The sequence below is a fragment of the Aythya fuligula genome, chromosome 3 (genome assembly GCF_009819795.1).
Source record: "Aythya fuligula isolate bAytFul2 chromosome 3, bAytFul2.pri, whole genome shotgun sequence".
Lineage (NCBI taxonomy): Eukaryota > Metazoa > Chordata > Aves > Anseriformes > Anatidae > Aythya > Aythya fuligula.
Window position 1 is genome coordinate 60,090,631 of NC_045561.1, and position 136,838 is coordinate 60,227,468.

The 136,838-nt window shown below is 40.4% G+C and overlaps 3 protein-coding genes across 7 annotated transcripts in view; 1 reads left to right on the forward strand and 2 right to left on the reverse strand.

Moving 5' to 3' along the window:
* The first annotated feature begins 40,531 nt into the window (after positions 1–40,531).
* NT5E (5'-nucleotidase ecto) lies at positions 40,532–64,314 on the forward strand. The gene is made up of 9 exons (XM_032183895.1): positions 40,532–40,864; positions 44,720–44,942; positions 49,964–50,152; positions 53,712–53,909; positions 55,421–55,572; positions 58,214–58,322; positions 59,165–59,314; positions 60,843–61,043; positions 62,725–64,314. The coding sequence occupies exons 1-9, from the start codon at positions 40,532–40,534 to the stop codon at positions 62,880–62,882; spliced, it is 1,713 nt and encodes a 570-aa protein (XP_032039786.1). The 3' UTR covers positions 62,883–64,314.
* Positions 64,315–64,956: 642 nt separating this feature from the next.
* Positions 64,957–120,352, reverse strand: SNX14 (sorting nexin 14). Of its 2 annotated transcripts, XM_032183916.1 has the most exons (29): positions 120,120–120,352; positions 119,861–119,981; positions 119,019–119,095; positions 118,843–118,921; positions 111,970–112,013; positions 106,846–106,933; positions 102,753–102,837; positions 100,865–101,021; positions 100,479–100,554; positions 99,757–99,801; positions 99,584–99,664; positions 99,332–99,446; positions 97,127–97,282; positions 96,761–96,885; positions 95,119–95,177; positions 91,950–91,976; positions 88,181–88,313; positions 81,721–81,922; positions 80,664–80,747; positions 80,427–80,527; positions 79,947–80,058; positions 78,051–78,091; positions 77,749–77,868; positions 71,631–71,754; positions 70,976–71,140; positions 69,799–69,894; positions 68,938–69,029; positions 68,713–68,769; positions 64,957–65,162 (listed from the first exon to the last, which is right to left on the reverse strand). In XM_032183916.1, the coding sequence occupies exons 1-29, from the start codon at positions 120,257–120,259 to the stop codon at positions 65,124–65,126; spliced, it is 2,841 nt and encodes a 946-aa protein (XP_032039807.1). In that variant the 5' UTR covers positions 120,260–120,352; the 3' UTR covers positions 64,957–65,123. The 2 variants fall into 2 exon arrangements, with proteins under 2 accessions (XP_032039807.1, XP_032039808.1); XM_032183917.1 differs by lacking the exon at positions 91,950–91,976 and having other exon boundaries at positions 120,120–120,351.
* A 15,034-nt stretch (positions 120,353–135,386) lies between these two features.
* The window catches only part of SYNCRIP (synaptotagmin binding cytoplasmic RNA interacting protein), a 25,503-nt gene continuing 24,051 nt past the window's right edge, over positions 135,387–136,838 (reverse strand). For all 4 annotated transcript variants that reach the window (XM_032184132.1, XM_032184129.1, XM_032184128.1 and 1 more), the window contains exon 12: positions 135,387–136,838. This exon is cut by the window's right edge. The gene's annotated coding sequence lies outside the window, so the exon portion shown is untranslated.

A 136,838-nucleotide genomic window follows, 5' to 3' on the forward strand; every position in this document is an offset into this window, starting at 1 on the left:
ATAGGCAGCAAACTCCAGTGTGTTGTAGAGTTTCCAAATGGAAATAACTCTAGACAGACCTGAAGGGTGGAAAGCTGGGTTGTGAAACACTGAAAACAGTACAAGCCAGAAAGCATGAAATGATCTCTGGGATAAGACTGTAAATAACATTTTGAAATACACCCTGAGGAAAACTGGGCATCATTGCAGGGATTTGCAGGCTAGGTTAGGACCATTTATCCCAAAAGCTTTTGGTGACTCTACAATTCTGGGTAACGTGATGACAGGATCAACTACGCACAATCTCCTCCACTACACAGAGCCAGGAACCATCACGCGAAGCAAGGAAGAGCCACATTCAGCTCAAAGACAGAGGTGGTGGCAGCCCCTGAATTTGTGCAGCTCCTTGCCAAGCGGTGTTGTAGATGAGGTATGCATTCATTAACCCAAGGGAAGGTGTGCCACATACTCACTGGAGACATCCGCTGAAGATCACAAAATAGAGCAGCTCCTGAGCTGACGGGGGAGCTGGAGCTGGGAGAATATAGAGGGGTTGGAGCTTTATCAATGCGAGCTTGTCCTGCTCTTGCTCAGTCCTAGCATCTCCTTTCATCCACTATTGGTGCCGGGAGCTGGTAAAAGTCACCTTTAATCTGAACTGCTACCTCCATTCTAAGGTTTTTCTGAGGTGACCACAGGTGTTACAAATTCGTTTCAACCTACTGGACCCCTGAGCAGGGATCTTGCCAAGGGACTTGCAATGGGAATGAACACCCAACAAGTTTTAGATTCTGCAGTGTCACATGCCTAAATTTTCATTAGAAGACTGAAATTGTTATTATTCCCATGGAAGATTCTATCACATTTTTAAGATTCTACTTAAATACATGTAATATATATATATATATTCCCAAAACTTTCCTTTTAGAGAACATTTTTTTTTAATTACCAAAAGACCTCAAAGTGAAACATCCTTCTATAACTAAAGAACATATTTTAGAAATGAGAAGTATCATGTTTTAAACATCATCAACTCGGTGTGTTAAATAACAGATACATAAGAACAGGCTTTTTTTTCTGTTCCAGGTTGAACGAAAGAAATGTGGAAACGCTGGATTAAAATACTGCATATTAGTTATTATGCTGCTAGCAGCTGCACTATCCTCTACAAGTTTAGCTTTTCCATATGATTAGAGCTATATATTACCAAATTATGCTTTGTTTACTTTTCTATCTCATATCTTTAATTGGTGCTCTGAATAAAAGTGCTTTAGGTTCCAATTCAAACAACAGCATCTCTCAACGTTGTAGCCATAAGTGCTTTAATCATGTGCTATATGGAACAAGTTCTAAATATTAAGGAGAATTAGCTCTACCAAAAAAAAAAAAAAAAAAAAAAAAAAAAAAAAGGCTGGGATCCAGGCAATATTTCTTTGCAAACACAAACTAAATCTCACTCTCTGTGTGACCTCGAGCAAGCTACTTGATCTTTTTGTGCCTTGTCAAGACAATTATTAAAAATTGGACTTCTCTGACTAACAGATGTTACTGTACATCAGCACAGAGAATGCTAGAGTAAATGCATTACTGAAAATACTCATGATAACGAAATGATGTGGAACCAAATTTCTTTCATACCCTGTGATTTGCGTCTTCATAATTCTTACTGCACTCACTGACAAAGTCATTTAAACCATGAGATCACTTGTTTTCCAACAAATTAAGTCCCAATACTTGCCAATCATTCTGCTTCAGAGGTCAAGAAAGATAAAGTCCTTCTTTTCCTTGCATAGATCCTCAGGACCATTAGAATTACATCTATTTGCAAGAAATGCTCACAAAGCTAACAAGTTCCAAATGTTTCCTTTCCTTAAATGCATGTTTGTTTCAAATCACATGTTTTTAATCTGTGTAAACTGCCCACATTTTATTTATCTCAAGTGAATGGCCTCCAAGAGATACCATAACTAATACAAGCTAAGCAAATACTTTTAAATGGCCTATCGACACAGACTGTTGAGCAAGAGAAAAAAAAAAAAAAAGAAGAAAAAGAAAAAGAAAAAAAAAAAGCTGATTTCTCATGAGCAAGTAATGGAACCTGCAGCACCAGCAAGTAACATACTAATTATGGAGAGTATCATTATTAAAGCTTGTTACTTAACATAGGCCTGGCCATAGCTAACACTAAATACATCACGGCATTAGCTTTTGGACATCTTGGAGTTAAAATTACCTTAATATGAACACTGCAGATTCATTCAACCATCTCAAGGTGATCATTCAGAAGTGAAATACTTACTCAAAGCTCACCTTAAATTCTAGGTTTGGTGAAAAGAGGGAGGGAAGTACTTCTGATGGTGGGACATCTCACACTAGACCTGCTGCTTCAAACAAGCAAGATGAATCGTGGCAGTGCCTGTCCAAATGCTAGAGGCAGCCTAGACTAAACTCCTCATTGAATTTATATGTTGAACACTTACATTCAGGTGAGATAAATCCCAGCCAAGAGGAGGACAGTCTTTTTAATAGTGCCAGACAAACCATATAAAAATGAACCAAAGCCAACAAGTCTTTTTGACACCGAAGTACTTAGTCTCTGCTTCTTTTAGGTGCATTTCTTGGTCATTATTGCTTGGAAGAAAGGGCTTTGCAGCATTATGAAATTACAAGCTTTGTATTTAAGTAGTATCAAAAAGCATATGTTTTATATAATTGCAATACTATAAAAGAAGATGGAGACAGAATATGCTTCAACACTTGTCCAGACATTCTATTGTTAAAAGGGCAGTGTTGAAAGAGACGATGAGCAAAACAGGGTAGAGAAAACACTGAACTTCCAACTCAGGAGGAGCACTATTCCATAACTGGTGTGGCCTCTGGTCCATGCAGATTACTATTATTTACATTAATGTCGGAGAAACACTCATTAGAGATTGCAGACTTTAGATGGCCCCCTGAAACTTGCTGTCCCAGCAGACATCATTACAGACATTTTTCCTGAGTTGCTCCGTGCTTCACAGTGTCAGTTCCTGTAGCCAGCCCCAGTTGTTACCACACTGTATGTCACTCAGCTTATATGCTTCTAAAGAAAGTCTCTCTCGTGCTGTCTGCTCCACGTGATAGCTGAAGCTACCTGAGCACCTTAACAGCATGTTTACTGGGTGCAAAAGATCCAGAGCAAGAGACTGGATTTTACCTTTAGTCGCTCTTACTCATACAAGTAGCAGGGTTCAAACAGGTAAAAGGCAGAGGGAAAGCAATCTGTTCTCTATCTCTGGGAGTGTTAGGACATGAGGAGAATAACAGTAAGGCAAATACAGAAATGCAAACCCTTCCGATTGTAAAGACAGGCAATGAAGAGTTAGAAAAATGTTCCCAGAGAGATGGCAGAAGCCCTCAAGATGCAGGAGTCTGAAATACTGTGGCATGATTAGCTGATTTAGGGCACAGTGAGAGAGAGGGGATGCACTGCCCCATCCTTTTGCTCTGCTGTTACTGCTATCTTTCTTGCCCTTCTGAGAACTGCCTTCTTTCAAGACTTGAATTTTCAGGTAAAACAGGGATAAACCAGAGCCTCTCCAGTGTCTCATACTGTTTGCAGAAGGTCATCCAACAACAGCAATGATGTATTCACTCACATGTTAAATATATGCTATTTTGTCATATCACAGCAATAAATTATTTCATATCAATTGGAATCTGAAGAAAGTTTGGTGAGAAAACTACAAGAGATCCTCAGGACACGTAAGCTGCTGTGGCTGTAGCGGCATTCGCTCTTCCAGTAAATTCACAGGGACTAGAAGTAGCTGCAGAGCTGGGAAGAAAAGATAAAAGGGTAATTATAAAACATCTTTGAGCAACGCTGTTGGAACTATGCTTCCAGTATGAATCTGTTGTGAACTACGAAGTTTCCCAAAGAAAGAGGGAAATCATTTCTTTTCCACTTCTACTAAAGTAACCTCAGCAATTTTGCATTTGGCTCTTGCTGCAATGTCCTCAGTTTCTCTCTATTCTTATCTGATTCTTAGAGACATTAAAAGCTTTGCAACGCCAAGTGTTTGAAAGATGTCTTTACAAGACAGATTCTGGCACATAACATCATCAAGACTGTCTTTTCTCTCACCCATCTCTGCACAGTGAATGGAATACTGACATGTAAAAACATTAATCCGAGAAGCATTTTTCCACTTTTAGGTTAAAAGAACCCTGTGCACGAACCCTGCTGAATGTAAATATCACACAGGCAGCTGTCATTACAACCAGCCCTGCTCAGCCTCATTACTGCGATTGGATTTTGATACAAAACGTGAAGCTTCTTGACATACTTCTCAAGAAAAGATTAGGAAATGTATATATATATACAAAAAGAGACTTAGGTTTCCCAAAGATATAATTGCACAGTAATGCTACTCAGCAGGTTTCTAACGAACCATATGCATAGTTAATCAGTGAGGCAAAACAAGGCTTCAGATTGTAGCAGTCACATTGCTGACTGGAAGAAGAGCTATTTTTCTCTGAGCTTTTTATTTGAGAGAGTAGGAGTAGAAAACCATAGGGACTGCTGCTATGGAGAGCTGTCAGCTGGCTGGATGTGGAAGTACAATGTACAGTTCTTTCCTGCATAGAAAGGCCCCACTTATATCTTCCTTTTTCTCCTCTGGGGGCCCTACTAGGAGGTGGTTTCCACCAAGTCATGGGACCTCTCCTCAACAGTATCCTCCTGGCCCTGGCCAAGCTGGCCTCCCATGTCCCCAGGAGGTGGATACATGATAGCAAGGAGGGTCCCAGAAGCAGGAAGGGCAGACGGCAACATATACACTCCCTCCTCTGCTCCCATTTCTGAGCAGAGCCCAGCACACCAGGCAGCACCCACGAGTGTCCTGGGCACTCAGTGCCCCCCGCCTCACCCCTCAGTGACCTCCTTCCCAATGCTCACACCATGTCCTTCCATCTTTCATCAGATCTCCTCCTGACTTAATTCTTCTCCTTCTGTTCCCTGTTTTTTTTGTTTGTTTGTTTATTATTATTTTTTGGTTGGTTGGTTGGCTGACTTGTTGGGTTTTGTTATTGGTTGGTTGGTTTGTTGGGGTTTTTTTTGGTCTTGTTCCTGATTGGTGACGATTTGACCCTGGTTATGGCTAGGCATTAGCTCTGAAAGAAAAAGAACAAAATAACCACAGTTTTAGTACTTCAATAATATAGATGCTATAGATACAGCCTAAATGTAGCTGTATCAGTTTTGAGCCGTGCTTCCCTTCTAAAGTTAGACATCCACTCATGTTTACTGTCATTCTCATAATCCACAGAATGTATTTATAAAGGCTTTTCATGTCCCTTCTCAACCTTTATCAGTAAGGCTAAATACCATTTTTTCAAGTCTGCTCTCCTCAAGCCAGGTTCCTCTTCCACTGGTTGTCTAGTCCTCGTGCCCTGCACCTGTTCCAGTTTGAACCAACTGGTGTGTTTTTGAAAACAGGCAGATAAAATTGTGCAAAAAATTCAGCTAAGGTCATATCAGTACCATGCAGAAAAACTCTTTTTTTATTTAGTGCCTCTGCTAACAGTATCTTGCCTGAGATTTATATTTACTATTTTTCCCAGCTGTGCCACATCCTTGGCTCAGTCAGAGACTTTTGTCTTCCATTGCTTTCAACTGCAGCTTCTTGCTTCACATAAAATTTAAGAGAAGCTATAGCAATGAATTGAAAAATATTTAATAACTTCTTGCTTCACTTAATTTAGTCACAATGAAGATTAAATGTTATTTATAGTGTTATTTTACTTGTTTAGATTAGAAAAATTTCTTATTCTTGAAATTCCAGTGACTCCAAAATTATGCCAACGATTGTAAACCAATGCAGGGTGAAGAGCACTCATCTGTGCCAGGGTCTGGGACTGCATTTCCAGAAGCTTCAGTTTTGCTACTGTCTATTTTGAAGCCTGACTACAGTTTCAAAGATGTCATCATCTCACTAAAACACTGGGGCTATTTTAAGATGTTCCCCGGCTGTTTGTAGGATTTCAGATCTCAGCACAATCATTTCAAGAGGTGGGAGCACACGTCTGAGGACATCTTTGGACTTCTCAGATGTGGGCTGGGCTGTCCCTCAGTGCAGCTCCAGCATCCTATAAAGCCTGAGAGCCATTGTGGAAATTAGCAATTACTTGAGCATAGAAAGCCACAGTCATGCTAACCTAACTCTGCCACAACAGTTGAAACACGAGGTTCTTTGTTTTTTGTTTTTGTTTTTCCTGTTCCTTGAAAAGGTCATGGCTAAATGACTGATTTCCAGATAGCTAATCTCTCTCCAGCTGTTTTTGAAGCTCTCCCTCACCCCATGCTTGTTATGGCCAGATAAGCCAGCATCATGGCCATAAAGCATCAGTAGAGCAGCAAAGCCAGGGATCAAGGCTTGTCCTAGATTATGAGGCCAGATAGATTATCTGATTTCCTTTAAATACAGCCAATAAATGTCCTTAAATCTATACATCTTGCAGCTGAACTGGCTTTGTTAGTGTTATTTAGCTCTTCCAGCAAATGCATTATTTCCTCTTTTATTTTACTAGCTAACTTTCCTGGAATGTGCGCATTACAAACCTGGCCTTTCAGACGGTGCTGTCAATTGTGTTTTTCACTTTAATTCAATGATTTTCCATTGGATAAAACAACAGAGGCCTGGGACCATGGTCTGCAATCCAAATTCTGCCCTCGGTGTGGGCACAGTCTGCAGTACAGGACCACAGTCAGGACCCTCCTGCATCCTGCTCAGCACCTCCAACCTCCCAGGCTTTTCCCTCTTGTCCACCTTGCAAAAGGCAACTATCAGCATGTCAGATGATGGCAGTTGCTTTCCTGACCAGATTCAGTTTTCAAACCCATCTCAGAGGCTTCAGCCAGTACCAGTCTGTGTAGAAGCTGGGTATCTCATCAGTCAGAAATAGGCTGAGACTAGACATGAGTGGCTAGCTGGGCTGGTGTCTAAAGAATCTACATACCTATGGGATAGGCAAGCAAGAAGCAGGTAGGCTGGCTCACTACTTGGTGCTCATTGTATGTTCCACATCACTTCTGCTTTTTATCGCTCCACTGCAAGGGTTAATGTGATACGGGCTGTAACGAGCTGGCCAGCTTCTGACATGAACAGAAACTGATTGATTATATGCATAGTACACTAACTCTCTGCAGATGATAATAGCCATCCATGTATCATGCATTCAGCAATCACCAACATCTTTAATACAGATGTAAACCTTTGTATTGATGCCAGTTAAGCTACAATGAAGAGAGAAAGAATGTCAGAGAACATTCATTTTATTTCAAAGGGTCACTCTCAGCAGTGCAGCATAGAGCTACATGCCATTTTGTGCTGCCGCTATTTCTCAGGAACATAATTCCTGGGAACATACTGCGCGTTGTTTCAGAGGTAGGGACACAATTAAACTGAGGATTACTGCACACAGATAAAATCCATCACACCACAGCTCTCATCCTTCACACAATAAAACTCCCTTTGAGTTTGTGACAGGACACTGAGGTGGAGATAGTGACCACTGTGCCCCACAGGACCAGCTGTGATGAGCTGTTTATTAAATCAGCTTCAACACGGTTTTCTCACCTTGAGTCCATTTTCAAGTATCTATTTTAAAAAATCCTGGTGTTTTCAAAAGTTCTAAATAACCTCAGATCCTCTTAGAATCAATGGGAGACATAGGTTGATATCACAGAAAGAATCTGCAGAAGAGTGACTCAGGAAGAAATTTCTGCAGAGAATGGAGAAGAGTTTTAAGAGGTATGGATGGAATGGCAGGTAATGTGCAAAGGCAACAAGAAATGACTTAGAGCAATGGTAAGGCAAGAATGGTGAGATAAATGCATTTCCAAGTTCTCAATATGGTGGTATCTCATAAAAACATGCATGACAGGCTGGAAATGCAGGGGAAAGGACAAGTAAGATACAGGGGATGCATCATAATACAGATATTTGAAACTGCCAGTATAAGTAGGTTGAACAGAAATGGAGAGCAGAGACAAAATAGTTTCAAAAGACATTGTAATACAAGCTGAGATCAGTACGGCTAAATTCAAGCTCTGCATCACACTGATAAATCCTCATTTTGTGTTGAGCACAGCCTACTGCTAAGAAAGAGGTGGCCTACCTAGACCCTGTCCTTGCTCAGCATCAACCTCTTCTCTTCACTCTCAGCTCTCCTCTTCCTTGCACCAACACAGGCATTTAGGCAGCAATGCACCTAAGAGCTCATCTGGCTGAAAAATAAGTAAGCAAAACACAGCCATTTCTCACCTGTATTGTTTTCATGATCTGTCAGCATAACACAGGAGTCAGCAGACTGGCCTGAAGCATGAGTGTTCATGGCATGGGGCACAGACTCTCAAGAATCATGCAATAAATTATGCCCTTAACTTGAAGTTTGTGCTTTCTGCTTCATATCTGAAAGACAACTTGTATGCCCAAAGGCTTGCCTGTGCTATTTTATCAGTTAGACTAACAAGAAGTAACATGGGAAGCTCAGAATGAAGATTTGGAGCAAGATCAGTTTGATTTTGTAACTGAAAGAGTTGCTTCCTTAAATAATTAGTTTCACAGTTACCTCTGCTTCAGCTCTGTGGTTCTGTAGACTACAAGCCAAGTTGAACAGCAGTTAGAATTAAATCACAGATATGGGATAGGTCAGAAAGCAAATAACAAAGTAGCTTAAAGGTCAAAACCCCTAAGAGTCAAGCATTCTTTGAGGAACATTTCCATCCCCTGATGTAGATGGGTGTAACTCTCAGACTTGAAGACAGCAGTAGGAGTGGCTGATTGCATCAGGTGCATAAATATGGTACCCAAGAGGCCCAAGTATCCGATGACATCAAACTACATACAAAAGAGGCCTGCTTTCTCTTTCACTCTCCACCTGGTACTTCTTGCTTACTTCCTTTCCCTCTCCACCCTCCACCAAATGTGTGTCACATATTTTTATATGGGAATGTCCAGCAGGGCTGCTCATTCTTCCACAAAAATTTCACAGCATCCACTACACCACCTCAAATAATGTGAAAGACGTTTAGCAGAACTGCATTTGCCTACTCAGGACTTGTATTTGGCCAATGTCTTCAGGGGGTCCATATAACACTGGGACAATTGGAAGGTTCTTAGCTCTCTGTATTATATGAATGTTGAGAAGCATACTTGGCACTATAATTTTTATACATATGTCATTCTGACAGATCTGTGTATTATGATAATTAGCAGTCATGCATTCAGAAGACAAAGTGACCACCAATTCAGTTTGTTCAGCAGTTCTTGCTGTGTTAAAAGACTATGAAATAATAAAAAAAATAAAAATAAAAAATAATAATAATAAAAAAAAAGAACTGAAAAAAAAATCCATCTACTGGAAAAGAACAGGCTGGGACTCCAGAAAGACAAAGGAATTCCTGTTCACTTAAAGTATAAGCAATTCACCAGGACATATACAGGAACTAACCTTGCTTCTTCCCATAAAGTGAAAGAGATGTAAATAGCAAAGTATAATTGACACACCTATCAAGAAATGTAAAACCTTCCACAGGTGCAAGTCAGGAGCTCAATTTAATTGGCAAAATTAAGAAAGAAAACATATATTAGGACTTACTAGACTTAACTATATAGCTAATTACTGAATCTACAAGCTCTGAAAAACTATTGGGTCACAAACCTTCCCTCGCATAAATCAGTCAGAATTCAGTATCTTTTCAGTCCTGAAGGTGTTGTTTCAGAAGAGAAAGCTCTGGCATTTCAACTGTTCATCTAAAGCATTTAAAGTAAATGAATGTGTGTAACTTCTTCCAGAGCAGATTACTTAAAATATGACCTGTTGCTACTATTTTATTATCCACTACGAGTATTTCAGATGTTTCCTCTCCAGTTAAGTGTCCTCTTCAGACTATAATTCTGGCATGGCTTTGGTTGCCTGTAGCTCTCTCCAGACTCTCATCCCTTCTACTCAGGTGAGGACTGAAACAGCCTTCCTACAGCCACAAAGTGCCCAGAAATCAGCTGAACGCAGTCATCCAACACACAAATAGTCATGCTATACATGTAAGACAACACTGTTGATCATACAGAAACTGCTGCCCTTGCCGATGATGACAGTTCAGTGTGGTTACCCAAACCCTGATTCAGCTGATCAGATGTGGGCATTTATATGGGAATTTTCTGTCCAAGTTAGGTTTTCTAGACACTGGAGAAAAGCAAGTTTTTCTTGGGGAAAATCTGTCTTTTAGGATAAGCATTTAAAATAAGGAATGACTCATATGACCTTGACTTAGAGTGTGACTAGTTGGGATGCAGACAGCTGGAACCACCTGAAAATACAATGCAGACATCTTCAGAGCGTAGGACACCATCCAAAGGCATATTTTCTTGGAGCTCCCACTGTCATTTTTCAGTGGCAATCCTGCCCTCCCCAAAGCAGGGGGCAGCAGGGTCTGCCCTGAGGTCTCTAACATTACAACAAGGCGAAAGCTTACTCATCTGCTCTGCCATACTTCAGAGCATCAGTAGAGAGCTCCCTTGCCTACTGCAGAATTTGCTGAGCATCCCTTGTAGATAATTTTCAGCACTACATGTTGAAACTGCAAGTCCAAATATAGCTTCCACCTACCAGTAGGATGTCCTACAGTAAGAGTCATCCCCAGTACCACAGCTTTCTTCAGAAGAAAGAGATGCTCACAGCCAAAAGAGAGCTCAGGTAAAATTTAGACACTAACATCTAGAATTGCAATATGTAGTGCCTCTTGCCCATCCCCACGCAGGCTTACTTCCCCACTGAGGCCACAGTCCCCTGTGCCCTTCAGGCTTCATTTCTGGACAATCCCTGTGTAACAGCCCAGGATGAAGAGCCTGAGCAGTTCAACATCCACCTTAGGCCTGAATACCGTGCAGATCCACAAACCAAGCACCACTTGTCAGTCTCTCCAGAGACAACTCAATCCAGCAAGTGCTCTCAAAAACTCTAAAAATGCAGCAGCAGCTGCCATCCTCTTTCAAAACAGCTCTGTTTAACTAAGAGTATTTCCACTCCCCCTCTTGCTGCCAGCTACAGAGACCTACCCTTCCCTTTCCCCAGCTCTGGCATTCATTTGACCCCTTTAGAAAGTGAATTTAGCTCACTAAACTGGCAGGAACCTAACCCAACAAAACAAAACAAATCAAGAAAAAGTGAATAGTTTTCACCACTCAAGTGAAGTAATGGATCAGACACATCCCAGAGATGACAGAAGGGAGACAAATGGAGCATGTGCCCAGGAACGGGTCTGCCCCTTTCACCAGCAGCAAGCTCGTGGGCTGACTCAGACGCCTCGTGAAACCTCACCCACAGGAGAGGAGAAGGCCTGTCAGAGGCCAGATAAACTAGAAAAGCAGGGGAGATAGCACGGGCGCTTTCCAGTCCTGCTGCAGTGCTGGAGGGCCCAGGCCACCCGAAAAGCAGAACTGGTTGAGAATAAGCCTGCCCAGAGGAAGGCTGAGACACCAACTGGCTTCAAGGCCGATCACCCACCAGCTCAGAAGTGGAAGGAAGGGCAGGAAAAGCAAGGAGGTTGCCAAAAATCGGTTCCTAGAGAATGGGTATGGCTGGACGAGTCATGCCTTTTAAAGGATAATGATGCTGTAGCTGGCAGTGAGCACAAAACTGATTTGTCCTGTAATAAGAAAATTAAAGAGCACTCACATCAAAGTTTGCCACAGCCGTTGAGGGCATTAAGGACTGAGCTGAAAGGAAAGCCGATCTAATGCAGTAAAATTGGAAGAGTTGCAACATTTTCTGATCAGTATATACAACCGAAAAACATCAGAGAGCTAGAAGTCTGGGTTGACAAAGCAAGTAAATAATTTGTCAGAGAGAAGAACCTGCCCCGTGTTAAATCTATGTATGGATATAATTGACCACATTTCATCCTAGGAGAAAAAGAAAAGTTGTGGCTAACTTCAAAGGAAACTGAACAAAAGTATCTCTAATGATTAATGAATTAGCATCGTTGAGTAAACGAGCTATTCTGAATGCTTGCCCAGAGGCAGTCATGGGAAAGTTTCCAGAACTATTGTCATTTTTCCTGGAACTCATTGACTTTAAGGACTCCACAGCTGCAAGAATTGTGTGAGCATTTCAAGACTGTCAATTTCACCACTGATTTTCTGAAAAATTCTTCCTGAACTGATTTTTATTGGTTTCAGCTGGGGAATCCATTGCACCCAGCCAGGAAATGCCACATGCCTCCTAAGCTACTGCTCTATTCTTCTTGCACTGATGCTATCAGAGACTCAAATTCACTGCAGGGAGAACACTGGGGGCCAAATTTGCCCTCTGATGTATGCACGCAGCTCCCATAGAGCTAATGCAGAATTTTTTCTCCTTTGATGCTTCTTATAAAATGCAGTTTAAAGAAGCCTGGAAGTATTGCATTAGAACAGGGAGTTCACACTATTGGTGGTCCCCATTGTCATTAACACAGTTAGTGGCATTCCAGTGAAAAACACAGAACAACTCTTTTGTTTGTTTGTTTTATAAGCAGATCCTTCAGGGTGGGATCTGGCTTGCTCAAATGCTGCCAAAGATGGAACTTCAGCATCTAAACCCGACATACACCAGCAGCGATCCGCTTTGCCTGCTTTCCAGAGCAGCCTAACCTTTTAGGCGCCTCAATTCGTCAGGCACTTCCCTCCTCCGCCCAAAGATTCCCCAGGCAACTAATTTACAGTCATACGCTCACTCCCAAAAGGAGTTAGAGAGGGTGTCTCATTCCTCCTCCCTCCTCTCTTACTCCCAGCCACGCATTGTGATGTTCCTGGGACCCTTGTTTGTGTGGCACTGCTCACAACAAAGCAGAAAATCACAAGCATCTTTACTGGGCTTGTTTTCTCCACTTTAGCAAGTTGAGTCAGCTCCCACAGGGGTCTCAGTCCTACAGCCAGGCCAAAATAAGTGGCTGGAGCATGGAGACAGGGAGTGGGACCACTTTTCTGGGAACACCTACCCTTTTCTCTCATGAAGCTAGTTCCTCAGCTGCCAGTTTGTGTTTGAGAAGCTCCATTTCTGGGGAGAGATGGGCTTGTTCCAGCTGAGACATCTGCTGCAACCTGCAAGCAGGAAACAACCCAGGATCTACCTCCAGCTCCAGCAAAACCTGAAAAATGAACTAAAGCCAGGGCTACAGCTAACAGCAGTCACTGACTCTTGGAAACCTACCATCAGGCAATATAGTTCAGTTGGCTTGGCTTTTTCTTTGATATATTGAATAGTGTTTTTTTCTATAAAGTCTATTAGGGAAAGACAAATTAGAATAAACCATTAAAGTAAATACATATAAACATAACTTCCCACTGCAGAAATGCAAGCCAAGACATGCAGCTTGGAGCAGAACTGAAATCCACACCCACCTGCTGTTCTTTGCTCACCTTAGCGAGCACACACCAGCGGTGTGTTGCTCTGCAGAAGTGCCTTGGTCCTGTTGCAAGCCTCCAATTTTCAGTGGAGCCAGGAAGCTTTGATCACAGCTCCTTCCTGAATGCATTCTTGTGTGCTGGAATAGCCATGCGAGGGCCCTTGATGGGAATGAGTGCTGAGAGCAGAAACAGAAACTCATTTAGTTTGATGTGACAAAACTTCTCCTCAGACAAATGCTCCATGGTGGTCCCATGGTAGGAACATGTGCAGAAGGCCTTGCTGAAGTAATAATACTGAAGTAATTTCATGCCTCCACCCACTTTAAGGCCTCTCATTAACACAGGCCCTGGAAATTTGTCATCCTCAACTGGTATAAATGGATGCAGTTTCTCTGACATCAGTGAAGCCATGGTAATTTACCTTGCAGATTTGCAGAGGACCTGGTCCTCATGCTCCTAGAGTTAAATATTTTAAGGAGCTTTATTCTGAGTCTTAGTTTCAAATCAGGGCTTGTTCTTCAAGTCCAACCTCCACCAATTCACAAAAAATGACCACTCTTTGCTATCCTGTGACTAGAACAGACCTATGGACTATCTGTATGAAATAATATGTTTTCTTGCTTCACAAAATAATCAGCCGAGATCTGTATAAGACCACTCTGTAGAAGTATCCTCACACAGACAAAGACTAGACTTCAGGTTTGAATATCCACAATCTGACATCCACAAACTACAGAGACACAACAGTAACATCTGGAGCATGGAAACCAATGTGTGAACTTTTACTTTACTTTCTGAAGCGCTGTTACTTTGAACACATGAATTTGGGTTCTTAAAAGTTCATTTCTTAAGCAAATAGCTTCATCACTTTACAATTGCCATCAGTAACCTCTCCATCCTTGCCACATATACACACACCCCATTCTTTGCATTGTACCAAACCACTGGCAGAATTTCTCAGCAGGTAGAAATTTCTCTTAGGCATAGAGAAGGTCTAGAACACCCTGGCCACCACCAGTAGATGGTAGAGAAGTTATGGCAAGTCATAATACTGTCAACAGAGACCAGCAGCACATCCACCAGGAGTCTTGAGTGGAAGGGACTCACAATCCGAGTTTAGACCTGGTTTGGGTAGTACAATGGAGCATCTCTAAAAGAACTCAGAAAGCAACATAAACAGGAACAAAGATGTGACATTTAGGCTATGACTCCAAAATGGCTCTTGTTTCTTTGCAAGAGGAGGCTGAGTGCCCTATAGTCAAATATCTTACTTGCAATTCTGGTATCCTGGAAAATCTGAAATTGATGCAGCACGCTAAACCTGCTAAGCTGTTTAAGTTTGATGGGATGCATTAGGTGGGGCCAGTTCTCTAGTAACGGGATATTAGCTGAAATATATTGAAACACTGTTTAACAGCTATTTTATTAAACAAAGTACAATCACAACCAGGTTTGCCATTTTTCTGTGGCCAGTGGAAAAATTGAGCACATTAGGGAACTTCATTGCCTGTCTAGAATGGGACATTTCACACTGGAACAGGATGGAAATCACGTAGATCACTGCCAAGCATGCGGGCTTGTTCTTAAAAGATCTCTCATACTCAAACTAATTTTAGAATGAAGAAAAAGCCTGCTTCAAACTATTCTGAAGTACAGAATTTCCAGTGAAAAACTTCTACTTTCCTCTTTTATACTTCTTTTATACTTCATATACACTTTCAAACTCCCCACTGCTACACTAAGTCAAGTTCTCAAAGCACTGATGCACTGTGAAAGAAAATGGGAACAAGCCACACACATAAAAAAATAAAAATAAAAAAAATAATAATAAAGTTTTGCTAAAATGAAGTTGATCCTTTTTCTATTATTATTCCTGTGAGCTGACTAACATTTTAAAAACTAAAAAATACTTTACTTTAGTGAGTTTTGCCAGAACTGCAAACTAGAAAACAGATTTTTAATTCTATCCTTCAAATTTATGGTAATAAATTTCAAATCAAATTAGTTTAGTGTTGTGTTTTGACTGTTTCCACACACTTTCTCTCCAGCAGTCCACCATTCCAGTATCTTTCCTCACATCCTAAGCTTTCTATTAACAAAGATGAATATCTTTGCACACTGGCTTGCTAATGTAATGAGAGTTTTAAATCAGAATTGGCAGAGACCAGAAGTTGAAGTCCTCAAGGCAGCATTAAGCAAGAAGAATCAGCAGGAGAGGCTTAAAATCATCAAAGATAAAACTGAAATAAGGTTTTAGAAGGCTAAAGTAGAATGGTGGTCAATGAATTTTGTCTTTTCCAGGAAGGATGTAATGGGAAAAAGAACACTATGTTGGAAGTCTTATCATAAGATCAGACTTATTACTTCGTTGGCATAAGAGAATTGACATATTTATAGAAGGCTGTAGTTTGTTCAAGCAGAATGGACAGAGAAGCACATATATACTTTCTCCAAAATCCAAACAGAGAGAAATCTGCTGCTTTAAGGTCTTCAGACAATGTTAAAAAAGATAGAAGGCTAGTGGGGCTGTCCTTGACTAGAACACAGCATATCACATAGGGAAATCCACATGGCAAGCCTTGAGGTGATCATAATCAAAATGACCTCACCATAGGAGAAAAATGAGGAAATATTGAAGGACCTCAAGTTATTGACATCTAAAAAAGAACAGACTGATCTGCAAAATCATGACAGTTCTTTAAAGATAAGGTAGCGCAAAGTAAAGGAATTAACCAGTTATCACGAACATGGCTCGTTTTGAATTGGCCAAGAAAGCTCTGTATTTACAGGAGGTTTAGCTTTTCAGATGTTACAGACCTCTTTCTCTGGCAAGGTTGGTGAGGCAGCACAGTGGAAACTCAACAGTCCCAATCTATTAACAGAGAATTTTAAGAAAAGAATCAACAATGCAATGAATGTTTGTATATAATTGCCTGGAGTAGATGAGCTCTTTCAGTCATTTCCTATAGCAGTCTTAATTCACAATTAAAGAAGGGTAATTTTAGCCTAGAGATGTTAATTCCTCTTGACTCTCTCTATTGTCAGTAGAGAACAGCTCCTTTAGAGGCAGATTCAGAACAAGAGTAGCCTCGCTAGCTTAACTCATGTGGATAGTCCCAATAGTTCCCCAAAGCTGAGCATACCCATCCTGATCCCTTCCCTCCACTACTCCTATAAATAGCTTCATGCTCCGTCCAATACGCTTATGATCCCCCCTTCCTGATCTCTTCAAATGCCAGACCTCAGCCTGTGAATCCCATACAAATTCACATTCCTTCTCACTGTTATCCTTGCTCTGTATTTCCTAGTTCTGAACCAGAGCAATTTATCAAGAATTTTTACAAAACCTCTCAGACTGGCAGGGTTATGTATGAGGAACACCACAGCCTTAATTACAGCCAGATCCATTATTCAGAAAGTGCAATTACAGTATCACAAGTGTCCTTAGTCTCCAATTTTTTTTTTTTAATCAGCATTAACTGATTGGCAGATACTGGTGCTCTCTGCAACATTCCCCCAGGTTTGAAAAGTAGCCACAAGCCAGAAGTCATTCTCAAATACTTGCACAGAAAACATGTGGTCTCTTCGCCTTCCAAAAAAGCCTCAGAGTCTCTTCTAAATTAGGTATAGATTAATAGGGCACATCGCCCAATAGTAAAAACAAAACAAAACAAAACATGATCCCTGACAGACAGAGGTCAACAATAACAACAGGCCCACAGCCACTCTCAGGTTTCTGCCAGGGACAGGGTTCAGCTTCCGCTGTACGAGTTGCTTGTGGGTTCAGTGACCACAGAACATGCCCCTGAGCCACCCACTTTCCTAAGAGTGGGCTGGCTGCAAAGCCCTTCTCCTGCTCGTGCCCTGTGCACATGCTTCAGTCCCTATGGCATGTGCAGGACTGACTGACACGTGACAGAGGTCATTCAGGGCGAGAGCACAGGCACTGCCTGAATCTCAGATGTCCACACGCAACCCCCTCACTTCCCCTAAAATCAAATTAAAAAATAAAAATAAAAAAAAAACACTGTGGCCACCTGTTCATTTCATAAATTGCTTTCATTTGCTAAGACGCTCTAGGGAAACCCCTGCCCAAACAAGCCCCGGCTCAGAAATCAAGATTCTATCTAAAGCTTCATGGTATGTAGTATATAGCACAAGGCACTCCAAAGAAACATGCAGGTTTCAAAATGAGTTAACGTGAAGAGTTAACATTTAAATCAAAAGTACTGCTCAGACTTTCATATCACGGTGTTATTCCACTTCAGGTTCTCTCCATCATTCTGCCTTGCAAACCACCACACTGGGAGTCCCTGGGTGAAGCGATAAGACAAAGCCACAAACAGAATACAGCTGATTTGCCATAACATCGCCCCTAGTCTGCTAGAGGGCAAGAAGGGCTCTGAGAATACCAGTGGGGAGTGTATCAAGAAGCAAGCACCAAAATTGTCTGAACAATCAAAAAATACACAGGCCATGAGATCTACCTTGAGAGATACACAGCAGTATCAAGCCAAAGCAGACCACTGGACTGCAGTGAGGTAGCCAGGAGAGCTTTGAGGCCTGGCAGAGGGATGCAGCAATTCAAGAACCATGACAGAACCGAGCAAATGGGCAGCTACAAACTCACCCACACAGGAACATTAATTCTCAATAAGACATTATTCTCAAGAGCATGCCTGCTCACAATCAGACAACCCTTCCATGCCACAAGAAAAGGAGAAAAGAGACTGAAAATGGCAGAGAGAATGCAGGCATTGTTCTGTATAAACTGCAGTGTGAAGAGGAGTGATGGCTTGCTGAAAGTAGTGGCCAGAGAACAGGAACTTGCTAAGAGAGAAGAGTGGAGCAGCACTTGGTGAAGAGAAGGTACAGGCAATGGTCCTCTTTATTAGTGCCAGAACTAAAGGTGACATAACGAAGAGAGGTCAAGAAGCAAGAGATGAATGAAATGGTCATTTTATCCCCAAGGAAAGTCCGCTGGAAATGGATGGCTGTTCAGGGAAAAAGTAAAAGCAGTAAGTAGGTTTAAAACATGCTGAGAAAAGTAAACAAACCAGACACACCTAGTTTATTTTTCTACACATTGAATTGAACTCATTTACACAAGTTAAAATCATGATAAATACTAGGACACATTCTGCCTAAGAAAACCAACAATGTATTAACATAAACCATGCCAAAAGAATACTGAATGCTCCATAGGAATGCTATTGAATAAGAATGAATAAGAAATATTGAATGCTCAGAGATTGTTATCTTGCTGATGCCTCTATTATTCATGTCATGACCAGAGCTGAACATTCATATGGAATATCCCCGCATACCTCCCAGCAAATTTCTGTTTCTTTCCTATTCCAAATTATGAAGCTTTGTCTCACTATTTTTAAAATGTTTATCCATAAAAGACAGATGATGTATCTTTCTGAGTTATACGAGCAGTCTTTCACTCATCTGTAAAATATTCATCATATTTACGCTTTTATAACAAAATTGTTTTGGAACATTTTCAGATGCTGGTCTACAGCTTTCTGCACATAAATTCTGGATACAAATAGCAGCAGGATCAAACACTCTACTGGCATTTCCATTAGTCCATGATCATGTAACTGCCAACTCTACCGGAGCAGCAATGGCAGGGTTTTGTGTCCTATAATTTAAGACATGGATGTAAGTAGTCAAGGGTGTAAAAGTAGACTGTCAGATTGTTTCTGAATATAAACGCTACAGAGCACGCTGTTGCAGTTCCTTTGCCGAGGTGATTTGGACTTAAAATGAACCAATTTTTCATGAGTTCTCAGAAAGTATGTAGGCAACTGAATGGTAGCCAAAGCTCCAGCACGAAGGTAGGCTGAAGTACAGGAAGAGAAGTGTAATAGTAGCAATATATAATTTATTCCAGTACCCCAGTTACACTTGTATCTGCTTTCATCTCTACCCAGATATTTTCCTGCACTTTATAAAGAAATGTCAAACACATTCCTAATCTGGTGTTGAGTGTAATCCGACATTTGGAAAAGTTTGGTAACTAGAAGGTGAGGTCACATACACCCTTGAGAGCATCTGGATACTTCAAAGGACGAAGTTACCAAGCAAGCAGAAATTATTTTTGCAACTTGTGCCACAATACCAAGACCACGTCTTTCTCCATTATTCCTGGATGGAAAACAGTCTTCATTCAAATAGTGATCTTCAAAGACAGGCAGCCAGAGGTCCCTAGCAGATAACAGGGTGTTTTCACTTAGCACACAAAAACATCGGGAAAAAAAGAAAACTACTGGGTAAATTTCTAAAAGAGTGGGAAGGATTCTCCATACAATGCCCCAAATTATGAGAGACATTGGAATGGGCGAGTGCCTTTATATGATGGCAGAGTAGCCCAGCTACTTCCAGTTGGATGACAAAAAATAGAGTAGGATCCAAAGCCTTCTCCTGGGTTCCCTTCCCCACCACTCGCCTGACCAGCAGCAGTGCTGTGGGCCTCTGTCTTTAACGCAACACCAGGTTCCTGCTGTCCTTTCCCTGAATACAGGTCTCTTTCTTCTCCTGTTACCTACTTTTGAGTAGCATCTCACCACAGACAGAGGGAAAAGAGGAACCAGGGAACGCCTTATTGCCTCTGGCCCTCACCACTTCTGCCTCCCTCCCCCAAACCCCTCGCACCAGGACTCCTCACACCTCAGCTTTCAGCCTGGTCAGCATTGTGCATGTGGCCCGTGCTCTTCCCACATAGCACCTCGCAGCACCGTGGGCCTTCCTTAGCCCCTTTCCCACCAGAGGCCAACTCCACACAGGCTCCCTCAGGCCTTCTTACCTTTCGCTTTCCTCTGCCCCTTTCTGAGAGATCCCTGTCCCACTTCATGTGTGTAAATAATCCAGTCAGCACTGTCTCTAGCCTATCCATCACTAGAGATGAAGACACCTCCCCCTGCTCTTCCACAGCTTCATTTCCATTCCCTTCTTCCCTGCTCACAATTCCTTCTGTAGAGCAGGCGGCTCGAAACCTCATTTTTACCCCCTGGCAGACAAGGCAGCTTGCTTTGAAGAGTGTCCCTCCACCATATTTCATCCAGACCCTTTAGCCTGCTGGGGATGAGTTGGTTTTGTGGGTAGTTTGAGCACTAAGAGCACACATATAAATGTCAACTGTGTCAAGCTGCTCCTGAGGTTGAATTGCCGTCCTAAATCACAGCTCCCTTTGTTTTGGAGCTAACTGCCTCCCCTCCTTACAACCAGGATGGAGTCGGTATCTTACACCTGCCAAACAGGGAGGACATTGCAAGAATGAGAGGGTTCAAAATTTGTTGATGAGAGGCGTTGCAAAGAAGACTGGTACCTCCTGAACAAATGAGATCAGTCCAATTAATACTGGCCTTTCTAATTCTTCTTTGAGATCTATCCCTTTAGTAGATGAGAAATATTTGTCAGGAAAGATACTCCCAGGTTTTGGTTTTGAGCTGGACCCCGTAGTTAATATTTTTCTTTAAATTCCACGGCCTGTTTTCATTCCTGAATACTTTTTTTTTTTTTTTTTTTCAAAAAAGCCCATGAAAGCTATTATTAAATGTTCATCTGAACACACATATTACATCTTGCACGCTGCCTTCTAGCAGAATGCTTTTAATTGAAAGGAAAACCCTGCCTCCTGCTAGGTTTGGGTGGGCTGCAATTAGTTCCATACTAGTTAGTTCTGCCAGAAAGTCATATAACTCTTCTACAGAGGCATTCACATCCTGGTCCAGCTGCAAACAATATGCTGAGTCAGCAAAAAAAAAAAAAAAAAAGGAAGCAAAAAGGAATTTCTCATTGAATTAAGAATCTGGTCTGTCCTCAAATCTTAAAATATGCACTGTATTCCAGTGGCCCCGGGGGATCATTGAGCTGGTTGTGACAGCTACCAGCACTCGCGTGGGACCCGTGAGCCTACAGTAATGCTGTAACCTCCACCCTGCGAGGAGGAACAGGGATCCATCGCCCACCAGTGACACCTTGCAAGCTCAAGATGCAGTCCTGCATTGACAGTAAAATAAAAAAAGTCCCCCTCAGGCCCAAACCATATTGCCTTGGTGAAAAAAAATGTTGGTTCTGTTCCTTACCTGCAGAGAAAGCAAAATCCACCACCCTACCAGTAAGATGCGGTGGTTGAAGCAAAGTGCAAAGCATGCGGAACATCTCAATTTTGGCCAATTCAGACAAATCAAAGTTGGAGGGAACCTTTTCCTGGGTACTTCTGGTTTATTTGATGCCAACAAAGCATGAAATAGTCTTAACAGTCTGTTATGCTTTGGTGTAACATGAGGATCTTGAATCTCTTGACGAGTACGAGCTTGAGTTTCAGTTCACTGATTGGTGGTTTCTTGGATTAGTCCAAGAAATGTATTTAAACAGCATGTGCAGCAGAAACCCTTTTCAGTCATGAATGTTCAATGGCAAACGTCTGGAAGTGGGCATCGGATAATAAAACCAATATTTAAGCAGCTCTTTATAATTTCCGAAGAGGTGGACATTGTATCTAGAAGATGCTTATCCTTTCACACATGCCTAGGTATCTACTGAGATTATTTTATGTTCTAAGAAATCCAGCAGCTGTATGCACTTTCAAGAACTATCGTTTGTGTTACTAAACCAAAAAAAAAAAAAAAACATTTACCTTGAGACCCTTGAATTTGGGGAGAGTTTCCACATCCATTACTTGGATCAGCGCAGTCAGTTTTCTAACACAACGAACACTGCAATGAAGGTTCAGAGCAGTGAGCCCACACTGAGGTAATTCTTTCACATGCTTCTCATGGTAGCAATAAAAGATGCCAGGTAAATTCTACATTATTAACTACAGATAAATGGAAACCCTCTTTTTCATGTGGGAAGTGTTCTATGGAAGAAAACCTTTATTTGCATTTTCCTTTGAAATTGTCGGTTTTCAATGTGGGAAATTTTTAACAATTTTAAAGGAGTGTTTTATTCTTTTTACACCAAAAAAAAAATAAAATAAAATAATCCAAAAAAAAATACTAAATTAAAGTAATTCACTAAATTAAAATAATTCAAAACTATTTCATTCAAAAACATTGATTTGATATGAAAAATGCCATTAGATGAAATTTGTTGCAGGGAAATTGAAATTTTCCAGTGGAAATAAAACAACGCTATAAAAATTCAGCTTCAACAAAACAGCTTTTTTGGTGAGAAAATATTCTGCGCTAAATACTGTGGCCAGCAGCAATTACAACTTTTCCAAAAGTCTGTGAGAGCTACAGTGAATTTTGGAACCTTTTAAATATCCCAGCGAATACGGTAATAATGTTGTACAGCCAAAAAGTGTGAAAGGATTACGGTGAAAGGGCTGCATCCCAACAGCACCTGAATAAAAACAACGCCTTTGTTTAACTGACAACAGCTTCCCCATACACGATTTTAAATTTGCAGAAAACTATAAATAGACAGCACTTTCACTGAAAGCATTGAATTAGCCAACGGGGTACTCAACTTTGTAATGTGGAGCAATGTGGAGTGATAATGAACACCATGTGTGCGTGATAATGGGGGCTGCAGAAAATAGATCTGGCCAGCTGAGTGAAAAGGAAATGCTAAAGAAGAAAAAATCTGAAGTCCAAGCCAAAACAAGTGACCTAGAGAAGCAAGTAAAGGTTTGTATTTGGGGCAGGCTAGAGGCCTGAGAGAGATCAGCAATTCAGCAGGGTATTTTTAAGCATATGCTCAAGGCCCTCCTTATTCAGCAGGAAACTTAAGCATATGCTCAGAGGTTAAGCATCAGCTAAAGTCTCATTGATGTCAATGGGTCTTAAACACATGCCTAGAGATACATGTGTGCTGAAGTGCTTTTACAAATAAGAATGGACTGGGGATCAGGGCTTCAGTCCCCTGGTATTTCATTGCAGGCTAACCCTGCAACCTCCTGGCTTTCCAAATTCTTCGGAGTAGATCTCATTTATTATACTCGCAGGACCAGACTTAAGCGTGTAAGAACTTGCATTACTGTACATAACTGCCATTGGCCCTTTGGTACTGAAATAAATAGTAAAGTACAGATAAACTTATAAAACGCCAGTAACTTTTATTGTAATTTGCCCAAATAATTCTCTTAGCGATAAAAATGAAAGCATAAAATAAGCAGAAATGCAGCTTTGGGAAAGGTCATTTAGTATTTCCATTACCGATGTCAGAAAACTTCCTCAGGAATGAATTTAAAGATAAAACTGAATCAAATGATTCATTGTTACTTTTTTTTTTTTTTTTAAACCAATGGATGTGTGTTTCCTTGTGACCTTCACTGCCTGAATAGCCCACTTAACAATTGCTTAGCTGGCTGGGCATCACTGCACAGTTAAACATCCACACTGCTGCTTCGCCAAGCCAGGTTTATGCAGGCAGATTGCAAAGCATTAATCTGCGCTGATGCAAATTTATTAATATGCAACCATTGTTCCCTGAATCTGAGATGGCAGAATGACGTAATGAAGAAATCTCCATACATTTTAGATATTAGATGCCAACGTGGCTTCTCCTTCTTTAAAACTGCATGAAAGTATACCTTAAAGTGGCAAAGGGGTTTATATGGTTAGATTACTAATGATATTAAGTATTTTTTTTTCCATGCAGCTAAATAGAGGATTTGAAGTGATCAGTAAAAATCCTTCCTGTGCATTTCAGTGAACCTGAACAACCACTTGGTCTCTACATTTCACAATTCTCCGAGGATAAATAAGCAGTGTAGGAAATGGTCATAAAGACGTGCTATAGGGCCAGCTGAAAACTCCTGTAGTTGGGATCTGTAAGCGATGGCCGTTTTTAAAGCACCCTTCATGAGACAGGAGCAAACTGGGGTGCATCGGAGCAGCCGGACTGGGTCAGAGCACTGCTGAGTGCAACCCAGTGATGCTGCAGTAGCACTTACCTCCCCGCCTCCATCATAACAAAAAGCTGACTTCAACAACCCCAAAAGGCTAACTTCCTCATTAAAATTTATTAAAGCAGGCAGAAGAGATGTTGTAAAAAGTCCGGTAATCAGCTTTGCACGTGCGTCTTCCCTGTGTCATGTTTTAAACCGGAGAGCATTGCCGTTTGGCATTTCCTGCAAAAACACTGAGGAAAAGCCACAGCAATATAGTATTTCTCCTGTGGATGTTAACATTTGAAAGGCTCACAAAAGCGGCTCACATTCAATTTCTGGTTTAAAATTTGCTCACGTTTTTGCCTTGTTTTTTCAGATGAAGACAACCTGGTGAAAGCGTTCCCACATTCCTCTTTGCACTTTTGCCATGACAAAACTTAGCTGGCGTAGGCGAATTTGCGTCCTAAGCCCCTGCACGTTAGCGCGACTTCGTTTCGAGTTTCTGCCTCTTTACGAAGTATGGAAGAGCACCTCTCCTTTCTTGCCCAAGCAAGCTGCTGGTTATCATTCCCATCCCTCTTGCCGGTTGAATACCACATGATGCTGGCCTAGCATAAATACGAAACAGGTTCCTATGGAATCTCAAATACTGTTTGTACATCCTACCACTGACCACAGCGGAACAATGGTGTGCCAATGATATGGAAAAAAATAACTCTATTTGCTTGCTCTTTCTCTGCCTCTGTCTGAAATACACCTAGCTCCAAAACTATTATTTATAGTTATGAGGTGACAACTGAGAGCTAGCAGTCTGCTGAGTGAAAAAATGTTTGCATTTATGCCTCTTAGAGATATCATATATATATACACACACACGCATATACGTGCAACAGCTATTCATACTGGATAAGGAGATGTACCTAATCAACTACAGTGCTTACTTGGTGGTAAGAAAAGAAAAGGAGTTCTTTATTTTTTAGGAGTTGGACTTAATGATCCTTATGGGTCCCTTCCAACTCGGGATATTCTATGATTTTGTGCAAGTTAAGTGATGCAAGCTTCATTTTTAAGAGAGTGTTCAAATAGAAAATAACTTCTAAGCAAAGCCTATATCTGTACTAGCATTGCTTAAAACACTGAGAGTGGTGTTAAAAGCTTTCTGTGAATACTCTTGACTATCATTTTGAGAAAAGAAAAAAAAAAAAAAAAAAAAAAAAAAAAAAAAGCAATCATCTCTTCTAAGTTGCTTGAAAACTGTACGTTACTTGAAGTCAAAATCTTTATATTTTTTCACATAATCACAGAAATGTTGTTGGGAATGCTTCTGGAGGTCATCTAATCCAACTGCCTGCCCAGAGCAGGACTACCACCAGCACCAGACCAAGTCAGCCATGGTTTTGTTTAACCAAGTCCTGAAAATCTCCAGGGAGGTATTGCACCTCCTCCCTGGGCAGCCTGCTCCAGCGCTGCATGGCCCTCCGAAGAGAAAAGCTTTCCCTAACTTCCACTGTAACCTCCTCATCCACCATTTGTTGCCACTTGAAGCTGTCGAGAACAAACCTCTCCTCCCCTTGGGCTCTCTGGATCAGCTCAATCAGGCAGAGCCGGGCCAGCCTCAGACAGCAGCACCCCACCATGTGCCTTGCCTTGTCCCAGAGGTGACTGCAGGGATGGCAGAAACCAGTGCCTCAACACCCCTCTTCTCTCGTCTCCTCCACCCTGTGGGCAGTCGCTTCCAGCCGCAGCAGGTGGCAGGCAGTTGGGGATATAAAACCATAAAACCTGCCACCACCATACCTAAGCCCCTTGAAGTCCATTCCCAGATAGATGCTATCTCTGAATTTCACAGCATCTCGTTACTCCATCATTCTTCCCCAGGAACAGATCGTTTCAGGAAAATATGAAAAACAGTCCTATGATCAGATGCAGCGTAAGCCCTGTGACTGCTGCCCTTGATTTAAGAGGAGCAGAAATCCCTGCAGAAGTCTTTCCAGCAGGCGGGCATTTAATGGCTCTTGTGAAAGTGTGAGCATATGAGCAAAGGGACACTGATAAGATAAAGTACTTTTGAAACAGACAGTCAACACCAGACAGTTTAAAGCAATGTTCTAGCCAAGTAATTACAATTGTTCTCTGTCATAATTTCCCATGTGTGAGGGGGAAAAAAAAAAGGCAAAAAAAAAAAAAAATATGTACTAATCTGCTAGTCTGAACCTGCTGTACTGTCCTTCTCAAGGAGGGTTAGAAGTGATGTCAAAACAGGAGGGCTGTGCTTTTAGAAGCACAAAAAGCGTCGTGATCCACATTGGTTCTGGGCCTCTGACCACAAAGATCCTAAGACACGTGGCTATTGACCCTATTAAGAGCTTGACTAGTTTGGGCCTTTTCACCATTAGTTCAGCGTGTACTTCCCTTCTTAAGGGGACAGAGATGAGTGCAGAACGGAATAGCCGTACTCTAACAGCCTCAGTTCCACCCAAATCTCCGTTCTCTGAGCGTAGGAACGTTCACTCAGTGTTTCCTATTGACTGGAAGCAGCTTGCCTTTCCTATTCCTTTAGGTAGGTGCAGACTCAGTGTCTCGATCATTGGATCGTTGTCCCTGGATCGTTGTCCAGAAGCTGCCAGCACTGCAAAGGAACTGAGATGGGGTATAAGTATCTGACTGCCCAAGTGTCCTGCAGCAGGTGACAACTGCTCAGCTCTACTCACCTCAGCACCGTGCACCCAGCCAAGGGGCTATCTGTGCCTACAAGCTTCCCGGGAACCTTTGGGAGTGCAGCATATGCACCGCACGCCCTCTCGTCAGACGGTTCCTGCTGGGTATGCCAGGCCATTAAAAATGTTTCTTGTTCCCAGCGTAGAAACATTTGACCTGATGAAGACAAATCAACTTTTGGCATGCCCTCACTTGAATCTTCCCAACCCGCACTTCGTTTTCGTACTCTTTGCTATCAGTGGAGACGTTTTAACAAGCCACAGAAAAGGTCTGGATGCGCTTGGTTGGTTAAAAGCATTTCTGAATCTACACTGTAAACAGAGAAATGACTCAACAGCCAGCAGTACCTCCTCAAACCCCAAGCACAAAACAATCTGCATCCAAGAAAAAAAGAGAGTCATAGTCTAAAAAAAATCTTTATTGTCATCTGGGTATTTCTGTCATCTATATGAGATACAGTAATGTCTTTTGTCTTAGTTGTCCTCGCCCTAGTATGCAAGCAAATTCTAGAAAAGTAAAATTTACATTAATAAACCTACGCCTATTATGAAAAAGGGAAACAGCCTTCCCTCCTGTGCTCCGGGTAACTTAGACTATCTCTGAAACTGCCAACATGTGTTAGCTTTCCAGCCATCAGCTGACACAGGACATTAGTGGCAAAGGACAGCAAATTCTCCCCAGAACTCTTCTGGAGAACCACAGATTAGGGCTGGGATTTGGGATTTTGGGTCAAGTTAGATGTCAATAGAGTTCATGCCCACACAGCAGCATGGAGCGACTTCAACACCAGAGAAACCATTTCACAAGGTCACTGGAGCTCATTCTAACAGTAGCGTACTGGAGGTAAACTGAACAGCACACAGTCCAAATCTGCCTCCCCTAAAAGGAGGCAGTGGGATCTACCTGTTAAAATGTCACTGATGCTGGTGTATGAACCCAGTGAAGCAGTGCAAGATAAACACAAACGGGAACACTGGGAAGAACTGGGAGCCCAGAGCAGACACCAAATGAGAATCCTGCCCCTGAGGTATTGGAACATATGCGTAGCAGTGCCTGCTGGTCCCTTGGCTTGGATATGTCCCTTTTTCCTGCATAGCCCTCCATGCGGTCTTTGCTGTGTTACAAGTGGAGTCCTATAATCAATTGCATGAAGTTCCCTCTTCTCAAGGAATAAACACTAATAAACTTGTGGCACAGACGCTTGGAAAAAAAATAATAAAAAATAAAAGGTATGACAAGGTTACTCCTACTTTCCATGCCTGTCTTAGAGTCAAGGATTGCCATCAGGACTTTTTAAAAAACATACAAAGCTGTATGTTTTTTAAAAAGTCCTGAACATAAAAAGTCCAAAACATAAAAAACATACAGGGGAAAAAAAAAAAAAAAAGGTAGTTGATTGTTGATTTGCTGTTTTTTGTGAGCGTTCTGTTATAAACTCAGAAATTGCACTGTTTTCAAGTTTTTGCTTTTCCAAGGAGAAAAAAAGTGCTCCCTTCCAGTAGATAGAAGCGCAATGAAGACAAAGAAATTTGTACTTCAGGAGTGTTTCTCATAGGGAAAAAAAAAAAAAGAAAGAAAGAAAAAAAAAAAGACAACTACAAAAAGACATACAAGGTAGAATTTGCAGAGGTGTAAGATCATATGAAAGGAAATATTAAAGCTTGCCACACTTCTCTGCTAAGCACACACATAAGCTATCTGACTATCTCTCCTTTCACATACATCCAAACAAGCTATCCTTATGCGAATGTGAGTTAGAACACACCACACTACACCAGACACAGCATCTTGACCCAAAATAACACTGTTATATGGACGCTAAGGACATTGCTAAAGAAACACAGACCCTATTGTTAATCATTTCTTTTAGCAAACTTCCTTCGCAGCCTAGCTAAGCACCATATTAAATTGTGAAGAAATAACTAGAACTACTATGCTGCAAGTCACTTTTAAATCAAGTGCATCAGTTATACGGTATTTAGCACTGTGCTGTAAAGGGTGGTAAATGGAGGTGTCATAAATATCTGACTTTATCATCTGTTGACTCATAATCCAGATGCCAATGGGATATAAATCATGTAAAGCATGTTTCCAGATTAGGAAAGTCTGACTGTTCACTATTGTTCTAGCAAACCACATTGTTTCTTTGTAGGATCAGGAGTGCCCTCTGATGGCTACTATCTCTTATTGAGACAGAAGAGTTGAATACGGAAAGTAGCACATCCTAAATTGTGTATTCAATACAAAATGTTCTCAGCTCCTGCATTTTAAATTTTCGGCCTTCTGTATTCTTAAGTGTTTCAATAAACAATTTTTTGTAGATTTCTCCTTCCATTTCAGTTACTTATATTGATATTAAAGGACATACATACACACACTTTCGGGATGCATGAGAAAACTATTCATGCATACACTTCTAAAAGAAATGAGTTGAAAGAAGTTTCACACAAATTAGATAATTTATATAGTAGGTGCTGAGAAAGGTCTTTAAAGGCTCTGACAAATTCAGACACCTGGAAACTCAGATATTCAGTTAAATGTCAGAAAACAGGATACAACTGGAAAAAACAGGCAAGCTCTCTGAAGAAGCGCTTATGTGCCCAAGTGCTTGCACTTATTTTTCCAGCTATATAAGCTAGCCTAATAAAACATGTTAACTCTCTCAGCAAACCCTGCTTCATGTATTCTTCGAACAGTACATACAGAACAGAACTGTAAGAAAACATGAAATCAGTGACTTGTTTCCCCCACCTTTGACTTCTCCTGTCCTTCAGGCATCTCAGTGTTATTTACCATTTTCAGTTTTATCGCTTATAACTTTTTGTTAAGACAGCCACTATGACCACTACAAAAAATAGATGCAATACTTTCAATTGAAGAGGTAGCAGGAGTGGAGCTAATACCTCTTTGAAACAAAATCTCACCAAGCTCCTATCAACCACACACTATACACTGGAAAAAGAAAAGTAACTGTGTAATATCCAAACCCTTGCAATATTCATAAATTTTATGTTAGAGCTTAACATTAGTCTGACTGCCTGAAGACCCCTAAAAATAGTCAGGCAATATAAGAAAAATGAAAAATGCAAAGTTACAATTACCCACAAATTTCAGAGCAAAACCAACTTCTCAGGCTTGAGGAAAAGAGAAAGTTGGCATCAAGGAAGGGGTGCTATTGAGGAGCAGACAGCTGCGCACACTTTCCCTACCAACTCTGCTGATAGGCAAAGGCAGCGGCCATTTTGCACCTAGATCTGCTTAACTGCTAGCAAAGCTCTGCTCTCCCAGGGCTAATTTATCTCTTTTTGTTGTTGTTGCTGTTGTTTTTTGTTGTTGTTGTTTTGTTTTGAATCTGAACCGAGTGTCATTTTTAGGTTTTCTCTCTGATAGTGGAAGTGGAAGATAACAGTTTCTGATGAAAGAGACCTGAGGCAAGCCTTTTCCATGCCACCCTTCACTTTGGTTTCAGGTCTACTGCAGATCCCAACGATTTTGAAACACGGCAATACTTAGGAATTACTATTTGAATGTCCCTTTTCCACCTGGGATTGCCATCAACTGAGGCTCAGCTTGGACTACCAGGGTGGATAGAGCGAGAGAGAGAGAGATGCCACTGAATCACTCCTGTCAGTGACCGGGCATATGAAGCATCTCCTCAGCAGTATCTGCGCTGAGAGATCTCTGGCTCCACCGTGTGCAGCCAAAGACAGTCTAAGCAGCCCAAACCACACACGCTCTGGGGACTTCCCCTAGCCCTAGCCCCCAGCCTGTCTGCTGAGGGGAGACACTTGCCATCTTCCAAGGGGGTTTTGCCCCTGCTCAGGTAGCCCTGCCACTGTCCTTTGCTTATCACAAGGGCTGTCTTGATGGAGATTTAGTTGCTGGTTTCGCCTCATTCTGAAGGAAAAAAAAAAAAAAAAAAAAGTTCCAAAAACTGCTCCTTTTGCACCTGTGGGTTTTTTTCAAGCAGGAGTCCTGTGGGCACAGTGCATGCCTGGGTGGGAGATGGCAGAGACCCGGCTATGGTGCGTTCCTGCCTGGGTCTGTCCGCTCCACACCCGCAGCCCTCATCTTCGGTGCGGCGAGCGCCGGGGCTCCCCTAATTAGCCAAATGCTTCCTAATGAAGCTTCACACTAACGCTCCCGCCCGTCGGCACGTCCCAGCCGCTCTGGCTGCAGACGGGACGGCCGAGCCATGAGCAGAGCCGGAGCCCCCTCTCATGGAGGCTGGGGGAAAGGCGCTCCGAGGGGCCGGCTCCATCCGCCTTGCTGCTGCTCTGGGCTGCGCAGCGCCCTGTGCCGTGGAGCGGCCACCTTGCACGGCGAGGAGGCGCTTCGCCAGACCGTGCAGGGGGCGGAGGAGGGCGGTGAGCTGTGTGGGGACGCCGGGGGCAGCGTCGGTTCTCGCAGCGAGCCCTAGCAGCGCCTCGCACCAAGCGAGCACCGACAATGCCGTGGCCAAAGGGCAGCAGGGCCAGCGGCGCCCGCCATTACAGGCTGGGCTCCGGCCACGAAGCCCGGTAGAAAAGGCGGGAAAGCGGCCACGGCGGGACTGCCGCCGCCGCCATTTTGAAGAAGCTGAGGTGTCCTGGCGAGCCTCCGGGCTTTAGGCACTGGCTTCGCACAGGACTTGCTCCAAGTCCATACGAGCCCACATCCAACGTTGTGGCCTAAATGCTTCTCCACATTTATTTCGTACTCTGCCTTGTGCATGTCCTAAGCTGGGTTGTCAGACCTTGTCCTGCTGTTGTCTTGGTGCTTAATACCAACCCCTTGAGAGGGGCACTGGAGCAGTGCAGGAAACATTTCTAGCGTAAAACAAGAAGTCCTGCTCTAAACCCATCCTAAAAGCCAACACTATAAAAACGTTTGTGAGCCAATGATCTGAATAGAAAATAAACTAGGTCTATTGAAAAGAGAAGAGGAGAGGAGAGAAAAGGAAACATTTTTGATGCTTTTCCACCCATTTCAGCATAAATGAGCTAAAATTCCAAATGAGTATACAAAAAAAAAAAAAAAAAAAAAAAAGCAGGTTATGTTTGTAACTTTGAACCTTTTAAAGACTGACACTTTTCAGTCAGGATATTAATGGGAACAGATCCTTTTAAGGTGGCAGTCTGTTCCAAAAATCAACTTTGTCTAGTGGTATAACAATATGTCACCAACACTATTTGGTATCATAAGTACCAAGGGGTTCTAGCTCTGAGATCGTGGTGCCTGTAGTATCTATGGCTATCAGTTGGCAGTACCTCCTGTTGCTGTTCAGCTATGCTGATAACATTTCAACAGACAGAATGATCATGTAGCTGCTTAATAAAAACTGTTTCCACGAGATGGGTGGTGAAGGGATGAGCTAAGGGGAAATACTTCTAACTTTCTAAGAGGAGCCTTCTGGCAGATGTACTTGGTTGTATAGGAATAGCTCAGAAACAGCAGCTGGTTTATGAGTGTGCAAAATAATAAGGCAAAAGAGCAGCGTCTGCTGGGTCCTTCCTGTGTGCATGGCCTTTGAGGGTAGAGAAATGCTTTTAAAATGGGCAACATCAGAAGGAAAACACCAGAGCTGGAGCTCATGAAAGAGTTACAGAGTTTTCAAGCTGTCCTATAGTGAAATCTTTACACCTTGAAATTGTCATGGGTTTGTAAAGAATAAAATAATGTGTTTTGTTGCTGCATAGCATTGGTGGAACAAAATTTATGCCACTCACACCTCTACAGAATCTGGGAATTACCAGGCAGGTAGTATGACACCATTCCTCTGTGAAACACGGTTTAACTTTTTAATCCAAAGTTTGACTGGACTTCCAGTTTATAGGTGAGGCCATGCAGATCCCACAGTCTCTGCCCTACAAAAGGAGCCTGAAGTGCAGTATTATTCTTCGGTGTTGCTCCTCACTTCACTGATGGAATCTTCCTTTGCTTTGCTGACAACTGAGGTCAAACGGGAATCAAATGCATGGGATAATAAAAAATACAGAATTAAACACCCAAGAACAGAACTCTGTGGAGCAAAAGGTGCAATGGGTTCTTAGCCACTGAGGTGAATGGACTTTAATGAGTCAGTAGTTCATCAGTGTTACGGAGGAGAAGCATCAGTAATAAAAAAGTACAAAAATAACAGTGTTACTGCTTTCTGGACAAATCATCCTAGCCAGTCCAACACCTTGAATGAGGGGAGACTGACATGCAAACCACGGTCTACACATCTTTACCCTTCAGGCATACCGAGGTGATGGCAAGATCAAAGAGGCTTTTGAAATGCCAAGTTCTGAGAAAGGAAATTGGGAAATATAACTCCGGAGTTAGCTGGAGGGGGCAGGGATGGGGGTCATGTTAGAAGGTGTTAACCACTGTAGAGAGGAGACTCTTATCCCAGATGGTGCAGACATTTCGTTGTTGAAATATAACTGCGACCAGCCCATCTTATAAGGTAATGAAATCTGTCACAACTTGAACATCAAAAGTGGTCACAGGCTATAAAGGAGCAGTGTTTGCAGGAGCAGTAGGGACGAGAAACGTCAGACACTCGAGGCTGTGTCTCTGAGACACTATAGTCAAGAGGATCAGAAAGGAGAGGAAGGAAAAGATTGTCTTGCTGACAGCTGCCCGAGGATAGGAGCAGAGGACAAGTAAGATATTGCTTCCTTTGTAATGAATCCAAGATGTACCTCCCTGGCCTGACATTTGCTGAGTAAACTGAGTTAGTTACTCACACAACTCCTTTTGGTCCATTCCAGCTTTCCTGTACATTCTTCGTACATTCTGTTTTAATTAGACCAGTTGAGTCTTTGATTGTTTGCAAATTTCATGCAGACTTTTCCTTAGCGGTGCTTCTAAGAAAGAGGAGCTACAGAAAGATGCCTGGAGCCTATCATAGTTGGGATGTTTGGTCAAAGGGGCATGGACTACGGAGACCTTTCTCACAAGAGATGGCACCTGCAAAACTGGGGTCTGGCAAACATGTAGGAAACACCTGGACAATCGGCCGTTTTTCCACTTCTTCATCTTTTCTTCTTCTAATTGTTTTTTTTTGTTGTTGTTTTTTGTTGACCATAATGGAAGCCAAATCAGAAAGAAGGATGTTCATCAGCGTTCATGAAAACCGGTGCTGCGAAGTAGGAATGATTTGTGCTAAACCCGCATTTATACTGAAAATTGCTGAAAACAAACTAATTGTAGAAAAAGAGGAGCAGACTGAAAAATGCAAGTGACTGTACAAGCCACAGCCAGCAGAGTGCAGCATCACACTAGACGAGCAGTGCATGGGCGCAACGGCAGTGAACTATTTTCCCCCTGATTAAATAATAGGTGTCAGGTGCAAACCAGAAATTCGCCCAGAAAGAGAATGGTACCTTCCTGTTTATGCATTTTGAATAATGCTTGGATACCCCAAAGTGATGAATTGTATTTTTCAACATACGTGTTCTGGGGATAGAAAGTAGGAGAAAGAATCAGGGATTTACAGTGCAAGTGAAGTGGAAGTGGGAGCCGGGAAAATCCAAGCCAGAAGTAGTAAGTTGACTGGTAAGCTGGTGACAGGGCAGGGCATTGAAATCAAATGAACTTGTAGGATTGATGGGCCAGAAAGTGAAATAAGTGGTAGTACAAGCAAAGAAAATGGGACTAGTACCTGGAGCCAGAGTTAGAAAAATAAAATAAAATAAAATAAAATAAAATAAAATAAAATAAAATAAAATAAAATAAAATAAAATAAAATAAAATGTAAGCGATGAGACAGGAGGACTCAAAAAGGGAGGGAACAAGCAGAAAGAAACTAATTGTTATCAGTAAAGACCATCTCTCCCTACAGATGCATATGTGACACTGTGCTGCTTCCTGCAAGTCTCTGTGAAACCCCTTGTCCGACCAACTGCAATATTGTACCATGAAGACTGAAAACATGCCATTACTGTCTGTCATTTTGGCTGAAGGCAGCAGGAAGAGGGTTTTATTTTTGTTTAAATTTTCTTTTTTAAAACCCTACAGAATTGCAGAAGAAATGTTTGTTTGTTTGTTTTTAATGTTTTGTTTAAGTGTTTAAATGTTAAAAAAAAAATGTTTATTTAAAAAAAAAAAAAAAGTTGTTAAGGTTTCCAGGTCAAATATATATAAATCAGGCAATACCAGCATTAAAATTGTTTTTATCCAGCCCCATGTATTAATGAAAGCATCTTAAAGTATATGGCCACCTACTAGTTGTCCACTGACATTTTCATGCTTTTTATGGTAAAAAAAAAAAAAATGTTTTGGAGATGATCAAGTTTATACAGTGATGGAAGGTGTTTTTCCTCCTTCTGGACTCATTTGTTTCCTCCCTCAGACCTCATCTGTTGGAGAAGTACAAATGACACCAGGCATGAGGCACAGCTTTGTAGAAAAAGAATGTTGTTGTGGTTAAAGCCACTGGGCAAACTCTGAAGAAAGAACAGTGCTTTACTTCAACACCTTTGCAGGTTCACCATGATATTTGGGAATTCACTTGGTGAAACTTTTGCTAGACAGTCGCTGCTCGCTTTTGTTTTATGAGTGGTGATCATATCTTTATGCATGACTTGAGGAGCTGTCTTCATCTTAATTTCGTACATCACCCTGAAGTGTTTTATGTGTGTATAAAATTGTGTTTGTATGTTTATATCCTGTGTGCATGTGGGATTCATTGGACCTAACAGAAGTCATCTAAACGCGCTCCCAAAAGTAGAAATTTTATTCTAAAGTAGGTGACCATGAAAGGCAAGACGCCTCTCTCTTCACACTGACTACTGTGAGACACAGTCTTGGTAGCTGTTTGCTTGTGGGAAATATTTTTAAGAACTAGATATGGTGGATCATAGCTTAAAAAATATGGTGATATTTCACACTACTACAACCAACCTGCTTTATTAATGTACAAAATGTACGACTACACAGTTTAACAGGTCGGGCAAGAGGAGACCAAACTAGCCAGTGGGTTAGATTTCCAAACTGTGTTTTCTGACCAAACAATAAAGTGAAATCCAACTATGATCTCAAAACTTATATTTTAGATTTATACATTATCTTTCCCAGACCTTTTTTTTCCATCTGATACTTTTCCCTACCAACATATCTAGTTGGCTTAACAGCCTGCTCCATGTACTCTAAATCTGGACTGTAAACTCTGGCCCAAGGCTTCTTTATGTCTGGTCTCAGTAACACCTCACATCTGAGACACTTCTGGGGTTGGAATCTGCACGCTTCTAAAGAGCAGGCAATAAATACTCGTAATACCAATGTCATAACAGTTTCCAGTAAAGCAGAAATGAAGCATCACATGCCAAAAATACATGGCTGAACCCAGACGTTGTGACCAGAAGGTGAAAACAGTACTGGTGAAACGCACTTTAACCACGGTGTGCCGTGGCGTGCAGACACCATGGGAACGGGAACAGAGGCCGAGGAACTGAAATCCACTTCAAGCCCCGGCATCAGCAGGGGCTTGAAACAACCACATGAGGCTGCTGTTCCATTCCGAGGGAAGGAGCAACACAACAACTGCTCTTTCCCAGCTGGAAGGGGCGGTATTCGCCACTAGCCCTGTCCCACTCCAACTCTGCTGTACTGCGAGAAGGAAGGAGCCTTTTTTTCTCAGTGTACACCCCCCCTACAAAACTAACAGGTGGTGGGTAGCCACTGTCTCCTTTTCCTCATCCCCTCAGTGACATGCACAGAGCAGTCGGTGAATTCTTCTCTGTGAAAGCAAAACACTTCTCCTTTTGATTTTACTAGCGTAAAATCACTCCACACCAGAGATAAAGCGGTAGATTACTTGGGTTCGTGCCATGACTCCGACAACAATTAGTGATAACATGAGAAGAGAGAAAGATAGTAGCATCAAAAGAGACTGAGTCTGTTTGGACTGAGCATAGCAATGAAAATTCGGAGTTGTGAGACACGGGAGGCAGAGATAACACCACAGCTGCGGGATTGTACCCAAGAAGGAAGTGTGTTTTGTGCAGCCCTGGAGAATCAATGAGAGCACGCCTCTGAGATGATGTGATCGGGGACAAAATGAAGCCATGCGTGGAGGTGATGAGCTCTGTGAGAAACCAACAACATGTTTTATGACACTGGCAGTTTTCGGAGCTCCTCTGAGGCAGCTCATTGTTTCTGGGCTCTCCCTCTTGGGTAAGAAGCGGCTGACCTCGGGTTACAGCCTTGCAAACAAACAGCTAGGGTAACAAAAAAAAAAAAAAAAAAAAAAAACTTTCTATGTAAGGGCCAAAGAGAGGTCTGGCTGTTCCTGTAACACCTCGAAACAGAGGAATACCAGAAAGCACCGTTCCTTGCAGCTCGGTTGATTGCTCAGCCAAGCCAGCCTGGAAGGGTTGTGGCAAAGCATGAGAAGGTCCGCCCACGCGGGACGCGCACCCTGCTGGCTGCCAGCGTCTGTGACAGCGCTTAGTCACCTCCAGGCCAGTCCCTGAAGAGAGGCTTGCTTTGGCCTCGGTGCACCGAGTCCTTCTAGAAGCCATCCCGTGCAGCTGAGTGGCGTCCTGTTCTTGGCGCTTTGCAGGATATTTTGAAACCAGCTGTGTTGCAATGCCTGCTGTGAGCTGCTGGGGCCCTGCGACAGGGATGGCACGGAAGAAACACAGTGTCAAAAGCTCCAGGAATTACTTCTAGTAACGTCTAATCCCCAAAGTTGTTACATATGCCTTATCCTTTGTTCAGTGCTGGCTTCCACAATAAGACCAAGAGCTCGTTGTCCGTACAAGTCTGTGGAGTGACCTAGGGGAACAACACAGAGCAACCCACTTCCTAGAGAGAAACCACAGCGAAGGAGAGACAATGCCCGTGCTCTCTCGAGGTACTGCTGGCTGCGCGTGGAATTCACCCTTGCTCAACCAAGGTTTGCGACATTCGTGGTGAGCATCTTCAGCCTGTGCCAGAGCCATTTCTCCTGGGTGAGAAATGATTAAAGGAGCTCTGGGAGAGCTTTCCAGGGACATATGCCCGTGCTGAATACGAGGACCAACCTCCAGTGTCACAGGATGCACCACTGACTCATCCTAGAGCACACCGATTTCAGAGGAGCAGAAGTGGAAAAAGAAAGAGTCAGCTAACAGTTGTGCACACAACACTTTTTTCCTCCGTTTAGCCCTTCCCTCTTCCTCATAGACACATGTTTTCTGGCACATTTTTTGTCTTCTCTAGCTCCGATTTCAGCAGTCAGGTGCACTTCTGTGCATTTTCACATTGTGCTTTTCCTTAAAACATCAGTGCTGGGCTGGAGAGGCCGCAGTAGGAGCAGATGGACAAGGTACCTAGTGGACACCCTGTTTCAGTAACATGTCCCCTCACTCAGATAGCCCCACTCCGGGCATCCTGGCTGTGGAGCAGCGGTTTTCAGCACAAGGCTGCCTCAGTTCATGTCCAACAAGATGTTTTTCATGATGACAGTTTTCACTGTCACCAGAGAGCCCTTCCCACAGCAAGAGGATGCCCACTGGGCGTCTGACCACCTCGAATGTGGATGTTACAAGAGGTGAGATCCTTGCAGAACCAGAGCAGGAAGCTTGATAAGGGGGACGCTGTGGATGGCCATGGCCAGCAGGCACAAGGGACACAGGATGGGCCCTCCATGAGCACTGCACAGCCCACCCCTGAAACATGAGGAGCAGTGCCCCAAGACATCCCGGGCTGTTTCTGACACACTCTCCCAGCCCAGACTAAAGCACGCCCGTTCCAGACGTGGAAGAGCTCGGTGGAGTTTGTGGTTGAGCTGGGCTGGGCTGGGCAAGTCAAAGACAATATTGTGTGTGCAAGGATGTTCTGCTCCCCACCTCTTTTTTTAAGTTATTTTTATTTTTTTTTTCCCCTGTGTTTCTATGTTTGCACATAGCTGTGGTGGGCAGAACAAGCATTTCTTTAAAAATAACGTGGCTGTGAATGATGACTGGTGAAGAAGGATAAGGCGACAACAAGAGAAATGGTGTTAGGTGCACACACACGTGCAAGCCTGGCCATCCAGGAGAGTGGCTGGCCAGAGTTGTCTTTGGTTTTGAAAAGGTGACTTCCTAGGAGTTTTGGGGTGCTTGATAATGCCCGTGTTGCTATTTGTCCAGGAGTTTCAGAGCAGGGCTGCAGGATCAGGACGAAGGGGACGTGACTGACTTCAGGACAAGTGTTTTTTACTTTCTGCCAGCATTGAGCTGTTTAAACTTATAAAGTTGCTGTGTCTGCTGTAGGGCAACGGGAACACTCCCTGCACGCCAGCGACTGTCCTGACCAGATTTCCAGTGGCCACAGTGAAAGCTCGACCAAACTGGCGCAGGCGTGGGCACCTACTTGTGGACACCTACGTGTAAATGTCTTGGCTTTGGGCTGGATCCCAGCCAGGCTGTCTGCAAGAGCCAGGGGAGGGGGATGTGGGAAGGAGGAGAGGAAATGCGACTCTGGGTTTTGCCGACGTGGCTCGTGCCATGAAGGGTTTTCCTGGGACGGGATGGGCACGGCACAGCCCAGTCATCCAAGGAAATGAGGAGATGCCACAGAGCTATTTTAATTCATGTCACGCGTGGGAGCGTGGGGACAGCGGAGCGGAGCCACCATGGAAGAAAATACAGGTTCATTCGCTTCCCAGCCATCCGGGGAAACAAAGCAGACCAAATGGGTTCAGATTCCATCCCACGGACTTTGGGTGCCCAGGAAACCGTGGCGTGACATCAGCCGGCGGGAAGGAGGGAGCAACGCGTGCCGCCTCTGCAACGTTTGTAGGAAACCGTCGCTTTTTTTTTTTTTTTTTTTTTTTTCGTGCGATGGGGAAACTTCTGCTTTTAAGAAAATAAATAAATAAATAAATAAATAAACTAATAAATAAACTAATAGGTAATCCACCAGTTGGTCACTGCTTACAATTTGAGGTTGTCCATAGGGTGCAGGGACTTATAGGGAAGTTAAAGCACGTGACAAGCTCACTTTCCACGATTCCATTCTCCGGATAATTTGCTTGTTTATTAGGAGCAGGACACGCCGTGGGCACACAGCGTAAAGGGGCAGGCTGGGGGCTGCGCTGGTTGACCGAAATGGCACAGGACCCCTGGCGAGTTGTTTATTTAGGGCATCGGCGTTCCTGTTTTTTCCCCTCAGCAGGCACATGCCAAGCCACAACCGTACGCTCAGCGTTTAACCACGGAAATCCTCTTGAAAGCGATCCACGAGCTGCAAACACTAAAACCCTAATTAAAGCAGCACTTCGAGCCGCGTAAGCCATCCCGAGGGCTGCGGCAGCCGCTCGCTCTTTTATTTCCAGCACCGCCGGAGAAAAGAGGAGGAGGGGAAAGGCTGGGTGGGACGCTGCGAGCCACCGCGAAAGGTTGAGAAAGCCCTTCCAGCAGCCCAGCCACTCGCCGAGGAGCCTCCCTGGAGTTTGTCCCCTCGCTGCCGGCTGCCTTTTCGCCTTCCCGTGCCACCACTTCGCGAGCTCCGGGCGGGGCGCACCGGGGCGCACCGGGGCGCATTGGGGCGCACCGGGGCGCACCGGGGGGCAGCGAGAAGGGACCGCGGGGGTGGAGCGAGGGGACAGCGGGGAGGGATGTGGCGGCGGGTGGCCGCGCTGTGGCTGTCCCTGTGCCTGTCCCTGCCCCTCTGCCCGGCGGCGGCGGCTCGGCTGCGGCTGACGGTGCTGCACACCAACGACGTCCACGCGCGGGTGGAGGCGCGGGGCTGCGCGGGGGCCCCGCGGGGCTGCGCGGAGGGCGGCGTGGCGCGGCGGGCGGCGCGGGTGGCGGCCGAGCGGGCGGCCCGGGGGGGAGGCGCGGTGCTGCTGCTGGACGCCGGGGATCAGTACCAGGGCACCGTCTGGTTCTCCCGCTACAAGGGCCAGGAGGCCGTCCACTTCATGAACCTGCTGCGCTACGACGCCATGGTAAAGAGGGGTGGAGGGGAGAGGGGGGCTATCCCGCTCCTTGGGGTGATGGGGGGCGGCTTTCCTCGCCCCTGGGGTGTCCAGGGGGTGAGAGGAGCCTGGATTGCAGCAGAGGGGTCACAGCCATGCCAAGGGGTCAAAGCCCTGCCAAGGGGTCAAAGCCGTGCTGGGGGGCTCGCGGCTGGCAGCTCACCTGGCTTCAATCCCATGGGAAGGGTCAAGAGGCACGCGGTGGTGGTGCTGTTCCAATAGGGTTTGGGGTTTTAACCTGCTTGAGGCCGGTGCCAGCAGGCTTGGAGATGTGAGGGTCTGGGCGTGAGGTGGCTGTGGGTGGCTGCAGTAGTGGTGTGAGCCGCTCGGTGACTATAGCAGAGTGCTTCAGAGGGAGCTGTGCCCTCACGCTGCCTCTTATGCTCTACCGAGTGCTGAGAGGAAGACTGAGGGATTTGGGATGAGGCTGGGGGATGCTTAGGTCTTTTCTCTCTGCTTCTCAGCCTATTCCTGTATAAAGGATTACTGTGGCTTATTTTGCTTGTGTACAACCCCAGAAAGGAGGACTGCGTATTTATTTCATCCAGGCTGGCAGCTTGAGGGAAAAATCTTGTTCTGGGCGTATCGCGTCCTCTGTCTTTATCTTTTTGCTTTCTCAGGAAAGGACTGAGCTTTCCTTTCCCAGCAAAAATGGTTTCAGCCACTTCTTCCCTCTGGCCCAGAGCAGCAACAGAAGGGAAAGTGTCCCAGCACGCTCTCCTGGGCTAAACACACCTCATGCCAGAGGGGCGGCTCTGGGGAGGATGCTGCTCTGTTTGCTTGGCCTGATGAACCTTGTCCTAATCCTAAAACAAACACCACCAGGGGTTTTCCTCCCAGTGGTGATGGGGAGGAATGTGTGCCTGCAGGACGTGCCTTTCCTGAGAGCTGGGAAGTGCTCTGGGGTTCTGCAGCGCAGGGAGAGAGCTCGGGATGGTTTTGCTCACCTTTCTTCCCAGCGGTTGCTGTTGGCTGCTCTTTCTCAGCCTTAACATTTGCTGGTTTGACTGTCTTATGGATGAGCCAGGAGCTTGTTTGGTTCCTGGTCATATCACAAGAAGAAATTCCTTTAGGCAAAATCATCAGTGTCCAGCTAGCGCCCAGCTTTAGGAATACGTTATGTAGGAAGAAGCATCAGCAGTTTGGCTAGGAGGTCCCGTTTCCTTTTTCGTCATAATAAGATTAAAAAAAATAAATAAATAAAAATAAACCCAGACCTTACTGGACATCCAGAGGCTTGTGCTGGATGCTAATGCCTTAGGGGAAGTAGTCGACCACTTGCACAGGGAGCGAGGTAAGAGCTGTGCTGCGGAGAGATGAGCTCGTGTTTCTTTAAGCAGAATTTGGGAAGCCACAGCTGTAGAAGAAGCAGTGGGGATTACCGAAATGGTTAGAAGCTAAAACATTGGAGTAGGATTGCAAACAGGATGAAGGAGGGAACATGAGTCACAGAGGTTGTTACAGGATGAGGCCAGGAGAACCATGGGAGGGTCTGGAGCAGCCTGGCAATGTTATCAGAGGTCTGCTCCACAAGTGGGACAAATATCCTTCTTTAGGTTTCTCCTTTTCCCATTTATGCCTGTTTTTCCCTCAAACCTATTTTCTCCTGTTTAGCTAGGCATCCCCTTCCAAATCTTCTTGTCACTAGCTTTGCCTTTTGGGGTTAATCACTCCAAAATCATCACAGTAAATACAACAAAGACAGTAACGGGAGGGATGAGAGAAGCGTTCCAGTTTTACTGCTAATTCTCATCCTCATGTTAAATTGTACTGTGATTTTCTGAAATATTTTTAGCCTGGTTTCTTGTGAAAAGGAGGATCAAATGACCACATGCTGTGCGCCTGCATGTTTCTGTTTACTCCCTGCTGTGATTTACACTTACGTTGGCCAGCGGATTTGGATTTGGTGAAGGTTTATCGCGAAGATACAGAGACACAGAAGCTCTGTGCATAAGGGTGGTTGGGTAAAGAAACCCCAAATGATCCGTGTCCTCCTCCCCAGAGGAAAAGCCTCATCAAAAATATTATTAGACACCAGTGATTTCTCATGAACAAGAGACTTTATAACCACCCCTACCATGGGAAAAGTTTTGATCAAAGCTTTTATCCTAATGGACATGAAACAATCCAAACCCAAGCTACAAAGCCAAGAGAAACAAGGTTTCATAAGAGTGTTTCTTTTTTTTCCATGATGAGCTAATGGCAGTTACACACAATTCAAAATCCTACTTAATTTGCAACCCGTTGTTTTAGGGTGTAATTATATATTTAGGAGGAACAGAAGGTATATGCAGCAGCCAAAAGAAAACGGCCTGTTACCATACCAAGATGCTCAATCGGTCTGTGGCCAGCCTTTGGGAACATCAATGGGCATTGAAACAAGTTTCTGTAGGGTTTGGTTCCTTTTTTTATTCCGTCTGGTTGTTGGTTGGTTGGTTGTTGTTTTTCTTGTTGTTGTTTTGGTTTGGTTTTGTCTCCCCTGAAAGAAAGACACCAGTGATCAAACCTTCTGGCCTTTCATGCTTGTAGTGGCTTCAGGGTCCTGCCGGGGCTGCCACGCGATGTAGTCTGTTTGGGGACTCAAAACTGGAACAACCACATGGATTGGTGTGTCTAAGTAGAGCAGAGAGGTATATCAGTCTTCTTAGGTGATGAATACAGCTTTCCCAACTTAATCTTCGGGATGAAATTACAAGCAAGCTTTTGTTTAGAAGAGCTGGCTAATTGACTTTACCACCCCTTTCGTGCTCTGCTCCAGTTCCCACCTGGAAATTGTTACGTGTGCCAACTTACTCCATGACCACATTTCCATAGAGAAAGCCTTTTCTTTCCTCACCCCAAAATGTGCTACAAGGCTCTTGCGTGTGTTGAGCTTCTGCACAGCTGCTCTCTGCAGGGATTTGCTGGCTGTTGCCAAACTTGCAGGCACAGGCATGCGGCAACTTGGGCTGAGCACGAAAACAGGGTGGGGATGAGCGATTCTGTGGCCTTTTTAAGGTAAGACCATTATTTTCTGTTTAGTAACCTAACCCAACAGAACATCCTCTTCTTGGTAGTATTATCTTGCTACTGAAGAAACCGGGCTGCTCATTTTCTGTGATACTCTTCAGACTTCACGGTGTTGAGGACGCTAAACCTGTATGCACACACGTCTAGTGCAGATCGCCTACGGAGACCCTCATTGCCTGATATTGGATCTTCTTCTGCATGTTAGAGCTTCTGCATATGGATAATAGCTGGAAAATTACATTTTCCTGTTGTGGTAGAGCACACAAACTCTTGCTAAATGTTAGCGTAAATATAAACTGTGCTCCAAGCACAAGCTCTTAAAATACATGTTTTATTTAGAGATAAAATATATTGTCATTGGCATGTAGCACTTACCTTTTTTTTCTTTTTCTATTTTTTTTTAACAATGTGTTTTCCATGCACAAAATGCATGTTTTCCTTGATGGTTATTGTTAAGCCTCCCTCTTGCAGTTGCAGGATGAAAAACCGCTGGGTTCTAATTTGGTGTATGAATGCAGACCCGTGTTTAGATAGGTTTTACATTCTGACTTTCACATCTGCATTGACGTAAGAGCATCTGAAAAGCAAAAAACTTTAAAAAAAAAAAAAAAAAAAAAAGAGTAACATTTCTGTGTTTGTCAGAAACAGGAATGTGCTTTTATTAACAAGCTACGGTGTTCTTGGAGAGCAACTTTTTACACCGGCAGATAACGACAGGACAAGGGGGAACGGCTTTAAACTACAAGAGGGGAGATGACAGTATTTATATTGAGTATTGGATGTCGGGTCTTAGATTTTCTTCTTGCTTTTCCACAGGCTTTGGGCAACCATGAGTTTGATGAAGGTGTGAGTGGATTATTGGATCCCCTACTTCGAAACGCTAATTTTACAATCCTGAGCGCAAACATTAAGGGAAACAGCCCATTAGGAAATGAAATGATGAAATATGTTTATCCTTATAAAATTATACATATTGGCTCCGAAAAAATAGGCATCGTTGGCTATACAACAAAGGAAACTTCCTTTCTTTCACAGCCAGGTATGTTTTCTTTAGTATGTAAGTCTATACCCTTTATTGCTATTGTATTACTTACCTACTTCTCTGAATCAAAAGATGATGAATGGTTTCAGTTGAAAAGTTTGTTGTTTTCTCAGGATATCCCTGTCTGATTGAGCCTTTTAACTGCCTAATTTTTAAACTGGTAAAAATGTGTTGACACAATTTTTTTCATACAGAACTGAATTATCTAGCGTCGCTGAATTATCTAAGAATATATTCTTAGAAGGCCAGTGAGATTGTGGGAAAGCTGGGGAGGAGAGAGAGGGTGCTTTGGGAGTGTTATGGTTGTCTTTGTTTATAATTTATATTCATTCTGCTATTTATCCATTTATATAAGTTTGAAGTCATGAATACAGCTTGCCTTTAAAGTGATGTGTGTTGAAACAAAGACATCACTGTGTTGAAATTTTGCTCATGGATGCATCCTTGCTTAAGCACTAGTAAAAGCAAGGAGAGCTGCTTCTGTGTTTTTGAAGCAGAAGTTGCCCAAGATGTTTTTGGCCTCTCGGATATTTCCAGAATTTAGACTACAGAAGGAACACCCATTCAACTTTTACAACAATTGCTTCATTCATGAGTAAAATTAGAGTTGATGAGGAAGAGACTTGTCCGTTTTTGACTATTTATTCCAACATTTAAGGGTTTTTGTTTTCAATAAAATGAAATGGAAACAAATAATTATAAATAAAATGAAAACATTTAAATCAACCATAGCAGATCTGAGTCACTGCCTGCTCACAGTTCAGCGCCCCTCTGAGAAAGTCAGACTTTCTTTCCTGCTTTTTTTTGCAGTAGGTTTTAAAAGAAACTGGGGTGCCCTAAACATTGATTTAAAACATTTTCCAGACTGAAAAAGGACTTCATATTATTATATCTCTTTCCAATGCATAGTAATAAATAAGTAATGTATAATGTTCCTGAGAAAATTCAGTACTTAAAGGAGGTATGATGTAAAACTGTTCCTTCTGTTCTGTTTAATTCCTGTTTGTTTAAGCTATTAGGAAGTGTGTGTCTGAGGTCAGAGCAGACTTCTGTGTCTGACTCCTATTTTACAATGCTGTGCTTTGGGGAGTCTTGTCTTATTTGTCCTCCAGTGAAAAAGAAAATTGATTGGTATTTCATGTAGACAACAGAATTTCACCTGTGCATGAGCGTGTGTCATCTGACATCATGCTGAGTTTGAGGAATGAATGTATAGCCAATTTTGTCCAGCATTGTTCTTCTCTAAGAGCTAATAAAGTAGATCTTGTCTCTTCTTCCACACAATTGTGCTGGTGCCGCAAGATCATCAGGTTAACTTTCTTGCAAATAATTATACTAGAGCAAAATCCAGATAGTGTTGGAGTGATCTTCTGAAGCATTTAAATACTCTTCCAGTAATATCTGAGTATTATATTCAATGTCTCAATATGCTGAGACATTTTAACAGCGGCCACAACTAGAAAAAACACTATTAGAAGGGAAGGTTGGTTATCTCCATATATGCAGCTAAAGCAGCCCTAAGCTAAGTAGGGTACTTCTATTCCACAGTGTAACGGAACAGCAGGGCAAAATCTAACAGCTACCATTTATAGCAATCAGGGTTTTTACAACGTTCTGTTTTGCCTACTCATTGGTTGTGGAGGAACATTTGGAAGCTTTGAAAATGTGAGTTCAGGACATGTTAGTGTAGCTCAGTGACAGCATATCACCAGTATCCAGCAGTCCTTCAGATGGATAACATCATGGCAGAGGTAGGTTAGTGGCAAAATAATTTTCAACCTAATTCCTTAGTCCAATGAATATGATATTCAAAGAATTTTAAGCTCAGCACCTTGCTTATCTCTACACACCTATTCCAGATGATTCAGTTTGCTCAGCCTCTGCAATAATTGTTTTGGCATGCTGTATGCTCTTAGGGCATTTTCAAGGCTTCAAAATAGGAAGCTTGAAATTGCTGAAACGTGAATTCCTACATGACTACTTTCCATGGAAATTTTTTTGAGAGTGTGATTTCTTCCATTGTTAAGTCTCAATTACTACAACACAATTATGAGATTACAGCTTGTACTTTTCATAGTGCAAAATATCTATCAACATACTAAAATTAAAAAGTCCTTAAATCTCACTGTTCCCATTACAAAGGAACAAGTAATCTCCGCTGAAGGTACTGTTAATGTTACTGTTTGGAAACCATAGGGATGAGGAACACTTAGCACAATTTATATATTACAGCCAATTGGCAGTTTCTCTAAAGTTCCCCTCTGTGGTGCTGTATACAGCTATCTCAGCTGAATGCCCAGCCACGTGTCCTGTGAGAAATGTTCATACCTTGGTACACTGACAGAGTTGTCTATGTACTTGCTTTGCGCTGGCAATCCCTTCCAAGACTATATTTCTCATATTAGATGCTAGTGGCTCACTTGCTTTTGTTCTGACAGTATGTTGTAAACCCCGAAAATAGCAAATACCTTTATCTGTCCTGAGAGGTGCCCTGTACGTGTTTGGTGTTGTGAAATAATACATCTCATTTTGTCCACTGTCTTTTTGTGTAAGGTAGAAACCCAAAGCAGCTTAGTCTAAAGCCCTGCAGGCAGCAAAATATTTACTAAAAATATCAACTTGGCCAGTTTTCTTAAAATGGAACTTGAAATTCCATTTATCCCACTTTGTCGTGGCTGGCTTGCGTAACATTGTTAACGTGCAGCCAGTTCTTTTTCCCTGCTCTGTTTGGATGTTTTATCTGAAACTCTACCTCCAGCTAGAAAGAGAAGAGGATGTCACCTCAGTTTAGTAAGTTGAGAGAGGAGTGAAATACTGTCACAAGCAACAGGTAACTCTTATTTAAGGCCTATATTTCAATTCAGATGTTTTAGAAAAAAAGGGGAATGGAGTACTAGGCCGTATGGTGCTTTTTGCCTGATTTCCTAGAGAAATGAGGAATTAAATTGCTCTTGTGGTTCCTCGCTGTACAATTTTTGAGCCTGCTGGGCAATTTCAGCAAAGTTTGATGAAGTGTTGCAGTGGCAGAGACACCAAGTTGTGTGGTAAGCCATGACTAGGTCAAGGGGAGGATATGAGGGCAGTCCCTGCATCCCCAAAGCAGAAATCCCTTTTTGAGGGTGAGGAGAGGTGCAAAGAAGTGCCTGCTGTCACAGCGAGTCCATGTTTGACCCTTTGGAGATCTCAGCTCTCATAACTGATCCCCACACTGTGGTGTGCGTGGCCACAGGAGGTGAGACAAGCACCTTGACGGGCCTACACTCAAGGTGCGCTTCTTGCACGTTGTCTTCTGCCAGGAGCCATGACCTAGGCCCAGCTTCTGTCAACCACAAGGATGTACAAAGAGGAGCTGAACTTGGTGGCCTGGAGAAGAAAGGCTGAAGGGAATCTAATTGCAGTCTTTCACTGTCTTAAGTGGTTTATAGAGAAGACAGGAAGACACTCTTTTGAGAAGGGCCCAGAGAAAGGACAAAAGACAATGGGCTCAAGTAGCACCACAGGAAATTATGGCGGGACGTAAGGAAAAGATTTGTCACGGTCAGAGCGGTTAAGCCCTGAAACAGGTTGCCCAGCGAGGCTGTGGATTTTCAGCTGGCTTGGACAGGGCCCTGAGCAGCCTCATCTGGCTTTGAGTTCCTGCGCCGAGTGGGTTTTGGAGTCGATGGCCCCCGGAGGTCCCTTCCAACCTCAATTAGTTTATGACTCTTTGATCCTAAGAAGAGGTCCACAGGAAGAAAATGTGGGGATGCTCTACACAATTTACTCCAAAATGTGCAGTACAGAGATTCCCTCTGGCAGTTGTAGAACTATTCAGTGGGTGTGGTGGTTAACCAATTTATATAACCCTCTTTTATCTCTTCCATTGTGGCAGTTTCCTCTTCATTTCCTGAGACGTTTTGCATTGAATCATGAATTAGTTTCACTCCTCCCTTTGTTATGAAATAATGTAAATCTTTTGACTTTAAAGGCATATTTCAAAACCGTTTGATCAAAAAAACTCCGCAGGCAGGAGAGGCATTAGGTAGACGGAGAATTAGTAGGAACAGTTTTTCAGCTGTCTTCACTGGAGAGTTTGCGATTACAGTTGCTGACTATGTTCTTAAACTTTGTTCTTAAATCTTGGTCAAAGAAATCAGCCTCTTACATAGGAAGTCCTTTTGCGCAACCATAAACACTGTGGCCAGGTTGAAAGTGCATGTTTGTCTAGCGTTCCTGTAACCGTTTGTCATGTTAGAATAACTTCAGCAGGCACAGAAACATTTCAGAAAGACCGTGAATTTCCCAATATTGTAGTCCAGAGGAGCTTTCTCCTTTCCGGACTTTCCGTTCTTTATGTTCTCATTTTGGGACAGCAGCTCAGTTGTGCTCTGTGCTGCCATTTGGTATTTCTGATAGCGGTTCGTTAGGTGAGATAGTTTGTATAAAAAGGCAGTTCAGAGTGTAGTGCAGGACTTTGAAGAAGTTGATGTTTAAAGCCTCAGAAGAGGGGAAAAATGAGATGAGTCTACAGTACAAAGAGAGAGAGAGAACCCAGGAGAAGGTGGAAGATCTCAAAGAAATACAATATGGGAAGAAAAAAACTTTATTGTGCTATACTAGTGTTTATAGCCAAGCACTTACTAACATACGTAGTCTCCTTTCTCCTAGCTTAATAACAATCATAATCATCATCATAATAATAGTAAAAGCCATTTAATTTCCGATGCCACAATTGGCATAATTGTATTTATTTTTAACGGAGTTATAACATTTAGTATAGGCAGGTATACACATTTCAGTGGGGAAAAAAAATGAATTTGTCTGAGCATGTAGGGACTTTTGAGAGACTGGAGAACATCAGATCAGATTAGGAGCTTGAGCCAACTAAGTATTTTTGAAAGCCACTGCTATTCAAAGTTTCATTAGTTACATAAAATAATATCACTATCACATAGTATCTGTTGGAAAAACTAGTAATTAAGGTACTTTGTAAATACATTCATGCTTCTTCCTTTTTTTTTTTTTTTTTTTTTTTTAAGGTAATGACGTAATCTTTGAAGATGAAATTGAAGCATTACAAATACAAGTGAACAAACTTACTGCGATGGGTGTGAACAAAATCATTGCACTAGGACACTCTGGTTTTACTGTGGACAAAGATATCGCCCAAAAAGTGAGAGGAGTGGATGTTGTAGTTGGAGGACATACAAACACATTTCTCTATACAGGTATTTTACTACTTACTGAAATGTTATTTCTAAAGCAAAGCTGAAACTGATAGTTTCTCCTTAAGCTCAGAAAACTTACACAGATGTAGTTTATTGCTGGCAGTGCTGGGCCAGTTTCACAGCTGGTACCACTCCATAACTTCCATGGAAGAAACTATCTAAACAGTCAGTGAGCAAGAAGTGCCCTAACTCACTGAAATGTTCCTTACTGCTGCAGATGTGCAAGGTGACCTAGACAAAGCAGGACACAGGTGGTAATGTTAAATATTAAATATTAAATTATTGCCACACATACAGTATGTGTTTCAAGTTTAGATAGATAAGTAAAGAGTAAACAAGATGTTTACATTTAGCCTTGTATGTGACAAAACCAAGAAAATCAGTCATATAAAACTTCAGAAGTGATACTAACATTGATCTTATGTGGAGTCTGATTCTGCATTCATAGATTAATCTTAGGCTTGCCATTAAGAAATGCCTGTACTTCTCACCTTTTCCATGTTTCCTCTATCTTGTTCAGTCCCTCTTTTCATGTGACTTTATTCTTCTCTCCCCTAGAGATAAACGTTTTTCCAGAGATGAACATTGTCAATAAGATTTAATTTCTTCTGCTACTTTAGGCAGAGCCTGCCATCAGCAGCTCGTTTCTTCTACAGTGCTGCTTCCTTCTCTGTGCCACAAGTGGAAAAACAACAACAAAAAGTGTTTTTTAAAAGCATAGAAGATAGCACATTAAATTTAGCAGAAACTTAATTAACTGATTGAGATTATGAATGGAATTTTCTATAATTTTCAGCAAAATTTCACTTGTGTCTCGCTAACAGGGTAGCGCCATGTACCCAGGTACTTCACTACTTATAATATGAGTTTGCACTTTTCATCCCCTCCTCAGCCCACCCACCTCCTTTCACTTTCTCATCCAGATTTGTCCCATGTTTACTGCGGACCTTGTCTCCCTCAGGCTCTCACCTTTTATTATTATCCCATTTGCTAGAAAGAAACCATCGCATGCTACAGTTACACATTACAGGGTTCAAAATACCTCTTGGATTTGGCCTCCAGGAATAACTTTGATCACTAAGCTGGAGCCACAAAGGATTTACTCACCTCCAAGTTAGACATTGCAAAATGTCTAGTGAAGGGGTGCAGGAGACAAGTGGCTGAAGCACAGCAGAGAAAGGACCATCCATCCCAACATCTTTGTCTTCAAGAGTGACCAAGTGGTGATGGTTTTGGGAAGAGCATACACACAGGCAAGCCTGTGGGGGTGCCGTACTCTAATACGCTCCCAGCAGCTTGCAGCTCAGGGGCTTCCCAAACCAGAGACAGCATCTTCGTATTTCCTCGTACCAGCCGGAACTTCTCTTACCTGAACTTGCCCCAGCTCCCCTTGAGCATTTGCAGACTTTTGGCATTCACAGGACCTGGTGGCAGGGTGTTCCAGCACTGACCTGTGCATCCTGCAGGGACCTTGCTCTCTTTTTTTTTTTTTTTTTTTTTTTGTTCCCCCAGTTTGTAGCCTGCTGCCCGCTGGTGGCATTTTTTGAAGTTTTATTCAACTATTTGGGAGATGGAAAAACAAAGGATGTACACAGTACTCGAAGTGTGCATTCATTGTGGATTTACATGGTAGAACATGGACTCCTTTGCAAAGAGGAGTTTTTTAGCCAATTTAGCCAATGCCTGTAGAGTTTGTGCCTCAAAATGGCAGCTGTAGTAGTCTTGATAGTGGGGCACCGCCTGCGATGACAAGAGGTGTGCCTGTGAACTCTCACAGGTGGAGATGGGATGTGAACCTGGAGATCTCAGCCCCTTGGGCATTTCACAATTCCAGGCTGTGACCCGTGGCACCTCTGTGGGACACACCCAGTGGTGCTTTGACCACCACCACCATCACTTTGAGACACGAGCTCCATCCACGCACTGACTAACAAATCTTTGCTGTAGTAGTCAAAATGTCCCTGTTCACAACTGAAACTAATAGAAACTGACTATAGATAGAAACTAAAATGAAGACCAGAAAGCATAACTTCCTCCTGCTAATGTTTCCATTCATTCAAGGACTAAACAAGGGCAAGAGATCAAAACCAATTCCTTTTTCAGTTCCAAAACCCCAAAGTCACGTTTGCATGCATAAATCCTTCAGGGTTCTCATTAGTTGCAGGATTTCTTAAATTCTTCCCCAAATAAACGTCAAGTAGTGAAGAGGTCTGGGCACTACCAAGAAACCAACTCTGTTGGCTGGGGTAAAAGTAGAAAAAAATAGTTCTCTGGTGAATTTGGTTCAGCTTGTCATTTGTTACAGCCATTCTCGCTGGAGACGAGAAGGGATTAGAGATAAATATGAATTGCATTAGTGTTCTAGAAGGAACATTTTTCACGCTTATCATCCCTGGATTTCATGTTACATAAACAACCTTAAATGAGAGGAAACCAGCTGTGCGGTGAGCAGTGCAAGCCAGGCTCCTGCTTTCCTCCCAGTTCACGTCCTGTGCACATGCTCTCACACTCCCCAGCCCACGGGCACCCCAGCTCTTGCCCATCAGACTGCAACAGTCCCATGGGCAGGAAAATGGGAAAAGAGCTGCAGGATTTGGTGGGGCTCTCTCATGGAGCGTGCAGCACCTCTCAGAGCCGCCCGACCTTGGTTTTCACTGACAGGGGTGGAAATGCTGACGGGAATATCTGAGGTGTGATGCCTCTCAGATAACGTTATCAAGAGCACAGAGGAGGCTTGTACCCCTGGGGCAAGAGCTGCATGGATTCCTCTGCCACTTTCCTCCTCTGCATAGTTTCTAAATCCTGTGGAAGCCTATGCTGATTGAGCCAATACCTCTCTTCTCTGGAAATGTCTTGCTATAACATATCTGTTTCCAAGTCCGGCATCTAATCGCTCTTCAAACTTTGCAGGTAGATAAGTGTTTTAAATCCATGACTACTTAACTCTCACACTGATAAAGTGTTTTTTTGCTTTTGCAAAACGTTCACAGCCTGCCTGAAATTTTGGAGACCAAGTTTGGTATAGCAAAAAAAATAAATTAATTAAAAAGTCATCTGGGTGTACATAAAAATTTACAGAACTGTCTGTAAATATTCTTACTGCATGTTATCAAAAAAAAAAAAAGTTCACACTTTTTTTTCCCTACGTTTTACTAACATTCTTGTTTTCTAGCTGATACACAATAAAGTAGTGTGAGGGCTTTTCAGCCAGAGGCTTGTATGTGTGCGCTACTTAGAGGTTTAGATTGGGATAATCAGGATGAAAAGTCCCTTTGTTGCTATTGTGACATGATGTCATGGAGGAGTGTGCTGTCACAACTTAAAAAACACTGTGGTGGTTATTGGAGCTCGAGTCCTGAAAACAACGTCCTCTCTTATGAATTAACATAACAAGACAATTAAATGTGTGCTTGTCCTCTCATACGGTCGTAGCTGGTTCTGCTTAATATCCTGGTCATCTATTTTTTTTTAAGGATGAAAGGCATTTGAATTGTCATTCTAAAAATTCCTTGAAGGTCACACAAGCTGAAGACCCTCTTTACATGGCTGTCTCGTGCAGGCACCCCACCCTCTACCGAACAGCCGGATGGCCCCTATCCATTCATGGTTGACTCAGATGATGGGAGGAAGGTGCCAGTCGTACAAGCTTACGCTTACGGAAAATATCTCGGTCGCTTAAACGTTACATTCGACGAGAAAGGAAATGTGGTCGAAGCAGTTGGAAACCCTATTCTGCTGGACAGCAGTGTTCCTGAAGGTATGTGAATTAAAAACTTGAATCTGCCTGCAGCCCTCTACCCCAGTTCAAGTGCTGTTGTGTTAAATACACACACAGTGCAACGTTGTGGAAGAATTCGGCTTGCTTCCTGCACTTGCAGCTGACTTTGGTGCAAGTTTCAGGTTGTGTAACTGTTGTACTCATTGTCTTACATATTTCCTCTTCTAAACAGTGAGATATAAAGGTCTTGGAATATGCACAAATGCAGTGTATGTCTTTGCTTGCTGGAAATCATTGATAGTCCTTTTGTGGGAAGTCCGGTGATACATTACCTTACCATTCAGCAAGACCCATGATGGGCATCCCTGTAATTAGGATTTTAAATATTACGATGACTGGGTTCTTCAGAACAGAGTTCAGGACAGGAGACAAATGCTGAAGTATTAAAAAAAAAAAAAAGAATACTCTGACAACATGCAAATACAATGTACAAAGCCCACATCTTCCTGTTGTCAGTGCTGAGGGTGCTCCATGTTTAAGGTCTGGAACACTTGAGCTGGAAGGAGAGTCCCTCTGCTGCTTTCTGTCCATAACTCTGCCCAGGCTGCGTCACATACTTGTCTGCTCTGCAATTGCCCATGCCTGATGCTCTGTTCTCTGTTTCTTCACCCGTGTTTGCTGTATGAAGCTCTGATCTTTCACCAGGTTTTCTGGATTCTACCAGAGTGTTAATAAAATAAATCTTTTAAAAAATATGTTTTCAGAGCTATCATACGTTATTCTCAGTGATATATTAATTTAATGAGACAATTATAAGAGACTTTGCACTCTGATATGAGTAAGAGCAAAAATTCAGCTATATAGGTGCTCTGGTTTTATAAATGTAATATTTGAACACAACATTATACCATTATACATGCTGCTGTTGCTGACAAAGTTACATGGCAGATTGCTTAAAAGTAACAGCTGATATAAAGCAGTAGAGACATGATCCGTCCGCATATGCAAGTATCTTTGTATCTGTTTATTTTCAACTAGATTTGCACAGATGCACATATAGAATTAATTCTTATAATGTGCTTTTTTTTTCCCTTGGCATTGATATTTGAGCTAGTATTCCTTTTTGTACTGTGTTAAAGGGTAGGAGGCTATATTTAGAAGGGGAAAAAAAAAAGAGGGATGATGCCAAATAAAGACCAGGCTCACTTATATTTTAAAAATTCTTGTACAGTAGCTGTCATCTACCAAGGCAGAGGCTAGAAACCCCCAACTATCAGAGATTACAACAGGACTGGGCAAAAATATGTTTAAGAGTAAGAGAAAGATAGCTTTGCTGTGGCAAGGGAATAGTTTATTTTCAGTGGATTGTGTGGTTCCGCTGGCTCCCTCTCTAAGCTTTGTTTAAAGCAAGAGTAGATGCCAGCTTGCTGGAAAAGCCCTTCGGGAAAGTGTGACATTTTAGAAGCATAACGAGCATGCTTTTTTCCTAAGCTTTGCACATTAAAAATAACCACGCTGCTTGTTTTACACTTTTATCCTCCTTTTTATAGATGAGCACATTAAAGAAGAAGTGGAAAAATGGAGGAAAAACCTGGGGAATTACTCTCAGGAGATTGGAAAAACCAGTGTTTACCTGAACGGGACGAGCCAAGCGTGTCGCTTCCAGGAATGCAACATGGGCAACCTGCTCTGTGATGCTGTGGTAAGGAGTTGCCACCACAGGTGGCAATCATATCCATGTAATTACTCGAGAGCCAGCAGATGAAGGGCTCCCAGGCTCTGAACTGTCTCTGTGTAGGCTCTTTGCTGCTTTCCATCACTGTAACGTCTTGTGATTCCTTAGAAAGGCCTCGCAGGAGCAGGGCTACAGCAAATCTCCCTTCCTAGAGTGAGGAGCAGTTTATTCTCTGCATAGATCCTCGTACAGAGAACTGCTTGCTCACAGCTGGCTCCTGCAGGTGCTGAGGCTGCAGTTGTAAGCTCTGTCACCCGTGATGCTGCTGCCCCGCTTCTCGCTCTGACAAGTGAGCGTGCCCAACGCGTTTGTCTCAGCCAGTGCTGGCAGTGCCCTTCTATGGACTTGTCATGAAACAGAGCCAGGACCCAGGGGCTGGAAGATCTTAGGGTATTGTCAGGGCCTGAGGGCACCTCCAGCCCTCTCTGTCCCTGCCCACCTGCCCCAGGACCCCACCTCAGCCCCAGGACTGGTCGCCAGCTCCCCACAGCCCTGCCCATCCCCAGGGAGGTGCTGGGTGTCTGGGGCTGCCCCAGTGTCCCCAGTTGCCCTGCTCCTGGCCAGGGTGGTGAGATGGGACCTGGCTGGTGGCCCTGGTCTGATGGACCCCACGTGGAGACCAGAGGAGAGAGGAGGATGAACCATGGTTTACCCAGTCCATGTTACTGCTTTTCTTGTAATCCTCATGATAATTCTTAGTTCGTGGACTAATTTCCAGATTAGGTTAAGATCTGGGAATTCTGCATTCAGTTCTGCTAAAATGGCACCGCCTTGCTTTTTCGTCCTGCTAGCCACTCTTGTACATATATTTGGGTATGAAAAAAAAAAAAAAAAAAAAGAAAGAAAAGAAAAGAAAAAAAAAGAAAAAAAATCATATATTTCCTCATTTTTTACATTTAAAGAAAGTCACTTTGTTGTCCTTCATAAGCCTGTAGATTTTCTTGATACACATTTTGCCTTGGGCTGTCAAACTCTACTTTGGTGAGGTAGGTATCCGTAGCCAACCATCTGCATTCATCGTAAACCCACACGGATCACCCTTTATGTTCTTTGCCATACCAGTTATAAGCTTGCTTTCCTGTCTGGTGCTGTGCATTCAGGGGTATTAAGGAAACAAACAGACCTTTCTGTACCATGGGCTTGAATATTTAGAGCTGTGCGTGGAAATCTGGAGATTGAGAAATGAGAAAAGTTGATGGAACAATTGTGCTGAGTCAAAACAGAGGTGTCCATGTTCAGTGGAGCTTCTCCAACAGGAGCCCAAAACCTCAGGATAACAGGTTGACAGGAGCAGATGGCATTTACAAAGGAATTTAAAGGAACTCAGATGAGAAACTGCTGACTTGTTAACTGCAGTGTGCAAGCTTTTGTTCCCAAACTGCCTCCGTGCTCAGGGCTGGAGAGTAGTGAGTGTAGGAGCACATTGTAAGCATGTTTTTGTGGGGTACCGAGGAATTACAATTTGTAATCCTGATGTCTGTTCCAGGACTATCGCTAAATTAGAGGGTATAGTTCAGACTGAAAAATCAGCAAACAGAAAAAAGATAATCCATTCATTAGACAAGAATTACAAACTCGAGAATGGATCTGGCCTCAGGGAACACCAGTGAGCACTAAGCTGGACATACAAAGGATTTATGCACCTGCAAGTTAGAGGCTGCAAACTCTTAGCCTAGGGGTGCAAGGGAAAAGGGGCTGAACTGGAGCAGGGTCCATGCTCGTTCTTCAGTTTGCATCCTGCTGTGCCCACCACTCATGACTTCATAGGCATCAAATATTTTCCTTCCATCCACTCTTTACCAGAACAGAGACCTACCCTACATCAGCGTGCTATGATCAGATGCTTCCTGGTGTCTTTGACCATCCTTGTCACCCCTCTCTGCATCTTTTCTAGATTTACTTTTCTTTTTATTCTTGAGATGGGGAAACACACGGACTCCTATCCAACTTCCACTTGCTCTTCCTGATTTTTATTGGCTTCTGTCATGCCCCTCCTGTAGTTTTCTCTTTGTGAGACTGACAAGTCATAACCACAGCCATTCCTGTATGGAAACGAGCCCATCCCTTCCATTATCCTTATTTCCTTACTCTGAACCCTTTCCTGTTCTACTCAGTTATTTCAGTGGGTTGACACTGTAGGCTCATCATCTTTATGTGACTGAATAAATCCCTCATCTCCATTTTCTTTACTATTTAGCATGTCTCAAGCAAATATTATTTTGTCCTTGCATTTTGCTTTTGTCAGAGTTGGGACACTGTTGGAGACACGATCCTGCACAAAGCAGATTGGGGTCTGACCTAGTATGCCTGTCTGATATTCCTCCACTCCCTAACATCTTTCTAGTTTGCCAAGAGCATTCCAAATAGTAAAGACCAATCCTTTTCTCAGCTGGCCTGCCCTGATAACGTCATATACACAGACACTATGGGAAAGTTTGAGAGTTCTCTACAGGAAAAGACAAAAATTTTTCTTCTGAAAAGTTAAAAAAAAACCATATTTTAATTTTTATTTTTTTGTATCAGTCTCAGTCTCAGTATTGTGTGTAAATTTCTGCAGCCTAGACTAAGTGAAGGTTAAAAAATCAATTTAAACACTTTCCTTTGGCAGCTTTATGAGAACGTCAGACATCCGGATAGAAAGTCGTGGAACCATGTCTCGATGTGCATCCTGAATGGAGGTGGGATTCGGTCGTCCATTGATGAACAGAGAGCTAATGGTACGTAAAGCTGTGTGCTGAATGACAACTCTATCAAGAAGGAGCAATCAAGTTATTGTGCAAGCCTGAATGCAGCGTTAGGTATGGGCTTGTCCTGATGGGATTTGCATAGTGTTTGGCAGCTGTTTCAAACTCTCCGAAATAGTTATCCATCATAAGAGCGCAACTGCACTCAGGCTGACATTCGTGGAAGTTTTTAATGTTGTTTGTACATGATGCTTTTTAACATTTTGTTCTCTCTCCTTGCTGTTGTGGAACAAAGAAAAACGGTGGCTGCTCTTTACCTCCTACCATAGGGCGGCATATGCTACAGTGGCTGGAAGCTTTCTGCAGTCTGCCACAGAATACGTGAATTAGTTTGTCTTTTGAATGCTAAGGTTTTCTTTACAGTTCTTATTTTCCTGATATCAGATAAATGAAAACTAAAAAAAAAAAAAAAAAAAAACACTTTTTTTTTTTTTCATTTTAGCTAAATCCTTCTCTAGGACTACTCGAGTAAGTCTTAAGCGATTGGAGAAATTGCCTGACTTGAAGTATGAATTTCTGGTTTTCTTCATATTAGGTTGATGGTTTGTAATCTGTTTTAGTAGAGGTATTTGAACACAATATTGTACACAATATATGCAGTTACATCACACTCAGATTTACTTGTCTCGTTCAGCTGGATGACAATGACAAAGGTTCATTGATCGGGACAATACACGTGATCCTCACCTGCACCTCAATTTCTCACACTGTATTTGCCATTTTCCTTGTCAAAAACATACTGCTAAACAGTCCTAAAATAGTACTGAGATTTTTTTTTTTTTTTAGTGGATGTAAATAAAGTCTCATTCCCCCAGGTAGCATTACTATGGAAGATTTGCTCTCTGTTTTGCCATTTGGAGGTCGTTTCGATTTGGTGAAGCTGAAAGGCTCCACGCTGAAAGAAGCTTTTGAGCACAGTGTGCACAGGTACGGGAAAGGAACAGGAGAGCTGCTGCAGGTTGGAGGTATGCTGTCTTCCTTCCTCCTCTTGGTTTTCCAAAACAGCCGACCCCTCCTTGGGCCTTGCTTGCATGACACCTGGAAGGCATTGCGTTGCCTCCTTAAGAATGGAAAGCAAGCTGGCAACACATCCCAGCTCCGTGCCTTACGTGTGCCAGCTAACTGACACTATTTATACTGAATATGTTTTTGCTGAGCCACGGGAGCCCCCACAGCGCACAGGCAGCGATGGGATTCCCAGTTGTTTCAGTAACCCATAACTGGCAGCAGTTTAATTATCTACAGGAAGAGATGGTCAAGTAGAGCTGTAAGTTATCGCTGCGGCAAGCTCCTGTTTTCAGTTCTTCGCTGAAAGCTTGCATGAAAACCCAGACCAGGCTTCCCTGCCACGTTGTTGCCAATTTCCAGTTTATCAAAATCAGTTTGTGCCATTGCCTAACGGCTGGAGATGTGTTCAGAGTTAGTCCGAGCGGGCTATGGAATTGCTCCAGTGAATTTCTAAATAGTTTAGGGATGAACAGTTAATATTAAAAACATACACTTTTCTTGAATCACAGCTCCCCAGATACTTATCCAGATGTGTGCTAGGCTACGATCATGTTTATTCCTGCTCTCCCTGTGATGCTGTGCGGGTTCCTTTGTTTACCTAGCAGAAAAGCTAGGCTCCACGGGCAGGGGCTGAGTGATGTCCCCATCCATGCCTCTCCCCATGTAGGCTGGTGATGGGGACACGTTATTCCCTGCAAGATCCAGAACCCCACGTGCCAAGGGCACGGCCCACATCTCACATGCAGCAGCGAGTTACTGTTAGGATAAAACAGCGGCAGCAGCCCTTCCACTGCCTTCTCGTAGAAAGAAAGCAAGCAGAAAAGACACCTAGTAGCTCTGGAAAGGGTTCAGGACAGAAGATGCAGAGGAGGAGAGCCAAAGTTGGAAGAGACACTGTGCTTGGGGCTAGCTTTAGTGGCTTCCTGAGCAGCGAATTCTTGGCAGTGCTGTTCCCGGGGCCTAGCCCTGCCCAGGCTTTTAACGAGGAAGGTTCACAATGAGAAATCTTCATTCTTCTACAGCAAGTAGAAGCCACAACATTCAGTCCTGGCTTAGCTTTCTTTCCTTCAGCACAGTGCTTATTATCCATAATAGGCTGGCTGACTTTAAAAGTCATCTCAACCAACAAGAGCATGGAAAGAAAAGGCGCATGCTGAGAGCATTCAGGGAAAGTATTTTTATCTTGCAGTATCCTAACCCAATTTGTTTCTGTGAAAAAGGTGACAAGAAGCCAGCAGGTGATCAAACAAGTAACCAAGGCAGGGCAGTACTCCAGCAATTCTCTAAAGTTGTGGGTTTGCTTGGATAAAACTTGATTTGCGTGCTAAGAAAACACAGCATTATCAGTATCCCTCAGAACAATATAACCTCAGTCACAGAAGCTGATGTAAAGAATCCTAAAAACGATGGAGGGTGCTGCTTCTAGCCCCTTGTGTTTGAGAGGCACTGCAGGAAGCGGTACTCAAACACCTATTCTTTTTGTAGGCATCCACGTAGTCTACGATCTCTCCAGAGACCCAGGAAACAGAGTTATTAGTATAGAAGTGCTTTGTACGGCCTGCAGAGTCCCAGCCTACGTCCCACTGCAGATGGATGAAATATACAACGTGACTCTGCCGTCCTACATGCTCTTCGGTGGAGATGGCTACCACATGCTCAAAGAGAAACATCTGGCATACGAGAAAGGTAAGCACAGGCTCTAAGAAGGTAGCAGACAATTCCTGAAAGCTAAAAGATCTTCCTATATACGTGTCAGATTTTTTGCTTTTAGTGGATAAATTTGTTTCTAATCTGATGGCTCTGGGTTGCTAGTTTTGCTTTTAGTTAGCAACTTTTTTTTTAAAATCACAGTTAAATCATAAAAGCTTCAAGAAGTTTGAAAGCTTCAAAAAGAAACTAACCCTTGTCAGTGCTTAGAGAGTGGTTCTGAGATCATGGTAAATCAGTGAAAAAGCAAAAACCACGCTAGACTAAATATTATGCGTACTGCCTTGCACACGTACCGACTACTAAACAATGGATCGAAAGGAAAGGTGCTATTTCTGTTGGATCTCCAAATTCTGCTCTCTGGAAGCATTTGCAAAGGCAGAACTGTCCTTGTCCTACTTGGGGACATGAAGCTCAGGTGAGCAACACAGGTGGAGGGGAGGAAAAGACACCAGCTTGTTCTGCGGGTGTTACCCCATGCCTCCAAAAGCATCGGGCTTCTCACAAGTTCTGCAGCCCATCCCCGGGGTGTTTTCTAACGTTATTTGAACATCCTTTACAGTAGCATATAAACTATTAGAAATTCATCGTTCCTACAGTTAACATAGACATCTTTTGGGACAACGGGCAACTTTGAAAAGTCTTTGAGATTAAAATTATTTCTGAAGACACACACACACCAAAATGTAACGCCCTATTAAAAAGAAAGAAAAATAGAAGTATCTTCTAGGAGCACGTCTGTATCACCTGGAACGTACCCTGGGTATGTTCCGATTCCAGACTGATTATAATTATAATTTAGTTAAGCATGTTTGTACTACCAAAAAGCACTTCCTTTTGGACCTTCCTTACAGACTATTCCTCGGTTCTGCAGGATGTTTTAATTTAGATTTGATTCTCACAAGTGGGAGTGATGTTTACAATCAAATTCAGCCTTGAATGGGGGGTAGCGGTGGTGTGGTTTTTAGAGAATAACTGTTTACACAGGAATAAACTCACATAGAAACAATTAAGAATAGTGAAAGGTAACAGCCTGAAATGTTCTTGTAGCATCGTTCAGTATATGAGAGGGGGCAAAGTAATAAAAGCTTTCAGATGGAAATATTGCACGATCATGGATCAGAAATGGGTTAAGAGGAGATGGCTGGCTGCAGTGACTCAAGAGGGCCTTCCACTCCAGAAAATGTGTGCACACAGGCTAGAGATTCTTCTTAAAAAATAAAAATAGTAAAATTTGAAAAAGGTGCAAATGACAACTCCACCAGATCCATAGCACTCTACCCAAAACTGGTGGGAGACCTCAACCTACCCCCATCTGATTGGAAATTACCATTGTAACAGAGAGAAGCAAACAAAGAAAGCCAGACAAAGCAAAGGTGGTTTTTGTTTTGGTAAAAGGTGAGATTACCAAAAAATTGGTTACAAACCACGAGAGTGGTTTTAGATTTTATTTGTGCACAAAAAACAACTCTCCACACCCATACGTTGTCCTGACGGCAGGCCTTCTGATGAGGAGGATCACACACAACAGGACACTGTCAGCTTTAAGACTTGAGCTAAAACTGCAATTGTAAATTAAAGTTTTGTACGGAGCTTGGCTGCTGCAGAGAACCTTAACATTTTTATTTATTTATTTATTTATTTTTGCTTATCTGCTTAGGTGAACCTGATGTAGAAGTTGTTTCCCGTTACCTTGACAGAATGAAGAGAGTTTACCCAGCAGTTGAAGGTCGAATAAAGTTTTCTTCAGGAAGTCTTGTCCAAGGAAGTCTTACCCTGATTTCTATAGTAGTGACTGTAACGTTCTTGCATACCTGATTTTTGCTCACTTTTTACATTTAGAGGAAGATGGAAGGATAGAACTGGTGCTGAGAAAGGGAAAAGAACTGCTCTCTTTTCTCAAACCTTAAAATGAGCAAATGTTTTGGTTTCTGCATGTAGCCAGTAAATAGCACAAGTGATTATCTTTGATCTGGTAGAGTCATTGAAGTGAATGAGTGGGCAGAACTCATGGCTTACTTGGAAGCAGCAGGTACAAACAAATGTGCATAACCCACAATTCAGGTTGAGGTTACAAGAAGCAAAAGTATCAGTCCTCCATCACAGAACAACCACTAACCAAAATGGGCTATTCTTAATTCATCAAATTATTTTAGCTGTTTCAGTGAGTTGATTAAGAATCTGATACCAGTAACGTAAACAAGCTTCTAAAAACATATTATAAAGACATTATAAAGACATATAGGTATACGTATCTCCCGTTAATCTCCACTCAGGGTGTAAGGTTTCAAACTAATAAATCTGGCTGCTTCCAGTTATCTTACCTACACCAATGCCTGAAAGAGCTGGATTAAACTCAGTGTCATGAAAAGCACTGGTCCATTTCTGTACAATTAAAAGTTCTTGCATTTTACTTTTTAAGACACAGCAGCCCCTTTTGTATTTGCCATTAATAAAGAGCGCAAGAAAAGTTTGATTTGATTTGGATAAATGTTGACAAAACAAGTATGTAACGTCAGCATTCAATATGGCCACTTTGGGGACTGTAGCTAGAGTAAGGTGATAGTATTTAAGATTGTTTCATATAAAGATGCTCAAATTTACACCTTATTCCAAAGACCAAAGCACAGGACTCTTGAGCATTACCCCGTATCAGCAATGTTCACAGAGAACGTCAGATATACACACATTGATTCCTGCAGCACTATGGAGTCCTTTAAAAGTTGGCCAGTAATGAGGCTTTTTACAGTATAACCTAGCTTCATCATAATTGTGATCATAATTCAAAAGCCTATTTCCTACATGGGGAGGCTAAGCTTAAAAAATACACAGTTGTAAGAGGCAGGCTAATGAGCATAAAGTCAGAAGTAGGATGAAATGCTAAGTCTACATTTCTGACATTTTATCAAGGAATGATTGCTTATAAATGAGTATAAACAATGTTATTTTTTTAAATATAATTTCCATTCAGAATTTTGACATCACTGTACCTCCCTATTGCTTATTGCTGTATTAAACCAACATGCATAATTTTGAATAAACCTACTTCGATTTTCTGGAAAGCAAATTATGCTTTTTTTCAAGAGTCAAGCTACTCACTTAAATTCAGCGCATCTGTAGATTACATGGAGGAGTTGTATAATATTAAGATAAACTTCAGTATATTTAAATTTCAAGACATCATTAGTTTTCACATAAATTCAAGGGTTGTGCATGAAAAGATCTGGACTACACAGTTGCATTAAATAAGCTGTACCTGCACTTTTTTTTGGTTGTTTTGTTTAAAAACAAGTTACAACTCCTCTTTTGGTATACCCAGAGGGAAATAACACCTCTACCTTCTTTTGGCAAACAGAAGGAAAAAGTATAGACAAAAGCAGTATAGACAGTTAATGCAAATTGTATAGACAAAGAACAGTAATGCTGCATTAGATAAGTTTGGCTTGTTTGTAAAAAAAAAAAAAAATAAAATAAAATAGGGAGTGTATGAAAAAAATTTCAAGGAATGTCTATTAACATATTTCTGTGGTGTTCTTTGAGTAAAACTTCTTAAAAATCTATGTATAAGCACTTTTAAAGTGTCTTTTATAAAGGCTGAGCCGACCAATTAAGGTTTACAGGAAAAATCTTCCATACATTTTTGTGCTAATAAATGCTTAGTAAACACTAAGAACAGACTCATATACTCTTTTGTGTTCCTAATCTATTTTTCGAAGTGTCCTTACAGGAAAGCAATTGTTACACTTTTAGCAAAGGTAAAGATGTAGGCTGCTCTCCTATTTTATACCATCCTGTACTTTCACATGCTTTTTTCATTTGTTTGGGGGAAACAAATCTACTTACTGATAACAGCTAAGTAAATTTAAATAAAAAGTACAGATATATTATTTACTGTAATTGTTATTAAATTTTATTGTCTTTATTGCATAAAGAAGTTTTTAGAACTTAGATTTTATGTTATTTACAAGAAAATATACAATGCAAGGTTAAAATATCACATGTCCATTATGTTAGTGCACAGCAGATGCTTCCACCGCATGTCCAGCAAGGTCCCTGCATTCACATCCAACATGACACAGAGCTAGCTTCCTTCGGACCCTGTTAAACAGTAATCAAAACAAAAAGACTTAACTATGATAACACATTTACATATGAACAGCTGATCTGATGTGCAACGATTAATGATATTTGAAAACAACCACGTGAAATCAGAGATAACAGAAAGGAAGGCTACTGCTTTCAGGTTTTTAATGCTATTAGTTGAAAGAGATTTTATTCCTACTCTGGAATTTCTCACCTCCTCCATCCTTAAGTGCTAAATACACATAATTTCATAATGTAGCAATTTTCTGATTTGGAAGTGGCACTGGCACATTTTTGCAACTGGATTTCTTTTCTTGCTCTGCTAGGAAAGCTTCTCCTGTCTCAGCTTACCCTTTATCTCATATCCTGTCTGAACAGGCTTCCAGGGGACTGGCTGTATTATTGTATCAAAGGCAAAACATAAAAGTGCTTTTCAGTTCTTATCATTAGAACTGGTACACTTTGGCATGCTGACATTAAACACAGCGTATCTGTAGTGATCCACTTCGTATCTGCATTGGTACATGCAGTAGGATTTGACTTCAACAGGGGGGTTGACATCCCCCTAACAGAAATTTTCCCATTTCTCCTATTGCTATTGCCCCTGCTGAACGCGCAGTACTCAAAATAAAAGTTCCAGGATGCCCCAATTTCTCTCTAAACTGAGTTGAAACATTTTCTGTTCCTCACTGTAACTATGAACACACTTTGATGTCATGCAACTCAAGAAGGACCCAACTGCTCAACAGAGGTAAGTCACTGGGGTCATTTTTTTCCCCAGTAGGACTGATAACTAAGTAAGAACCAGCCATTAAACTTGCCAATCAAAGCTGTTTGGAGGAAACTATTTTCTTTCTAAATGGTTTCACGGTCAGCTTGCAGTGATTTGGAAGAAATTTGGAAGAAATTGTATTATTAGACCGTCGTGAGACAGGTTAGTTTTACCCTACTGATGATGTGTTGTTGCGCTAGTAATCCTGCTCAGTACGAGAGGAACCGCAGGTTCAGACATTTGGTGCGTGTGCTTGGCTGAGGAGCCACTGGAGCGAGGCTACCATCTGTGGGCTTATGACTGAACGCCTCTAAGTCAGAATCCCGCCTAAACGTAGCGATACCGCAGCGCCGCGGCGCCTCGGTGGGCTCACGCTAGCCAGCCGCACGGGCGGCCGGTGCGGAGCGCCGCTCGTGGTCGGGAGCGGAGCGCGGCCAGATGCGGCGCCGCCTCTTCCCCCGCCGCGTACCGCACGTTCGTGGGGCACCCGGTGCTAAATCATTCGTAGACGACCTGATTCTGGGTCGGGGTTTCGTACGTAGCAGAGCAGCTCCCTCGCTGCGATCTATTGAGAGTCAGCCCTCGACACAAGCTTTTGTAAAAAATTTATAAAAAAAAAATCACCTCGAGTACTGTGTTCAGTTTTGGGCCCCTCGCTACAAGAAGGGCATGGAGGTGCTTGAGCGGGTGCAGAGAAGGGCAACGAAGCTGGTGAGGGGCCTGGAGAACAAGTCCTACGAGGAGCGGCTGAGGGAGCTGGGCTTGTTCAGCCTGGAGAAGAGGAGGCTCAGGGGTGACCTTATCGCTCTTTTTAGGTACCTCAAGGGAGGCTGTAGCGAGGTGGGGGTTGGCCTGTTCTCCCACGTGCCTGGTGACAGGACGAGGGGGAATGGGCTTAAGTTGAGCCAGGGGAGTTTTAGGTTGGATGTTAGGAAGAACTTCTTCACTGAAAGGGCTGTGAGGCACTGGAACAGGCTGCCCAGGGAAGTGGTGGAGTCACCATCCCTGGAAGTCTTCAAAAGACGTTTAGATGTAGAGCTTAGGGATATGGTTTAGTGGAGGGCTGTTAGTGTTAGGTCAGAGGTTGGACTCGATGACCTTGAGGTCTCTTCCAACCTAGAAAATTCTGTGATTCTGTGATTCTGTATTTTGAATTGAGGGCTCCATATGAAAAACACTGCCCTCCACCCATCCTCTCTCTCCACCCTGCTTGTGCTTTTTCATACTGACCTTCCCTCATTTGCCCCACTTAGTCCACCACAGCCCTACAACCCTCACTACTACATCCTACAGGCAAACATCACGGAAGTAGTCCTGTCTTCTGTTTTACTCTTGGCACATCCAAAACAGGAAAACTGCTGAAGTTCCTGGTTGGAGTACCTTCTTTTCCTTTCCCTTACCGAAATCCAGCCCAGCAAATACTCTCCCTCCATGCCCATCACCAGCCTCAGCCACATGGGACATGCAGAGCCCAGGCCTCAACACTTCTGGGTCACTGGTCCAAAGGGAGCCTCAGAGATCCCTCCTTGCCAGGTGTTTTTCTGTAACACTGCAGAGCAATCAAGCAGTGGCACGCAGTTACAGGGAATGAAAGGATGGATTAAGAAATTGCAAAAACCTTAATCCCCATTTAAATTGAATAACCTTTTCTTGTTTTGTGTTCAAAGAAGAAAAAAAAATCCCCATTAAATATATCCACTGTTACAGAACCATGGAATGGTTGAAGTTGGAAGAGGCCTCTGGTGGTCTTCTGGTCCCTTCAGCATCTTGGTGGCTCTCCGCTCAATTCCTTCCAGTCTGTCCAGGACTCCCAGGTCCTTTTCTGCAAAGCTACTTTCCAGCTGGGCAGTCCCCAGCATATGCTGGTGCATGGGGTTGCTCCTCTATTCACCCCTGGGGTACCCTTCTGGTTACTGGCCTCCAGTTAGACTACAGATCATCACCCTCTAGGCATGACCAATGCTTTTAAGATTATTTAAATGCTTAACACAAAGCCTTTAACTTTTTTTCCAGCACTAACAAGACAGACCACTGTTCCTATAGATAGCTGCCGAGGTACAAAACCAGCTCAGCGCAGTAAAACAGCAGGGCTAAGTCAGGTCTTCCAACGCAGCACACAGGTCACTAGGCTACTTCCTTGTTTGCTTGGTTGGCTGGATCTTCTTTTGTTTGTTAACTGCTTGAACACAGCCACGATGAATAGGCCAGCTAAGACCTGATGCACAAAGTAGGTTAAACAGGCTAAGCTGGTCTCCTTTCAATGAAAACACCAGAAGGTGCCCTAGCTTGTTCTGACATTTATCATTTGTTTCTGTTTACTGTGCAAAACAAATCACTGCCGGCACTCCTGTGGTTCTCAGACACAGGGTTCATGCAACAAAAATCTGAATGATAAGTAAGGTGGGGTTTTATTTTTTTTTTAAATGAGATGGGTCACAAACCTAGCGATATGCGTTTGTATAGAATTTGCACAACACAGAATGCTTTCTCCTTGATCTGGATAGTGGAACTTAACATAGAAAGGCATGCAGATCCTGGCAAGTGATTATTCTGCCCAATAATACTGAAAGGCACCCTTACTGCGTGCCAGGTAAATGGGCCAAAACAGATTTGCAGAGACCTAATTATCAGAAATGTAAGTAATCCGGATTTCAATGATTTCAATGTATTAGTAAAATACAGATTTTCCACCAAAAATTTAAACTTATTACATGGGAACAACAGAAAAAAACGTAGCAAAGAGCAATAGTAGCTTGAAGCAATCTGCAATTCTTGAATAGAGTTACTACATACCTTACTTAGCTCTGGGAAGAGTTCTTGAATCCCAATGTCCAACAGAACATAAGTTAACTGAAAGGAAATAAAGCAAATAGCATCAGCCAACCATGAAGAACACGCCAAGGCAACGTTATTGCTTTTTGTCTTTTGCACTGAATGAGTCAGTCCTCTGCCATAGCCATTCATTCACTTTAGGAAATGCTCTACCCAATGGAAAGTTTCTCAGGTGTTCCAGGTTACCTGTTTGTTGAGCACTGGTTGTTGCATGCCATCGAACAGAAGCCTGATGCCTTCGTATTTAGCTTCTTCCCCAATGCACTTGCCAATTAAATCTAGGCCAGATACCACCAACAAATACACAAGTCACTGGAAAGCACTGCAAAACAGCTGTACTAGGTAGTCTGTAGTATAGCACCTGGTTAAGTAACATCCCCTACACTAGTTTCAGCTGACATAAAAATAACTCCATAATTCCATGTGAGGGCATTTTTCTTGAAGTCCAGTAATATAAAAATTGGTTTTATTTAAAGAGAATTCAAGTTTTATCCCTCTGAAGTAGTCAACAGAAAAAAAAAACCTCATCTGGTTCCTCCTTTTCTTAACCCCCATTTTCAGTGCTGCAAACTTAAATAATTATTACACTTTTAAAATTTCAACCTATTGTCCTAATACTTTGTTTAATACACAAGCTGGAACTTTTAAATTACTTCCTGAATAACCCAGAACATTGGCTTCTCTTCTCTACTTTATACAGTGTAAGTAGAGTTCAGATTTATCTCATGGCTTCACAGTGCCCCTTTTTTAACCCGATCTTCATCTGGATAAAATATAAAACACACAAACATTCTAAAAATGTAGAAATTACAGTTTTAAGCACCTTTGTGAAGTTCTCATTTATGTTTTTATGAATGACTACACTACCTACGTTACTCAGTGACAGTGAGGTAAGTGATGGAACTGAACTCTAACAGTATTCTAGTCAACTCAAACCTCAGCAGCACAGGAATTGTTTGATTTTGAAAGCTGATGTTACTGTATTCAGGTTGTACTTATGTTCGAACATTTAACCATATTCTTATAAAGAGTCGTTAAATAAATAACCTGGAATGTATCTCATCATTTCTTCAAAAGTCTGCTTTGCTCGCTTCTGTTTATCCTGGAGAGAGCGAGGTTCGGTATTCTCACAGAACACAGCATCTGCAGCAAAGACACATTGAAGAAACTGTCCTTAGGCAGCTTATCACTGGCATAAAAATGTTTTGGATAATGGCTTCAAAGTTGAGCTTCTTTTCTGTGTAATCTTAACGGGAAGGGAATTCTAAACCTTGCCAGGTAATAGTCTTTTGATTACATCAGCCTCATCAAATCCACAGTAATCCCCCTGCTTGAAGGATAATAATCTTTTGCCAATTTGTTTCCATTCTTTTCAAATTTTTAAAGCATTATCTTTTGGGTTTAGATCAGTCCTACTTTAAGTTAGTTATAATCTCCTTACTTACAATTTTCCTTGCCCTTTCAAAATTATAAGCAGTATTTACCTAGGGCACTGTCTCAAACTGTCCAACATTTCAGATTTACCTACGAATGAAAATAATTGCTGTTCATCAGAAATATTTGGCACTCAGTTTTGGTTTTAAACTCTAAAAGTCTTTCTCCTTTTTTGTCTTTCACACGATTTCTTCTTGGTTTGATACGGACAGAGCTGGTCTTGATTCCAGAGCTATGACCCCATTTCATTTAGCTCAGAGTGTGGTCAGATTATTCTTCCCTGCATTTGAGAGCTTGTGTGTTGCTTTGGGTGTGTTGTTTTTTTGGTTTGGTTTGGTTTGTTTTTTTTTTTTTCTTCTTCTCTTTTTTAAACCTCCCTCCGCTTCCCTTATTTGAAGGTCAAAAACACTCAAGCCCTCTCAAAAGTCACCAGAAAGAAAGGAACAAAAAATTTATGATAAAAGACTAATGAAGCACAAATAAAAACTAATTTAACAAAAGCATGAACTATTCACATACTGACATACTAACCCACCTTTATTCTCTTTTTCTTGTTCTTGCACACCTCAGCAAATTCATACTACTTAAATCATGATTGACAGGCAACATAGCTAACTTAACATCTTTCAGCAACAACCTTTTAGAATCTTTTTATAGATCCACTTGATTTTTAAAGTTCCACTGGCTTTAGTCAGGAATTTCAAAGTTTGGTACTTGGAACTTAACAGAAGGGAATTCAATTATCAAATTAAAGTGACACTGCTACATCAAAGACGCAACCATTACTAACCTCTCAGCAGTGTTATCAGAGAAACCAAACGGTGTTCCTGAAATAGCTGTTCCAACTTATAATGCAAGTAGTAGTCTGTGTACAGTTCCAAGGTATTTTTGAAGAGAATTCTTCCTCCCATCAAGAGATGATGCAGCCAGTCGGGAATGCGGAAAACTACCCGACCTGCAAAGTTACAGCAACAAATATTTATATGATTCTCCTAATAGGATAATAAAGGAGTCACTTATTCAAAAGAAGAAAAAAGATCGTAAACTAGCAGATATTTTAGTTTTGGTAGTGCAATGCCGGAAAACGACTATTTTTCATGTTGCTTTTCAACTATTTTAAATTATTTTTATAAATTAGTTCCCAAAGTATACAAAGCAGCTTAGAGGCATCTGAGAAAGGGCACTACTTCCACAAAATTAGTCCAAGATGCAGAAAGATAAAAACAGAAAAACTGAACAATAATGAGATAAATTGTAATATTATAGCACAGTAAAGACTTTTTTTTAGAGTGTTTATGTTCCTAAGCTGTATATTGTTAACATTGCAAGTCCTTAATCATTACTACAACCAAATTTTATTTCTTACCAAAAAAAAAACCCTGAACCTCATAATGAAAGTATATATATAAAAAGTAGAAGAATAACTAAAAGAAGTCACTTCTTACCGATATACATCAAGTAGTCATAGACACCTTCCACAGTCAGCATTTCCATGAAGTAGTTCTGATTTTGTCGTCTTTCTGTATTCTCAGACCGGTTTGCATTATTCTTGAATAAATCATTGAAAAGCTAAAAACAGAAATATAACTTGGAAAACACTGCATTCAAAAATAAAAGGATAACCATCAGGTTTCTGTAGCATGTTTGTTTTTCATTAGAAGTAACTTTGTTTTCCAGAGCTTTCAAAGAATTCATCAGTTTTCCATTATATCAAGTTGTTTTTTTTAAAAAGCTTTCCAAAGGGAGAAAGCATAAAAAGCACACCACATGCTGCCAAGATATGCAACAACCAAAACCTCATGATTCAAAATGCGGCAGCGGTGCAACCAAGACATTAAATCACAGGCCCTTTTGCTCCCAATACCTTCACACATCTAGACTTTATTACAGGCCTTGCTCCTTTCATGCACCCTGTTCTGTCACTGAGAGGCATAAAGGAGACGAGTGTGTCAGCCATAAATTACAGGAGTACCCTACAACATCCAAGCATACCTGAAATATATTGTTGCCTTGTATTTTGAAACACAACAGGTTCAGGACAAAACACTCACCTTTTGTACACAAGTCCCAATTTTTCCTTGACAGATCGATTATTTATAGTAGAAACTTCATGTGTCTTTAAGTTATCAAAGTTTGGGTTTATTTCTATTCATCCCGTTTCCCATTTTATTTCTTCATCCTTCTATTTTCCCATGTTCCCCACCACGATCCCTCCTTTTTCTTGACTTTGGATATCACAATACTTGTAAAATCCCAAGATGTTTTACCCTGCAACCTTTAAGGAGTACCACGCCACCCAGGCACTAATCCTTTCCTCCCAGTCCCACCAAGCCTGTGGGCTCCAGCAGCTGGAAAGGAAGTCCTCTGAGACCTGATGCTCTTCAGATCTGACGATACCTCACAATACACAGTAAGAGTTTATTTTAAATTATTCTATCCCCAAACCTGTTGAACCAAAGTTCAGTAAAAAAAAATTATACAAAATACTATTGTATTTTGAAAAGAAAGCTCCAAAGTTTTGTAAAGCTTCTAACTAAACTGTCTCAGAAGAAAATATAGAATAATTGTAACATTGCCTAGACTGAGAAGATCGCTACTGACAAATTTAGTAGTAGAACTCCCAAATTAAAAATAGTTGCAAAGAATGGCTAGCAATTTGCTTGTACTTGGTTTACCCTCTAGAAAATCATTCTCCCTGTAGTAGATAAGGCCATTAAACATACAAATCCCAACAGACCGTGAATCATGCACATCTCTACACAGAACCATCTGCAGTCTTATGAAAAAATACATTAGGAAATCTGGTAAGATTCAGGTTTTGACTCACACTTCTTCAGGCTCTTTCTTTCATAAGTGCTGACTTGCTGGCATTATCACCTTCCCAAAGTTCACTCAAATTAAACAATACCAACTCATTACATAAATTACATGAAAGAGCAAATATAGCTAATGTATGTTTGACGACTGGAATCCAAGAAAGCAACAAACCTAAAAAGAGCAGATAATTATTCATGCCTACTGTATGAAAGCATGCCTGGTATGTTGTTTAAAGAACCCTATATAAACTGAAGTCTATGTGCCTTCTCAAAACTAAAACTACATTGGAATAGTTGAATTTTTAGTTGAATTATTGTAACTTAAACAAGAACTTCATTTATTTTTTAGGTATCCCCCACAATCCAGCAGAGACAATAGGTACTGAACCAACTCATAGCAGCCCATTGTGCAACAGATAAAGTTTCAGAGTAGTGTGCACAAGCCAAATTAAATGATTAACTCTGGTGGGTAAACTACAAAAAAAACATAAAGGCTATCTTTGACAAAGCTTTCTGACTTCCTGAAGTTATTTTTACTTTCACCCCAAACCCAAAAGCAATATATTTCAGATATTGTACGTACCTCTGCACATGGATAATCTTTCTTGCTCTGTAAATACAACAGCTCTATGTTCATTGTCAAGCTCTGAAAGCTCATGCTTTTGTAAATGGCATTTTGGAAAGCAACAGCAGATCAGTGTACGCTGAAGTTACAAAGCCAATGAGCAGTTTTTATAAATTATATATTTTGCATTGGTCCAGGATAAGTGTTTACTGTACAGTCTTTAGCAATGCACACCTGAAGGATGCAGCAGCCATAACATCTTTGCTCCGAATGTATTTTGACTCCAAGGAAAGCAAAGTGAAAAATGTACAGCTGGATATCCAACACAAACACAGAAATTATATTCCTAATTTAGATAAGCACGTGATTTTGCTTTTTCATGTTTCTGCTCATTTTAGTATTTGAGACGTGATATAATGCTCACTATTGTAATTACACTAAAAAAGACAAGCAAGACAAACTCCAATGTTATCCTTAGTCAGATCTTTAAGATCAAGCACTAACTGTGATTGCAACTCTGAAATATTCATAAAATGCTCTCAAGGGGGAAGTTCCAACATAATGGTACAAGCTCTTGAAGAGAGTGAAACATAAAAGGCACATACAGAGAACAACCAAAGTAACCTCCTGTACAACAGGCTATCTATTGTACTTCAACGGGAAAAGCTAACAAAATGAGCACTTGCATGAAGTGTCTAACAGAAAGAACAGTTATTCAGCTGCTACTAAGTGCATCCGCACACGTACACCCACACATTCCAGTACAGGTGTGAAGCTTATAAAAACAATACCGTGATTATGAACAATATCCACAACCAGAGGCATGAACGTCCCCGCTGTTCTTCCTGTTTGTTTGCAAAGCACAAATGAAAAAAGAATCATATAAAAGAAAAAAGAGTGTATGTAGTGTCTAGACCACATCAATTAGCGTATAGAAAAGAAGCTGTCTTCCTCCAAGTAACTATGCATAAATACAGATTATACTGCTGATGTTTCAGAACAGTTCTTACTGCTGTTGGCAGGCCATCACAAGCCAGCAGAACAATGCCTTTGTAGGCATGTTTTTCAAAATCTGCATCAGCTGAGAAGTCCTGACCTATTCTAGCAGGTGTGACAAAAGTTCATTCAGAAGACTATCAAGCTGGTACAGACGTACAGAACAACAACATAGCTGGGAAAGCTAAAAATCCTGTTTGGTGCCCCTTAGAAGGGCGCAGGGCTTTTTGTTCGTTTCTTTGTTTTAACCAGGAAGGTTGGTAACTCTTTTGATCTGGTGAGTCTGAAGCAGGATAAAAGCCAATTGCTGGTGGCTGTACTGAAGTTGACCACCCATTTTCATTATGCATTTGTAACTGGAAAGTTTTCCACTGATATTTCAGGCACGAACGCATACACACACCAGGAACAATCAGAACAAAGCCGCACGCAGATCTTTCAGAGAAGTAGGCACATTTCTGACTAAACTCAAGCTTTCATCTGCCAGGCCTGACTGTTCAGCCTGCTGATGACGAGGAAGCCTGGGTGTGCCCTGCTCATGGCATTAGAGTTGGCAGCACAAGCACCCGGAAACACGTTCTTGTACTCTCAGCAGATCCCAGCAGGCTGACACTAGAATAAACAGATCCGTTCCAGATAAGCTACATGGGAACACTGTGGCAACGCAAACATCAACTGAATATCTGACCTAGCTTTCACCAAAAACTGCGTGGTGAAGAACTTTCTTGCTATGAAATAACAAGCTCTTCTCACAGATGGGTGCTTAGAGAGAAAGGAGTGCTGCAGCCTGATCTGCCTTCCATCTTATTTCCATGTATCTCGTCATTGACTCCATACAGGTAGCTCACACAACCCTGGCACAAACATTTTGCATACGCCTTCATCACCAGCTTCCGTGTGGAAAGGGCACAGGGCTGCTGCGCAGTGCTTATAATCTTTGTGAAGAAGTCATGTGAAACAATGATCCTCAATGAACCTCAAGTCTATGCTACATGAACTGGGGGTGGCCTACCTTCATCTTCCTGTGGACTGAACAACCCTGGGTGCCTGCATTCCTACACAGCATTTTCCAGCTAATGTTTTTCTGAAAGAAATTCAGTTAGTAAGTTCAAGCACAGCTCTCTAGTGTGGTGGTAAGCAGAGACAATTAGGAGATTTGCTTCCAAAAGGAAACCAGCGGTCCAAACTGAAGTGGTACAGCAGATGAAACCAGCGTGGCTTACAAATCGAACCCAAGAAGGGACAAAATGCAAATGGCACAGCGTCTTGGCACCTGGCACAAAGCTTTTCCCGAGCATGAGCTGACTCAAGAAAGAGAAACTGGTTTCCAAATGAGGCATGAGCAGCATAGTAAATCAGCTGAGGAAGGCTGAATTTCGGTGTGCATGGAAAGACTCAGCAGAGACCAGGACACAGCAAAACCTGGGATATCAGATCTCTAATAATTGCAGTGACCGTGTGATGAAGCACCTGTGCCCTGGTTAAACTGGTAGATGGCAAGTTAGTGAGCAAGCAGTCTGCAGATGAATTGCTCGTACATTAATGTTAGTCAAAATTTGTGGTGTGAATTGAGCACAAACAGATCTTGTCCAAGAAAACTTCAGTATTATAACGTGAAAACCACAGCATAGCCAGCTCTTGACTTTCCTGGGATCACCATGCCTGAAAAGGATTGGCAAGACCTCATTTCCAAGCCTGAATTTCTGCACATGTTCTTTCACAACAACGACCCACTGACACTTCAGGAAATTAGTTTATACTTTAACTGGGCAATGTTACATACTATTTTTAAGCTCTTTACAAATCCAAACTGGTTTTAAATATCGTACCACAAAGAACCTTTTCTTCACTGGAAAACTTCAGAGTGCAAAGCTTGTTCCTCAAATATTTTAAAGTATGTTAAATGTATCAAAATTATTAACACCAGAACTTCTTGACAGAAAAAATTAACTGATTATTCATACTTTGCCACAGCATGCTGCCAGATGGTTTATGAAAAATATTTAAAGTATTATGCCTGTACTGTTTCAAACAAGTCAAAAATTCTGCATCTGATTTTTAAAACTACTGATGGATTTATACCTCACTGTATAGACAGCAACAGCAAAACATCTGAACCCTGGAAATACTGCCCAAGGTTTAGTAAAAGTCTTGAAATGAAAACTAGTAATTTTCTATGTAAGCATATGAGGTAATGCTACAATATTGGTTGTACTAATTCAGACTTCAGGTTTAAAAGATGAAATCTAATGAAATTAATAGTTTTAACTACCTAGAATCATAGATTGCCTTGGGTTGGAAGGGACCTTAGAGGATATAATTCCAACCTTCCTGCCATGGGCAGGGGGCACTTTCCACTTAATCAGTATAGAAGTTTTGTAGCTGCAAATTCTTCTAATGTCATAATACTACAAAATCATCCATACAGAGGGAAATTAATAATGTCTACTTTTACAATGGCCCATCACCAGAGAGAACTATAAATGGATCCTGGGCTTCTAGCACTTGCAAAGAAGAGAAGGTGCATAGACAGTACTTTTCATTAATACTCCTCCACAGCCTTTTTAAAACTTCTGAAGCTCATGGAAATCTTTCTAATTGGTTTTACTAAGCTCTAGCCACAAATACAGGTAGGTTAAAAAAGGAACTAGCTATCTTTTCCTATAGTCAAGAAAAATTCAGTATGGAAGCACTGGGGTTTAGCTGTGATGTTACAGAGAAAGACTGATAGTTGAGAGCTGTAACATATGCTAGACATTAGTGATTAGTATAGTATCATAAAATTGATAAACGCGTATCAGCACTTTGAAAATTTTGGTCTTAGAGTCCTTCGGCAAGTCATAATTTTGTCAAACACTTCGGCTGTTCAAATAGGAAGCATTACAATATCCCCCATTTAATACACCTGCTTTCGCTCTTCTCTCAGGACTTCCCAGACTGTCTACTCTGTATCCTCATCCCCAAGTCCAGTAAGAATTTTAGAAGTCATTTACCCTAATGTATAATGAGTAAAATGCAAGTCAGAAAGAGATAAAGCTCTCTGTACTACTATTCTCTCTCATGTGAAAAGTCAAAACAAATCAGGTATGCTGTTCTATTCATGCTTTTTCTGTTCACTCTCTGCATTTTCAGAGTATGGTAAATTTTCCCCACTCATGTAAAGTGGAAGAGGATGACTTACTGTACCTTCTTGTTGTTTTCGGAAGTGGGACTCAGAATTGTAAGTTCAGGCCTGCTTGGTTTAGGCTTAGGAGATTCACAGGAGTTGATAAAATTCATGATGAAAGGCTCCAAATGCTGACCTTTCTGAAATAAGATATGAGTGACCAGTCACTTGAATAATTTGGGGGGTGGGGAGCACACGAGGAAGACAAACAACAACAAAACCCACAAAATATGAATTCCCAAACAAGTTTTTGACTAGCCTATTAGTTACTGTGGTAAAATTAGTCATTGGAGTTAAAATGTTGGGAACCTGGAAGACATACCTCTTTCATCAGCTTTCCTGGAACAGATTTTATAATCTTACCTGTAATTAGGAAAAAAAAACAATGTATCACTGCCTGACCGTAAACAGAACACAACTCTTTTCCTATCCTCCTACCAATTTTTCACATCCTTTACGTAGCCCATTCAGACAGCAAGCTCTTTATAGCATCTTTAAAGATGCATCTAAAACTTTAAAAATATTTGTAGATATTGCCTAATAACAGCTACATATGACAACAAATTACTAAGCCACAATAAACAAGACATTCTTCTCTGCCAGTGTCCAGTATTTCATTTAAAAATACTATAGTTTAACTTTTTTTTCAAGTTGGTACAAAAAGCTGTGAAAACAGTCTTTCACACATTCAGCTTATAACCTAGTACTTAGTATTCTTTAAAATAAGATGCTTAAAATACAAAAATTATACAGATGATTATCTGGTTTCTTAAAAAAGTAATCACAGTTTCCAGTGTCTAAATTCTTACACCTTCATAAACATTTATCACAAAAAAAGTCATAAAAACTCAAATCTTCTTCTTGCCCTAAAAAGATCGGCTATATCTGGAGAGATTCTAGAAGGGTGCAGTCTTAAAAATATTGGTGAGAAAAAGGTTTACAAATTGGATAGGCTACAGCTGTGGTCTTAAAAAGTAGCTCTTCTGTCCTGATAAGGTGATACAGTGTAGTAACTTTAAATGTGGAAAAACTAAAGTGTATAGGATTAGTTTTATTGCTCTAAATGTAGTGCTTGTCTACATATCATGAATTTTGGAACTTACATTGGAAAGTATGTAAAAAGGATTAAACAATAATTAAAATTATTAGTTCTCATAAAAAGCCCTACCAAAATGCCATGACTTGTAAAAATAATAAATAATATTTATGGAAGGGAATCATACTCTCAGACATGGGATGCCTTACAATGAGCACCCTAAGCTTGTTTAAACAATGCAGTTTCATCTAGAGGGAAGGTTGTGTTTTTTTTTTGTTGTTTGTCTTTGTGTCTGGAACAAAATAACAGCCTTTAACTGGAAGACAACCATCAAAAATCATTCAACAGTTCGGTAGCATGCTAAGAGCATGGCCACCCCAGCAGGTTCACACAATGAAGGGGAGAAGCAGAAATGAAGCACTGCAGTTCAGACACAACTCTCCTGGACTATATTGGTGCCAGAACTACAAGAGCTACAATTACATGAAGACAGAGAAGCCACAAAGGTAAGACTTAGCAGCTCCAGCACACTATTGGGAAGAAGCTGCATTTCTGGCCAAGCTGTGAAGTCCCGCTGCAGTTCAGTTATTGGATTTATTATCAAGTTTTCCATTAGATGTCAAGAATTTCTCTACCTCAATTTCCATTTGGCCTGCCTACATCACACATACCCCTGCTTCAAATAATATTAAGCAGCTCATGCTAACAGGGAACTGAACACTAGTTAATATTAAAAATCTTAAATATTGCACTTTTCAGATTAAAATAAATATTTTTTAATCAACTAACACCCAAGGGTAGATTACATTAAGAAACAGTTTATGCCATCACACCTGTAAAAAATGACTGACTTGTAGAGATGTAACTTGTGACAATGCCCTAAGTCTTCTTGTCCTATGAAATTTGTTAGAGAAATCTTATCACCTTGCTTGCTGACACAAAGGTGCAAAGCAACCACTTAAATGCTTTTTTCCATAATCTTAAAATGTGTTTTTTCTTTAAGGAGAAAGTACTAGCATACCATACTTTGTGAACAGTAATTACAAGAGCTGTGAAGGAGCAGAGTTGTTATTTCCCATATGCATATCCTCACACAACAGTATCTATTCATTACTACCAGTATTCAATCACAGTATCAGAAGTATTATTATTTGTTAGCACAAACAACTGCATATTACATACCAAGATTCACATCGGGCAACATTTTATCAAGAAACTGAGTCTCTCCTCCATTAGGGGACAGGAAGTCAGCTAAAAGTTGGCTGTTACTTAGTTCTGGATGTTGCAGAAGTTTCTTTGAAATTGACAGAAAGAGAAATATAAGTACTTTAATCTTCAAAAAATCAGTTTGTCTATAGCAAAAAATATATACACAAAGAACATTATCATAAAATGGCTTGGGTTGGAAGGGACCTGAAGTATCATCTAGTTCCAATGCCTCTGCCATGGGCAGAGGTGCCAACCCACTAGATTACATTACCATAGATACTGTCATCTCCGAAATATTTGTTTTCAGTCACATGAAACTTTACCTGCAAGCTTTACTTGTCCACTTGAACCCTTTATATAATCCATTACTTAGAAACAACAAAAAAAAATAGCAGATATTTATTAGTTTTTTATTCTTAGCTTAGCATATTCTCTCCTTCAGAAGTTTGATACCTGCAGATATTCCTGAAACTCTTCCCTCTTGGATTTTAAGAACTCATAGTTCTTGGGGCCAATGATTCTCTTTGAAGGAAGCTGAGCATCAGGAAATGTACCTAATAAAGATATCAAGCAGGTTAAATTATTCTTGTAACAGAGCAAACACTGTTTTCTTTATTTTAAATTCCAGCTCAGTACTGAATAACAATCACAGTAGTGGGAAAGTAGGTTTCTAGGTGACAGAGAACATACCATGAAACTCCGTTAGCTTGGACTCGAGCACGTAAAATTCAAGGTACCTCCTGTAGACAGACCAGTGTTCAGGCTCATGCCCAACTGAGGAAACAAAAAAAAAAAATACAGTAGTAAAGATAAACCAGGTTATATACCACTTGATAGATGAATTAAGCAACAGCAAGTATATGTTAGACTTTTATATGTTGGATTATTATAGGAAAGACCTCAATATTAGTCCCCCATATTGCAGTAATTAAAAAAAAATCCCAGCTAGGTATTAAAGTATTAAATTAAAACGCATACTAGACAGAGAGAAAAGGTACTAGCAAGGAAATTATTCCATTAAGTGATTTCCTAAATACTAATCAGTAGAGCACTGCATAACTTTAAAATGTATTACGACTATGTTAGATCTATTTTTCAAGCTTTTAACCAAGTGATTTACAGAAATATTACTTGCTGAATACATCCTTTGCACCATCAGCTTCTATCCTTCTTTCTCCTGGAAGATATCACTACACAGCTCTTAAAAACTTCCTGCTTACTGTGGAAGTATTATTATAACACAAATCCATGAAGTCCCAGTGCAATGCTATTCTTTGACTCAATATGGATGTCTTACTACCTAAATACTGAACTATCTGCAGGTCAGGGTGGTTCCCAATAAAAATAGCTTATTTTGCTAAAAGTTATATTTTAAGGTCATAGAAAAAAAACATTATTCATTATTACACAGTTCAAAGAGGGTGAAAGAAAAATATGCCAGGTGTCCGTTAATATGAATCACAGGATCAACTTTTTTCCCTTCTCTTTTGGAAAAAGAAATTCTCAAACTTTTGCATGAAGTCTACGTGGAACTGATTCATGCTGCAGAGTCAATTCTCAACTTGTAAATATTAAATGTAATCGTTTAGCTTTCAAATACACTTCCCCAGAACTTTCAAGTCTTTATTTTGAAATCAGAAAAAAACCAAGTATGCCTAACACACTGGAAACAGCTATCAGAATACATCATAACAGTATTTTGAGTTAATTTTTAAATGACATTTTATTTATCCACAACATCCCATACCTGCCCTTCTATCATTTCTCTCCACATCAATGCAGAACACTGGAATTCTCTCCTTTCTGTCTTTTCTTTCCAAGGAGGGATCATCAAAAAAGTCTACATATGGGATGCTAATTTTCCATGCAGAAAGGTTGCGGGGTGTATTTGGGGTAGTAACAGCTTCCTCGGGAGAATCATCTTCCATCACCATAACACCTTCTTCAATCTGTGAAGATTCAAACATTGACTAGAGTTAAACATTCAATAGAGTTCTATTTTAGTAGGTTCAGTCTACCTTTGCAAAACATATATGACAGTAAAAGAATCAAGTCTTTAAGTACATGCTCCAGATCACTAGGGAAAAAAGAACAAAAATCCGTATAATTAATGGAGTTTTCAGGTAGATAACTCTTTATTTTTAGAATGACTGCAGATTAAACTGAAGTTAGCAAATTTTAATAATAACTGAAAACTTTTGTAGTGCTATCAAATTTCATATCTGATACTTCAGAGAAGAGAGACAGGGGAGAGAGAAGCAAAGCACACAAGAAGAGACAGCTAGAAGAATGTCTTCGACACAGACCATCTGAGTGCTACAGGAACAGTGCAGATTTAGCTGTGCTGCATTTTCCAACATACTGGTACTCAAACTGAAGACTCGAGCTTATTAGGTCAGGCCAAGAAGCTATCTAAACACATGAGACAGAAGTCAACAATATACCAATCTAACAGGGCTCCCACCCAAAAGCTGAGTGTGATGGAGTATGCTGCAGACACGTGAATTTGACTTGCTCTTTAAGGTGCAACACAGCCAAGACTGGGAGTGAATTATTTCCACAGGCCAGAGCTAGTTTTATGCAAAGCCATCGTCAGCATCACTGCGTTTCCCATCAGTTCCAGTTTCAGCATCACATTCCCATAAAGAGAGGCACCAGGGAGCAACAGAGATATAACCCTTGCTGGGTTTCATAGACTCAGACTCCACACCATAAAATACGAAGCTGTTTTTTCTGTATGCAAGAAGGCCTTAGAACCAGTGCCATGTGAACGTTGAAGAAATCCTCCCAAACTGGATCTGTGATCCCAGCACCACACTGACATGCTTTACGTTCCTGATACTGCTCATTACAAACAGGCTAAACTTCCCACAGGTAATGAATCACCAAACTGATACTCAGTGCACTAAATTTTTATGTTCTGGTACCGTATTTTTTTTTTAGGATCACAAACAAAGATTATCTTAAACATTTAAGTTGAAAAATCCAAGCTTAAGCAGCTATCCTTGGGAAGCAATTTATTTGTACAAACAATGGTTAAGCTGATTCTCATTGAGCAGATGGAACAAAGAATAGTAGAAAAGCGACCAGAAGTAATGAAAATTATTTCTGCAAATGAGACAGCACCTGTGAAAAGGAAGGGTAGCGCTGGTCTTAGACTCAACTATATAGACTTAAGAATACCACCATTTATTAAAGTGAAAATAGAAAATTTTAACGTACAAATTTTAAACATGAAACTAAAGCAAACTGAAAAGCTTGAGTTTAATTTTAAGTTCTTTTCCCTTAAGCTTCACAATTTACAGCTGAACTCCCCACAAAGGCAAAAGCCTAGATGACTTAACAAGCTTTGCCTGGGTTGGGATAATCTAATTAATGCAGTATAGCACTACAGCATCCCTGAAATAATTTCATGAGTTGCAGATTTGGCTCCCCACGTATTAACAAATGCATTTTGGCTGTGCTACAATATTCACACAACCGTGACTCAGCTGCAGCTGAAACACAAATGGTTCAACTCACTGAGGTGGTTTCATACCTACAGGTAATTAAGCTTCTCCGTGTTGCTCTCTCACTCCTCAAAAGGCCAGGGGGCAAAAATATGATGAAAACCCATGGGTTGAGATAGGAACAGGGAGATCACTCAACAGTTGTCATCATGGATAAAACAGACTCAGTGTAGGGAGATTAATGTAATTTATTGCCTATCACTAGCAGACTAGAACAGTGGGAAGCTAAAACCACCTTCCCCTCATCCACCCTCTTCTACCTCCTCCCCCGAGTGGTGCAGGGGAACAGGGAATGGGGGCTGCGGCCAGTCCCTGATGCATGTAAAACCACCACACTTTTTCCTTCCATTTACCCAATTTACTCAGCAAAAAGCGAAGTTGTGGCAGGCAAAGAGCAGTCTCAATTCCACATAGAATGCACTCTGCTAAGATAGTTCACAATTTGAGGGCTAAATCACAGGCTGTGCTCTTTCACTTAATCAAAATTAATTAATCAAAAATAAATCAAATTAATCAAAAATAAACCAAGCCTGAAACAAACAAATTACATGATACAACTGTAGGACTAACTTACAGAAGAATGGAATAAATGGGACAGATACTCTCTGAGCAGCAACTACTTGCTTAGGTATAGACTTCATCAAAACTCAACTCTTGCCTACATTTTCTAGTTTCTTTCTTCCTTTAATTTACCCTCGCTTGCAACTCTTACTTCTCATTTAGTTTTATGCATTGTATTACCCTAGTGGCTGACACAGAGATTGCACTGACACCACTGCACAGAGGTAGCATAAGGACAGGATATAGAGGTCAGCTGTCTTTTGAGATGCTTATAGAGGGGCCATAAACTCGCTGTCTTGTTCACTTGACCCTTCTGAGGCTGTACTCCATCAGCAGCAGTTCCACACTTTTGTAACTTCCCTCAATCCATCACCTGACTTCCAGCCTGGTTTTGGCACTAATGCTATGCGTATTCTCAGGTATTCCCACTACGGGAACCACAGCACTTCATTAATTACAATCCAGGAAGCATGAATTTCTGGGGGTTATAATCCTTTCTAATCAGGCCCCCAATCTATCACAGTTATCAGTTGGCTCAGTCTCTGTTTATTTCACCCAACAGAGACACAAATCCGAGCCTACAGGTCTTCTTGCCAACCTGGGAACAATACCCATGATACAATATGCACAACATCTTGTTATATTTAAATTTAGTTTACAAAAGACCAAGTCTCGTTTCATGGAATTACTGTTATCATGTTAGCAGCTTACAAAGCTATCACTCAGAGCCACAGAAGGATGCTAGTACTTACATGTACTTCTATCTGTACGTGATTTCCTTAAACCACATGATTTTTCATACAGGCTTTTAATGGTAGCCAATAAGACTTTCTCAAAAAAAAAAAAAAAAAAAAAAAAAAAACTGAAGCTGAGACGTTGTTCTGACTTTTCTAATATTGCACAGACCTCCATTTCACTACCATTCTTCACCTTCTATCTACCTTGAATCCGCCCAGTTTACATGAACACCAATTACTTCAATACCATATTGAGATCAAACTCTAGAGTAAGAAATGAATCCCATTTGTTCTGCACATGTACTAATCAAAAGTTGCTAGGTTTGTGTATTGCACTGCTGCTGTTTTACAATTATACTGTCTGAAGCACTTGCCAGATCATGTTTTGACTAGGACAGCTCCTCTGACTATGTGACACTCACCAGGAAACTGCATTTCAGCGCTTACTGTGATACTGTTAAACTATTAAATTCTGTATATTCCATATTCACTCAGGAAGTGAAGCCACAGGTCTGTCCAGCTCATTGGATGTATAGGAACTGTCCATCATTTATCAACAGTCCTGGCTATCGGGGGAGGTCCTAATCGACTGGCGGCTAGCAAACGTGACGCCCATCTACAAGAAGGGCCGGAGGGCTGACCCAGGAAACTACAGGCCTGTCAGTTTGACCTCAGTGCCAGGAAAGCTCATGGAGCAGATCCTCCTGAGAGTCATCATGCAGCACTTGAAGGGGAAGCAGGCGATCAGGCCCAGTCAGCATGGCTTTATGAAAGGCAGGTCATGCCTGATGAACCTGATCTCCTTCTATGACAGAGTGACGCGCTGGGTGGATGAGGGAAAGGCTGTGGATGTGGTCTACCTTGACTTCAGCAAGGCTTTTGACACCGTCTCCCACAGCATTCTCCTCAAGAAACTGGCTGCTCTTGGCTTGGACTGGCGCACGCTTCGTTGGGTTAGAAACTGGCTGGATAGCCGGGCCCAAAGAGTCGTGGTGAATGGAGCCAAGTCCAGTTGGAGGCCAGTCACTAGTGGCGTCCCCCAGGGCTCGGTGCTGGGGCCGGTCCTCTTTAATATCTTCATCGATGATCTGGACGAGGGCATCGAGTGCACCCTCAGTAAGTTCGCAGATGACACCAAGTTAGGTGCGTGTGTCGATCTGCTTGAGGGTAGGAAAGCTCTGCAGGAGGATCTGGATAGGCTGCACCGATGGGCTGAGGTCAACTGCATGAAGTTTAACAAGGCCAAGTGCCGGGTCCTGCACCTGGGGCACAATAACCCCAAGCAGAGCTACAGGCTGGGAGAGGAATGGTTGGAAAGCTGCCAGGCAGAGAAGGACCTGGGAGTGATGGTGGACAGTCGGCTGAATATGAGCCAGCAGTGTGCTCAGGTGGCCAAGAAGGCCAACGGCATCCTGGCTTGTATCAGGAACAGTGTGACCAGCAGGGCTAGGGAGGTGATCGTCCCCCTGTACTCAGCTCTGGTGAGGCCGCACCTCGAGTACTGTGTTCAGTTTTGGGCCCCTCGCTACAAGAAGGACATGGAGGTGCTTGAGCGGGTGCAGAGAAGGGCGACGAAGCTGGTGAGGGGCCTGGAGAACAAGTCCTACGAGGAGCGGCTGAGGGAGCTGGGCTTGTTCAGCCTGGAGAAGAGGAGGCTCAGGGGCGACCTTATCGCTCTTTTTAGGTACCTCAAGGGAGGCTGTAGCGAGGTGGGGGTTGGCCTGTTCTCCCACGTGCCTGGTGACAGGACGAGGGGGAATGGGCTTAAGTTGAGCCAGGGGAGTTTTAGGCTAGATGTTAGGAAGAACTTCTTCACTGAAAGGGTTGTGAGGCATTGGAACAGGCTGCCCAGGGAAGTGGTGGAGTCACCATCCTTGGAAGTCTTCAAAAGACGTTTAGATGTAGAGCTTAGGGATATGGTTTAGTGGGGACTGTTAGCGTTAGGTTGGAGGTTGGACTCGATGACCTTGAGGTCTCTTCCAACCTAGAAAATTCTGTGATTCTGTGATTCATTGTTTAGGTGTTTTCTTTTCCCTACTCTTCTTCCCACCCATGCTTACCAAGTGAAAGGAGTGAGGTATTTCCCAATGTTTAGACAAAGTGATTTTGGTAAAAGCGTAGTATCCTCCCTTCTCCTGAATGTATTTAATAAAAGGATTTGAAATGATGCTGCACTTAAAACTTTCTATTCTTGCCTAAAAAAACATTGTCAGTTTTCTCCATAAAGATTAAATTCTACATTGTCTCTCTCTCACTGAATTCAGGAACTTCTCACAAGTAATTTCTTGTGCTCTGAAACAAAAACACGTTCCCTCTCTAAGCTTTAGTACAACTGCTTCAATAATACTTTTACTACTCATAATTCCCTTATTATACGGGAATTATACTTCTATATCCCTTGGCTACTAGAGCCTGTAAAGCAATGTTGGAAAATTAACCCATTTTCATCAGAATCTGGCCTCCCAAGAGTTACAAGATAAATGACATCAACAAGAACTTAAGTGCCCAAGAAATTAATTGCAACAATTTAAAAGACATGAATTATACAAAGAGAAGAATATTAAGAAATGCAGAAAATTCTCAATTTAAAGAAAATTCATTTCTAGTTCTACATTGCTGATTCTTTTCCACCTTCCTCTGAACACAATTCTGAACAAGATTAATAACATAAATTTGTATTTAAACTTCTATTTAGGTTGTGGAAAATGAGCTAGCAGTTAATCAAGGTGATAAACATGTCGTTTGGTGAACAACAGGTACAAAAGGCTGAAGACACATTGTTAAAAAAAAATTCTACCAATATCTGACCAATTCTCCCGCTTCTTTTAAAATTCTCCATTTATCCCTCAACTGTGCTTCAGACAGAAACATCTCGAGCAATAATTCTACCACTGGCTCTATTCACTGCTGTTTGCATGAAAGAAAAACATTAGTTGAAGTTGACACCCAAGACAAATTAGAAACAACTACTTAGTTCATGATCATGAGAGAATACAATGGATCACGGACCAACTTCATAGCAATTTCTCCATTAATTTATTTAATATTTTTAAGGCCTTGTGGCAAATTTCAAAGTAAAAGCCATGTCCCATGAGTATCTTATCACCCAGAACTATAAAATGGCACAGTATCTTTTTTAGAGAAAAATTAATTGCTTAGAAAACAATCTGACAATACTACTTTTATTATTTCTCTCTACTAAAGCTCAAAAGGTAACTGGGGACGTAGCCTTGACTTATGAACAAATACATGGAAAATGAGGCTAAGTTGCTGGTTTCTGATTACGTTATTTATGGAATACCTGCAATGAAGACAGCAAAAAAGACAAACTTCACATTTTCAAATAGGAAGGAAAACAAAATGATTAAGGTCAAGTAAAAAACATAGAGCTTTTACTCACAAAGTCATCTTCTCCTTCATTTAAGTTATAATTAGGCAGCATAGCTCCTTCCATTGCAGAACTCTTGAATACGCCCTTTATTTTGTTGCCTATTCTGCTGATTCCAAATGATTCTCCTCTTTTCTGTGTGGTCCTAGGATTACAGAAGCCAGAGTTCACAGTACAGGGCATATTACACAGCAGCTCAGCAGGTCATTGCCCAGAATTTGCAGATTAAGAGGAGAAATAAAAAAAGCAAACCCACATAGTCAATACCTCTACAATTCCACCTAACTTAAAATTCATTTATGGCAAACTTGTTTGTTGATCAATCATCAGAATTTCTTGATTGGTCTTACCAATTATTTCTTACCAAGAATTTCTTGATTGGTTTGGATTTCCCATCTGCTTAACTATGAGCTAACATTAGCACTCTTATAACAACATCACAGCAGTGCAGTCCATAGAATAAACAATTAACTATGCAAAACAATTTTGTTATGACAGCAGAGACTCTGGTATTCCTACGGGCATGCAGACCAAGAAGGTCACTAACTCTGTCCTTTTCCATGTACTCTCATTTAAACATTTATCCACTGTTGCCAAGTACTATAAATGGTGTAGTTAGATGCACTTTTCACATAAACATCCCAGAATTTTACAAGCATGTACGATTCAAGATAGATCTTGACTTTTAAGCATTAGGGACGGACAAAAGGAATGCACAAGGAACAAGACTGAGCATGAGACAAAACAGATGCAACTGAAAAATCTTGGCTTGAAGAGTCAGCCTGAATGAAAGATGAAGACGTAACATTTTCTTAAGAAATAAAGCAACTCACGATAATGAGTCCTAGAAGCAACAAGTTACAGAACAAGACAGTTTGGGCAGGAATAGCACTCTGCACTGAGAGAACAATTTCACAGCATTCTTATGGCCTTACAGAAGGCCTAGTAGAGAAGACTGTTTCTTAAGTAGAAATGCAAGTCATGACTAACTCTGGGAAGAAAAATGTTTATTGTGTGTGGAATCAACCTGAGGTTACTTACAGCGATTTGATACATACAGTTAATAGGGAAGAACATTACAGATTACTAAGACTCAAAGGACAATTAATATTTTACAGTACCAAAAATATCCTAAATAAACGTGGATTTCCTTTAAATGAAAAATGTCAATACTACTTTTTAGTAATTAGTAACAAAACAAGCAGGTAACGTGTCTCCATCCCTCATAAAACTATGCAGCCATCACCAGTTGCTGACTCAAATCACCTCTGTGTTACTAGCAAAAAACATCTTCCTGTTTATAAAGTTTACCCAGACTGTGTACATGATTAAAATTGCATAAATAATCCACTGTTCTTTCAAGTCTTTTGCTTTTGCTCTCTCTTATCATTACCAGCTCCAACAGAGGCAGGCACCATCTCTCTTTTCCATCTCTGCTAACCAAAGATAAGGTTGCCTGACTGCAGCATTAATCCATGCTCAAACAATCCTACTCAATTTAAAAACAACTTCTGTGTGCTATTGAGCTGAACTGAACTTCTTCCACATCTGGGATCTACCTGAAGCATGTGCAGGAGCTTAAACACAAGGCTAGCAGCATATGAATGGTATTCAAAGCTAAACAGCTTTATAAGAAGGTGAATGCTTTATACTTCTGACTTGACTTTTGAAGTTTTTGTCATTCCTGTCAAAATTTTACTGTTCGAAGTCTTGAGAACTGCAAATTTGTGCAAGCTTGCAGATTTAGTAGAGTATCCCAGGCTTGGATTTGTGAAGGTTTGTTTTCCCTCTGCTAAGGCTCTAGCAGTAGGCAGAATACAGCTGTGCCTGTAAGACCATACCTCACGAATAGTACTACACTGGAACAGTTTTAAGTTGACAACCTAGGATGGACCTCTCTTCACAGTGATAAACACAAGTTAAGAACACACACTGGTGACTCAGAGGCTACACAGACACACAGTGGGCAAAATATGGTAAAAACATAGGACTGGTTTGGTAAAAAACACTTGAGCAAGCACACAGAGCATAAACAAGATTAGATGAGCATGGACAAAATCTGGGGAAGTTAGTAGAGACATGGAGATAACTGCATGTTCAGACTTTTGAAGAAGCTGAGCAAAATTAAAAAAACACCCAAGAATCAGGATGGAAAATAACAGATTCACTGGCTAGGTAGAAATAGAAGAAAGAACTTGAGGCTAGGTGAAAGGGAACAGATGGGATTAAGACATGGCCAGGTTCAAAGCGGGGAAGAAGAAAGAGGAGAGGCAGTGGCCAGTTTGGAAGAGGAACCAAGTCTGCCAAGACTTGCCAGTCTGCTACTGTCAACAAATACAAACAAAACTTTTTATTGGGAAAATATCCCACTCCCTCTAGTGCTGATCCACAAAACAGCAATGTTAGACTATCAAGGCAAGGCTCTGAGAGGGAGAGTCTGCAAGTGCCAACATTCCCGATGAATGATGTGATGACAGCAGGTCAGATTTATTTATTTATTTATTTAGAGTTGCAGAATTTACATAAATGTAACATATAAAATTAGAGCTGTTAATCACTCAAGAGCTAGGAATTGCAGGACACAGATTGCCATTCCTTAATCATGGAGGGTCACAAAATAATTTTCTTATAGGATCCCTGGCTCGTTCAGTGCACAGAACAGATCTCAAGTGGCCCTCAAGTCAGGGCTATGCAGTTGAAGAAAACTGCTGTGAACCTCTGCATGGTAAAGTACCACTAGATAGGCTGAATCTATCAGACAAACTGATAGATATGTATGAAATCAGAGTATCATTTTTTTTTGGCCCAAATCCCTACACTTGATTAGGAGAAATGCTGAGTGTGCAGAGCTGCACTTAAAACCAACAAGCTAAATTATATTAATGCTATTTCTTGCCCAGCACACTAGCAAATTATAACTCCATACACTGAATTGGCACATAAAAAATTTAAAAGTTTCCATTAACTTGATTCCTAATCTGTAAAATGAAGTTGCTGATGTTCCCTCAAGACTCAAGAACGCTATGAGTAATACATAAATACCGATGCTACCACTGACAATACAAAGGAAAAGCCCATAATGAAAAGATTTTTTTCTGAGTTTGGATAGAATGTATTTGAAGCAGCACAAATAATGAGAAAAACCACTGAGCAGCTATTAAGACGTTAATGAGTGACCACAGACTACCTAGAGCATGAATAAAGAAAATTATATATAAAAAAAAAAGCACATGTTGTAATCAAACCTCTGACAGTCACAAGAAAGGCTGCATAGATGATTAATTTGGGAAATTGCTGTCTTTGAGTATTTAACTTTAAACATAATACTCATAAAGCAGTTATGTTTGCATGCAATGCCAAGGCAATTCTACTAGACACAGCTGTACAAGGTAAAACGAGCAGTTAAGTGGATGAAACCTCAAACACAATCTGGAAATATGATATGCAGGGAAGAAAATTGTGGAAAACTTTGGAAGAGCTAAAAATCACAGGCAAAAAAACACTTCAAGTTATGTAAATGTATTTCCAAGCTAACAACAGACAAATAGTTAACAGCAAAGAATATTAATATTTTGCAAACTTATGAAAATTAGTAATTAAGCAATTTCTAAACAAATGTGAAGATGACATGGGGAGAAATGCAGTTAAAATATGACATTTGCACGTTTTTAAAAGTAAAACGGATGATTAATTGCTGTTATTTATAAAGGCTGTGTGATGTAGTAATGATAGATGCAGCACAAGTAGCACACAACATTTATTGAGTGTTAGATAGACTTACCGGAAGTCATCCAAACTCAGGCTACTTCTGCAACAACAGGCACAAAAATTACCCCCGAGCCCAGGAGAAAATAATGTAAAAATAAAAAATAAAAAAAAATTACAGACCTATCTCAACAATACTGACTAGGGCTTGGACCATCACTACAGATTAATCAAAGCCATGGTAGAATAGAGTTCCTGACCTAAACTCTTTACAAAGAGAAATAAGAACAGGAGCCTGCACGTGTCATCAGCACCATTGCCTTTGAATTTAAAACCTTAGTTATTAAAACTTTTGAGCGTTCACTGGCATTCATTCTTTTTAAATCAGTAGCTGCTTCTGCTGACTTTCGTTGTTCAAGTTACCTTTCACAAGGTGCCAAGCAGGTAGCAAACTTCTTCTGTAATCTATATTGGAAAGTCACGTAGGAATCTAGTTCATTTGGTTAATATGAAGAAAAGCCTATGGACTTATTTTATATAATAAAGTCATATGTATTAGATAAAGTAGAAAACACTTTTAATTAGAAAAAAAAAATAAAGTATTTTAAGAATTGTCTCTTCTTTTTGACATCTTGCATAACTTGGTACATGGAATCAATGCCTCAGTCATCAACCCAGTAATTCCAATCAAAATGTTTAAGTTTATCCATAAATACAGCCACTGCACATGATTCATTTTTAATTCACTGGAGCTACTGAACTCTGGACAAACTGATACAATATTATATAGTTTACTGGATCAGAATATTAAAATTTCAGATTTTGTTTTGCAATAGGATCTACTTTCTAAGGCATTTTGCACTGTCTTAAGTCACGGTAACTGTGAAAGTGGAAACATATCCTAGCAAACTGGACCTGATGATGACTAACAGAAACAATTACATTACATACAATTACTTAATTCTGGGCGTTTTATTCCTAACCACTCCCCAAAGTTGTTAATAATTTCTTCTACTTGGACCTTAACTTGAAAACTGTTTTAATTTGATTGCTAACCCAATGATGACAAATCATAATGCTTCTTCTCAAATTAGATATCAAGAAAAATTTCTTTACTATGAGGGTGGTCATTTATCAACTCAACAGTTTTCATCAGATGTTGTCTGTCTGATCCATACACAAGAAATTCTGATTGCTTTATACAGTTAAAAAAAACTGATTAAAAATGGAAATTATACACTGATATATGTATCAGTGTATACTCCTCCTACTTTCCCCACTGTATTCTCTAGAAACTGCTCTATACAGATGACATTGTCTTACGATAACTAAAATCTTTCAACACATTGTCCTCATGTCCATTCCACTGGGATTGCCAGTCAACTACTTGATCTCAGACTTGTTAAAAAGCATCATCTATGCAATACATGCAAAGCAAAGCATCAAATCAAAGATGTGGAAAAGAAAACTAATCTCTTTGCCTGCAATTTCACTCAGCTGGAACTAATGCTAGAAGAAGGAAGAAGAGGCAGGATGAGGTATATGCATATGGATAACATTTGGGATAATCCCATAAGTAATTTCTTTATTTTTTCTGGCAGTCATTGTCCATAGCAGATTCTGCAGACAGAAACTCCAAAGCAACAAGCAACTACTTTCAGATAGGACCTCTGTGTCATAGGAATATTCACAGAGGCACCACTTCAGGAATATACAGTATCTCAGGCAGCAAGCCATAGTGTTGACTCAGGGCATTCAGATCATTCTAAAATTTAAAACAGATTCATTTTAGCTGTAACACTGTAGATGCTGCTTGAACTCCAAGGAAATGTACGACAACGGTCCCCAAACATAAGATTTGCTTATTTTGTAAAGATTTATTTCCAAAACTCCACCTACAGACTGCCTCTACTTTCACCCTTTCTTTTTTGGAAAGGAAAGAACCAAGAAGGTAGCCTAAATGTTTTCACAACTTAACTAGATTTAAGATGTGTGTGATAGGATACTTTCACCCTTAACATGAATTATTTTGGAGAAGATACCAGAAGGCAGATTTTTAGGTCTGCATGAAAACCTATAGACATCTTCAACAAAAACTGGAGTGTGGTTTAAGGTCACCATTCATAGTGAAATATCATGTAAGGGAGAAACAGAGTTTGGCCAAGCTGCCTTCTACGCTTCCTTGCTAAGGAACAGAAGTTTGTCAGCACCAGTCTGAGAAAGCACTACTCTTAAGCTGAAGCCTTGGATCCGTGAGAACTACAAGGACTACATATAGATGTTACAGCTGGAGATGCAAGAGAAAAACTGCAGTTTTTGAAGAACATTAGAGGAGAAAGGGATCTCACATTACTTAAAACTCATAGTAGGCTATGAGTCAAGAGGGCTGTTGCTCAGTATGTGTCTATGCAGAAAAAGTTAAATAATTTGCTGTTACTCCTCCTGAAGGTACAGTTACTGTTGATCTTAGTTCATACCAAGAAAGAAAGCCTACCCAAATTAAAAACCGTCTCACTTAAGTTTTCCTTCTTTTGGCTAGAATGTAAAAGTAATTGATTTTTGTATATGACTGAGACATCCAAAACAGGAGAAAAGAGATGAAAAGAGTCCTGACACTTACTTGTCCCAAGCCTACAGTGGAAGAGCTCTCTCATTCATGCCACAAGTGATGCTTACTTTTCTTGTTCACAGACTCCTGGAGCCTGAAGGTGTCACGCAAGTATATAGCCCTAACCCAGAAACAAAGCTCCTGACACTACATTTCTGCAATGAATGTGGATAATTGAGGGGACAGAAAATATGTTTGAGCTAGAAGAATTAGCAAATCTTACTTGTCACAGCAAGAGAGAATTGTCATAGCATGAACGAATTGGCTACACAATCTCTTTAAGAGCTGAAATCCAAGGTGACCCAGCATTTCACAGCAAAATGGTATTCATAATTAGTCACTTGTAAGATGGAAATAAAGTGTTGATTTTCTTATTTTTTTCCTCATTGTACATTTATTTTTCCCCTTCTCAAACATTGAGGTCTAAAATCAGATTTTAAAATCTTTTATAGAAAACACTTCAAATCAAAGAAACAGCCTGTATAATTTTTGCTTACTCTTTCAACATGTAACCTGTCAATTTAAGAGAAGTACCACTGGTTAGTATCAGGCAGTAGCAAAAATTCCATAGTTTAATATTTTGAAACTTTCGGCTAGAAAACAAAGAAAAAAACCTTAAAGATTCTACCACACCTACCTGTTAAACTTTGAATTGCGTGTCGGTGACTCTGCTCCTCTTAAAAGGTGCCTGAAGTACTATAACAGAAAAATAAGGTATCAAAGAAAACATTGGACTGAGGTGAGGGCTCCTATGCAATAACATTGCACAATACCAAAAAAAAAAAAAATCAGAAGTAAAAGGCAAGCTGACCATAATTGAGGAGCTAGAACATTCATCCAGAAAAGGACAGATTGCAATTGTAGTAAATGCTCCCAGGACTACATATTTTAGTTTACATAGCCTTGTAATTTGAACAAACTAAAACTAGGCACTGTAATCCATGTCTCTCCTTGCTAAAATCAAACATCTGCAGCACTACAGCTATTACTGAAAAGGTGACCATCAATATCATTTTTGAGAGATACACTTTATGAAGTGTAACACCACGTGAGGCAAGTTCCCATTTCCAGAGTAAGTCAGAGAATCATACAACAGCTCAGGTTGGAAATGATCTTTTGGTTGGAAAAGATCATTTATTTCCAACCCCCCTGCCATGGGCAGGGTTACCACCCACTAGACCAGGTTGCCCAAAGCCCCATCCAGCCTGGCCTTGAACACCTCCAGGGATGGGGCATCCACAGCTTCTCTGGGCAGCCTGTGCCAGGGCCTCACCACCCTCTGAGTGAAGAATTTCTTCCTTCCATACAATTTAAATCTCCCCTCTAATAATTTAAAACCATTCCCCCTCATCCTGTCATTGGCTGACAAAGCAAAAAAATGCTCTTCATCTGTTTTATAAGCCCCCTTTAAGTACTGATCATCTGCAATGAGGTCACTCTGGAGCCTTCTCTTCAGGCTGCACAGCCCCAGCTCTCTCAGGCTTCTTCACAGGAGAGGTGCTCCAGACCTCTGATCAAATTCATGGTCCTCCACTGGACCCTCTCTAACAAGTCTGTCCACCAGAACCCCCAGTTCTTTCTCTGCAGTGCAGTCAGTACAATCTGCCTCAAATGTGAGAAGCTTAGCACGCAGCCTGATTTATACAAACTCTAAAAGGGACAAGAACTCAATCAACTACTGTGTTTAAAGTGTTTCCTATTAGAAGGCTTTAAACAGCTGTGCAGCCAACAGGAAGAATTTTAAACATGCATTCAGAACCCAGTTTTCATCACTAATCATAGAACCATCTCAAATTCCTAACACATCACTTTGAATGATCTTCCTAAGAACACACACTAGACTTTCAAATTTTGGAAGAAGTAACATTGAAGGAGCCTATACAAAATCTTTGTAACTTTAAGTACCATTTCATTTTAAAAAGAAAATACAGATATTCTGAAGTGTGATGGGTCTATTATGAAGATTACTTTTGCACCAAAATTGCAATTGTAAAAGAAGGGAGAGTGTGGGGAGAGATGGATTTTGCAAGAGCAGCACTATACATAAATTATTAAATCAAAAATGAATAGACATTGGTTCTTTTTATTCTGTTGATGTGATGTTGAGCTAGAATAAATTCATTTTTCTTACTGAGATTTAGTTAAACGCCAGAACTCAAAACCAATTGGAAAATGAAGACTTTTCTCAGTTACACATGCACGTAACTTGTAAATAGTGTATCTTAGGAAAAAAATACAATCTTTCTTTAGGACTAACATTTCAAATCTGTCAGACTTACCTCATCACTGTGACAGAACATAGGAGTAAAGACATTCTCAAGGAGAGAAAGTACGTGCTCGTAAGCTTCAAAAAGACACCTCATAGTTTGAAGTTTCACAACATCCTCATATGGACCTACAGCAACTACAGAAAATTTGGAAAAAAAAAATCAGCTTTTCTTTGCAAGCTAATACAAAGTTTAATACAAGCCTGACAAAAATAGAAATAAACTGATAAAGCAAGGCTTAAGCACAGCATAGGGGTAACATCTTAAAAGCTACAACAAAAAATAAGAATTAAAGACTAATTCATCTAACACAATCACTTTATTACAGAATTCTGTTCAATTTTCAGTGTAAATGATTTCTTTCAAATTCAAACTTACTTCTTTGAATCTCTTCCACAATAAATGGGTCAAATCTAATCTTGTCAATGCTTTCATCCAAACAATAGGTTTTGTAAATTTTCTGGACTTCCTCATGAAGAGCCATTTTTTCAGTGTCTGATAGTTCTGGTCGCAAAATTCGGTCATTGAATTCCTCTGAGAATTAATGGAGAGAAAATGCATTTGTTGATCAACTTGGCAAACAAGTATCAGCTTGAAGCAACGTACAACATCAACTCGTTTTCCAGCAGATACAGTCATTCAGAAAACTTTAAAACAAAGCAAAAACAAACAAACAAACAAACAGAAGACATCTCAAAAAATCAAGGTAGCTGCGTTCTTATTAAAATTTAAATGTGTTTATATAATTACTAAAAATATATTGCCATTAAAACTAATTTCTTCTTATCATAGTGAGGATAAATCCATGAAGATATAATTGCACAGGAAGAGCCTTAACAGCCATTTAAACTAGTCATCTGCCTATTCTGCTGCTATTTCATTCCTAATATCCAACGCATCAATAATATCTTTAGTATCAGGATAACTTTAGAATGCACTTCCCCAACAAAAAAAAAAATATTTTCAACACAATCATTGTGCAATCCTACTTGATTTATTGCTTGTCACATCAATGGCATGAACGCTATCCAAAAAGAAGGGAAAATATGGTAGTATTCACTTTGTTTTTCAATTAATAGACAGAAATAAGCTTCTTCAGAGAAAGTCTTTCAAGATCCATCTGGTTTTTTGGCATTTAGTTTCCTTTGTGAGTCCACAATATTTCTATCAAGTGAAAAATCACCTACAGTAGGTATTTAGTTGAGATAGCATAATTTGAGAGAGATAAATCTCACTCTCAGTTTTAAAAGGTAATCTACAGACTCACCATCTTTAAACATCTTAGAATGGCTTGGGTTGGAAGGGACCTTGAAGATCATCTAGTTCCAACCCCCCAACCCCCCCCTCCTGCCATGGGCAGGGATGCCACCTACTAGATCAGTTTGCCCAGGGCCTCATCCAACCTTGTCTTGAACACCTCCAGGGATGGGGCATCCACAACCTCTCTGGGCAACCTGTGCCAGTGCCTCACCACCCTCTGAGTAAAGAGCTTCCTCCCAATGTCTAATCTAAATCTCCCCTTTTAGTTTAAAACCATTCCCCCTTGTCCTGTCATTATCTGATTGAGCAAGAGAAGTTTAGAAGGAAGAAAATTCTGAAGCTTAGAAAAAAGACTGGTCATTAGCAATAGCCAGAGTCTGAGTAACCTTCCCGCTAGAGGAAGTAGCTCTAGAGAATTGTGTTGGCTTAGAAACCTCTACACGTATCACCAGCATTAAACTAGTAATCACTTTGCTGAGAGTTTCTTGACAAAAAGCCAACATGTTTGAAGGATACTGAGCCCATAAGAAAGCGCAGAAAGAAAATGCACAGAGATCACTTATATTTCTTTTATATAATAACTAATGACTTCTGCAATGTTTCAGAGATAAAGCCTGTCTAATTTAAATAAACATTTTTTGCTGCTGTACATATGAGCTTGGGATATGAAGACAGAACCATTATTTCCTATGTAACACAGAAATACTTGTTTACAAAAAAAAATGTATTCTTTTGGTAAACCAATCATTAACCACTAGTTGACCAAAAACCTTGAAATAAATCACTAAATTACAGAAACTTCACAGAAAACCTTATCACTGGAAAGCAAAAGGCTTTTCAGACAACACTTATGTAAAGGTAAAACCAAATGCAAGGTACAGGTTACTGAATAGGAGGAGTTTTCAACAGTTTTCCTGTTCTTGGTATATTTCTGCTCTTTACAGAGGCTTTAGAGATAAAAGAACACGAGAATTTTTTCACAATGTATGGCTCATTTTAGGAATACTTTAGTAACCACGTTTTAAAGATACAGCCGTACCTTGTATCTATGGCCAGAATTTTCCCCTTACAAGGATATTCTATTTTAAAATGTACAAACTTTATCAATAAACAGAAATAAAGTTACAACCTAGAGTCCACAGACATTAACATTGCCAAGATAAGCATTGAAAAAATCAGTACATAATTAAATGAACACAAATCCTGAAAGACAATCTCTTGCGTAACAATGCTGCCTTGTTCTTAGGCTCATTCACTTAAACGTGCAAATGCTTAAACCTTTTAAAGATCATCAAATATACCTCAGCACACATATAATCTTACCTACAGTCAGGCAGAACTGCAGCACATGGACTGCCCCTTCCTGTTTCAGGAAGTTCATAAACCGAAATAAAAGGTCTTGCTGATCTCGGATCTCCTTTAACTCCAGTTTCAGGACCTTAATAGGAGATTAAAAACACGGTCAGCCAATTTTCAAATTTTCAGTGAGAACATAAAGCAAAATGCTGTAGACAAATGTATCAGGTAAAGTACTTAGGCAAAACAGGAAAGCAAATAAATACTGCCTTTGCTTACAGATGGCTTTTTATTTCTTGGCTCTGCAAATTTCTGAAGGAATGGAACCAATGAAGAAGTAGGTTCAGTTGCTTTCTCAGGCTGTAGAAAAAAATGACAAAACACAACTGGGTAAGAAAGCTCCTTTAACAGAGGAAAAGAAAATGGCTAGTTTTAATTCTGTCTTTACTCACTGGACTGTCATCAATGAAGATCAGCAGCAAATGGTTGACAGTGTCCTGCAAGAAAACACAGTACAAAATTAATATTAAAGAAATAACAAACTAGATGAAAATCATTTCAGTATCATGTTACACCCAAGTTTAAACCTATGAATATACTAATACTTAGAAAAAACCAACAAATAATACCTACACGACTACAGTACCTTCTACTTGCAGTTATGCGATACATTTATAAGCACTGCAATTCTGCCTATTCATATATATACATAAATAAAATTGAAGATGGCATCATTCCATCCAGAAATAAATGCATTCTTATTTGCAGAACTGAAGACAAAATAACACAGCTGCAAAAAGAACGGCTTACTTGAACTGCTATGAATATGCATACAGCTCAAGTTCAAGTAATTGAGCCCCTGTTGAAATGTAGATACATCAATTTGAGGGTGTTTATACTCGCATAGCACTCTCCTGTTTGACAAGAATTGTAGTACTTCATTAAAATTACATTCTTGAGAGATCACGACAATATTGGATTTTAATCAGTTTCAGTCAGTTAATCATTCAAATGAGTTATAATGAACAAAAATGTTGGCCAGACACTTTTTCCTTTTACCCAGTCAAAACCCATAGCAACTAAACTATTGTGCATCATTTGTTTTACCACAATATACTTAGGAGGAAAAACAGTTATATTAAATAAAAATCATTCACACGTTCCAAAGTCTTACAGGATCTGCTAAGAAATCCATAGAGGGAAGGAAAACAGAACCAGGCAGAATCTCTCTTATAAGAAGTGCCAGGGATCTGAAAAGAAAAAAAAAAAAAAAAAAATCAGTACCCATACTAGATTACATCAGTTTTAAGGTAATAAAGTCACCTATAACATTATATTTCACTAGTAAATATTTTAATATTTAAAAATGCATTTTAAATGTGCTAGAATTACTTTAAGATTGATCAAAAAATCATAAGTAAAGAGCTAACACTAGCCTTGAACAAGCAAAAGCATAACAAGGAGTGATATGGAAGATGCCTCTAGAATTCATTCTTTCAGGCCCCAAAATTACAGTACTATATCGTAATGCAGATATACAACTCTAAATGCTTTTTATACCTGCATTCTGTTGATTTGGGGGGTAAAATGTAAGGAAAAAGAAGTTCAGTAAGTTTTCTTAAGTAGTGAAGTTCATCTCTTCGGCTTCTCAAAGCAACGTGTAGTTCTGGTCCATACTCTTCTAAAGCAGCTTGCTGTAGAAATTCTGCATTTTTTACTGCAATAAATAAATAAGTATTAAAAGTTGTTCCAGCCTTTTGTTATTGAGAAAAAAAGAGGTGATCACTTTTCATTTGAGCTAAAGATTAATACTTTCAGTACATGTACTACTGCCAAAGGGATACAGTGTTGTAACTTTAAAAAAGAACCTTGGCTTGGACTTGGAAGGTTGGCTATGTAATAATAAAAATCTCAAAAATAAGAATTCCTTCACCATATATCTGAAGCTTACATGATTTCCAGAATGATTTTTTTCATTCATGATTATTGAAGAATTCAACATTTTGATTCTTCTAAAAATTTGCACTGCCCAAAGTACACCTCTATATGCTTCTTCCTGACTTCCTTCTTGGTCTCTAATTCACTAATTCTAATTCTACTGTGCATATAGTGAGGAATTACTAGGAGAGGTAAAGGTAAGAAGAGTAGAAAAAAAGGAAATGTTCCCTAGAACAATAATTTTAAGAAGGATATAGAAAGGAAACTAACAGAAAAAGCTAAGCTCAACTAGCCACCAAAGCAAGGCCTGAGAGCTGCCTTCAAAGAACGTGTGATAGGTGGCTGGTTCAGCAACATTTACCAGAAAGCATTGCTAAAAGTCATTTTCAGGTGCTACTTCATATATCTGCCCTCAGAGGCTTCTCCATTGAACAACTGAAGAAGATGGCTGTTTTCAATGCTATACGTTTAAAATCCAGTTCTTTGCTAATAAAGAAAAGTGTTTTCAACTTCTTCATAAAAATCAAAGGAAACATTAATTTTGGTGTAAAAGTTACTGCAAGATAATCTAGCATTTGAAACTTTTGCTGTGCAATGAAACACATCTAATTCAGTCACACTGTATCTCACTTTATTCATGCCTACTACTCACATGTTCAATAAGAACTTCCAAAGTTCAAATAACAGTATGTATTTATGGATATCAAGCAGATGTTTTGAGGGAAGAGAGGAAAGTTCGTGACTTCAGTGAAAGTAAACATCTACCACTTAAAAGTTGAATGAAATCACGTTTAGTAGATACAGTGATGTGGAACACAGCCAGTGAAAAAAAAAAAAAAAAAAAAAAAAAGTAAAGATAACTAATTTCCAACAGCAAACATTGTATTTTTCAGTATTCCTTCAATAAGCAGTTTCAGTAATTTTTATACTAGGCTAGTGAAGTATTTGTATTTTGATAATGATTAAATATGCTACTTGTCCAAGTCTATAGTTCATAAACATAGCTTTTCAATATAATGAACAATTCCACTAACTACTCACCTTAAGGTGCAGATATGAAATCAGTGTTAGGTGTGAACTCATTCTAGCTGTAAGAGTTACAGTGTAGGAGCTATAGTTATACTGCACAGACATGCAACTCCTTTCATTTATAATGGCTTAGCAGTAACACAAGAAAAACTTCAAGAACCACTGTTAGATGATCTTGATTGATCGGAACAGACAAATACATTCTCATTTACCATACAGATAAAGAAGTTTAGTACTTCAAAGTTATGGGGATGCATGAATTCTGGAATTCAGAACTGAGATTCTACTTGTATCATAACATTCTCCTTATTTGTCTTTGCAACCTCCAGAAGTAAAATGTGAAAGGATTACTTTTTTTGTTGTTGTTGTTTTAAAAAGGTAACGATGGTGGAAAGATTTAACAAATATAATGAAACATGGAAAACTGAACACCTTTATACTTGCCATTTGAAGCTGACAACACATCAAGTCTTTACAGTACCTTTCTGCCTGGCTTTGGCTATCACTTCTATGTGCTTCATTGCTGCCTTGAGCATTTTCTTTGTTACAACAGTTGGAATATCCACCTAAAGAGTAGTTGCAAAACAAAAACAGAATTATTCAATTTTTTTCCTGAAAATATATTAAAGATCACAACTACCAAACATACTAATTTGCTCTTATGCCCCCACTGTAACCATAAAAAGAGCCCTTCAGAAACAATCAATGAATTCTCTAGATAAACTGACACTATGCTCACTCTTGTGGGCAAAGAACACAACATCACATAGTATTGTTTTTGGCTTTTAGTTCTAACACATTTATTTCCAACTTGTTCTCATTTCGATTCTTCCACAAATTATAATTACTATAATTATTATTTCAATAATTATAGTAACATAGCTTGACTTCCAAATCACTGTAAACAAAGGCTAGTTCTCCATGAAGATTTGACCACCACCAAAGGCAACTAAATCACACCCTGCTTCTAATACTTGTTAAGATTACACTCGGCAATCTAAAGTCCACAAGAACTAAAAGCAAAGTGAACCACTCCTCCCTATGTACACGCAGAAAAACCATTTAAGCTCAGCTGATGGCAGAACCAAGAGAATTTGAGTTCCTGAGTCAAGAACACTTTTAGTGCCAACAACTACGTATTGCGTAAACCCGTTTATAAGCCAAGCAAAAAGCAGTAATTCTGCCTATGTGATTTAATAAAAGATTTTATTAGTCAGTCCTGCATTTATACTTTCTTTGATAATTATGAGAATGAAATACATATATATAATATGTATGGACTACTGAATAATTCAAGCACAAATAGACCTCAGGATGTCTTAGCCTAAAGGAGGCTCAGATTAGGGTGCTCATGGCTGTATCCATTTGAGCGTTGAAGACTTCCAGAGATGAAGACAGTCACCTCCTCACAGGTCAAGTGCTCCTGCCCTGATGATCTTGGCGTCCCTTGGCTGAACTTGCTCCACTCTATCAATGCCTCTTTTGTACTGTGGAGCCCCAAAATGGATGTGATATACTAGGTACTGCGCCAAAATATTGCTGCCTAAAAAGCACCATGGAAATGAAGATAACTATTTCCCTTGACTGACTGGCTCTGCTCCTGTAAAGACAGCTCACGATGCTGTTGATCTTCTTTGCTGCCATTACACGCTCTGGCTCATATTCAGCCAACCATCTACAATGAGCCCCAGGTCCTCCCCAGCAGAGCCGCTCTCCACTGCCAGTCAGTCCCCAATTCCAAGGGACTCTGCCATTTCGGCTGCAGTAGTTGCACAGAAGCTTACCTAGAAACTGATTTACACACTATATGCCCGCTATTTCAAGCCAGAACAAATGACATCTCAGAGAAGCAGAAATACACAACAGCAAGCATTCAGAAGTCCTCAAGACTAAGTCAAATAAAGGCCTTAAATAATAAAACAGAAGCACAGAGTGCTTCTTGCCAGACAAGGAAGGAGCCTGCAATTGCAAAGGCCCCGAGAGCTGAAAAGAAAGTTGTTTCTTATTCCTTCATATAAGAATAGCATGTATTCCTACATACTCTGTAATACTTGAGGTGCACAGCTAATTGAATTCAGGTCAACTCCTACTTTTTTGCTTAAAAGTAGAAGATTCTGCTCATCGATGCAAAACCCTGTTAGTCAGGACTTGCATTTCAGCCATATTTCAATAAAGAAAAAATTTCCTATGGAACACAGGGATAAGAGAGGGCTTATTTCTGCACAGGTAAGGTAAAGATCACAGCAAGCAAACTGAAATTTTTGTCAAAAGATAGGTTCTACTTCAGCATCAACAACAATCAAATTCAGGTCTGTTATATCACAGCATACAAAGGAAAGATCTTCACATTCAATTAAACGCTAACTTAAAAACTAACCCAGAAACGGCACCAACAAGGAAAACCCAGATCAAGCTGAAGTCAAAATGAATAAATAAACGTTTTCCATCAGTTAAGAGCTGACTAGCTTTGTCACTAGCGTCTGCTGCTTTGTTCCAACAGCCACACCTCAAAAACTCCACCTAAGCAACCTTAGACAGAACACCAATTCACTGCAGCAATTTGTAATTTTAAGCCGTAATTCAAAAGCAGAAGATTCCTCAGCAACAAAAATAAAGATCTGAAGTGAAAAAGGAAACAAAGTTTTGTTGTTTTGTTTTTTACTTGTACATACAATCTGAAATTCTGGGATTAATATCTCCATTAGCCAGAGCTATGGCTTTCAAACATTTAATAATAAATTCAAATCAAAGTACAGCTGTTTGGCAAAGACTTATTTTGCAATCTGTGCTGAATTTCTCCTGAAATTAAGTTATAAATGACATTGTATTGCAGATGAAAGTTTATAAAACATTCTGTCATAACCCTTTTCAGCTAATTACTGCAGCTTTAAACTCAGATTCCAAAGATGAAAAAGAAAAACAGCATTTTATTTGCAACTTGCATATCAACTCTTATTTCTACGCATGATGTTTCCAGCTTTACACACATCACAATCATTATTAGTTCAGGCTGTCTGCATCTGTATGTGGGTGTGCGCACACAGAAACACTTGTTTAGCAGAAAAACAGTATAGATTGGAAAAAACGGTATAGCACCAGATATCAAGCTCCCCTGCATGACTGAACATGCCAAGTTTCAATTTTGTTCCAAACCACAAAGTTATTATTAACATCATTTTGCTTGAGGTATCTGTAACACTTCATGCAAAGAGACAAATCATATTTATTTGCTTCCATCCTATAGAATAATATAAACATTTATAAAGTAAATATAAACATTTATAAAGTGAAATGCATTTCTGTGACAGCCCTTCTGCTTTGTAGTTCCCCTGCCATTTCTTAATACTTGTTCATGTTTGAGTTTTTGTTGCATATATTGCCTAATCGTCACATGGAATTTAATAAATTACAATTACTTTATTACTGACAGATATGATAAATTATTACTGAAATTCAAACTTGATGGCAAAAGCTGCTACAGCTGATCTAATACAAATAATGACTTATTTCAAGATCAACAGAGGAGGCAACTATTTTATGAATCAACAATGGCACTACAAACAACACGAGTAATACCTGCATGTGAGGCCTTTAATTCTAACATCAGATAGCTTAACTTTTAAGACCTTGATCTAGATTTTTGCTTTGGAAGATTTACTTTACTTTCACACATCTGCATGTCTGCACTACAACAATCGTTTTCTAATTTTCCCCCACGATCACTTTAAAAGCAATGTACTGGAGTTCAAGTAAACAAGAAAGTCATCTGGATTTGATATATAACAAGGACAGAATCAGGCTGTTCATCAGACATGACTGAGCACATGTACCAGTGGTAGTTCAGAAAATATTGCTGTTACTATGGAGGGGGAAAGACACACATTTCTGGTAGCTGCTCCAACAGCACAGCCAGCACTGAACAAATCTGGAGGCTGAGTTAGCATCTCTTCCTGCTTAGCACAGCCAGAAATTTAGGAGCAGTTCCTGTAGAACAGGCTTGAAGCACTTTACAAGAATACTGGGCATATGTGCTAACGTATTAAATGTAGCTAACAAATAATTTGAATGTTTGAAGTTTACTCTGCAGAATGTTTCTTAAAAACTACGTTAAGATAAGAATAATATTATTTTAATTCTTACAGTAAGCTACTCACATTTTATTATCCATAGACAACATAAGGACCTTGTCTGCATTTAAAGAGCCAAAGAATGAGAAGCCATGACATGGGTACACCATCAGCTACTTCCTAATAGGTTTCTCGGTAATTTTCAATTTTTTCCCCCACTTAGGTTAAGTCATTAAAAGACAGCTAAAAGATCATCCCACGGTTTTAATAATGCCTTACACTGGTGTCAAAAAATATATCAATTTGCAAGAATCTTCCAAGATGTTTTATAACTAGGAGTGGAATAAGCTCCATAAGGAGAAAGAAGAAACTTACATGGAAACTGCCTATACTGTATGTAAGATTGACTTTGGAATTGACATTTAACAAAAATTAAAGAACTATCTACAGATGGATAACAGTTCTTTCAGATGGAAAAACAATGTTCACACCTTTAAGTCACCTTACCTTGTGGATTCTCCGAACTAATACAGATGCAAAAAACCGCAGTGTGCCTCTCAGTTCATCCACAGAGGATTCATCATCAGTAATATTTCTGCAGTATTGTGAAACAAGTCATCATATAAGAGAAAGGAAGAAAATACATATATATTAATTGAACCACAATATATATTTTACTACTAAAAACTGGAATAAAGACAGTCAGTGATGCTTCAACAGACAATGACTGAAAAGAAAGCTGTATGGGCAGAGTGAGCTGCCTTCTATTTGAGTAAAATACGTAACATTCCCAGTATGTTTGTGCACACAGGAATGACTTAAGTAAAATGCCTCAGTGTAAACTGGAATTATACACCAATGTCTACTTTAATATATTGTCTGCGTGATTTTGGGCAAAGAAAATCTAACCTAGTTTCCACATATCTGAAAACAGTGACTGTTTCCTAGTTCATTGATCTGAAGCCTGAATGAGTCTGAATTAACATCTTCAAAACCTTTAGAATTAGGGTACTGCAAGCACCCATCCCAATTAAGCTAGTCAAAACTGTATTTTCCATACTGGCTACTCCAAAACCTTCTCTACTACTCAATTTCAAATAATCTTCTGGCTCAGTACACATGCGGCTTTGTTAACTTTTTATTATAAAGTTGGTAGCTTCTCATGTAGCTTTTAAAGACATAGATACATTCCTGGTATTTCAGCTGAGCCTCATCCAAAAGAAAATTTTCACCAGAACTTTTTCAAAAAGTTCTAATACTTCGATGCCATTTAATTCAATAGTATTCCCTTTAAAAAATATAAAATAAAGAATTTAAAACAGACTTCCAAATCACTGTGCCAAAATATCAGCTAGACTTTAATCTGGTTTGCCAGTTTCCATCTGCTGCAATACAGTATGCTGGGTGAAAAATCACGTTAAAACTACTTGAAGTTGATCATGGGAGAAAAATACCTAATTCCGTATCTTTTTTGGGGGAAACTGTATGCTAATGGGGACTACAGCAAGTCTTAGGTGCAACTAAACTGCAATTAAATTAAGTGGAAAAAGAGACCATAATAGCAGAACTTTGCAAAATGCAACAAAATGGTTAAAAATATACCAACATTTAAGCATATATGGACACTATAGTATGAGCAAAGACATCAGTAAAACTGCATTGCAATAGCTGAGCAATGGCACAACAAAGAAAGCTGCCTCCTGCCTTAGCTAATGACCATATGGAAAAGCCATCAAAGCTTTCAGTTTGCATAATGCGTATGCAAACCCCCAAATGGTTCTGCATATGTATTAAATGTAAATATCTTTTCTATTAAAAAATAGCCTCAACAGGATGTTTGAAAAGCAAATATGTTATGCCTATATCATCATTTTACATTATTCAGCACCTGATTTTTACAGCAAAATTAGCCCAAGTTACACAGCATCCAAACGCATCTTGAAGGTGAGCTGTTAGCAGCAGATAGGGTTGACCATGGTATATCAAGTATATAACTCACTGCATGAAAAAGCACCTCAAAGAAAGCAGCCTGGCATGAGGAATACAGCAATCCTCAGCTAATCGTGTGCAGATAAGACAACTGTAAGGCTTGGTTTGTCACCAGCTGACATTTTGGAAGCAATATTGTTAGCAAATAGCTACGCTGTATAAGGAAGCCAAGGGATTAGCAAACAGATTTTCTGACTGTACTACTAATATTCTACAGACAAAAAGATAGATGAAGTAATTTGGACCAAGACATTGCTATTTTATTGACACTTGGCTAACCAATATTCTAGCTAATTCTACTTGGACACAGCTTTGTGCCACGTACTTTCATGCCGTGCCATAGGTTAGCAGAGACATTTTTTTAATCATCAGTGGGCTGGAGAATGGTTAAAAGAACATCAAGAACTTGTAAAACCCCAAATCTCCAGTGACACAGTGGAAGATCCAAATAATTTGCTTAGACGGATTTTTTAAATTGGCTGCATTTTCCCAGAATTTGCAGAAAAACTCAAAAACACAACTACCAGGATAATGGAGAGATTTGCTAAAAGAAAAAGGCCCAGTCTGCTAATTGTAAACAGTTACTGAGTCAAACATCCCAAAAGAGATACACCCAACTTGCATGCAAAGCTCCGTGGGATCCACTGATAAATGAAAACCACATCCAAATACTGAAGTAATTATTTTTTCCTGATTGTCAATTATTCTTATGAAATTTAACCAACCCTTAAAAAAAAAAAAAAGGACAAAGGAAATACATTGCAAGCTGATAAAACTAAGACTATGATTTGTAATTAAATGAAAATCCCGAATTTTTACTGCATTGTAAACACTTGGAATAGAAGCAGCTCCGTATGCAAAAACGCTGATTTTAGTCACTATCAAGGAAAAAAAAAGATTTCATGGTAACATATTACAAAAGCACAGTAACTACTCAGTAAGTTTAGAAACCAGAGAACTGGAATTGCAATAGCATCAATGACAGAAAAAAAAAAATCAGTAAGTATAGAGTAACACATTCAAATTTTAAAGTCGCCTATTTAAAATGAGGAAAAAGCTGGTAAAAGCAAGACATTACGCAGTCTTATTGAACAGTATGCTGCATAAGTAACAGATTCAGACTGGTGTTGTGTAGTTTTGTAGTTGGATTACTTAGAACTATGCTCTATTCCCATATACTTGAAAAATAACTCAATCAAATATTGGAAAATTACTAGTATAAATACCTTGATAAATCCCAAACAATTCATATAGGTGCAACTACCTACTTCAGTAGAGTTCATAGGATTTTAAGTACTAATCTTCTTTCTTCTAAATTGATCTTAGTTTAGGGATCTTTACCTCAAAATTTTAACTTGCTAATAAAACACTACAAATTCTTACACTGTTTGTTAATGATACAAGCACAAAACACAGTTTTTCCCTGATTAACTTTATTTCTGAAGCAACAAATCTATGGTTTTGTCTTGCAACACACATTTCTGGTAAGCATTATATTATTGCCCCAGCTTCTGAGTGGGTTGTCAGGTTACTTGTCTAATGTCCAGAGCGTACAAGCACCATCAGCTGGCAGTGAAAAGAGAGAGAGGGGGAAAAAAAAAAAAAAAAAAAAAAAAAAAGGAATTGTCTACATAAACTCCATTTGAAAGGGGGTCAGCTAGCATAAGGAGTTGTGCCAGACTTTTCTCAAAGGGAAGCAGCAGACTGCTTTATCAACCTCACCTGGCAAGCCTGAGTTGCCTGCTGGTGGTTACCCACATTGCTAAAACAAGCCCAGCCTAGAGGTGAAAGCTTCTGATTTGGCTTTATGAAGAATTAGCTGGGGTTACTGAGGTGCGGTAGCTCAGGAAAAACATTTAATGAATTCAGGAGTCCTTCCCCCAGGGTCAGCTGAGCTGTACAAAAGGCAAAGGTAGGTCTAAGCAGGAAAAGCCAGACCTAACATGCTCTACAAGAGAGACCTCAAACGGCAGCACACACAGTTCAGGCATCCCTGCATGACTGCTGCTGGCAACACAGAAAAGCACAGGAACACCTGAATGAGAACATAGAGAATGAGACAACAGTTAACAATACTACTACTGGGCTGAAACCAGCAAACCTTTCAGGACCAAGCTCTCTGCCTGAAGAATTACAGATAGCGCTGCACTACAGCTCACTGAACTCCCAGTAGTTCAGGTTCGCGGAAAGCTCATTAGGTCTGATCAGCCTGGTGTGACTTCATGGAGCTAGTTCAAAATTCAGAGGTGCAGCCATGTAAAACCAAGGACAGTTCAGAAACACCCACACAGCTCACCAGGAGGCAAGAAGGAGCAAGGTCTAGGCTGGCTGGCTCTGGACCAAGTATATTTTGCACCATGCTTCTAACTGGACATATTCCTATGCCCACTATGCAACATATTCCAGACTTCAGTCACCTTGAGTATTGAAAATGCATGCAAGTAATATGTGGAATGCAAACTGCCTTGTCAGTCCAAAACAAGGGAAATGGGGAAGTGGCCTTCCACCAGCCAAAAAATCTTCTATTTCATAAATCAAAATTAGATAGAAGATCTAATTTTGTCCTCTTGCATCCATTACTTTACCAAACACAACTGAACACCCTCTAGTTTTCTCAACTTGAAAGTTAAAACCCTTGAGTTTTCCAGCTCGATCACTGACAATACGTGGTGCTCAGGCTCCCTCTGCTGTTTGCGTAGGCAGCTGAGTTTTACACTGAAATGTGTTCATCACACAATGACAGACATGAGACATGCAGACGTCAGCCACAATTAAAAACCAATTAGGCAAAAAAAGTCTGTCCAGAAATTTTGGATCCCAGAAAGGCAGAAAGAAAACAGTGGAGAGTAAAATACAAGAGCATAAATTGCCTTTAGCACAAAATGACCTCTCAATCTAAAGGAAAAGTCTAATTCAGAATTAAGGTAAAATGCTGTTATTTTAATACATTCATGTTGTATGATCAGTTAAAATTTTAACTTAATATCTTCCTACAAAGCTCTCAAGCACTAATTTATATATAGATTACAGCTGTAATCTTTTCTTTATGTGCTATTTTAAAGTTATTTAAACAATACTACTCTATTCAGCTCAGCATAGCCACTCACAACCTTAAATGTCATCAAACGAGCAGGTACTCTGCAAGAAGGTGGCCACAATGTATTTACAATATCTTCTCTAGATTAACTAAAACTGTAGGTCTTATTAAAAAAATTCTATAAAGTGAAATATTTTAAGATTTATTTATTTTTTAAGTGACTTGAAAGATTGACAATACCTCTAGTCTGGAAATACTTTTTTTTTTTTTTTTTTTACCCCATGTGTATATATACACGTTATTACAAGGTTTTAAACAAGCCATGCATATTTCCAAGGGAGAGTTATTAGAAAATTAATATATAAAGGGAATAATCTAAAAATGTGATGTTAGGATGAAATACAAATTTCAGAACAATCCCTATCACTTCTAAATTATTAAAAGACCTGTTCTACCCTGCACAAAGAGACATCAAGATAATGAAATTGTAGCACTTAAAAGCATCCTTTGTATTTTATTAAAGAAACAAAAATGTTTTTTTTAATTAAGCAGTTTGCTGATATTTATGTTATTAAACAATAGGGACTTCTAGGTAAAGCTCATACCTGTACCATGGATAAATAAAGTTTTCCAGCACCAATTCGAGCACCTGTGTGGAATAAAGACAAAGGCATTACAAAATAAACAAGCATACCATAAGTCCTTGTTAGAAGAGTTAGAAACACAAGCATCCTCCAAAACTCTCAGAATATGATCTCCTGTATCATAAAACTTCAACATATAAATACATACGTTGCAGTCCTGTTGTGAGGTTGATCATTTTGCATAATAATCAGTACTTTGGGCAAACAGTAATCAACTGATGGTTTCATGCCATCTCAATACGAAAGAGCTGCCACTACAGACGACGCAAAGCAGGGTACTGTGGCCACTCTGTGATACAAGTGCTCTGAAGAATACAAAAAGGGATGGTCCTTACTGCATGCTCACCTCTCAGAGACAGTAAAAGAAGAATCCTAAAAAGCAACATCTAGGAACACTGTTCCCCTTTCGTCAAATCCTGCACCGCAGCTTTCAACAAAACACACCTTAAGGTCCAGCCACCTCCTGAAGTCCTGACCAGAGCACTTCCCAAAACCCATGTCCTGCATGTATATCCTCATGGCTTTCTCATACCTGTTCCTATCCCCTGCATATCCCAGCTACATGGGAGAAATTTTTCCACCCTTTCCACCTGTTCCTCACAGGCCAATCCTAAAGTTGCCTTTTCCATGCTGGAAAAACTGGGTTCCTCAGGAAGGAACAGTGCTGTTGCACCCATGTCCAGCTTGGTTTTCAACGTCGCATCAGGAAGGGAGGCAGGGAAGGTGACAGTCCCTGTTCAGTCAGCGGGCAGCCACCACCACAGACAGAAGGTATACTGAAGCCGAGCTGCAGCTCTGGCACCCCTCCTCACACCCACGCAAACATTTCCAGTCACTGGCACAGCCACACTGCAACACCATTAGCAAAAAGTTCTGGAAAGGAATGAGATAAAGTGACAAGGGAAAAAATGGCAGGGGTGGTGGAACTAGATGGTCTTTATAAAAGGTCCCTTCCAACCCAAGCCATTCTGTGATTCTATGATTGCTTCAGAGATCAGCAGCATCAGCGCTGATAAGGGCAGTAAGGCAGAATGTGTCTGCTGCTACATGAGGCTGTTGGGCCATATTCTACAGAAGGGGAGGTTTTGAAAAGAAGTCACTGCGTTCAGAGAAAAAACTAAGATCTGTCTGAAAGGAAAGCTGAATGTAACAGCTGATATAAAAGCCTGGTTTATGAGAATAAGCATTACTCTTAGAAGATTTGCTGCTGTTCTCATTCACACTGAGTATGCGCACTGCAAGAAGTCAAGACTTAATAAATTTATGCTCTCTTCAGGGCACGACATGCCTCTGCTCTACACATGATTATACAATACGCTCTGTAATATGCACACCACGGCCTTTTTAATTCCTCTCAATTCTTCAGGCTTGAGCAGTTGATCAGCACTCTTTTTCTGTCCTCCTTACTAAGAATACTGTCTACTCAAGTTTGGTAAGAAACACTCCCTTTTGCAATTGTTTCGTTTCAGGGACTCTCCTCCCTTTGTTTTTAAGGGTGAAGGAGAAATTTCGTTCCTTTACCTTCTCTGAAGGGATGTTTTCTAGCTTGGGACAATTTTGTGTGTCTGTGTTGTGGACCACACAAAGTGGTCAATTTTCTCCTACCATTGTGTGCTATATAAAGAATATATTTTTAGTGGTTTTTGTTTTTTCCCTTATTGGAGAAGGATTTTTGTTCTGGGTTTCTCCATCCAGTCGAAAACTTTTATCATGCAATCCCAGAACCAAACCTTTTCTGAAATTTTGAAATTGCAACATGATCATGTGTTGATGATGGACAGATAAGCTAAACAACTTCTTTCCTCCCTACCTCGTGTTTCCACTAAAAGGGAAGAAGAGACAACATGACAGATGTTTTACTTCCCAGGACAGAAAAGACCAAGAAATTCCCAAGAATCTTCTTTGGAAGTTAATCTTCAAACAACAGGAAGGAAATCAAATCCTGCTCCAGTCAGCAAACACAGATGACTGGCCTTAACAGCAGTAGATCAGAGCGCTCAACAATTTTACTGATGCTTTCTTTAATACTACCAGTACATAAACCACCAATTTACTCTAGAAACCTCAGTCTCACAGGTACCACAGCGTTATTTTTGGTCATGCAGAGTTTCTAACAAAAACCTCTTTCAGGGGTCAAACCGCAGACTCTTCCAAAGAAGCGCCTGTCAAAAGGAAAGACCCGCAGCAAAATGCACACTATGCATCTATCTGTTAGAAGATCCTTTCTCTTTCTTCCTCCACTTTTTCTATGCAACCCCCATCAAGAACAACTACAGCAGATCGTCTTCCCCTTGGAGTGGAAAGCGTACTCGGACAGCCTTCGAGCATAAGACGATGTACTCAAAGAGATTACAGTGCTCTCCTCTTGAGCTTTCTTTGTGTGTGACTACTATTTTGAAACTGAAAACCTGTCCACATCGCTGCAACTTACAGTTCATCAGCTGTTCATCAGCTGCTAGCACAGTTTACTGACACTCTCTCAGCCTAGGGTCTGGAGGCTTCTGAAGCTAGCATGAGGATTGTTTCCAATGGTGACAAATCTTGTTCTTACTTGAGAGCCAAGTCAAACATGCATGGTTCTGAGGAAAAAAATAAAATCTTCTTATGGTTACCAAATGAACAAAGAAAGCAGGAAAAATGCTAGACACAATGGCCCATAGCACCTTCTGGGTAAGGTCTTGATGAGACTCACTCTGTGTTTGTAGTAACTAACTTTTACTTGAATCATTGCACAGGCTCACAGCCTTGTCAGTCTTCCTCTTGGTATCTCTTGCTTCGAGATCCATGTTGTAGGCAAGAGTCCTCTGTTAACAATTACACATGAAAATGCCAAGCAAACTGTCCCACTAAGCAGAAGACAGTATGCACAGAGACAGACCAGACAACTAACTCCAAATACACCTGAAGTCCATATGTTGGTGGTCCTTGTATCAGAGGTCAAGACACATCCTAGTAGAACTGCAGTTATCTGTATGACCTTAATTAAAAACGCCTTGATTCTGGACACACAGAAAGCACTCCCTATTTATACCTTTGCTAAATACACAGTAAGACAAAGACAGTTACGTACAGTGCTCCATTGCACCAAGGTGGCATAATGAAGCTGCAAGAGAGCTACAGAGTGAAAACATCCATACTGCAAAACGCAAGCACTCAAGCAATCATAGGAAACTGACTCAGGGAAAAAAAAAAAAACTGTCACATCATTCACTACATTTTCATAAAGCACAAAGAAAGCAGGAGATGTGTACCCACTTCTAGTGCAGCAACACCAAAAATATCATTCAAGCTCAATTACTCACACTACACACACGTGCCAATGGAGTAGATAGGACACTTCAAAGAGCGCTAGATAATGATAAGCAATTACACCTTATAGGAAGTATTATTCTCCAGCTCTAAATTTAAATGATGAGTCATTTCATTTAAAGCCTACCTATTTTTCAAACATTTTGCAAAATGACTGGTTCTGTGTGTGTGTGAAGTTTTGAATTGGAAAGTGATGAAAAGCATACAACCAAATGCAGCAGGTTCAGTACAAGAAGCAGCTGAAGGGAAAAAAAAAAGCAGAGAAATTCATTTCTAGCAAGCACAAAAACATTGCAAGCTAGTCAGTCCACTGCTGCTGAGCCAAGCTTTCTTAGGATTGCCATCAAATAGACTCCAGTTGCCAGGAGGAAGAGCTGTAAGAGCTAAGTGATAAACGATTCAGTAGCAGGACAGAAGTACCAGGCCAAATTAGACTGGAAAGCAGCAGGGATTTGATAGTAAACCACAGAGATGATATAAAAAGCCTTAAAGGACTGTACAACTAGATAGCGGAGGCCACTTCCTGAGGGCAGAACAAACAATTCCCAACACGAAGCATGCAGGTCACTGTGCAGTCGGCCACGAGAGCTCTGGACTGGTGAGGAGCATGCTCAGGCAGTAACCAACTTCTTGCCATTCATTTGTCCATTAACAATTTTTAAAAGAAAAAAAAAAAAAAACAAATCTGGTCCCATACTAAAAGTAAGAACCTGAGAACCCCAAAAGCAATGAAAAATTGGTGAACTCAACAGACAGCACCCTGATCCACTAACCCATTTCTTTCACGATGCTGATCAAGAGTAACTGAGCAGATTTCTATAGATTTGATTTGCAACCATACCTGACGCAGCAAAATGAGATTGTAAGTAGAGATGAGTTCATTAACTGAATAATAACATTTGATTTTCCTTTACACAACCTGTAACACCTTAATTTTACTTAACGTAAAGCTGACCAACAGAAATAACATCTTAACTCACTAAAGGAAAAAAACATGAGGAAAACTATCATAAAGCACAATGGACTAAAAAACCCACAAACAAAATTACACTTAGGTCACAGAATTATTTTTGTGCAAGATACAACCCAAATTATTAAATATTGATAGATGCATGGTCAAAGCAGTTCAACTATAAAAATAATAAGAAAGAAGCTTTAAGCACAGGGTTTTCTTATTGTTCTAAACCAAGTACAACAGCTAGATAAGCAAAACAAGGATGCAAAAGATTAAGAATCTGCAAAGTGAGACAAACTCTCATCATGATCCAAGAGTGAAAAATCCACATTTGTGAGAATAAATTGCATTTCTTCAGATTCAAATGGGAATTAAATTATTCTTTAACTACTAGAAAACCTATGCTTAAAGACTACGTAACTGATTCAAATTAGAAACACTTGGAAATGAGAACGTTGCTAAAATTTTTCAACCTGCAAAAGAACTAGGAAAACTAATTCAGAATCAAAAAAATCCCAGAATTATTTTAATTATTTGAAGAATCTGCCTTTCAGAGGCAGGCTGCACACCGTACTCCTTCGGAATCTCATTAATCTTAATTCACTTCTCAGTGTATCAGCTTTCCCCTACTGCATGACTAACCCACAAAAGAAAATAAGGGCAGTCTCTCCTTCCAGCCCCGAGCAGGCTATCCAATTCCAGTCACACGTTAAACGCTGCAGATCCCCAGCACAGATGAAGAGCAATATGGCACGGGCAGAACCTCTGCTGCCCTTTTAACAGGTACGGAAGAGCTGCAACGGGGAACAATGCAGTGGCATTTCTCATTCCAGCTAGTGTCCCATACACATGAAAAAGGTGACTTCATTGTGGAAACAGAAGCCTGTCTGGGTACACCAAAGGTTATAACCCCAGCACACTGTGCCAGGAACGCACAGAACCCAGGTCTGACACCTCCCTCTGGTGAAGCACACAAAGAAGAGAAAGGAACGAGAAACACAGCATAGATATACAAAGCCACGTGGATGCTGCTAAATAAAGCAGGCCTGGGGGGACACAGCAGTGAAGGAAAAAAATAAAAAACCACCAACAAAAACACCCACACCACTTTGGTAAAAGCAGAACTACAGTATCAACAAGCAAATACAAAATGCCATTGTGTAGCAACACACTTCAAAAAAGCAGTCTTAGAAGATAACTATAGTATCCACTCAGCTCTCTTATGAGTAATGGACTACAAAGAACTTAATTTTAAGCTAAACAGGACAACTTCCAGTTCTTCAGCATTTACGCATCCTTTGGTGAACCGTCACAACTATCTGTTGCCCAAAGTTCTTAAAAAAAAAAAAAAAAAAAAAAAAAAAAAAAAGCATTTATTTCACATTCTACTATTAAAACGAGGCTTAAAAAATAAGCCTATCTATATGATAGTCAGTGATATTGTATTGCTCTTTTAATATATTTGGGCCTAAACTTACTCTAAAAAAAAAAAAAAAGTCAATTTTAATAGATCATGTAATTTTAAAACAACAAATGTTTGCTTCTGAATTACAGAGGAAGTCACTATATTAAACTGAAGGAAGTCGACAAGTTATCTCCACCTTTTTTTTGGTTGGTTGGTTTTTGTTTGTTTTTTAAAGTCTTCAACTATCCATCCCTCCCTTCCCTTAAGGTTTTTGTCCTGTTGCTACTCTTGGTATGGGGCATGCTCTGAACAGCATCACACACAGCCGAATTAAAGAGCTAGCTTATACCTCAAGCACACGCACCATTGACTTCATACATCAGGCTTTTAATTATGAGAGCTGACATGTAAGAATCTGCTCATCTCAGACATGCCACTTATTTTTTCCCTTTACCATAGAACTCCAACGGTGGAATTTTAAAAAGAGATTAAGCTATACAAGTATTTGTGTATTTTCCTAGCTTTAAAAATGGCCAGAAAGTTATCTAATTAGCTGCCACTGTTCTTCATCAAGAATCAACAAGGGGGTAACAAACCTAAAGCAAAAGCGTTCTTCAGATGCTTTCTAAAGAGAAAAGAATAAAACAAAATTCCTGATTTAGTCTTACCAGAAAGAGGTATAAATTTATGCTGTTCTTTCAGTAAACCCACTGACTACTTATTTTGACCAATTGTGTTACAGCTTTGTCTGATGATTTTAAATAGGTATAACCACATGCTTATCTTCCATCACATAATGTTTGTAACTGGAGCAAATCATCCCTTAGCCTCCACTTCAACAAACCAAGCAGGCTGAAATCCACAACCTTTCAAGAATCAGACACGTTTTTCAGTCACCTATTTAGAACTGTTCTTTCCTATATATTTCCCAATTTGCATAGATGTTTCTTGAGTTCTAGGCACGCTACTGCAGGGACAGTCACATGTACGTTAACATTGTCTCTCTGCACCTGCCATATATTCTTTTGAGTTTTACATGAAAAGTTAACACACATGCTACACATATCTGACTCATGTACTCAGCTGGAATTAGCAGGTCTAAGAAATGTGAAATTTAAAAAAATCACTGAATTTCAAGGAAATGAAGAAACGAAGCAGCAATTACCTCTGAGAGGGACGCATCAACCTTGGAAGGCACCTTCAGATCCAGCCATGGCTGATAGTTTTCCAGGAGCAAAGCAGGTCTGTAGGAGAGCATGGAAAATTAGATGTAATAACAATTCAAGTTCCCTGCTGAAGTGTACAAAAATACTACCATTAACAGTGCCACTTTTAATTTACCTGTGCCTCTTGCATTTGACTTTGCCACACACAGCACAACTGTGACCATGGGGAAATAGCTCCGGCAATTCTAATTGCTAGGAGAAAACATTTGGACAAGTTTATATTCTTTAAAATGATGACTCTTAACAAATCAGTAAATTCCTTCTAGAGTATGCAATTACAGAGAACTGAACAGTAGACAGGCAAAGTTGTTTTCCCAGCAGGAAAGCAAGATAACAAGGCATGGCATGAGAAACAACTGAACTGATCAGGAAAATCACTTCTACTACAACAAAACTTAAGTAGATAGCCTTGCACATCTCTACCTGTCTCCCCAGACATCATTTAGCCTGTGATCAGATCAACTGGCTTCTCTACGAACTTTGCCTTGCCTCAAAGATAGAAAACAGCGATTTCCTTTGGGAATGCTTTTCCCTTTGAAGTTCAGTACTGCTTAAAGAAGCTTGAAAGAAACAATCAATGAAGAAGAGTTAGAAGCAGCATGCAAAAGGCAGGACATTTTTAAAAGAGTCTTAAAAGAAGAGAACACAGTTAGATAGTGTCTAAGCTACTTGCAAGTGAAACGCCCTAAGCAAAAAGTGGGTGAAATGGTTAGAAGACATCCATGAACTCTCCCAAGGAGCAGCTTTGCAGGAATATGTAGATTTGATGGGCCTGTGCACAGGTACGGGAAGAACCCAAGGTTGTAATCACTGTATTTGCCACAAGGTATCTATCAGTAAATAGACACAAGCTGTATTTACTTCTGGTGGTTTGAAAGCAGCAGGAATCCCACCAGAATTGCTATCTATGTCTATATCTGATGAATTTCATGGCAGCCCGTGGAGCACCGCGCTTACCTTGGGTTTGTATTTGATGGTGCACAGAATATTGGGCAGGAGGGAGTCCGGCCCCAGCGAGCAGTAGAAGGTGACAACACCAGCCACGAACGACCAGAAGACCATCAGGACGTGGAGGTACCTTCCGAGCAAGCAGAAAAAGGGGGTCACCGCTCGCAGATCTCACCTTTTGATGTTTGTTTTTTTGCCTTTTTTTTCCACGACGGCCACCCCGCAGCCACCCCCTGCCCCATGGGCTGTCCCCCAGACGCCGGGTTACCGGTTGAGGAGGAGGGTGGCGGCGGCCAGCCCCAGCAGGAGGCAGCAGAAGAGCGGGTACTGGCGGCAGGTCTCCCGCAGCACCTCAGCGCCCCAAGCCCGCTGCCGCAGCCGCTCGGCGGCCGCCCGCGCCCACCCCATGGCCGCCACCGAACCCGAGCCCGGGCCGGGCCGCGCCGCTTCCGGCAATGGCGGGCGGCGTCAGGGGGCGGCCGCCATCTTGTTGGCGGCGCTGCCTCCTCGCCGCCCCGTGGCCGGGAGGAGGTGGCTCTCCGCCGGGGAGGAGCGGCGGAGGGGTGGGAGGGAGGGAGGATTGGTGCCCAAATTGGGGTCGGGGAGGTTGGGGTGGGTTTTGCAGCCGCACCCCGTTAGGCTGGTCTCCGGTGACAGGGCGCTTACATAAACGCTCGGGGTCGGGACAGCTGCACCTGGCTGAAACGCCCTATATTTAGCTGGGGACTGAGCCAAAGCTGTGCAAACGCTCCTCAGGGCTTCAGAGGGGATCGTAAAGCAAACGGAGCAGGGCAGAGAAAGGGATGAGATCCTCTCCCCCCCTCTAAAATCACAAAGTGTACAGACAGGGTTACAGCAGGCTGCCGAAGTGCTGCCCGGAATGTAGCTTACTGCGAGGGAGGAAGGCGTAAAGCCAACTGCACATTAGGAACAGCCCTCAGGTACTGCCCAAATCACAGCAAACTGCTCCAATGCTTTCAGTAACTGAGGTTGCTGGGTCCTAGGAAGCTCAGAAGTTTTAACATAACGCCACTGGTTAGGGGAAGAGGGCAAAATAAAAGTGCTTCAATGACTGCTCCTAGAAAACCTTATTGAGACGGGGGCTTCTAAATTACATATATAAAAGATAACCTGCTCAAGTACAACTGCCTTCCTTTATTTTTGAGTTGCATTGAAAAAGTGGTGTTGCCTTTTATACTCATTTGCACCAGCCCCATACAGGCATATTTGGGCAAAGGATACATACGCACATGCAGACTATGCTTGTCGAGAAGAGACTCGTGTTCACAAAGCTGCAGTGCAAACCCTACAACTATTCTGTGAAGGAAAAGACAGTATTTGGAATATGAGTTGGTATCTAGAAATCAAAAGCCGAAAATAGCTTGTAGACACTTCTCTCAGATGTTTGTCATTTTATGCAACACTTCCCTTGACCTCCAGATCAGGTGAAATGCTGCAGTTCGGCTTCAGTATGTTGACCTTTCTCAGAGAGCTTGGCAAAAGCCCAGGGTAGGATTGAATTTCCTTAAGAGCGCCTGCACAGTATTATTTCATGTCAGTCCACATGATTTCTATTAGGAAAAAAAAACAACAAATAAGGTACACATTCACAGCAAAGCTCCATACAGTAAATTCAGAGGAAATTAATTTTCCTCAGAAGATGCATTTTTATTACTTACTCCTCAGCTTTACTGCTTACAATTTTTAGTCATTTATTTTGCAATGTTTTTAATAATAACCTTTTTTTTTTTTTTTTTTTTTTTTTTTTTAAATGTGTAATGCTTAAAATATTTCATAGAGATGTTGTGACCAGCATCATGTATCTGGAACATTGGAAGTGACTTGCAGAGCAAACCAGCAGCACGCAAGAACAGAAGTTCAACTTCTGCTTCTGTTTTAGTTCTCTGCTCTGGGTAAAGTTTCTTAAATTATAGCTTCATTGTTCAGGGTTATGTTTATTTAGCATAAAAGTGCCACATTCCCATTTGGCAGTAATTGTACCTCATCATCTGAGAAGCCCTGTGATTTCCTTCAGTTCACAAAGTTTAGCTCTGCTGGCCAGACTCTACTACAACCTGCTTTGTCCCAACCTCCTCTGCCACAGACAAAGCACGGCTAGCATCACAGATCACCCTCTGCAGCCCACAGCTCCACGACTACTTGGATTGTTCTGCTACACTGAAAGATGTAGTTGAGGTTTGTTTTCTAGCAAAAGAATACAGAAAAACAAAAGGAAAATATAGACAAAACCAAGCTTTTCAAAATTCCAGGCAATTTACATGAGAAATGAAAACTTCATATATTCATCAGCAATAGCAAGTCTCCCTTTCCATAGAAAGGAGACAGTTCTCCATTTTTTGTTCTTTTAAAAACTACAACCGAAGATCACATATTCTAACAAAAAAATGCACCAGTGGAGATTTTCCAGCATAATTTGAAATAAAAAAAATGCTTGCTGACTGAAAAATGTTAGTCACGTAGCTGAAATTCTATTTAATTGTTTTTGTTTTAAGTTTGAACTCAGTTGTTTCTTTCGGCAGTGAACTGTAATACAGATTCACACAGGCTCTGCAAGCAGTCTGCTTTTACTCTCCAGTATCTTAAAAAAATAATAATAAAAAGTTGCCAGTCTATAATGCCTCCTTCTTCAAGTAACATTTTTCTCAAGGATACAGTTGTCCAGGCTAACTTCCATAATATAATTCTTCATCTTTGCCCAACCAGGGATTAGTTTTCCTTTATAAATCATTCCCCACAAGTCCTTTATAATTTTTGTGGGTCCTTTACAGATGTTTAATCTGAATGAATCATGTTAAACTTTTAACTTCAACAGCTTTCTCCTAAGCAAGCTCTGAATTTAGTTTTAAGCATATATTTAAGAAATAGGTAAGAAATAAAAAAGTAAACATGGACTCAAATCCCAATAAAATTAAGCTTTAGTAGGCAACTTAGGCTCAACTTTTCAATTTAAAACTCAAAGGGCATACAACCAGTTTCATCTCATGAACTCAGGTAATTCAGCTGCATTCAAAAACAAAGTAGATTTTCTTTTTATTATTATCACAGGCTTGTTGGCTTCTCTCTTTTGAAAGAACACTCAGGCTTTCAGAGAAAGCAGAGGCTGACCATTTCTGGCTACCATTTGGTAGGATGATAATTATTAGCATTTAGGTAAACAAAACTGTTTTTACTGCTACAAATGCAGTAATGTTCATTAGTCTGTTAGCGAGTTAATAGTCTGCTAATAATGAGACTTACTGTATATGAGACTCACAGACCTGCTCTCCTCGGTTGCATGGGAATGCATGCTGCCAGTGGTGCTTTTGGGTTCTTATGTTTGCTTCCTGGACCACCATGTTATGAACCATGAGTTGATCCATGGTATTACAAGATTAAAGCAAAGTGGATGGGAAAATGATAAGCTGGGGTTAAAAGTACCCACTGGGCACAGCAACAGAGGCTTTGGATTACTGGGTAAAATCCCACACAAGTTGTCTTTTAGAAGAACAGAGGAGGTCAGCTGCTCCAGGAGAATGAGGAGCATAACAGCAGAAATAAAGGAAAACACATTAAAAAAAAAAATAATAATAGATGATACTTCTCAAAAAGTCACTGGTCTCCACAGTTAGGGGAAAAAATGAATTACTAGCTGATGTTAGATATTTAATGTCTTGTTTTACATAAAAAGATTCAGCAGGAAATTGAATTGGGTGGCTAAGGGATATCAGTTTTAACAGGGTACCCAAAATTCATCATTGCCTTAAGTATAAAATAAAATTCATGTAGATGATCTGAAAATACCTACACCAAACTGTGTTGTAGAACTGAGGTCATGAAATCACTGATAAGTACCAGGCAGAATAAAGACCGGCCTGAAAAAAGGGCACAGAGACTGCTCTGGTAAGGGAATTCAAGTGGAAGAACCTACTGCGAGTGAACATCCAGAGGGTCAGTTTAGTACGCGCAACAGGACTGATGCTTGGGAAAAAAAAAAAGGTGCATGGACATTGAGGAAATACTGAACACATTGGAATTTCACCAGGATGAACAATGTTTATTTTGGAAAATGTACCATTGGGAAGAAGGAACAAATGGCTACATAATAGAGGCTGTTTTGTTTTGAGGAACCTGTAACTCTCAAGGAGAAAAAAAAACAAAAGGGTCAGAGCAATGTTAGAGCGTTTCTCCAAATTGTTTGCATGAAGAGGACTGTTCTGAATACATCCTTTTAAAGACTAGATAATGGAGAGCATTAAGATATTAGAGATGAAAATAATGTCCCATAAATTACCATTTGTCACAGGACAAACTAAGGGAGAAAGATACTAAATAGAAAATCGCAAGTTGGGTACAGAAGACAGAGACCAAAAAAAATATTAAAGAATATGCATAAAGGGAGGCATTAGACCTATACAGGACACACTGGAGGAATGCTTAAAGATATAAACACTAGGTGTGTGGTAAACATTTGGCAAAAGTATAGTCTACAGAATTTTTCTCTCTTTTTTTTTTTTTTTTTTTTCCCACCAAAAGAGCAAGAGAGAGGCTCTTTGGATGTGCAATTTAACTTAATACTAAGTGAGATAGCTGAGTTGGTTGGTATGCGTGGGGAAGACTTGGAAAGTTACTTATCTGAAGCCATAAATTCCTTCCATAAACCTGAGCTGATCAAGGAGGAAGATTTTCATGGTGGCTGGATTTGAGAATTTGTAAGAAAACATAAGAAAGAGTTTGTAAAAGAAATAAGGAGCTGTACCAATGCAAATAGTTAAAAGAACGCCATAGCACAGCTTAAGAGCTCAGACTAAATGAAAATTAAGATGTTTACAGTGGGCATAAAGAAAACCTTGTCCTGGATACGCACTTTGTGAAAATAGCTATCTCAGGTCCACGGGGGAGTTTCCAGACAACTTTGTGGTTAGTGGGGGAAATTCTCAAGTATGGAGTTTGAGGAGGAACGTGAGCCAGTTTCCCTTGATTCAGCTGAATTAGAAAGTGCCAAGAAAATACTTGTAAGGTGTGTTTCTGGTAAATGCTGCAAAGTGGTGCAGCACCTGTGCCTTTCATAACTATGATGAGACCCGGAGGATTCAAAGGCAGTGCAAGTTTTTCCACTGCAGGCACTTGATGCATACACAGAACAGCTGTGTCGGGTCAGCAGCTCTTCAGCCAGGTGAACATCCATCCTGCTTGTGACGATGGCCAACAGGGGATACCTAGAGGAAAGAGTTCTAAAAGCACAGCAGGAATATAATACTTTCCCAGAACATTCTTTGACTCCAATTTGCATCAGGGGGATATATATCTTGAGAAGGAATTTTTTTTTTTTTCCCTGAGTCTCAAGTTGCTTTTTGAACTGCAAGGAGTTCCACCACTTTGTTCTCCTTGCATATTCATATGTATCTTCAATCTCACAAAGAACTTTCACTATTTTATACAGAGATGGTGAAAACTCATTCCTTACTCTGCTTATCATTTGTATCAAATGACTTTGACCACCTGAACAGTCTGCCTTTTACAAAGATTTATGATCCTCTTTCCTCCTTTGGGCACAATTTTCACCTTAGGAGCAGAACAGTGAAAAAAAATCCCTCCACTTCAAGTCTTCACATAATCAATAATTTCTGGTCAATGATCAGAACTTGCCAAAAGTAGAAAAAAAGCCTGATTATAACCGAAGATTGTGGTTGTAAGACAGAAAACCGCTTTCTAATGATGCTAACATCTGTTGTGCGTCCTGATACTGATCGTGTAAACCCACATGCAGAAATCAGTTTTCTTTTTCCTTTTTAAATGGTGACAGGCAAGCTGGTATCCTGAATTCCACTGCTTCAGCTTCTGTAGGTACAGCAGCAAATGCCTTGAGTGTTTTTGTCAGGTCAGAATTCCACAGGGATATTTTTAGTTCAAGCAACCAGTTTCTCTGAGAACAAGAAGTATTTAAAAGTGGTATAGGTTAAGAGCTAAACAACATCAATTATCTCCCTCAGAAAGTTATTTGTGCTTCAGTTAAGTCTTTCAAGCACCACGTTACAGAAATTGTTACAGAATGAGCTGTATAACTAAGGTTGTTTTGTTTATCATTTGTTGGCTGAGGGTATATGCAATGAACTGGACATTTTCCCTTCATTTAAATGATGTAGAGTCATTATTATGTATGATGAATCATAGATCTATGATTCTACGTACAGCAAAAAAAATGTTTTCGGGAAGAAAAAAACAAGCAACAATGGGACATATGTTAAGTTTCCCTGAAAGAATATGGGATATATGGAAAAAGCAAAATAATTCTATGCTAGCAGACCAATGCACAGGGTATTATGAGAAAACATGAACAGATTCACAGAACTGTAGGGGTCAGAAGGGACCTCCAGAGATCATGGGGTCCAACCCCCCTGCCAAAGCAGGTTCCCTAGAGCAGGCTGCCCAAGTGGGCGTCCAGATGGGCCTTGAGTATCTCCAGAGAAGGAGACTCAGAACAGAGGGTTATTCCTCTTCATATGTGAGGATGAGTTCTGAGGATTTTTGAAGGAACTTCTTGAAGCATATGGGTAGCTTGCTAGTATGACATTTTGCAGTATAACTCGAGCATGCAGCCCTATGGTAAAGCTCCACTGTAAGAGGAATATGATAATTTTAATTAGATAACTTTAGGATTCAGTAGCGAGCTCTGCAAGGCCAGGCTTCTTTACAGCTCGTAACTGATCAACATTACCTTTATCAGACAGCTACTCACGTTCCTGAAGGTATGCCAAACCATTCTTCCCCCAAAATGCTGTCTCATTTAATAGAAAAGTGGCACTATGGTGTATTGCTATGTACCACTTCACTTCTACCTCTGGTATCACTGGTGCTTCTGGGGAAGCAGATGATCCCTCCAGGGGCCTATTAGCAGACATGCCTTAGTAGGATAGGAACTCACAGTCTCTCTTCCAGAACAGTGTAGAACAGTTGCTTGCAACTCCTCCCCGATGTTCTGCAATGCAGCTCCTGGTGCACTCTTGCCACCTGCACAGTGGTTTTCCCTAAATAGTCCTTTGGGAAGGGAGCATGCATGCTTACGCAAGCAAGAGGACTCCGAAGTGTATTTTTGGGACAAATTGTAAAATCAAGAAATAAGGACTATTTGGAAGAGCTAGTTTTAATATCAGTAGGTTTTCTATAGTGGAATTTATGTGACTACCTGAAGAGTTAAAGTTTGGATATTGTATCATAGGATACACAAATTTCCTCTGGATAAATGAATTCAGATCAACTGAACATTTCATCTAGATCTAAGCCTGACCTATTTACTAGTTAAACATCAAAGTTCTGCACTAATTAGTTTTGCTTTGCTTTTTACTTTGTTTTATTTAAGTAACTAATATTCTAGCTGGGAAAGGCATTGGAGCTATTAGGAACTGAGATTGCATGGGGGAACATTATGATCATTCAGTATTAATCTGCAGCTTTCTCAGTTTCTAATATGTGACTGAATGATTTGCTACTACATCACCCATCTGGTTTATTTGTCTTTTTCTACTGAAGTATAAAAAAATGTTTTAAACACTTGGTAGGCATGAGGCTCCCCCTTTCACAGATATATAAATATTTGTAAATATATACTAATAAATGGGCTTCTTAATATGAAAATCAGCTTACCATCTTTCATATCAAGCTGCAATGAATGAGGTTTTCTTCTCCACAAGAAGCTGCATGTCTTCCAGTCTTATCTCTGGACTTTGGAGTATTCTCTGTACTCCCAGTGTCTGCACCCCCACCAGCAATTACAGTGATTGAGATTTGGAATTTCAACAGATGCATGTAAGACAGCTCAACACTGCATGTGGACCTGGGTAGCATCAGCTAAACCTGAAGTTGGGTTCAGTGCACTTCAGATACAAGAGGGAAAGAATTTTTTTCCCTCGAAAAAGTAGATTTTGGTTCATAAAAAAATAGAGAAAGGATGCTTTAATACCATTACAGGTTTCTTTAGGGCCTGTTTGTTTTCAAAAGCATTGTTTGTTTCGGAATAGCAGTAAGTTCTCCACTGAACATTATCATCCACTTTGGACGCAGCAAACTGTAGGCTGAGTTCTAACCTATCATCATACTGTGGTGTACTGTCTGCATCTAGTGTATTTTTGGGATATGCTATGTTCAGGAAACTTGGAATACCAGTCGGTCTCAACTCTGACGAGCCTATCTGGAGATTCTCCTGGACCACAATGGTGGGAACCAATACACAGCTGTGGTTCCTTCTCCTTTTTTTCCCTTCAGCACTTCGTTAGGTCTGGAGAAGTCATAATGACACTCTCCTCTCCTTCCCTGAAGCCCACAGGCAACAGTTAAAAGCCAGAACAAAGAAAGGAACAAGGTCATGGATTATGTATGTGGAGGAGCAGTTCTGGCTGTGAGGGGACACAGAATTGCTGCACATAGCCCAAGGTTTTAGTTCAAAGCTGCTCATCTGAGTTTCACCAAGAACTCAGAACATGCACACCGGTCTCCACTGGACGCTTCAATTCCCATTACTTCTACAGTCAGGAATGTTCCTATCTCCCACTGAGTCTTCAAAGATGCTGCTCACCTGCAGAGAAAATGACAGCTTTCCCCTACTGCCAGCTGCCCACTTCTGTACCTTGTTCACGAGCACAAAGCCTTATCTATTCTTGACCTGCTTTTCTTAGTAAGGAGAGACCATCCTAGCAAACCAAAATCGGGCAAATATATTCTGCCTTAGCCCTATTCATTTTCTAGCCTCCCCCCCTTCCTTATTACCTTATGCAAGGTTTTTCATTGGACAGCCTTAGAATACAATTCCTTTTATTCATTAAGAAAGTGTATTTTCTAGTAAAGATGTAAGCTCTATCATGACTTGAACATCTTCAAAGCTTAGCAACCTCCATATTGGTAATATCTTTATCATCATTATCATCTTGAGCTCCTGCTTTCAGGCACGTATCAATCCCTTCATTTCTAAACATGAAGACCACCTCCACTGGAGAATATACCCACCTGATCTACCTGCAATACCACATCCTGAAAAATTACCAGCCACTTTTCTCCCTTGGGATGCTGGGCTTGTATTGGATACTTATCCAGGAAAAAAAAGCACAGCCCTATGCAAAAACCCAGTGGTGTACCTGGGAGCCTGTCAGGCCCATCCTCAATTTGAAATCTCTGAAGGGGCTGCTGAGTTGGCTTTGATTTGCCACAGCTTCCCAAGCAAAACACCTATTCAGTCACTTTTTCCCTGACGTTCAAATCAAGATGTTACACGAGGCTTCACTATAAACACGACACTCCTTCCCTAAGCATCACTCAATGCGTAGGTCTTGTCAGGCCCTATTAAAAAGTTTTTCGTATTACCCTACTTTTAAATACACTTTAAAGTATTACTAAAGGTATTAATCTAATTTTAATACCAGTAAAAAGAAATGGAAGAACTCCTCACCCAAAAACAAGCCAGTCATTGGCACAGGTACATCAGATATTCAGGACGGTCTCTTGCCTCCCTGGTGCTGAGGCTACTAGCCCATCATTTCAAACCAGCAGGTTTACCATCACCAGCCACAGGATTATCACTCACCTCTCCAAACAGGGCATTCAAAATCACATAACTGAGGCATAGCAAGAGTTTTTCCTCTGCTGGTTTTCTGTTTTGCTGTATTCAAAACCTCCTTTGTTGCAGGGATACTTTCAGACAGAATTCCCTGGTTCTCTTGGACGCATTCCTACTGCCTTCCTGCCATTCTTCCCAAATTTCCACCGAGATGAAGAGGCCTCGATGATTACTCCAGCCCGCAAAGAATCTCCTTACCTTTTCACATGAAGTCCAAGGCCCTGTGTCTGCTCTCAACCTGATGTTTGCACCTGGGCAAGATCCATCACCTGACATTCCCTTCACATCTTGCTGTGGCTGCTAGATGATGCCTGGGTTAGAGTATACCTACCTTTCACAGGAAAAGGACAGACTGATTAATGGCAAGAATGATTCCACAAAGCTGTAATACAACTAAATGAAGTCCTACCTTCATGATTTGCCAGGTTATTTACTTGGCTATTTTGTTTTTAACCCTAGACTACAAACTTGCCAGTAGTCAAGGCACATTTAATAGTATTCTTGCGCCCGTGGATGGATGATTTCTTTCTCCAGCTGTTACATGACCTGAAGTTTTCTCTTGAGCCAGACAAGAATGTGTTTTGTTGAGGACTCTCCAAAGCAGGGAATATTATTAGTGATTCTATCACTCCTAGAGATCAACCATCTAAATACCACACAAACATACTCCTTTGTATTTCTCTGTGGGGAGTCTACCTGGCTTTTGATCACTGCTTCAAGGGGAGGAAAAAAGAAAAAAAAAAGGAAAAAAGGCATTTACAGGCAACTAAGTTTTAATTTTTACAGGGACATTTTTCCCTGTTTAAGATGTCCAAGTCAAATTTACATTTTTCTCTTTAAACTGGAGACTAATAATATTTCAGTTTATTTGTGAAAACTAAAATATCTCTGTAATTTCTCTCATGTGGTTGAGGTTCCAACATTATCACATTTATCTCGCTTACCCCATACCCAAGAATTTAACACCTATCACCTAGTAACCTGCATGCCTTTGGAAAGTAACGCATATTCAAGTCCTCTCCCAAACACTTCTCGAAGACGGGTTTTTTGTTTTGTGGTTTTGGCTTTTTTCTTCCTTACCCAATATATGCATTTGTGCTACATACACAGACATTCTTAGACAGACTAAGTAAATACCTGTTTAATAACAGCTCCTTTCTTTACAGAGTAAAGAAAGTACTCTTTCTTTACACAATTCTAAAATATGTGCTTTGATTACTGGGCTCTAACTTCACCCAACTGTCTGCTCTTACCACCAGAATTGCTAACATTTCCTCATATCTTTAAATTGCATACAGAACTTGAACATGAACCTTACATGTTTGTATCTTCATGCTTTAAAGTCAAAAAAGTCTGCTTCAAAGGGATGTAGAAATTTAGAAGATGCTTAAAGCACATTATGCATCACAACTATCTATTGTTTCTCCAAGACTACAAGTGGATGATCATCTACGTGCTGCTGCACTGGAGTTACTAACCCAGCTGTTCTTTGCTGGCTGCACAATAAAACTACATGAGTACCTCAGCGTAATTCAGTACCAAATCAGCTACTTTAACATAAGCTATCATTGAGGGCAATTTGTGCCAACCTTGCTGAGAAGTGACTGCTACCCAATTTACTTCCATGTAAATTCTACCTGTGTGCTGGGTACCCCTTAATGCACCCCTGAGTGCAGTTACAAACTGGGAGGCTCCACTTTTGAAATGCTTAACCAGCAATGCTTTTTCACAGCTCATCTGTGTACTTCTCTCATTTTGTCACTCGGTGAAAGCACTACTCCTAGAAACGTTACACTGCGAGCAACAGGCTAACAGCTTACCCACCGGAATTACAGAAAACAAGCCTCCATACTTCCCATCAGAAATCTGTACTATTTTCAACAGTTAGCCTAAGAAAAGACTGAGGATGTCAGAAAGCAGCAGCTATTAGGTCTGAGACTTACTGATCAGCTAACACAAGTATTAAGATTTTTTTCACATAGGAACACGGAAACCTAAACGGCTCAGAAGATCAGTAAACCAAATGCGGTATTTATCAGAATAGCATGCCACTAAATAAGTGGTGTACAATTATTACACCATTCCTATTGTAAGATCACAACGATAAGTAAAAACCAAGTTGCAAACTCCACAAGCAAAACAGCTGCTTTAAATCCAAAGGATTTAAGACTTTCCATGTTCTTCCTAACTTTAACCTGGGTATCAGACCCAATGGATTTAAACCATTATATATATATATATATATTTTTTTTTTCATTTAAATAACTATCTAAGAGGTTCTCTGTTAGCATTATGAAGCCATCTTCCACCATTCCCACTGGTAAAGTTTAAATCCACCCAAAGCTTACAGTATGTTCAGTGATACAAGTTATGACAGTTTTTTCCCTTTATGTTCATTCTTCTGATACCACAAGAGCTGCAGCATACTTCATTTGCAGATTTTGACAATTTTAAACAATGTACCTTGCTGTAGTTTCCTCAGAGGAGCTTTTAATTCAAAAGCAAGTGTAAATCACCTACACTTTTACAGAAATCAGTTAATAAGAATTAGATGCAGTTTCACGAGGCTAGTTTAAGTCTACTTATGCAGTTCTGGTAAAACTACTACTCACATTCACTACTCCCAATGATTGTTACTGGAGGTTTTGTCTTCCCCCAAAGCATAAACTTAAGCGCATAAAATTTTGTTCAAAATACTGGATCAGAATAGGTTTGAACTGGAAAAAAAGTTGCACTGCACTGTGTAATGGAACCCTTTGGCCATAATCTAGAATGGGAACAGTCCCTCAGTAGCCACTTCAGTTCTCCCACATGCAGAGATCAGGTATGTTATTGTAAGCTTAAATGCCATAGTATTAAAATCACCTTCAGATTCTGATATATTTGCATTATGAGAAGATAGAAGTCTTCTTTATTTGGACTAGCTCTCACTAGCATTTTATAAAAGAGAGCTTCATTCTTAAGTATACTGAAATAGCATTTAAAAGAGGCACTGATTTACTGGTGTATATGTATAGCTTAGTTGCCTTTGTTCAATTCTCACAGAGGAATCTTTCTTTTTTTTTTCCCCACATTAGCTGTGCTTAATAAAAGTTTTTAACTAACCCAACACTTGTCACAGGTGCATTTTTCATTCCCCCAAAGAAAAGAAATGTCAAAGAATTTTACTTTAGATAGCAGAACAATACTGGAAACGCTACCCTTAGAACCAGTAACTCAGTACCTGATGTACTCAGTTCCTGGCTCTTCTATGACATGTTCATGGGCAATTCCCTTGAAACTATGACTGCCAACTCATCAGTTTAACAACATCTACTGTATATATATGAAGCCTTGTGGAGATTCTTAGCTTGAAAGTATTTAACAGTACGAGATTACACTCAGTGTTCGCTTAGCATTGAAGTAGACACTCAAAAGTTTAACTTAAAAACCATATAACCTTCCTAATCCCTGCAGATACGGAGTCAATTAGTCTACTGAAGCTGGATTTTAGGTCCCAAAAGTCATTTAAGTACTGGAATATCTATTTTTACTTACCATTATCATCTCTGCAGTTGAACAGCTTAGGCTACTCTATTGCATATGTAGCAGTATTATGAATGCACTTATATCTTCCTTAGTGCAAGGAAACTAAGGAGAAAGATTCCATGTTTTTTCTTCTGCACCAGTGGCCAAAACAAGCAAAATGGTCTTCTTTGCCATACTAACTGTACAAACAGAGATAACGAACTATTCCCATTCATCAAGACAATTGGTCGGTCTCAGATGAGAAGGAACCCACATCTCCGACATGGCTGTTTTACCTGAATGACTGTCAGAAGGTAAGTGCTGACTTTGGAGCAGACAATATAATGAACATTCAGGTATAAAGCAACCCCAGGAAGTAGAATATTTCTTGTGACAGAACAACTCAATTCTTCACACTTAAAATTTAAAACTGTATTTACCTCCCTGCCTCCTGTGACTGTGATTTCTACATTGGTACAGATGCTTTAAGCTTTTACCATGTACCTGGAAGCCTGAAAATCTAAAGAAGATTTCATGAAGATAGCCTTAAACAAATTTAACCCAATGCTCTCAGATAGGCTCAGCTATGCAACATCCACTCAAGAACCAGACATTTCAGATGAACTCTGCAGAAAAAAAAAATCTAACCAGTTATATCTTGGCAAGAAAGAGACATCACATGAGACAATCACCCCTCTCTCCAAATTCCAAGTAAGCTTACAAGCTAGCCCTTGATTTACTTTTCAGCATATTTATCTATTGTAACCATCAAGACCAAACAGGACCCACAAAAGTTACACTTCCATCCTGTGGATTTTATAACACAAGTGATAAACACTTGAAGGTGATGATCAATCAGATGACTGTGTGAAAATCCGTTTCCCAGAAAAAAACTTCAATATCACTTTCTAGGAAGCTTTGTTTGTTTGCACTAATTGCCATAAAGTAACACCTAATGATTTATTCCTTCTTCCACCAACACCTGTATCAAGTATCCAAATATCTTCAGCTAGGCTTCTTCCTCCTGTTACAACGTATTTACTTATTTTAACCTGACTAAGCAAGTGAGAAAGTACAGTCTGGCATCTCTTCTGCCCAACTAACACAACCAGCTAGTCCCAGCCTGGGGACGTCCTGCACTGGCGTTAGGAGTTAATTCAGCAAGACACTCAGTGAAGACAGACTAAGTCCATCAGAGCCAGTCATGAAATTTAGATTCATAAGCTTCAAGCTACGAACACAAACTCCAGCTTTGCTGATTTCAATTCTCCAAGCACTACGTTGCAAAATTTACTGCCTTATTGCCTACTTCCAAGCCTTGCCACTCCATTTTAAACAGCTAATATTTTCCACTAAGCTTTCACTAATGCAAGGAGCAAGCAGTAGTAATTTTGTGGAATGCATCAATTTGAGCACACACTTTTCAGAAATACTTATAAGCGGTTTTGTTCCTGTTGCCACTGACATAGAGAAGCATCAACAAAGCTGCCAGGCTGAACAGAAGTGTGACGCCTCTGAAGAATTAGCAAAGGCACAAAGGAAAGTAAGTTGCTGCCACGTAAAACATTTTTAGAACAAAACATGAATTTGGGAATCCTACCTTCAGAGGAGGCTAAGCTTATTTTAGACTGTCATACCCCACAACCTTGCCAACAAATGGATTTGTATTCCTTATTTTAGATTCTAAGACAGTATTCAGGTAGGAGTTGTACTATGCAGAATTTCAGAAGCTGGTCTTAGTATCTGTATTAACATCCTTCCTCCAAACACTAGAAACAAACCTGAAATTTTACGTTCTAACACTTTTCCTCTGTAAAAACAAAAAAAGTGCAATGGTATGACCTGTATGAAACCCCTTCAGACAAACAAACATTAAAACAGAAGTATAATTCTAGAAGTGTATCGGAGTGTTTATAAACCAGAAGTGTTAAGCAGCAGTTTCTAATTTCTTACTACGCTCAACTGGGCTTCAAATTTAGAAAAGCTCTACAAAAAAAATGTGGAACTCTTGCTAGCTATGCTCAAACCTTCGCAGGTGTTTCAGTATAGAAGGCCTCCTACGAGAATAATCAGGGGCAGCACAATCCAGACATAGGTGAAATCCAGTAGGTCAAAACTTGCCTTTACCATGCCAACAAGAACTGCGTGTTAGGTGCCCGTTTTATCGCTGAAGCACCTTGCAAGAGATGTGTTACTGGAGAACATTTCAAGTTTACCAGCACCCAGCGCAACTGAACCGATGCTGTAGATAATGCACTTGCCCATTCTCACCAGGTCTTTCCACGCTTAATAATGAAGGGTTTTTCTTTACACAACCAAATTTAAAGCTTTGAAAACAACATTATTTGATTTTAGTTTTCCACAATATTCATCACCACATGCAATTTAGTTTTCTGATCGTTTTGCTAAAAAACTGCACCAATATCAGAACAGTGCAAATCATATTTAATTTTAAAAGTTATAATGGCTTGAGTTCATAATTAGAGGGAACACTGTCAAGATCTTGATGTTTTGCTCACTCACCATTGCTTGCATTCCATTGAAAACAAACACTTTCCTGTCAATTTTGACATTTTTGCAATAGTTCCCCATGCTTTTATCAGAGCTGAAATTAAGGGTATCATCCTCAATTTCAACACATGTAGTGCCTTAATAGCAATGTTTTTACGCACTTCCATCAACTGTTAGAATTCCATAAATATATTACCCCCCCTCCCCCAACACATTTCCAGACTAAGAACTGGTCACTAGCACTTGTGATCCCACAAGTGTTTAAAGTTTTCCAGCAATGGAGAGATTTCAAGATTAAGAAATCTGAGGACTTCCCCTCTCCTACAGCCCCCAGTGTTTTCATTTTCTAGCAAGTTCAGAATTGCTTTCCACACCTTGACAGTGTTCCTTATAAAACCATATGACAGTAAAAGTGCCAGTAGGCATGGCAACCTCTTTGAAGGGAGCATTAAAACTCCTTGGCACTGGGAATGCCAGCACCAAGGATTACATTGAAATTCAAAATTATACTTAAGGCTACAATTAGCAAACCCACTTTCCATAAGCCTAATATTCTATCACTAGATTTGAAAATTCAGAAGCTAATGCAACTGCATACTTTTATGCTCAAATCTGAGGAAAAAGTTACTTTTTTTTTTTTAATTTTTTTTTTAGCAAGGGCAGTATATGAAACTGTGGTAGCAAGTCTCTTATGCATTGACTACTCATTTCACCATCGTTCACTTACTTTGTCTTAAAGTTCAAAACTGGCAAGGCACATTTACATATTCCAATGAATACTTGACAATTTTAAATTACACTTCATGTCCCAGCTATCCCAGTAATTGACATACAACATACTAAAATGGTTTATTAAGATAACAAAAAAAAAATAATCAATTAATGTGAAACATACAGGCTATTGGCAACCACTATTCTAAAAAGTATGTAAATACAAGTAAACATACTGAAATGTGTGCGATTCTAAGTTTTTAAACCAGAAGATCTCTGTACTAACACACATTTATATTAATGACACATAAAAAAAATAAAAACTTTATTACAAAAATAAGTTACACTCGCCTCCAGCTTACAGTATAAAACAATTTTATTTGCAGGAATGCAAAATGATTGTTTGCCATGAGCATTTTCAACATATGACATGTCTAATTTTGTTAAAATTTGCATTTACTGGGGGAACTGGTGTGTATAAAACCTAAATTAGGTATAAGCTTCAATTTACCTTGTGGTGCCTATGGGTATGTAGTATAACTGCAGTATCCCTTTGGGCAGGGGGTTAAGGGAAGCTCTTTATGCCGAGTCCAAAGTAAGCCATAATTTTATCTACCTTTTACCTATATGAAGTTGGACTTGGCAAGGTTCTTT

Coding starts and splice junctions, on each gene's coding strand:
- NT5E (XM_032183895.1), top strand. CDS start 40,532: ATGTGGCGGCGGGTGGCCGCGCTGTGGCTGTCCCTGTGCCTGTCCCTG. Junction 50,153..53,711: donor AAACACATTTCTCTATACAG/GTATTTTACTAC, acceptor TGTCTCGTGCAG/GCACCCCACCCTCTACCGAA. Junction 58,323..59,164: donor TGATGAACAGAGAGCTAATG/GTACGTAAAGCT, acceptor TCATTCCCCCAG/GTAGCATTACTATGGAAGAT.
- SNX14 (XM_032183916.1), bottom strand. CDS start 120,259: ATGGGGTGGGCGCGGGCGGCCGCCGAGCGGCTGCGGCAGCGGGCTTGG. Junction 80,059..80,426: donor AGTTTCAGGAATATCTGCAG/GTATCAAACTTC, acceptor TCAATTTCAAAG/AAACTTCTGCAACATCCAGA. Junction 78,092..79,946: donor GTTGCCCGATGTGAATCTTG/GTATGTAATATG, acceptor TCCTAATTACAG/GTAAGATTATAAAATCTGTT.